Source organism: Chrysemys picta, chromosome 22 (assembly GCF_011386835.1).
Source record: "Chrysemys picta bellii isolate R12L10 chromosome 22, ASM1138683v2, whole genome shotgun sequence".
NCBI classification, from domain to species: Eukaryota; Metazoa; Chordata; order Testudines; family Emydidae; genus Chrysemys; species Chrysemys picta.
This window is the reverse complement of record NC_088812.1, coordinates 204,292-326,197: the sequence shown is the minus strand read 5'-3', so window position 1 is coordinate 326,197 and position 121,906 is coordinate 204,292. Positions and strand designations below refer to the sequence as shown.

General features: G+C 46.7%; 5 protein-coding genes and 2 long non-coding RNA genes across 10 annotated transcripts; 2 read left to right on the top strand and 5 right to left on the bottom strand.

Moving 5' to 3' along the window:
* Positions 1 to 5,844: 5,844 nt before the first annotated feature.
* CHCHD5 (coiled-coil-helix-coiled-coil-helix domain containing 5) lies at positions 5,845 to 8,517 on the bottom strand. The gene is given in 5 exon segments (XM_065575747.1): positions 5,845 to 6,280; positions 7,270 to 7,421; positions 8,189 to 8,325; positions 8,436 to 8,463; positions 8,465 to 8,517. Coding segments are annotated over 4 exon segments (354 nt in total). The 5' UTR covers positions 8,503 to 8,517; the 3' UTR covers positions 5,845 to 6,280; position 7,270.
* Positions 8,518 to 8,595: 78 nt separating this feature from the next.
* On the top strand, positions 8,596 to 37,200 carry ATP13A1 (ATPase 13A1). 2 transcript variants are annotated; one of them, XM_065575744.1, is made up of 26 exons: positions 8,596 to 8,961; positions 12,943 to 13,032; positions 13,418 to 13,608; positions 13,956 to 14,028; positions 14,641 to 14,796; positions 15,622 to 15,691; positions 16,384 to 16,490; positions 17,165 to 17,294; positions 17,582 to 17,637; positions 18,200 to 18,326; positions 18,582 to 18,719; positions 19,352 to 19,472; positions 26,089 to 26,246; positions 26,991 to 27,166; positions 27,652 to 27,762; positions 28,364 to 28,489; positions 28,953 to 29,061; positions 29,981 to 30,177; positions 30,676 to 30,772; positions 31,917 to 32,110; positions 32,736 to 32,850; positions 33,285 to 33,481; positions 33,988 to 34,130; positions 34,970 to 35,081; positions 35,530 to 35,673; positions 36,768 to 37,200. In XM_065575744.1, the coding sequence occupies exons 1-26, from the start codon at positions 8,647 to 8,649 to the stop codon at positions 36,876 to 36,878; spliced, it is 3,564 nt and encodes a 1,187-aa protein (XP_065431816.1). In that variant the 5' UTR covers positions 8,596 to 8,646; the 3' UTR covers positions 36,879 to 37,200. The 2 variants fall into 2 exon arrangements, with proteins under 2 accessions (XP_065431816.1, XP_065431817.1); XM_065575745.1 differs by having other exon boundaries at positions 8,597 to 8,961; positions 31,917 to 32,098.
* Positions 24,581 to 24,929, bottom strand: LOC135977045 (uncharacterized). The gene is made up of 2 exons (XR_010594366.1): positions 24,800 to 24,929; positions 24,581 to 24,722 (listed from the first exon to the last, which is right to left on the bottom strand). It is a non-coding gene; the product is annotated as an uncharacterized LOC135977045 (long non-coding RNA).
* Positions 36,953 to 42,898, bottom strand: MVB12A (multivesicular body subunit 12A). Of its 3 annotated transcripts, XM_005311388.5 has the most exons (9): positions 42,740 to 42,898; positions 42,212 to 42,310; positions 41,741 to 41,837; positions 41,004 to 41,130; positions 40,771 to 40,902; positions 39,328 to 39,434; positions 38,812 to 38,876; positions 38,515 to 38,571; positions 36,953 to 38,351 (listed from the first exon to the last, which is right to left on the bottom strand). In XM_005311388.5, exons 4-9 carry the CDS (start codon positions 41,048 to 41,050, stop codon positions 38,289 to 38,291), a joined length of 471 nt encoding a protein of 156 aa, XP_005311445.2. In that variant the 5' UTR covers positions 41,051 to 41,130; positions 41,741 to 41,837; positions 42,212 to 42,310; positions 42,740 to 42,898; the 3' UTR covers positions 36,953 to 38,288. The 3 variants fall into 3 exon arrangements, with proteins under 3 accessions (XP_005311445.2, XP_008173807.2, XP_042699627.2); XM_008175585.4 differs by lacking the exon at positions 42,212 to 42,310 and having other exon boundaries at positions 42,740 to 42,880; XM_042843693.2 differs by lacking the exon at positions 38,515 to 38,571 and having other exon boundaries at positions 37,382 to 38,351; positions 42,740 to 42,881.
* A 309-nt stretch (positions 42,899 to 43,207) lies between these two features.
* Positions 43,208 to 56,218, bottom strand: DSN1 (DSN1 component of MIS12 kinetochore complex). Its single transcript, XM_005311387.5, has 12 exons — positions 56,053 to 56,218; positions 55,573 to 55,609; positions 54,928 to 54,988; positions 54,029 to 54,391; positions 50,636 to 50,709; positions 49,650 to 49,722; positions 48,757 to 48,844; positions 48,080 to 48,139; positions 47,520 to 47,591; positions 46,744 to 46,891; positions 46,199 to 46,286; positions 43,208 to 43,558 (listed from the first exon to the last, which is right to left on the bottom strand). Exons 1-12 carry the CDS (start codon positions 56,085 to 56,087, stop codon positions 43,452 to 43,454), a joined length of 1,206 nt encoding a protein of 401 aa, XP_005311444.2. The 5' UTR covers positions 56,088 to 56,218; the 3' UTR covers positions 43,208 to 43,451.
* A 2,665-nt stretch (positions 56,219 to 58,883) lies between these two features.
* PBX4 (PBX homeobox 4) lies at positions 58,884 to 86,985 on the bottom strand. Its single transcript, XM_008175583.4, has 9 exons — positions 86,591 to 86,985; positions 79,664 to 79,737; positions 69,462 to 69,703; positions 68,896 to 69,086; positions 68,421 to 68,556; positions 67,960 to 68,116; positions 64,175 to 64,281; positions 61,994 to 62,080; positions 58,884 to 59,709 (listed from the first exon to the last, which is right to left on the bottom strand). The coding sequence occupies exons 1-9, from the start codon at positions 86,818 to 86,820 to the stop codon at positions 59,617 to 59,619; spliced, it is 1,317 nt and encodes a 438-aa protein (XP_008173805.2). The 5' UTR covers positions 86,821 to 86,985; the 3' UTR covers positions 58,884 to 59,616.
* A 7,718-nt stretch (positions 86,986 to 94,703) lies between these two features.
* On the top strand, positions 94,704 to 107,464 carry LOC135977044 (uncharacterized). Its single transcript, XR_010594365.1, has 3 exons — positions 94,704 to 94,885; positions 103,838 to 103,936; positions 105,428 to 107,464. It is a non-coding gene; the product is annotated as an uncharacterized LOC135977044 (long non-coding RNA).
* The last annotated feature ends 14,442 nt before the right edge of the window (positions 107,465 to 121,906 follow it).

Here is a 121,906-nt window from a genome sequence, read left to right as displayed (position 1 = left end):
TTGCTGTCATCTTCCTAGGCTGTTCCTTCCTGTCCGTCTGCTCTGGTATTTGTGACTCGGGCGGTTAGTGTGGCTCCACATGTGTGGCATTGCTGAGTATCGGTAAGTTGGCGTTGGTTCGTTTTGTGGCATTGAGTGTCACTGATAGGTGCCCGATGCCAGGCTGTTTCTCTATGAAGCAGTAACACTTTGCTTCTCAAAGCCTTTCGCAGACATTAAAGAATTAAGGCTCAGAACAAACATGGGAAGTAGGGAAGTGTTACCCCATCCAGGGCCGGCTCCAGGCACCAGCCCAGCAAGCAGGTGCTTGGGGCGGCCCAGGGGAAGGGGCGGCACGTCGGGCTGTTCGGCGGCAATTCGGCAGCAGGTCCCTCTCGGAGGGAAACATCTGCCGCCAAATTCCCGCCGAAGAAGAAAGCGGCGCAGTGGAGCTGCCGCCGGAGTGCCGCCGATTGGAATTGCGATCGCGGCTTTTTTTTATTTTTTTTCCCGACGCTTGAGGCAGCAAAAACCCTGGAGCCAGTCCTGACTCCATCGTACATGTGGAGAGACAGGGCCACAGAGAGGCTAAGAGGCATTCCTCAGGCCACAGCACAGTCCACTGTAGAGCTAGGAGGAGAAACCAGAGAATCCTAACACCATGTGCAGTAACCATTACCCTGCACTGCCTCCCTCTCCCTTTTCTGTAAGGGATGCAGGCTGGAAACCACCATTCAGTCTTATGGCCCTTCACTTCTAGATGTCAGAAGACAGAAATGTTGTTGTTTTTTCAGGGAGGGAGGCTGTCAGCCTTGCCCAAGGCTCCAACATACCAATAGCTTTGCTGGGAGTAAGACCTGGGAGTTCCCGATTCCCAGTCTTGTGCTCAGACGTGTTTGTTTTCTGTGTGTCTAGCTACACTTTCAAGATGACGGTTGACCAGAAGACAAGGGTGCTCCCCTCTGCCCATGCAGCCTCTCTCATGCCTAGCAGCGACTTGATGTCAGCTGGATGAGAGCCAAGTAAAGCAACCGTGTGTGTGAATGGAATGTGGTTCTGCACAGCTCTCTACCCTCTGCCACTGCCCATGTCAGCCCTGGGCCTGCCAGCAGTACTAAATCTTCCCCATGACTGCCGACACCAAAGGAACATGCTGATTTATGGCTCTTTTAAATAAGAGAAACAGAGTGTAAAATTAGAGCATTTTCTGGATGAAAAATTAAAGGGATGTTTTTGTTAGTTCCTCATTCTAGGCTCATGTGTAATTCACCTTGTTGGTTTTAAAGTTCCACTTGAAAGGAAACTTGACTTCAACAGAAGTTAAAGTACCAGGCTGCAAGACTCCCAGCACACTTAATTTCATATTCAGAGGGTTCTAAATCAAAAGGAAACAGAGGAAAAACAGCAAAGAATTAACTGAACTAATGATCTTTGGCTTTCTCTCTCTTGTGGACCTCAAAGCCCTTTACATGCATTAATTAGCTAACCCTCATTACTCCCTGGCAAAACAGGTGTTATGTGTTTCAGAGATGAGGAAACAGAGGCAAAGAAAGGTGCAGTGGCTAGTCCCAAGGTCACACAGCAAATCATTGGTTGAGTTGGAAACAGAACCCAGGAGTCCTGATGCCCAGGCCCCTGTTATACCTATCGGCCAACACGGCCTCTTGGCTGGAAATAAGAATCCGGAACAAGTGAAAGGGGAGAAAAGCAAAGTGCAGAAAGGTAGTTGAGAGATCATTATTGGGCAGAGGAAAGAATGTCCATGCTGGAAGGTGAAATGATTTGAAGGGGGGAGGGATAGCACAGTGGTTTGCACATTAGCCTGCTAAACCCAGGATTGTGAGTTTAATCCTTGAGGGGGGCCACTTAGGGATCTGGGGCAAAAATCAGTACTTGGTCCTGCTAGTGAAGGCAGGGGGCTGGACTCAATGACCTTTCAGGGTCCCTTCCAGTTCTAGGAGATAGGTATATCTCCATATATTATTATTGAAATAAAGCTTCCACTTCCATTTCTGCCCTCTGTGGTGTGGCCTCCAAAGAAGCCTGTTATTCAAGTGGCACAGATGAGTTGTGTGTGAATTAAAGGGCGAACACCCCAATAGAATTAACCCCCAGAGTGAGAATGTGTCAAATGTCTGTGACAGCCAGAAACGTTCTAGAGGTTCTGAAGTAACTTAGAACTTGGGGGTTTTTAGGCACCTATCTGTGGATTCTGCAGGGTTTGAGTATTTACTTCAGGTCTGTTCTAAGTTTATGAGAACAATAAGATTGCCTGTCCACTAGACGATGGCTCTAAATCCATTTTTGTGCGGCTCCCACCATGGAAAACACAGACTTACTCACATTGATTTGGGCCCTTTGGGATTAATTTCGCTGAATCTCTCTGCAGCCTTTGGCGGTGGAGCAGAATGTATGGGTTTGATTGACTGCCCACAGACTTTTCTACTGCTCAGCCCAATGCTGGTGCATCTCTAACTTCTAACAGCTTCCTGGAGTTGTTTGTATGGGTCTATTCTCTCTCGACTTGGGATGCAGTTTGTACCAGAGTCCAGCCAGTCTTTGGCTGTAAGCATCCTTATGCAATAGATTCTCCATGTCCTAAGACACAGGAAATGAGGATGGGCATTTCCTGGATTTCTAATGTCTGTGTTTTGTTGCATGTATTTGCTGGTTCTCAGTAGTTTCAGTTTTCACCATTGTGGAAGGGAATCAAGCATCACTAAACAACCTGAACAGCCCAAAACCAGCAGTTGGATGTAAGAGTATAGAATTTGCATTGTCAGATCAGACCACTAGCCTGTGTAACCCAGAACCCTGACTCTTGCAGGAGCCAATACCTTATGTTTCAGAGCACTTGCTGGTTCCATGGTGCTGGCTCCTTCTTATTTCCAACTGCTACACTGTGTTAAAGCAAACCAGATGCCCACTGGTACTTCCCTGATGTTACATACCCATCCCAGTAACTGCTGGCACCATGATCTTATTCCATCACAGGCCAGAGGAGATGGCCCACATGTTTGCAAAGGGAAGAGGAGGTGGCCATGAAAAAAAAAAAACCCTCTATAAAACTATACTCCACCCTATGAAAAGATTTGAGACCCCACTGCTGCAGCGCCAGATGACGAAGACTACAGCTGATCAGCTGTGCAATACTATGCAGAGCTAAAAAATCCTTCTGGGCAAAGGAGTGAAAAAATGCCACATGCTCCCTGCAACCAGTCCCTGTGCATGTGCAACTTTAAAGGAGACGGACTGCGGGTGATGATCTTCATTTATAAGACCATTTGCCCCTGCCTTTCCACAGAGGATTTGCCAAATGCAACAAGGCCATTGGTTCATTTAGTTAAGGAATCTGCCTCCAGCAGTTCTTGATAACTTTGGGGGAAGGCAACCTTTTAAAAGCTGTCCACCTATGCAATTCTGCCCCATGAGGGCAGGTTCCTTCCTCAGTCCTGCAACACAGGGCTTTATGATCCTAGTCTACGCAAAGGTGCATGACATACATTCTGCATTCAGAACAAAACCTACCATGCCGTGTTACGATATCCTCAGAAGACGTGGTTCTCCTTGATTGTCAGAGCCTGAACACACAGGGCACAAGGGGCGGCAACCCCTGCATTTTATCCTCCCTGTTCCTCAGTAACTGGTTGACTTTGTGACCAGTTGTCAGGGTTCAGCTGATCAGCTGCAAGCTGACGTGGACAAATGCCTGGCAGCGTGGTGGTTAAAGCAATAGACTCTGAATAGGTAATAATGGACTGGCTCAGTCTGCTGTGCAGCAGGAGACGTAGCTGGGCTTAAAAGGGGGCCCAGTGCACCCTAAGCATAATGAAAAATGGCTTTTCTGCTGACAGCCTGACATTTCAATACAATTTCAACAACATGTAAAGCACCTTCGTTCCTGCATAACAGCGGCCTTAATAAAGCTCTTCCCACTACAGATATTTATGACTAAAGGGACCCTAGCTGCTATAAATAATCCCACGGGATCAGCTAAAAATAGATTTTTCCATCTCTACAGGCAGTTGCAGCCTCTCTCTAAATTTACTCCGAAGCTGAGTGGCCATCACCTCCTCTTCCAACTTTCCTACCACTTTGCCACTAAGCAAATTGGATTCCCTTTGAGCAGCTCACGGTGCGTTAAAGGGATGAAAGCAGAAAAATGCTCCCTGCCTAATTTATTTATAAAATACCCTTAGTTATAAGTGATCCCCCACACACAAATCACATCACTACTGAAATGCAGCCACCTCTGGGGTAGAGGACAGCAGCTAACAGGGTTACAGCAAGCAGCTCAACAGCATTGTCAGCCAGCTGGAAGAGACAACCTTCAATCTGCCCCCACCTCCCTAGAGAGGGGAATCGCTGCCAAGACGGGCTATTGGAAGATGGCGAATTATGTTCACCAAACACCACATGCTCCAAGGCAGGAACCTGGCCACCTGCCTCCGCTGAAAGGCGAACGAGGAATCATGTGTCCTGGCCAGGGAGTTGGGAACCAAGTCAGAGATAAACCTATCTTGGTCCTTGCTGAGCCCATGTGAAAGGTGGCTGCCTCAAATTAAAGCATGCTACAGAATTACAGTGGGATTTAGAATACTGGACTCAAGTAATATGTGATCTGACATCCTTGTTTCTATACAAGGCATAGAGATCACTTCCCTGAGCAGGGTTGCATTGCCTGGGTTCCTGGCCCCGTACCCATCTCACTTGTTGGGCGGCCCCAGCAGCCTGGCAAGCTAAGTTCTCACGTTTCTAGTGCTCACAGCCATGAAGGTGTTGTTAGGAAGCCAAATGGTTGGAGTGCAGAATCTGTATAAGCGTATCAGAGGGAACAGTGCTGTCCTTCTCTAGGGCCTCTGAGTATCTCAAAGAACTTTAGAGCCCAAATTAAGCCTTACACTTCCGGCAGGAGGCAGAACTTAACCCCTTTTCACACACAGCACGTTACACAACACCGCAGAGACTCATCCAAGGACGGAAATCAAAACAGCAGAAGTGCTGGGAACTGAATCCAGGAATCTTAACTCCCCGTACTCTGCCCTAACCAGGAGACATGGTGTTTCTTGCACATCCATCCTCCGCTTTAGGCATGCTCAGGATGGCTCTCTTTGTTGGGTGAGGAACTCAAAGGATTCACAAGGCCAAACCTCCTGTTCTTAATTCATTCCTCTCACGAGAACAATCCACTGTGTTTTGTGTCATTTGAATTCCCCTACATGGTTTGCAACCTTGAAATAACCTCTCTTTCCCGGTCCCCTGTTTCCCCTCCCCCATATGGTGAACATCAATGTTTCCCCAGCATTTAGGAATTTGTTTGTTGTCTTGTTTCTACAATGGTCAGGTTTTGTAAAGCATTTCAAACATGTGCCGTGCTAGTTATTAGATATCCCTACAGCTCTGCTGCTGACAAGGCTCCCTCTGCTGGCTCCAAAGCAGAGCACAAGACATGCTAGTCCCGTGGTTCTCAAACTTCTGTACTGCTGACCCCTTTCACACAGCAAGCCTCTGAGTGCGACCCCCCCCCTTATAAATTAAAAACACTTTTTTATATATTTAACACCATTATAAATGCTGGATGCAAAGCGCGATTTGGGGTGGAGGCGGACAGCTCGCGACCCCCCATGTAATAACCTCGCGACCCCCTGAGGGGTCCCGACCCCCAGTTTGAGAACCCCTGTGCTTGTCTATAGCCCTTCCAGAACATTTGTCAGCAATGGGAGTGAGGAATAGTTTTGATGCTGTTCAAATCTGGGACCTAAACAGATTGATGTTCTCTCTTCAGTTATCACCTGGATTTCAGTGCTGTCATCCAGACTCTCACAGCAGCTCCCCATATCAACTGGAGGAAGCCAGAGCCAGCCCTTTAGTCTTTAAGAATTATTTTATTAGGGCGCAGAAATACTGTGCCTAAATATTGCAGGGAGTAGGAAAGAATACATGTTACAGTAAACAGGACAAGTTAAGGACCAATTTCAGCCTTCGGTCTCAATTTCAGTGCAGAGTCGAGCCTTTATTGTAATTTTAATACAGTGTCTGTAGCTTATTAATTAATGGTGCTGTCCAGGGCTGTGCGACCAGCAGAGACAAGAGGCAGCACTAACAGCATACTGACAAATGCTGACAGATTCTGATGTCCTGCTGCGAATCCAACTGTTCAGGTGCATGTGACCGGAAACTGATGAAAGCCAGAGCGCAGGGACTCGTATCATTCTGTGTTTTCTGCCAGGAACCATAAGAAGGAGGCTCCACAGCTGGGAAAGCCTGTCTCATTCCTGAAGGTGAAGGTTCTCAGTGTCCCCTGTGGAAAGACAGCAGGAATGAAAGTCAGTGGTTGTGCATATATGTGAAACTCTAGTCCTGAGAATACAGTGATTACACAGACAGCTGATAAGTAATTTTGTAGCTTTCTAGGGGTTTCCACAAACTTAATAAGATTTTATTTTACTACTGCTCCATCAAAGCACAAACCCTTTGAAAGAAAGTGCTCAGTGTAGTAATGTAAGCGGACTCTACTGAGAAAGCTTGATGTACATTACTGCATAAACTCACTGCTCCAGATTGGTTCATAAAGTTAGACTGAACTCATGGCAGCAACCAAGATGGCTCAAGGGCTTGGCAGCAGGGTCAGGGCTGGAGCATAGGCTTTCGTGGGTGAATATCCACTTCGTCTGATGCTTTTTACAGATCCAGACTAACACGGCTACCCCTCTGATAAGTGTCAGGGTTTTTCATCACATGGCTGTCAGCTCAGAGTCATTACCTTCTGATACCCATTTGGAGACCTAGGTGAAATGAGCTAGCTGGTCAGGCAGGCTTCTAGTGGTCAAGTGTCACTACCACAAGAATCACCGTTACAACTGGCACTTACTGTCAGGCCTGGTCCACACTAACCCCCCACTTCGAACTAAGGTACGCAAATTCAGCTACGTTAATAACGTATTCGAAGTACCTTAGTTCGAACTTACCGCGGGTCCAGACGCGGCAGGGAGGCTCCCCCGTCAATGCCGCGTACTCCTCTCACCGAGCTGGAGTACCGGCATCGACGGCGAGCACTTCCAGGATTGATCCCAGAAGATCGACTGCTTACTGCCAGACCCGGAGGTAAGTGTAGACCTATCCTCAGTCTCAGTAGAGAGGCCAAGTAAAGAATGAGCACTGATCTCCAATCTCACTCCTGGAGGGAATCTCTAGGGCAGGGGAGGGTGGTAGATAGGGATGCTAACCGGGAGACTGCCCGTGCTGGAGATGAACAGGGGATTTCAAGTTTCCAGCTGAGCCTTCATTCACCTTAAGTCATTAGCTTCACCTGCTCAGCGCAGAGCAGGAACTCGTTGACGTGTTCGGTGCAGTTCACCACGGAGGCCTGGTTCTGTTTCAAGCACTGTTCAAATGCAGTGAAGGGCTCAGCGCAGTCGTGGCGGATTTTCTGCACAATCGGGCTGCAACAAAGCAAACACACACACAGACGCTGAGCTCCTCACGGGGAGCTTTGCTGACGGTCACAGGGGACTGAACAGACCCTGGAATAAGCCTAGAAAGAACATTTTAAAATCTCTAGACAAAGCAGCTGTTGGGAAGTCAGGAATGTGCCCAGTAGCGGATGTGAACCCCCAGTGATGAGCTGCACAACGGGTGGAGCAGGCTGGCCTTGCGGTTACAGCATTGGTACCACCCTCAGGAAAACGGGGTTCAAGTCCCTGCTCTGCCACAGAGTCCCTGCCTGGGCAGGTCACGTCCTCTCCCTGCCCCTCAGCTGTACAGTGGGGTGTGACGCGGTAGGGAGCGGGGCGGATTGACCTGGGACTGTCTGCATGGGGGATGGGAGAGCAGGGGGTGATACCTGAGCCAGGAGGGGGATTGGGCCAGGTGACACCTTTGCCTGGGGAAAGTGGACAAAGGCGGGCGGGGGGAGGGGGCTGCAGGGGAGTTTCAGTTTGGGGCTGGCTGGGGAATCGGAGGGAACCCCAAGGTTGGGGTCGAAGCTCCCTACCCCCTAGAAGGACGCGACTAAGGGGCCCTGTTTATGCCGACAAGCCCTGGTTTAGCCCGTGCTGCGTTACTGCCTGGCTGAGAGTCCCGGTGAGCCGCCGGAAGCCGGGGGCAGGGCCCGGACCCCCCACGCTCCGTGACGGGGGTGAGCAGGCCCCTGGCTCGCACAGTGGGGCACGGGGGGCGCCGCCCAGACGCCGCGGGGATGGGCACTCACTGCGAGGAGGCGCAACGGGCCATGCTGACTTTGAGCTGGTGACAGTCCTGCTGCCAGCTGGCGGGGCTGGCGGCCACGCAGCGCCCGTACTGCTCCAGCTCGCTGCGGCAGTGCCGCGCCGTCACCTCCAGGGCGGCCTGCCTGGGGAGAGACCGGACAGTCAGACCGGACCGGACCAGACCGGAGCGGACCGCGCGCCCCCTCCCCCGGCCCGTCCCGGCCCGACCCGGCCCGGCCCCGCACTCACATGCTGCCGCGCAGAGCGCACCCGGAACCGTCCCAGTCCGCATGCGCGAAAGCCCAGCCGTGGCCATGACACTAGAGGCAGGCGGGCTCGGGCCGGTCGCTGCGCATGCGCGCCCCCGTCCGCGAGGTTGCTGCGCACGCGCGGTTTAGACGCCAGGGCGCCGTGGCCCCCGGAAGCGGAAGCGGCGCGTTGCTAGGAGGGCTGCCGGAAGATGGCGGTGGCCGCTCCGGCTCCGGGCCCCGCGGACGAGCTGGTCTCTGCGGTCACCCTGTACCGGCGGCGGCCCCGGCTCCTCCACGGCACCGTGCTGCCGTTCGTGGCCGGGCTGTACCCGGCCTGGCTGTGGCTGTGGGGGCCCCGGGCCTGGGCCGCCTGGGGGGAGGGGGAGGAGGCGGAGGCCGGCTCGGGCCGCGGCGCCCCCGAGGCCGCGCTGCTGGCGCTCGCCGCCATCGGGGTCGCGCAGCTGCTCACCGCGCTCTCGGGGCTGTGGTCCGTCCACGCGCACTGCGCGCTCACCTGCGTCAGGGTGAGTCACGGGGGCGCGGGCGGGCGGGCGTCTGGGGTCCCCATTGGGGCGGGCTGAGCCCCTCGCCCCGCCCGAGCCGCTCAGCTCTGGGGGGCCGCTGCCATGCTGGCTCCCCGCCACTGCAGGGCCTGGCTTGTCAGAGCAAAGGTCCATCCAGCCCAGTCTCCTGCCATCCGACAGGGGCCAATGCCAGGGGCCCCAGAGCGGATGAACGGACCAGGGAATCATCCAGTGACCTATCCCCGGTTTTAAAAGAGGAAAAACAGTTGTTGGGGCACTGATGGGCTGTGGGGTTTTTATAGCATGTTGCAGGCGCCGCCGAAAGAAAAAGGTTGAGAACCTGTAACCCAGGGGGTGCCGTGAAGGCCAAAGGTATAACTGAGACTCAGATAAGTTAATGAAAGGATTGGCCCATCAATCGCTGTTAGCCAAGATGATCACTCCCATGCTCTCCATGTCCCTAAACCTCTGACGACCAGAAGATGGGATTAGATGACAGTGAATGGATCACTTGAGAACTGCCCTGTTCTGTTCATTTCCTCTGAAGTCTGGTATAGGCCTTTGTGGGAAAAGAGGATACTGAGCTAGATGGATCATTGGCCTGACCCAGTATGACTGTTCTTATGTTCTGACACAGGGTTACCTCCCTCCTCGCTTGCCTTTAGTTTTCTTACTCTGGAATGGATCTGCCCATTGTCTGGAGGGCTCTGAGTGAGATCTGCCCCTGTCCCGTGTGGACATTGGAATGTTCATTGGGCTCCTCTAATGTCTTGAGCTTGGATTCTTCCCCTGCTGGCCATGAGCTGTCTGCCACTTCCAACCTCCAGGGCGCTGTAATATCCTGGTGCTGTGTGTGAAGAATTTCTGGATGGAAGAGGCTGTAGAGGTGTAAAGTAACAGTAATGAGTGATATCACTTCTGAAGAGCCACCATGGATATCAGAAACTATCCAGCAGGATTGCTTCCCATACTGTGGAAATGCAGCCACTTCTGAGGTGGGAGGTGGCAGCTGAGTATACAGGGAAAACTCATTTGCTGTGACATGGCAGTGGTTTAATAGCTGGATAGCAGCACTGTGCACTTTTAGACAGAAAGTGAAACAGAATGGGAGGGTGATTATGGGTGGGGGTTATGAAACATTTTCTTGTACAGAAATATCTCTCCATTGAAACTGGTCTGCTTTTACTTGGGACGTGTAGGGGAGAAGTGTGTGTGGCCGAGCTGGCCCTGCTTGCAGGTGTGATAACTTTTTTAGCACAAAAAAGTTGCTTTATAACGACTGAACTGCTCTGGCTGGTTTGCCTCACTTCATGGCAATTCCTGTAACTGTCTGTATAGCTTCCTCTTAGGAGTAGTTGCATGTCTAACTGCAAGTCGTCTCGGCAAAAAACATCTGGTACAGCTTCATTAACTAGTCTCCAGAGTAGTTGGCATAGGTCTGCAGCTGTATCTTGGGCATTTATTCAGACAATCAAGGAGCTCTCAAAGCAAATGAGCCCCTGGAGCGGCTGCCAACACTGTGGGCTGTATCCTAGAGTTTCCCAGTGTTCTGGTAGTGTTATTGATTAGGCAACTTGTTACTGCTTTGGATTGCAGGCAGTGGTTACTAGTGTTGCCAACCCTCTAGGATTGTCCTGGAGTCTCCAGGAATTAAAGATTTAACTTTAATTAAAGATTATGTCATGTAATGAAATCTCCAGGAATTTGTTTGACCAAAGTGGACACCCCCAGTGGTTATTCAAAGGCCTTGGTAGCTGTATATGTTGCAAATATAGTTATCTTGATCATGAATGTTAAAAATCCAGACCATGAGCTACAGGAATTAACAATGTAAACAGCAAGGAAACAGGGTGGCTGAAGGGGTCCTACAGGCAGGTAATTGCATGAAAATGAACAAAGGAAAAACTGGGCAGATTATTTGGCAAAATGCTCTGAGATTTGTTAGGCTGTGGATTAGTTTCTTCAGGACTGGGGTGGAAGCTACATCGTGTGGAAAACTTAAACTGACAAAGCCTTAGAGAACAGAGTGTCGGGAACATTCCTGCTGTGACTGCCAGGGTAGGGGCAAGATTTGACCTTTGACTAGTCACTAAAGTTCTTCACCCAGCCGTGCTGCTACAGTACCCCTCAATGAGGTTGAAGATTTCTCTGCCCTTTGTGCTTTCCCTTTTGTGTTGTTTTGGATGTTATTTTTAGATGCTGGGATAATGTCAGATTAAGTAGACTAAAGTCTGGGTCAAACTGTGCAGCTGGATCCAGAGGAAAATGTGAAGAATAAAAGGGTTAAAATGTTGCTTCTCTTGATTCCTTTTATTAAGGAAATCCCCTTTTGCCAGAGAATCTGCTAGCGCAGGTTGAGCTGCAAGAATGAAACTAAAAGTAGAGTGTGCTCTGATGGTTTCATTGTAATGTGAGTGGGCTGTCACAATCCTCCATTCAGGGTATTAATCTGGTAACCTTTGGTCAGCATGAGTTTGAGATGTGACATGGCAGAGTTTTGAGATTTTCCTTATGTCAGGGGACAGTGTTATTATTTCCAATGTGTTCATAACTAAAATTTGAAACTTGCTGTACTGTGGAAAGTAGCATCTCCGAGCTTCTTTTGTTAGTCGGTTACCTTTTATTATAGATGCTTTTATTGCACTTGTAAGCCTTTCTTCTAAGCAATGGATCCTCCTTTTTTCATGAGTATATAGTAAAAGGTGTTGTCTATTCACATGCCCTCCCAATATTGCTAAATGTCAGTTGAGACCATTACAGACTTCATTATAATGGCAGATGGAAAAGCTCTGTTGGTTTCCATCTATTCCACTTTCCTGATCCTGGGGGTCAGGGCAGGGTTGTTCTCTGATCCTTTGCCTAGTTTGCCCAACAGGGCTTCCATCACTGCCCTTAGGAGATTCTGCAGCCTAATACATCTCACTGTCAGAAAGTCACTCTCCTAATACTTAGCTGTCTGTTGCCCATAAGGAACTGAAAAAACAACAAGGAGTCTGGTGGCACCTTAAAGACTAACAGATTTATTTGGGCATAAGCTTTCGTGAGTAAAAACCTCACTTCTTCGGATGCATCAATAAGGAACTGAAGATACCATTGGATTACATCTTCCCCACCACCACAACCTGTAGTCAGCCTTTTCTCTCCTTTATGTCTGAAAACAAAACTCAAAAATTGATGACAAAACCGGGAAACTGTTAACAAGGGAATCATTTAAAATAGTCTGGTATGATGAATGGTCTGAATTTAACAGTCTCCCCTCTCTGTCCCTTACCGAGCATCTTCAGAGCTCATTATAACGATCCTGCGCTCCCTATTGTTCCTCCATGCTAGAGTCCCCAAGCTGTTGAGTGAATCCTATGACGTTTGCCAACTCCATGCGTGCAGGGAAGGGTTGAGATTGCTCTGACAATACTTGTTTTTTTTACTGGGCATCATTAGAGCACTCAAAAGTGGAAGCCCCTGTTTGAGGAGCAATTGTATTGATCATGTCAAAGTTAATGGGACATTGAGTTTGTTGATCAAATCTGAGACTTTATCAAATTTATGGGAAACTTTCTTTCCAGCAAGATATGACCTGACCGTCAACAATTGCTAGGCTGGGAAGAGTTTGTGGCTAATTGTTTTTGCATTCAGAATCTCAAACTGTGCAGTTATTCCCATTCACTTTTCTATCCTCTGCAGCATGTTGGCTGGGCTAAGTTCATCTGATTTCTCTGCCTCACTCTCCCCCCTCCCCTCTAGGAACTCAGTCTTTCCTGGGGAGTGAGCATACAGGGTAATTTTCATTGCAAGTGTTGGTCTTTCCTGGGTGGTTTTAAAATATCAATGAAAAGTCCAGATAAGCCAGTAAAAATAGAGGAATGTTCTCTGTGTTTGAGTGTTGCTCACAGTGGCTTATAATGACTGTATATGGATCCCTCCTGGCTTCCACTTACCTTGTGACCTGCTTTACAGAGTGCATGTTTGCTTTGTGTTTTTCAGGAACCCAGTCCTAGGAAAGCCACATTAGCTAAAGTTGTGCCAACCCCAAATAATGGATCTGCAGAGCTTGTGCCACTCCATCGAGACCAGGTACAGACTTAGACTCCAGCTCTTTATAATAGCTGACAGCTGCCTGGGAACTGCTGTTTCTTAGCAAACATACTCATCTCCAACCTGCCTTTCCAAAGCCACTAATTTAAATTAAAACCTTAGAGCTTGGCTGAAAGCCAGCTGATATCCATCACAGGCAGGGAATAAGAGGTTTTTAAAAGCGCAACATTTGTAACTAACACCTGTAGTCTCACAGACAATGTTGTTTAGGAACAAAAGTTGTAAATGTCCAGTTGGTCCCATCTAATCTAGACTTCCCAGCCAGTGCAGTTCCCTATAGTATATGTGAAGTGATGTGGCCTTACTGTAAGGGCCCTTTGATGTGAAAGTCTAAATGCTCTTCCCTTCTGCATAATCCCTGCAGGGGGAAGATGGGCAGGAAGCCCTTTCCTTTGAGTTTCAGAAAATTAAGTACTCTTACGAGGTCGATGACAGGAAACAGTTTCTCCCTGTGGCTTTCCCTGTGGAGCACCCCCTCTCCTATTACCAGAGTGCCCGAGGCTACCAGGAGGACAGAGAGATCCGAGTGGCTGAGAAGAAATATGGCACAAACAAGTGAGTGTTGGGGGGCAGTAACAAGGATTTCAGGGACTGGGGGTTCCAGGCACTGGGTTTTGAATGTCCTTGCTCCAGATTATCAGGTTTTTGGGAGCTAAATCCCCCAGAGGAAGGAGATAGCTACTTCCTACAGCAGCATAAAGTCTGGGGTTTACCCCTGAAAGAGCCCTGGTTACAGAGTCAAATCCCTTACATCTAAGAGTAATGAAGAGAAGGGGAAGATGTTCTGGTACAAAGGGGAACAAAGCCCCCAGTTCATACTCCAGAGGCTGCAATAGCTTTTGGGTTGGGATGGTGCTGTGAGGCCTGAACACCAAGATTAACAAAATTTTATTCTTTCCCAGGGCAGAAATGGTGGTGCCAGAGTTCTTGGAACTCTTTAAAGAGAGAGCCACGGCCCCTTTCTTCGTCTTTCAGGTAAACAAGAGCTGTAACTGTTGTTTGTAACTGCAAAGAGGTGAATTCCCTCCAATCTGCAGTTTTAGTTTGGGAATCTGAAATCGGCTGGCTGTTTCCAAAAGCCAAAAATGCACCGTTCATACACTGCAGTGTCTACTGTGGGGGAGACTTTATTATTCTGGGGATAAGGGCTGACATATCTTTGGTCAGTCGTAACTGAAAGTTGTTACCGTCCAATGTGTGGCCCAGAGCCCATCATAGCTGGCATGAACTGTCCCCTTTGGTAGCCTCAGCAGAAAGGCCAAAGACCGAGGCTAGAGAATGCCCTTCTGGCCCTCTGAGTCAGGGCAGAAGTAGAGGAGGTGTTTGCCTTGTCACTGCACAGACTGTATCTATTCTTTCGAGAACAAAGGAGTTCAATCCCCAGCAAGCCAACACTCTTCACTGGCTCTAAAAAAAAGACTTACTATTGTCTGTTTTCTCCTGCTGGGCTGTTACAGTGACATTCTAGTGTCCAAGCATGTGAACAGTACAGGATGTCTGATCTACTGATGGACTTGAGTTCTCAGGGACATGTTAGCTTCTTTATGGGGTGAGTGCTGGAATAGCTTCCACATCTGTTTCCTCCAGGTGTTCTGTGTGGGTCTCTGGTGCCTGGATGAATACTGGTACTACAGTGTCTTCACTCTCTCCATGTTGGTGGCATTTGAAGCTTCTCTGGTCCAACAGCAAATGAGAAATATGTCAGAGATTCGAAAAATGGGTAACAAGCCATACATGATTCAGGTAAGTGAGTGCAGAGGGATGATGATCAGAAACTCAGCACTGAGAAACTGGGGAATGTAATATAGAGCCCAAGAGCATGCAAGGCCCTTTAGACATGGCCTGTAAGAAAGAGCAGAGTTTACCCTCTAAATAGACACACCTTGCTGAGGGAGCAACAAGACTTTCCTGTGTTTCCTGTTTTCTTATGTCCAATTTGCCTTTTGACATCTGTTGCCTTTGCATGCACTTGTTTAACTCTTGCCTAGTTATTCTGAGTCTTTGGCCTTTTCCTTTTAATAGTTTTAACCTTTTTTTAAAATTCAGATTTATTATAAAACAGCAGGATTATGTCCTGCGTGTGTGGGTGTTCAGCTGGGGGAAAGACGATTGATTGGGAACAATTCCAAAAGAACCAAGTTCAGTTTGAGGCCCCAAAATTTGGTCCCCTCCTCCTTCGGTACTTTCTTTTTCTTGTATCTGTTTGGAAAATGCATGTGATTCTTGTGTGTTACACATATAAAATGATATTTTATATATAAATATACAGACAGAAACACACATAGAATGAGCACCTACAGCAACAAAACACTCTGTGCCCAAGGAAGGGAAAGAGACTTCAACTCTGCGCTTCCAAGGGGTAGTATGGGTAATTCCAAACTGTAAACTCAGGGATGCTTTGTTGATAGCTGGGTTGAGGAGACGGTTTATGCAGATTCACTGTTTATGTGCAGAGCTGTGCTTTTGTTGTCTTGTCATCTATCGCTCTCTCTCCCCTGTCATATGTTTCTCTAGTACCCGTCCTCATAGTATCTAAGTGCTCTTTCTCACATGGCTTTTGTTCTACAGGTTTACAGAAACCGGAAGTGGCGTCCCATTTCCAGTGATGAGATCATCCCAGGGGATATTGTTTCCATTGGTAACAGCCTGCATGCTTGACACAATCAAAAGCCCTTATGAAATCAAATCACTTCTACATGTATTGACTGAGATTAATTAAATTTACAATTCAACCCAGTCAAAAAGTCCATACAAATTCCAACAAAGAAACTTTAAATGCCCATGAATGGCTGAAAACTCATAGGCCTGAGAGAGAGTCCTTCAAGTTCCGATCCCACAGATCTCTAACTTTATTCTCCAAGATTAGAATCTAAATATTAGGACTAAAATCAGCCACAGCTGCCCTGCTTCAGATCAGAGGTTCTAAGAGTGGAAAGTTCCATCCAAAAGCGGAGGATGGGGATGGAGGACGAGGGGGAATAGGATGCTGTCCCCATCCCTGTACTGTGACTCTTTTTTAGATTGCATTGGCCCTGGAGTGTTGTCCCCAGTCTAAAGCTTGAGTGGCAGTAAGAATTGTGCTCCTTTACTTTTAAATCCCTCTAGTTTCAGGGCTTTCTCGGGTTCTATGACACTTCGGGTTCACATCGAAGCTTGTGTTTTGGTGAGGGTCATGGGACAGATTTGGGAACTTGCAAGTGCGATTTGCCCTTAGAAATCCGCCGCATCTCAGCCAAAGCAAAGGGGAATTGCATCCTCTCCAGACAAACGGGCTAACAATGGCCAGTTCTCACAATGAGCCACTTCTAAGCTTTGCTCTCTTGATTTCAGGCCGATCTCCTCATGAGAACCTAGTGCCATGTGATGTGCTCTTGCTCCGTGGAAAGTGCATTGTGGATGAAGCCATGCTGACTGGAGAGTCTGTGCCTCAGATGAAGGTGAGAGACAGGTCCTCAGTAATGCTTGTTACGTCTTCATTGTTTAGGCACCAAGTTTCATTCCAGCCACCGCAGCATCTAAACAGTGCAGGGTTTATAGGTGCAGATCAATCTTTGTGTAAACTCTGGCCCAGAAAATCCGGGTCTGTTGAGTGTTATCCACCCCCATATCCATGACTGATGATCTAGTAAATGAGAAACAGACTGTCTGTTTTGTCTGGCTGTGGCTGCGGCCTCTGGGGCTGGATTGCAGTGTGTGGGCACAGCCCACCACTCCCCCACATTCCCCAGTCTGGGCTGCTTTGACTGGGCAGACAGGGGAGGGACAAGCACAGAGAGCTTCAAACCCAGTGAATCTCCCTTGTTTTTATGCCAGTGCGTGATTTAAACATGATAAAATCACATTTAGAATAGCTTCCCTGTTGAGGCCGGTGATCCAAGTGTGAGCAAATTCTCTGACCCCAGGATTCTCATGGGTACCAGGCATCTGAGCTAGGACAAAGGCAGGAGTTAAGTAGCCTGTTCAAGTCCAGAGTCAGTTCTTGCAGGCTACTCGCAGGGGAGCTGAGAGTGCCTCATGGAGATGGGACCGTAGAGGAATGTTATGAGTCCAGTTGTTGGCAGCTAACTGGAAACAAGTCCTGCTTCTCTGAGTCCCGAATTCTCTCCTGCAGGAGCCCATTGAGGATCTCAATCCAGAGCATGTACTGGACATGCAGACAGATGCCAGACTGCACATCATATTTGGGGGAACAAAGGTCGTGCAGCACATTCCACCCCAGAAAGCCAGCACAGGACTGAAACGTATGTACTGCCAAGCAGGCAGCTTTGGTCAGATGGAATGCCATGGCCTGGCCCACTCCTTTTAAACCATGTAGCTTCTGGGCGATAGTGCTGAGTTTGTCACCCTGCCCCGTCCTTTTAGATGGCAGCTTAAATTGAGTGTTAAAATTAAATAATCTTTTGCTGAAGGCCACCGTGCCCTCCTGGAGGGTGAGAGGGACATGCAGCCCCAATTTTGTTCTAGCTATAATGTGTGTATAAAAAAGATCTCTACTGAGCTTAATGCTGCTGTACTGCTCCCGTTCCAGCTGTTGATAACGGGTGTGTGGCATACGTTCTGAGGACTGGATTCAACACATCTCAGGTAAGAAATGCATGAGAGAACGCCCGTTTAAGGGAGGTAGTTCTGATCAATTGCTGGAGAGAAATTCAAATCAGGGTGACACAGTTACTCACCTGTTTGGAACAGTGAGGTTGGTTCCTGGAATTCCTTTGTTGTGGGTGGGCAGATGGAATGGTCTTGAGGATAGAACACAGGGCTCCGAGTCAGGATTCCGGGGCTCTAATCCTGAGTGCCACTGAGTCACTAGGACTTTGAACAAATTACTGTGTAATAACAGTTCCTGCCCGTGGGTGTTGAAGTGTGTTTTGTAAACACCAGACAAGTGCAAGGTAATACACTTTAAAATCTGATGGATGGAAAGTCAAGGCCGCTTAAATAAAGAGCAGTGAGAAACACACTTAACTGACCTACAACTGATTAGCAGGCTACAATCCTGCCCGTGGGTGGCGCTGCACTGGCCCAGTGAACGGAATGCAAGGCGTGCAGCAGAGAATCGGAGTGCAGGCGATCTTGATTTTATACAAGAAACTGTACTGTATGGTGCACAACTAGCGTCGTGCATTGAAGGCGGTTCTCCTTTCAGGGGAAGCTGCTGCGAACAATCCTCTTTGGGGTGAAGAGAGTGACAGCCAACAACCTGGAGACCTTTATTTTCATCCTGTTCCTTTTGGTCTTTGCCATTGCTGCTGCAGCGTATGTGTGGATTGAAGGTGAGCACTCCTCGCACCTCGTCCTGGGAGTTAGCTTTTGCCAGGAGTGTCGGAATAGGTATTGGTGTATTGGCGGGGAAGGGAGGGGATGGTAGATGGAAGCTGGGCTGTTTCCATGTGTGGGCGTGAGCCATGGCTCATTCCATTTTTCTCCCACATTCCTCAGTAGTTTGTGCCCCCAGACGCGTCCATTTGTTGTTCTGTGGCACCTTGTCTGGAGCGGAGAAGCAGCATGTCTCTGGATTTATTTTGTAGGCACCAAGGACCCCAGCAGGAATCGATACAAACTCTTTCTGGAATGCACTTTAATACTGACTTCAGTAGTTCCACCTGAACTTCCCATTGAACTTTCTCTGGCTGTCAACACCTCCCTTATTGCCCTGGCCAAACTCTGTAAGTACTAAGCCCAAAAGCAGGAATAGAAACACTGTGCACTCTGGTGTCCAGAATCCCCGGGACTGCAGCACATGGCCACGTAAAGTGTGTGAAATTGCTGGCTTTTATACACCATGGCAACCTCCTCTCTCCAAATAGCAATAGCTGGGTTGGCTCCCATGCCCGCCTGGTTCGCCGTGTGTGCTGTGTGAGTGTCTGCAGGACTCCTGTGTCATTCAAAGCAGGGAGGTGACTCTCAGGGTCGGGTGGAGGTGGTTCACACTGTTTTGAAACTTGGAAATAGCTCCTAAGTAGAGTGCGTGGGGGAAACAAGCTCTCACTCAAAAATCCAGGTTCGGTTGCTTTTTCAACAAGTGTTCCGACCCGTAGTGATGGTGCCCGCCTAAGAACCTACCTGGGTAAACGGCCTCCAAACCTATCACTGCTCTTCCACACCCCTTTGGGGTTAAATCTGACTGTAACTTCACAAGCTACAGAGCAGAAGGTTTGAGGTGGTTAAATAAATTGTGGCTGAGCACCGGGGTTTTTGGCTTGTATGTTGTGGAAAAGATTCTAGATGGCTGCAGATCCCAATGTGCCCCTGCTGTGTCTCTGTGATACACGACAGGGTCCTATCTCCTCTCTTTCAGACGTGTACTGTACAGAACCTTTCCGAATCCCCTTTGCTGGGAAAGTTCAGGTTTGCTGCTTTGACAAAACTGGCACCCTCACCAGTGACCACCTGGTTGTAAGAGGTGTGGCTGGGCTCAGGTAAGCCATGGGATGGGTTCCCAGGGTAACGTTAACCATATTGTACAGTCGACTCGGGGTGTGATGGGGGGTTCACTGCCTTTTTAGCGTCTGGTAGTGGGCCCTGTCAGAGCCGGGATGCACGATTGGGTGGGCCAGTGATCCAAAGTACCAAATCTCGTGTAGCTAAGTAATCAAATGTGGGTGACATTTGAACAATGGAGGCCCCAGTGAGAGCTTCCCTCAGCTGGAGGCGAAGTGCCAGTCCAGTGGGGAAGAGAGGATGAATTGGGGGGAGTGAAGGAGATGAGCCAGAAGCGGGTTCTAGGTTAGGGGAAGGGGGATCCTGCAGGTTCTCTGGCTATGGCACTTGTGCACCAATTTGCAGCATCAGAGCCCTTGAATTTGGTGGTTCTTTTGGGATTTCATAAATACATTCTTAATTGCTAAAACCCTCTGTGCCTCTCTGCACCAGCCTGCAGCCCCCGCCCTGGTGAACTGCACCTCAATGGCAGAGTCCCTCATAGAGAAACCCCTCTGGTTTATTTCATTTTAAATCTTACCCTCGGATTATGGGAATGTTGTGACTTGTACACTGAGGAGTCAGAAGTCCTCACGCTATGGAACTTGTGGAAAATAAATATAGAAAATCACTGTAACCAAAATATTTCAGGGGTCGGAGCAGTTACTTACAGAATGAACAAGACCCTGGTGAGCGAGGCTGAGTGATACCCACACACTCTAGTCAAAGGGTTACAATGAATGTTGAGCCGGTGCAGCTGTTGTAAACCACAAACACTTGTGACTTCGTGCCCACTTGTTCTCAGGCTTATGAGAAATGGTTTAAAGCCTCTCGTGTCCTGCGAGTCTGTTAATGAGCTACAGTGAGGGTGGGACATTGCCCAGATGACATAACCAGCCTGGCATGTGTGTATCCCTCACTCTCCCCCATCTCAGAATGTAGCCTGGCCACTGACTGGTATGTGTTCCACCCTAGTGTTACCGAAATATCGGGTCCACCTAGCTGAGAGCCAATAACAGCCAGACAGGGATAAGGAAGAGTTGCTTTATTCTGCAGAAGAAAGGAGAGCTTTGCACCTTAGTACAAAAACTCTGTCTTACACACATTTTACAGATCCTTTATACACATTCAGACAAAGGTCCTTGCAGTGTTAACACTTGATTGGTGGTTGTCAGACCCGTGCTTTTGCTATCTGGTCAGTGAAAACCGGCTTGGGACCAGCTCCAACTACCGTAAGGCCTTGAAGGGAAGACAGTTGAAAAGTTCAGGCTACTGTGTACTTGAAGTGTCTGCTTCCCCCTTATGGCCCTGGTTGACATAAAGGCTGCTCTGTTAAGGGGGGGTCACTAGTAACTTTCACAGTCCCCCCTTCGGGCCTGACAAATTCAAAAATTGTCAGGCCCGTTATGCAATTTGCGATCAAGCTGGAGGGACAGATACTGGGTTTTCTTATGGACAGCAGAGCTTTTGATCATAGCATTACACAGGCATTTGGCACATTGTATCATTGTCCAAACAACACATAGAAAGAAAAGAATCCATTTAACAATTGTTTGAAAGAGCCCCGTAAACCATGACCCAAGGTCTGGAAGGAGGTCCTCAAAACTAAAGGTGTGATCAAGAGATACAGCATGGAAAACAACAGCAGCATTCTGTTTATACATAGGTCATTCTGATATCTTGTTTTGCTCACTAATGTAGACTCTTAGTCTACATTCCATATTATCTACACAAGGTCGCAACAACTTCTCACACAGTTCTTTCCCACTCGCCTCACACATTCCTTGCTTCTACAAATCTCGCATTATTAGGGTTACAGTTAGCCTAACTCTTGCTAACGAACTGTCATGCATTGCATCCCCTTCCTGTCAGTTCTTTCTCTGCTTCCACAACCCCCCCTTTTGTATACTAGTACAACAAACATTTTCAAATCTCTATTTGCATTAAGTCTTGGAATTCAGATTTTACTTCAGATGCTTCAACCTAAAGGGTTTTGATTGGATGTAATGACAATGCATGATGAGCATGGACATGAAAGGTATTACTATTATTACGTCTTTTACAACAATAACATAATCCTAAGATAACTAATAACAATACAAGCAATAACATTCCCATAGCAATACTATAATGGGGTTGTTGTACAGCCTTAGTCATAAAGCACAATACATCATACTTAGTACATAAAATAGATACTCTATCAACAGTATGAAAGGCATACTTTTCAACTTGATATATATTTTGAAGCATGTGAATTTGCCCTTGTACTTCAGAGATTTTCTGAATCTCTGGTAACAGTGAAAACAAATTCTGAAATCTATCAGATACTAAACTAGTCCAATTAAAGGGTATCTGGAACTTAAGGGCTACTTGAAAAACTCTATCTGCAGGCCAGTAAATGATATGGTTGCCTGCAGTGGTAGTGAGATTAAAATGTATGTCTTGCGATATGGTGTCATTAACATAAACACAGCTATCATTAGCTTGAAAAAATATGTGTCCTGTCAGGGCAGTTCCTTGTCCCCTACCCTCCCAGCAAACGTAGTCATGAAGAGTAACAACTTCTCCTGGCTTCAGTTTACGGATACACTGAAGCTGTGGGGGTTCTAATGACCAAAATGTCCATTGACTCCCTAACCCCATCCAAATGTCAGATGTAATCCCAGGAGCACTGACTAAAAATCGATTGGGCATACCAGGAGGTCTAATTTCCCAGATGTCTTGGTAAATTACCCAATCCCACATGCATCCTCCCCATGGACCCGGCAGGATTCGGTATGTGGGAGCCCACACCCCCCCCAACCGGTCCATATGCTTGGAAGGAGCACTGAGAATGTCTGCACTTCCACCCAGAAAGTCTCCAAGTATGTCTCCATGGCCACAGATCAGATGGTACTCCTGATGTGTCTGTAAGGGCAGTGGGCCAAGCCTGATGCTCTAGATCATTCCGAATGGCCATTAGCTGGTCATTCAGGAAATCCTGAATTTCTGAACATGCTAGATCCCACTGCAATGCCTTCCCAGCCTCAGTGATATTCAATACCATCTCTGTCAGCAACTTCTGGGTCATAGAACTAAGGGCGGAGATAACATGTAACTCACCAATTCCAGCCTGTACCTGGGTTAGCTGTGCCCCAATTTCTCATCATGTTCTTGGTTCTTAAAAATATTCCAAACTGCTGCTGCACTTTTGGCCCCATCCCATAGGGATCCAGTCAAGTCACTTTTCTTTCTAGAGGAAATAACCCAAACCCTCTGTTGTGCTAATCTAATGGCAGCCCCCTGTGAGCAATTTGGGTATGTAGTGGTGATCTGGAAACTGAATAAGGGTAATGAAAATTTAACAGTCCCTAGTGTAGTGTTAATCACAGTTCATTGATATCCTAATACATTTCTTTTTGGTGTAGTACTATACCACATTCCCAAGCATGGGTCCCACAAGTTTCTTCCTGCCAGTGTATAATTCTTTGTTTCTTCACCAGGGTCAGTTCTTAATGTCTCTTGTAGTCAGGAATCCCTGGACTTTGGTGGTTCCAATGAAGCAAGTGTTCCTTCTTCTCTTTTCCTGAAACAGTGTGATTTAGCATCATACAGGGGAGAGGTTACTAGCACATCACCCTGTAATGGTTTTGCTTCTTCTAGAAAAATCCAGAGGCACAGTAGGTCTGTCAGTGGACAAGGGAGAGGTTACTAGCACTTCACCTTGTCTTTTTTTCCTTTTTCCTGCTGTCCAGAAGGCACAGCAGAGCTAGAAGGAGAAATAGGCTTATCAGTCGAAGAGTCCTCCCGAGGTGGAGGGGTCTTTTTACAGTGAGAAGCATGGGTCCAGGCAGGTAGTCCTTGGCACTTCACAGCGGTGGTGGTGGTTAACAGGACTTGGAAAGGGCCTTTCCAGTGGGGAGCCAAAGCAGTCTTTCGTTGATGGACTTTACATAGACTCAGTCTTCTTGTTTCAATCAATGGCAGGGCTGCTAGGGTCTTTGGGTAGCACTTCTTTTATCTGTGAGAAAAGAAACCTAACACATTTCATTAATGCCTGGCAGTGTTTTGCAGATCTCATAGTTGCTTGGGCACATTCAGCCCCCCCTTTTCTTGGCTATCAGCCAAGTCTTAGCTGTGGGCAGTGTCCTTGGATGGGCCAGCATCTTATCTTTGGACTGAGCTTGCTGGCTATTTTTTTTCCAGTTAACTCGTTCTGTTCTTTTTCCTGCTTCCCTTCTTGGCTTCTTTTAACCTACAAAGGAAACTTCCACTCTTCACTCATACACCTTCTCCCAAAAATGAACACATACACAATTGCCATTATACAGTACATTAGTCTTATTACTCAATGTATGCCATGTACACCCTTCCAGTAAAATAACTTTATTACAGAGCTTTGGAGCAACAAACCAGGACAAGCACACCCACCTTTGAGGAGTCCACTCGGTACAACCTCTGGTGTCCAATAGCTTTCCTCCCTCCCCAGCCCTCTGGCTAGAAATCTGAGGTAGCCAGAAGGATCCCATGGGCAATATGGGGAGTGGGTTAACCTTCCATGTCCTTGCTTCCAAAGACTGTTGGTATGCAAATTTTAACAACAATTTTGGCCATAGAACATAAAAATAATTCCTATTGTGCCAGCGAATGCATGGTACGTTGAATGCTATTCAGCTGGCATCCGTTTTCTCTGATGATCTGAAAGACAAAAGAACAGAGGTCTACCCCTTCTGGGCAGTCAGTCATTGCTTAAAATATTTCCTTTATATACACATACTCTTGTTGATTTTAGGCAAAACAGAGGAATTACCCCATATTTCCTTTATTTGTTTCATAGGCAGCCCAGGTTTCAGTGGCTTCTACCTTATTAGTTAGAAAACTGCATTAATACAGATGCTTTCTGGCTTGCTTCCAGATCCAAAGCTATCCACAGCTTAAAAATTCTTACGTAAAAAGGGACACAATTAACTTTCCCAGACTTTTGATTGCCTTTTACTTCTAACTCCTGCTTTCAAAACACCCAGTGATCTGGAAGAGACAACACAACCTATATTGGTAGGTTTGCATTTCTTTTACCTCTGCTACAATATACACTGCACATGTTCTGGGGAAAATGCACATCCTATCCACAATTCAATTTCTACAACACTAGCCACATCAATTTCTACACAAGGTGTAACTATTTCTTTTTAAACACCGGGTAAAGACCATTTACTTAACATATAATCTAAAGGGCTATCCTCAGAGGGTTTTACCAGAGACCCACCCATCTGCCTGCTGACACTCTAACAGAGAATTACACAGAGAACAGAGGGAATTATGGCCTAATTACCAGAGACCCACCCACCTGCCTGCTGACACTCTAACAGAGAATTACACAGAGAACAGAGGGAATTATGGCCTAATAGGATCCTATTACAGGAATTTCTACTAATACTGACCGCTACAGGGGACGGGACAGAAGGATCCCAATTCGACCTCAGAGCTTCATCGCACGCGATGGCTTCCACTCTGAGGGAATTACGAATGAGAGGCTCAGTTCCGTCCACACACCTAACGCCCAAATGTATAAGACAGAAATTCATTAACCGGTTAACCAGACCAGAACCAGATAGTGTCTCCTTATCCTATTAGGACTCACCTTATCGGAGCACGAACCCCAGGGGCTGTGGTGAAGCAGAGAAAAGGGGCGAAACACCCCGTTGGCGCCGTTCCCAATTCGCCGCAGCCGTCCGGAGTCCAATGTCCGAGCTAGGATAGTCCCGGCGGAGTCGCCAGAAACTGTTACCGAAATATCGGGTCCACCTAGCTGAGAGCCAATAACAGCCAGACAGGGATAAGGAAGAGTTGCTTTATTCTGCAGAAGAAAGGAGAGCTTTGCACCTTAGTACAAAAACTCTGTCTTACACACATTTTACAGATCCTTTATACACATTCAGACAAAGGTCCTTGCAGTGTTAACACTTGATTGGTGGTTGTCAGACCCGTGCTTTTGCTATCTGGTCAGTGAAAACCGGCTTGGGACCAGCTCCAACTACCGTAAGGCCTTGAAGGGAAGACAGTTGAAAAGTTCAGGCTACTGTGTACTTGAAGTGTCTGCTTCCCCCTTATGGCCCTGGTTGACATAAAGGCTGCTCTGTTAAGGGGGGGTCACTAGTAACTTTCACACTAGCACGCAGGGGGCTGTGTGGGGAGAGCAGTTTAGAATGACTTCTTGCACTAGAAAAACGCCTTTGGAGGCTGCACATGAATGTAATCTAAGTACGATACACATCTGTCTGAGCAGACCCAGCTAGACAGGCTGGTGAATTACACGTCTGTCTGAGCAGACCCAGCTAGACAGGATGGTGTGTTACACGTGCATTCAGTTGCCTTGAACAGCACTTCTTGGTGCTCCAATTAAGGCCTCTTCTTTGAGGAATCTGCTCCATTGGGATTGCTCAGGGGCAGTGGCTGTAGTTGCAGCATTGAGAAGCTGAGTCATTGGGCCAGCTTTCCCACAGCTTTGCTGTTGGCGTGAGACGCTCTAGCAGTTCAGGACACTGGGACAGTAATTATTTGCTTGGAGAAATTGTAGAACACGTATGGCTTTGACGGCCTGTCCAAGCCTATTAACGTAGTCTCTCCCCACTGTAGGGATGGGAAGGAAGTGACGCCAGTGTCTGACATTCCTGTAGAAACCCACCGAGTGATCGCAACTTGCCATTCGTTGGTCCAGTTGGATGATGGGACGTTGGTGGGAGATCCGTTAGAGAAAGCAATGCTGATGGCTGTGGATTGGACTCTGACCAAAGGTAGAGACAATGGCCAATTCCTACGTGTGTCCAGTTGCACAAACTGGTACCACGTGTGTGTGTAGATATTAGTGATAATAAAGCTGCTCCTCCCAATTTCGTTCCTGTGGGTGAAATTCACCCCCTTTGTAGGCTTATGTGGGCTTTGTAGTAGTCCTGTGCGTGGGGTGAGCTTTGCCCTACATAAACCCTGGCGAGTGCTCTGGCACTGCCGTGGAAGGGCTGCGGGAGACCGTGTACAGGATCTCTGCAGGGACGATATGTGCACACAAGCTGTTAAGTACACTTGCACTAGCTCAATAAGAAACAGTATAGCCGCAGAAGCACGGGCAGCAAGCGAGTATGTACCAGGGGGATCAGGTGGGTTGTACTTGGCATGGCTAAGATGTGCTGCCGCTGCCCGTGCTATTGCAGCTACGCTATCTAGACCTGAGCTAGCATGTATGCAAGCTGGGTATCACACCCCAGCTCCTAGTGTAGATGTAGCCTAAATCTAGAAATCTACCTCGTGCTGCAGATGTGGCATGCTCAGAAGCAGCTCTCTGTTCTGATCCCCAGAAATCGTCCGGGCAATTCCATCCCTCAGTCACTGGGGCCAGAACTTCCATCATCACCATGCTGCAAGGCTTGGGTGGGGAGACTTGTTTGTTCTTAGTGAATGATTCGTTCCGGGGAGCCGAGGGAAGTGATGCTGCTTGCAATGCTGAGAAACCTTTCAGGATTTCCCGATCTGTTTGTTTCCAGATGAGAAAGTTTTCCCCAGAAGTATTAAAACTCAGGGACTGAAAATTCACCAGCGCTTTCATTTTGCCAGTGCCCTGAAAAGAATGTCCGTCTTGGCTTCATATGAGAAGATTGGCTCGACTGATCTCTGTTACATTGCAGCTGTGAAAGGGGCCCCAGAAACCCTGCATGCAATGGTGAGCACATCACACACAAGGAATGGGCTTTAAGCCAGCGAGATGTGTCCTAAAATGGGAATCGGTTTGTGGGGCCTCCACCAGCTTGCCTGGGTTTGGGTGACTCCATCCTCAAATCCAGAACCTGAATTATGTCCTGAAAATGGGCCCAGACACCCCCCCCTTCCCATGTAAAAACAGTCTCCACTGCAGAGACTCAACATTTATCCCCGTTAAATCAAGGGTGGCTCAGTGTGTGATGTTCCTGGCCTCACTGTGCTTGTTCTCAGGCCTGCAAATACGAGTGGCAGCAGAAGGGTGAACATCCGATAAAGTCACTCTCCTGCCCTCGGTGGGGATATTTGCTGCTTCTTTGAGCTCCCCGCTTGCCTCACCCCTGCTCAGGCACGGAAGCGCCTCTGCTTCACAGTGTATTTGATATGAAGCATTGTAACCGGCGCATAGTGTTTAACACATTGGTTTCCCCCCACCCCCTTTTTCTGCAGTTCTCTCAGTGCCCGAGTAGCTACCACACCATGCACACAGAAATCTCACGCGAGGGGGCGAGGGTGCTCGCGCTTGGCTACAAAGAGCTGGGACACCTCACTCATCAGCAGGTACGCTCGGCTCCATGCAGTGGTGCTGGAAATACGGGTGCTGCCGCACTCCCTGGCTTGAAGTATTAGTAATAACCCAAATACGTGGTTTTCATTATCAGCACCCCCACTATAAAAATTGTTCCAGCCCCCCCGGCTCCGTGTCTAGGCCCCTAAAGTCCGAGCACCCACCCAAAGGAAGGCACCCACATGAAAGGGGGTGGCACAGACACCTCATGGGGAGATAAAATCCTGTTGATTTTATTTTATTTTATTTATTTGATTGTTAGAGCCAAGGGACTGTGGTTTGGGTCTCCTGGTTTCTATTTTCAGTTCTGGCACTAACTTCTTGTGTAACCTTGGGCAACTTGCTCTGCCTGCCTGTGCCTCAGTTTCCCCACTTGTAAAACCGAGATCATATGCCTGTGAGAGGAGAGTGGGGAGGGGACTATGTTACCAAAGGGGATGCTGTCTCTAGGGCAGCGGAGGGAGAATCCGGAATCATTCCATGCTCCTCGGGCTGCCCCTGGCGTTCCCAGTCAGGACGGTCTCCAGTGGATGGGGGGTCTCATTGCTCGTGAGACGGCATGTAACACTCCGGTGTGGTTCTTTTCTGTGGAAGGTGCGAGAGTTCAAGCGCGAGGCTCTGGAATGTGACCTGAGATTTGTCGGCTTCATTGTGGTCTCCTGTCCTCTCAAAGCTGATTCCAAGCCCGTCATCCGGGAGATCCAGAATGCATCGCACCATGTGAGTGTCTGCAGGAGAGAACGAGCTCCCGGGGCCATGCAGACGCCTGAGCTACTGGGCTGGTAGCAGCCTCTTCCAGGATTGCGGGGCCTGGGAGGGGCAGCCGCTGCCCTGAGCTGTGCGTCATTCGTGGAGTCCAAAGCCAGACGGGACCACTGTGATCTAGTCTGACCCCCTGCAGAGCACAGGCCAGAGACCTGCCCCCATGTAATTCCCAGAGCAGCTGTCTTAGCAAAACATCCAGTCTTGATTTAAATATGATGCTTGGTCGGGGCTCTGCCTTGCCCCTGGTGGCTGGATTTCTGGACAAGGTGCTGTACAAAGCATCTGTGATCATTAGTGTCTCAGATGGGACCTGGTCAGCGTACAGGAACTTCTCTCTGTTCTGTGTAACTAGGGCCACGTGCATGTAGCGTGACCTCCTCGGTAACCTCGTGTGACCCCATCTGTTTCCCTCTCCCAGGTAGTGATGATCACAGGGGACAATCCACTCACTGCCTGCCATGTGGCTCAAGAACTCCACTTCATCCAGAAGGATAACACCCTCATCCTGCAGCCTCCCCACAGCAAAGGTGATGGATCCTAGCCCAGACAACAGGCCTGCTCTGATGTAGTATCCAGCCTGGCTGCCTGCACAGGTCACAGGGGTGTAACAAGAACAGGAGTACTTGTGGCACCTTAGAGACTAACAAATTTATTTGAGCATAAGCTTTCGTGGGCTACAGCCCACTTCATCGGATGCATAGGGGTGTAACACTGACCTCTGGTGGCAGAAAGTGTAATGACTTTGCTGCTGAGAGTCCCAGATAATCCAGTGCCCCTCTGCAGGGCCTTCCTCCGCACATCTCAGAGCAGGTCACGAACAGCAGCTGGCAGGAGCAGTGTGTGTATGGGCTACCCAGGGGGTCTGAGCACCTAAGTAACAGCAGCTGGCAGGAGCAGTGTGCGTATGGGCTACCCAGGGGGTCTGAGCACCTAAGGAACAGCAGCTGGCAGGAGCAGTGTGCGTATGGGCTACCCAGCCCATCACCGGGGGTCTGAGCACCTAAGTAACAGCAGCTGGCAGGCCGCCCCTTTCTGTGGAAGGTTTGGGGGGCGCAGTGGTGGTAAGGGACTTGGTTTGGTTTCTAGCTCTGCCGCAGGCTCCCTGCATGACCTTGGACAAGTCAGCCTCTTGCGCCTCCTCCCATCTGTGAAACATGGGCAGTAGCGCTGCCCTGCCTCCCTGGGGACTGAGAGGATAAAGTCACTAAGGACACTGAGGCGCTCGGGTTCGGTGTGACAGAGGGGCCATATAAGTCCCATAGATAACATGGGGGCAAGCAGGTGGCCCCAGAGTGCAGACTGTCTGGCGATGTGCCAGCTTTCACTAGGGTAGCTAGTCCATAGTGATGAGGTGCTGCAGACACCTGGCTCTGTGCAGTCTCCCCCCCTCGAGACCCGCATGGCAGTGTCCGTGCTGACTCCCAATCCCCCTGCGCTCTGTTTCAGACTCCTGCTGGCAGTGGCAGTCCATCGACAGTACCACCACGCTCCCCATCTTTCCACACTCCCTGCAAGAGCTGACACGTCACAACCTGTGTGTTACGGGGGAAGGGCTCTGTTATCTGCAGACTGCAAGCAGACCGCAATTGTTGAAGCTCATACCCCATGTTCAGGTGTTTGCCAGGGTGGCACCGAAACAAAAGGTGAGATGCTCCGTTCCTGTGTAAAATCTCGGTGCTGTAGGACTGGGCTCTCCCCTGGCTGGGCTTTTGCCTGTCTCAGTGCGTCCTGCCTACTAACAGTAACAGCACAAACCTTATCTGCGTTCCCAAATCCAGACTGACTCCAGCACCCCGGGGGAGTCCGAGAGTCTGTGGGGCTCAGCACCTGCCACTCGCATGCATTTTAACGAGCTCAGCCCCTTGGTCCTCTGCTGAATTACTTAGTTCAGAAGATGCAGAGGGGTGAATATTGAGAGCTGTAGGTGGCAAGTCAGCTGAATGATTTCCTGTCTTGTTCACTGGAAAGGAGCCCTCTGATCTGAGTCCTTAGCACCGGTACTAAAAACCGAGTAAGGCATAAGACTGGGTATTTAACAAGGTGCTATTCAGCGTGTGCCCCAGCCCATTTCGGTACCTGGCACACAGAGTCCCAGTAGCTTGGGTCGGCGTTCGTTCCTGACTGGGCACTTCTCACTGCAGGAGTTTGTCATCACAACATTAAAAGGACTTGGCTTTGTCACGCTGATGTGTGGGGATGGAACTAACGACGTTGGAGCCCTGAAGCATGCAGATGTGGGTGAGTCTGAGCATGAAATGAGGAGGAAGGTTGTGTGTGGCTTCCTGGGTTTGGCTTGTATCCCTGGGTGCAGAATTCAGCATTTGGACCCTGCTACAGGCATCTCTAGGGACTTACTTATTTACTGGGGATTTTCTCAGCTGGGATTCGCCAGTAATTAATGTGGCAGACTCTGTTTGGAGCTGCATCGTCTCTCCCCGGGGGGTGAATGAGCACTAGGCTGGCGAAATATACACACAGCTTCTGCTTCTACATGGCATGAGCCTAACCTAGAGGGGAAAAACTAGAGGGACAAAGCAGTTACCCTGGGAGCGCTTTATAGAGCAACTTCTTCCCCGCTCCTCTGTTGCTGCTTCAGCCCCTGAGGGTAATGTGCCTGATGGGGACCCCAGTCTGGGACCTCCCTGAGTAACCAGACTGCGTATCAATCCTGCATTACGAGTCGGAGACATCCCTAAATCCAGATTAATCTAAACTTTCCAGATTCTTGTTTCAGTTGGTTCAGTAAATGCCTTCTGTGGAATCATTTGGTGAGAATGCTCCAATTGCTGTCCTCTGTTCTGTCTCCCTTAGCAAAATAAGGCTGAGCTGAGTAATTTGGTGTATTTCTACCTAGGATAGTGGGCCAGCTACGGTCCCTTGGATACAGGCTGTGGTTTTAGTGCCTGCAGTATTGACTCCTAGATAATACTTAAAACCTTCCTTCGGAAATGACGAGAGCTTTACTGAGGCCGGGGGTATTACCGCATTCCCATTTACAGATGTGGAAATGTCTGCAGTGTTACTGTAGCCCTGTCGGTCCCAGGATATGAGAGAGACAAGGCGGGGGAGGGGATATCTTTTATTGGACCAGCTTCTGTTGGTGAGAGAGAGCCTAGCTTTCGCGCTGACACAAAGATCTTCAGGTCAGCTCACCAACCCTGTCTAAGATCACACAGAGTTAGGACTGGAACCCAGAAGTCCTACTCCCCTGCTCTAACAAGTGCTACCTTCCCCTTCGTACGTTTGCTGTGCACCGCTCTAAGGTGGGCTGTGAAGGGCGACTCTGCCGCTGGGAGCTGAGGGTTCCCACTTGGTGAAGTCATTTTGCCAGTTCGGGTTTTTTCACCTTTCTTTTCCTGCAGCTGACATTTTGGTCTTACAGGGGTGGCGCTGCTGGCAAATGCTCCCGAGAGACTCCCTGAGCGGAAAAAGAGACCTCGCGATGGACCCAACGATGGAAGACCCGCCTTGCCTGCCATGGGGAGCAGCGCCGTGAAGCCCACCTCCCGCGCTGCTAAGCACAGGGTCATGTCCCAAAGAGAAGAGCAACTGGCCATCCAACGGGTTGGTAACCAGGTCTGCCTGGACCCAGCCCCTTCCAGGTTCAGTGGCTGACTCTGTCCACATCCCTGGGACGGACGCACGCACACAGACACCCCAGCTCACTGGGGCTTGTATTTTTAATTCTTGAATCGGAAATGGCAGGACACCCCAGGAATGTAGCTCTGATTGCAGCGAGGCCCTGCACACGCTCCATTCGGTGCATCTGGAAGGCTTCTCGGGCCAGAAAGGAAGTCAAAGCTAGCGGGAGGTGTCCTGTTCCTGACCCCCACCACTGCAGGCTCATTCTAGTCAGACTTGCAGCAGCTGCTCATGACAATATTGTCCTTTCATGGGTCCATAAACCAGCCTTCACATTTCCAGTTCTGCCCAGGGGAGACCACAAGCCCAGCCTTTCTCCTCCCTGCCCCTAAAATGACACTGGTGGGTGTCGGCTGACAGGCCTCCTGGAGGTGGGTTCAGTCACAAGATGTCTGGGTGGGGTGAGCTCTGCAGCCGGCTCACGGGGTGTAGGCTGAGGGATTGTCTAAGGTCCTGGCAGTGTGGAGAGCTGATCAGGGCTGGGTCGAGATGATGCAAGTCTCCCTATTATCCCAGTCTGTGATAATGAAATGTCTCCTTTTCTCTCACTGGAAACCAGGAGCGGATCAGCCAGGTCCTGAAGGATTTGGAAGAGGACCACGTGCCTATTGTGAAACTGGGTGATGCCAGCATCGCTGCTCCCTTTACATCGAAGCTCTCCTCCATTCAGTGCAGTAAGTAGCAACAGGGGAGCAGGTCTGCGCTGTAGGATTGCCCCTCGGCTGGTGACCCGTCCTACTCCGATAAGGAGAGCAGCCTGGGCGCATCTCCAGTATGAATCAGAACAGGCCCTCGCAAAGGCAGGAGGGCTTTGGGTGGGGTGGGGAAAAGTGATTCAAACACTGACTCTTATTGGGAGGAAATGCCTAAAACATGAGGCCAAGAGGGTGCTTCCCGTATTCCTAGCTTTCATTTCCCCCGATGGATTTCCCAGCTTGGAGATGGAAACTGAGTGACCATGGCCCACTGGGATCAAGGGAAAGGTGAGCTCTAGGCTCATAGCAGCTCCCCCGTGCTGGGTCCCAGCGAATGGAGGGGGCTGTGCCGATGGAGCCACAGAACTTGCTTGCATCCTGAGGACAAACTGCTGTTTCCTCTTGCTCTTCAGTCTGCCACGTGATCAAGCAAGGTCGCTGCACGTTAGTGACCACGCTCCAAATGTTTAAGATCCTGGCCTTGAATGCCCTGATCCTCGCATACAGCCAGAGCGTCCTTTACCTGGAAGGAGTGAAGTTCAGTGACTTCCAAGCAACACTTCAGGGTTTGTTACTGGCTGGCTGCTTCCTCTTCATCTCCAGGTCAAAGGTATGTTGCGTGGTGGCCTCCTAGACCTGGGAGTGCTTCCAAAGGAGGGAATGGGAAGGGTGGTGGTTGTCTTGTGAGGAATGTGGTAGGGAAAGCAGCTCTTCTGTTCTTACAGTGAGTGCTGTCCAGCCCGTTCACTGCCTGCCCAGAATGTGCAGTGAGTCACTTCGCTCTTCCCCGGATCCTGGCTATGGGAGGCCTTTCTGAGGCCAACACATAGCACTTTAGGGAATGTCTAAGAATGAGATCAGACAGTGCATTTCTGTTCAGTGTGCCAGCGCACATGGTCAGATGCAGGCATTAATCACCTGGGATACACTGTTGCCTGCAGTATGCAGCTGAAGGTCTCACTGTGTGAAAGGGAATTTCTAAGAGCTGGGCATTTCATGGGCACAGTTGACACAGGTGGGATCTTGCTGGCAGCTTGGCCAGTGGCGCCAGCTTCATCGTCTTCGTACAATATTTCCATCTGTTAAATCCTGGTGTCTCTTTCCTTTGGTTTCCAGCCTCTGAAGACACTTTCCAGGGAGCGTCCGTTACCCAATATCTTTAATCTCTACACTGTTCTGACTGTGCTGCTGCAGTTCCTCGTCCATTTCCTTAGCCTGGTGTATCTGTACCATGGCGCACAGGCTCGCAGCTCTTCCAAGTGAGTGCTGCTTGTTTCTGAAGTACAGAACATTAGCACCTATCTTCAGGCGGTGACTGAGCACCAAGTTGTTAAACTGGATGGGCAAATCCCATCTGGGAAGGAAGGTGTAGGGAAAATCTGCTGCCTTCATGGTGATTTTCCTTCTTATTTTCACTTAGAAGCCCCTGCCTGCTTAATCTTAAATTTGGTAGGAAGGAGGGAAATATGCAAAAAGGTGGATTTGATTTGCAGGCCAAATGAAGGTCACCAGACAACTTAGCAGAGTTGAGTTGAGAACTCTTTCTAGTAAGACTGGGTGGGGATCAGCCTGAGAGATGCTGAACTCAGACAGAAGTTATGGGCTTGGTGCAGAAATTACTAAGTGAGAGTCTAGGGCCTTATGTTATGCAGGTCAGATTAGATCAGGAGTCTCCAAACTGTTGGACACGGAGGAACGTTTGGGGGGCGCAGCGAGGCCTGGGCCAGCCCCATGGGAGCGGGAAAGGACCGCCACCCAGCCCCGGTCTGCCCCCTAATCTGTTTCGGCCTGGCCTGGGCCCCGGCGGTGGCTTCGGCCCCAAACCTTGGCTCCCAGCTGCAGCCCTGGCCTTGGCCTTTGGCTTCCGGCCCACGGTTCCAGTCCTGGTTGTGGCTTCACCTGATCCCCGGCCACAGCCAGGTAAGAGGGGAGGTGACAGAAAACATTTGGGGACTACTGGACTGGATTATCACAATGGTTCCCTTCAAGGCTTTAAAATTTCATCTGATGAATTGGCCCTAGTCCCAGTTATTCTGAAATCCCAGAACTGGGCTCCATTGATCAGAAAGGGCTTTGTCTGGGTTTTTTTTTTTTTAAGGAAAGAAGAGTTTGTGGATTTGTACAAGGAGTTTGAGCCCAGCCTGGTGAATAGCACGGTTTACATCATGTCAATGGCGATGCAGATGGCCACCTTCACCATTAATTACAAGGTAAGACGGGAAGGAACAAAATTGTATTTAAATTGTAATGTTACAGCAAAGCAAATGCACTTGTAGGAACTGAGCTGTTTGCAAATCTGAAACTTTTTTTTAAACCCATGTGGGCTTAGCAGTATGGCTGTGGGTGTGAGATACAAAGATTTGTTCTAAATTATTAACTGCAGTGTCACAGATGTAAAACCTTCAGTAGAGACATCCGTTGAGAGTTTGGAAAAAGTTTGCTTATGTACAACGTTAACTGTTCTGAATGCATCAAGGCGAGACCCCAATTGTACATCAGAGTATCAGTTCCCTGTCCGGGATACCAGAATTCCTGTCCTGTTTTTAAACAAGCTTGTGAATTTGGCGTTGAAAACTGCCTCCCACTGAACCTTGTGAAGATGAGCTGCAGCAGCTCTTCTGCTCTGATGGTGTCTCAATGCTGCATTTGCCATTTCAGGGCCACCCTTTTATGGAGAGTCTACGGGAGAACAAACCTCTACTGTGGAGCATTATCCTTTCAGGACTGGCCATTGTGGGCCTTTTGACAGGCTCCTCACCAGAGTTCAGTGAAAAGTTTGGGCTGGTGGAAATCCCCATGGAGGTGAGCAGGGACAGGATGGAGTGTTCCACGCTGGCAGACTCTTCTGGAGTTACTGCTATAGAAACCAATGCTATGGAACTGCTACAGCCAGGACTTTCAAAGTGGCCTGAAGAAGTTAGGTGCCCACTGATTTCAATGGGAGTCAGACACCTAACTCAACTTAGGCACCTGTGAAATTCCCAACTTCATGCTTCACTTACAACTCCTCAACACTCATTGGAAAGTAGCCCCTTGTACTGAAGACTAGACCCTCAAGGATTCTCTTGGACAGGAATCCGTTTGGGTTCTGAATTCCCCTGTGTACAAACCAAACTCAGCTCGCATCTAAGGGATTAGCCTAGATGACCCTTGCGGTGCCTTCTAACCCTATGGTTCTATGATTCTAAGGGGTGTTTCTTTTTAAAGATAAAACTTGATTTAAAATAGACTCCTTACATATGGACTTCCCAAAACTCTGCCATAATGTGGCTTGTGTTCTCAGTGTTTGAGAACGATAACAAGCAATCGTTTTCAAACAGCTACAGCTACTTGTTCTAAATACTCTTAAACTAAGAACACCTGGGTTACTCTCCCCAACTTGCCTCTGTGCCTGGGTCTGACATTGAGGTTCTGAAGATCTGCCTCCTCCCTGAGGCACAGCAGCAGCCTCTCAGAACTTTCTGTACAGGTTTACTTAGCTTTAGACAGGTTTAAATTCCTGAGTAGTGCAGCTCTGCAGTTACTGGCTCACTGAGCTTTTCATGTCACCCCTGCTCTTCGCTCCTAGCCCCACAGAGCAACCCTGCACTGAGCTGTCTTTCCCCACCTCGAGGGAGACTAGACTTCTGGGTCTGGTCACATGAGGCAATGCATCCCTGCTTCCTTTGTGGCAGTGCAGAGCTGAAAGGGACTGGACTGTCCAGTTTGGTACTAAGTGCTTACTTGCCACCATTCACTGATGCTATGTATTGGTTCATTTATTTTGCTGAAGCCCCGCTTGCCCCTTAATAATCTCCCATTAAAAATAAGGTAGTTCTGTTGAAACTTCCAGCAGTTAAAACCTGTTGTAATGTTGTTTAGCCAAAAATAACTTATCTGAGCTGCTTCCCTTTCAGTTTAAGATTGTGATTGCTCAGGTCTTGCTGGCTGACTTCTTCCTCGCCTTGGTGGTGGACCGAATTCTTCAGTTTCTGCTGGGGAGTGCAAAACTTAAAGTGCCTTCCTGAAACATATTCCAAGCCTCCAACATCCCAGCAGTGCTGAGTATACAAGTGTGAAGGACAACACTGTGGGGACACACTTCCAGATTGCAAGAAGAATCTTTATTCTTTTGACAGTGACTTAACCCTGCTCTGGAGCAGGCCTGGGAAAGCCTTCTGATATGCTCATTTGGAGACCACTTAGTATAACAATCAAGGCTGCATGGGGCAATACACTCTTAAATAACATTTCCAGGACGTGTGACATATTGGGAGTTTTGTATTGCCCTATGCTTGAGGAAGCGTTTACAGAATTTGGTAATTAAATTGGAATCAATGTATTTTAAAACACATTTGGAATTTCTTTTTGGGGGCTAGTAGTGTAAGAGCTCGACCTTTTGAGTAACTAACAGCTATTCCCCCTACATGAGTTCTCAGGTTCAGACACTTAAATTAGAATCCCTCAATTTATGAAAGAAACAGCCGGAATAGTAGCTAGGTTCACTTAGTCATAAATATGCAAGGAGGGCTTGAACAAAGACTGGTTTTAATTAGTATGACAATATCAGCAACATATCTTTAAGCCCTTAGTTTGCTTAGTATTTCTGCTGTATAAAAAGTTGTCCTTGAAAATAAAAACAAAGTTACCTTACCAGGGGCAACATCCAGAATAAAAAAGAGTTAGTAACAGAGCTAAGGAAAAATGTTCACTACCCAATGTTCATTAATCTTTAAACACAGACTGAACAAAACATTAGTGTCTTGCTGGCTGCTACACAAAAGTAAAACCTAGGGCAAACCCCCGAAAACTTGTGCAAGATGTTTACCAGATAACATCAGTATGTCTTCTCCGCCCCCAAAAAATAAATCTTAGCTTCCATGGAGAACTCAATGCAGGTGACAGTGGAATACTGGACACCATAGTAAAATATAAACAGCAGCGAGTTTTAGACCCAGGGTCAGCTGCCTGGCTGCAGGTTTAAAAATTGTAGTGTAGATGTTTGGGTTTGGACTGGAGCCCTGGCTCTGTAACCTCATGACTCGGGGGTCCGGGGTCTCAGAGCCCAGGGTCCAGCCCAAGCCTCTCCACTGCTGTTTTTAGCCCACCAACCCAAGCCAGCTGTGGCCATGCCTGGGTCTTTTATTGCAGTGTAGACACAGCCCTAGGCTGCAAGCATAAACGCACTTATTTGATTTTGCTTGTGAATATAATCTATCAAAACTAGAGAGCACCAAGTGAATTACAGATTTAAATATTACAAAATTAGAAGGCAGAAGCAGAGTTCATTCAGTTCTTTACAGGAGTGTCCTTTAGAGTCCAGCACATCGGGTGGTGCAGTTTATGCACCTGTGGCAACAGAGAGCCTCACTGGAATGATTTAGTAGGCAGAATGTAACTATCTGCTATAAGGGACATGTACTCTGTGCTGCTCAATGCTAACAGATGCTGGGTGGTAGTCTGGCAGCCGCAGTCCTTTCAACTACAAAGGCATAGTCATACTGAAACAAAACACAAGGGTTATAGATAGAAAATGCTACTTCACTCTCATAACTGTTGGTACATACAGAACTCATGTTCAGCCACTCGAAAGCTGCCATCCTTTTGTACTCCAACTTGGTATTACTAGTGAGAACAGAGGGCAGGCTGTAGTGAATTACTTACCTCCTTCTCAATGTCAGAAAGAGACTTAATGTTCAAGTCCGTGAAGATGGAAAAGGCCTACAAAATAGAGGTAACTACAATAGGTAATATATTCGTGTTGTCCTAGCAGCTTCCTCTCCCCCTGGTTGTTTATCCTGTAGAACTGTTTGCAACACCCAGGAACCTGAAGACTTTTGCCACATGAACATATACAGAATCATCAACTCGTGGGACTACAACCCTCTTACTCACCCCTGAAATAGCAATTTCATTGTAAGGAATTGGTATAATGTCCTTGTAACTTATAGTGATACTCACATTAGTCCTAGTAGTGATGCTGCTTTCAAATCTGGGGTGTAGTGCGAAAGGGACCCCATCCATGGCTGAGAAAAGAGAAACGCTCATCAGAGAGCTGCAGATGAATAATACTATGAAAGCATGGTGTTGCAGTGCACTGGCAGGCCTGTAAGGAAAACCTGGGACAGTCCCTCAACTGGTGAATGCGAACCTGTGAATTGCCAGAGGGCTCGAAGAGTGAGTGAGAGGAAGGCCCAGCTGGACTACCTGATCCTGTTCCTGTAACATCGTGTTATGCCACTCCACTTATGAGAAGGAACATGCGATAGAATACCCAAACTGTCACATAACCCTGTCCAAGTGGAAGAGGTTAGAAATTCCAACCCCAGCCTTTCTGATTACATAGTAGCATTGACAATTTTTTTTTTAAAACTAAGCAGAAGAGAAAGAGCAATACGACATTAAGCAACTAATATAATGTGGCGTGTTTCTCCTAAGCTAGTTGTCAGACATTGTACTTAGGAGGGATTCATTTACCTGAAATGCCATAGAGGTTAGATGTATCATAAATGGAATCATCGCGTTTGAGGGATACATATTTTGAGCCAATTCTAGTCAAAGACTTTTCCGATGAAATTTCTGTCCTGCAAGGGATTAGACAGTTTACAAATTGAGGCCCTGGAGTTTTACATTTGCAAAACAGCATCGAAAAGAGAAAAAAAAAATTTATGTGAAATGAAAAATCTCCCCCTGCAGCAGCAACTGCTGCCCTTGAGCTCCCAGTTTCAGACATTGCCAGCCAGGACACTGGCACGCAGGGTGCAGAACAGCTCAGAACTGGCCTAGCCCCCACCATCATGACGGAGGAGCAGACAGGTCTACGCTGAGTGCCACTGTGATCCCTGTGCGCAAGGGGCCAGTCGGAGAAGCCAGACAGCTGAGCCCAACAGGAAGAGTGCTGTGTAGCTTCAAAACTTGTCCCGCTCACCAAAAATGTCCACACCCCCCTCATCTTGCTAATATCCTGGGAGCAACAATACTGCAAAATACTCTAAGATTCATTAGTGCCTTACACCAGAGCTGTGCCCTTAAAGCTATGCAAACCGTATCCTTCCATACAGTCGCAGTCCCACCATGAATGAGGCATTTCCTGTGTGTGCAAAGGGGCTCAGGGCAGTGCTCTTCATTATTTTTGAAGTGGGGGCCATTTTGGCAAAAATCCTTCAACATGAGAGCCACATCAGCCCGACACACAGTTGACCGCTCCGGCTTTGTTGGTTGATATGGTAATAGTACCATTATTGGTAATAATGCTTGCAGTGTGGGCTCTGGGAGGGGGTTCAGGGCAGGGACTTGGGGGTGCAGGCTCTGGGAGGAGGCTCAGGGTTGTGGCTTGGGATGCAGGAGGGGGGTGTTGGAGGTTGGGGGGGGGCTATGGCCTGGGGCAGGGACTTGGGGTGCAGGAGGGTTTATGGGGAGCTGGCTCCAGGAGGCTGCAGGTTGGGTGGTGGAAAACCTATTCAGAACCTGCCCATTAAAGGGGATGGCATTTCGGGCGGTCCCAGCCCCACGCCGCTCCTGGAAGGGGCCAATGCACCCCTGCAGCCCCTGGGGGGTGGGGGCATGTGGCTCTGCGTGCTGCCCCTCTCTGCAGGCATCACTCCCACAACTCCTGTTGGCCACAGTTCCCGTCCAATGGGAGCTATGGAGGCAGTGCTTGCAGCCTGCCTTAGCTGCAGCCCCCTGCCACCGGAGAGTGTGATCGACAGGGACCCACACTTTGGGAGCCGCCACTGGCTCACGGGTTGTGCAGCGAAGAACACTGGGCTAAGGTATTTTCCACAACCCGTGGTAGTAGCACAAGGAGAGAGACATAGGACAAAACATTAGAAGCCAAATGGTCACACCATAACAAACTGGGACTTACTCCTAATTCAAGACCGGCACCAATAAAATCAAGGGTGACGACTCATTACTTACTTTTTGTTATCCAGGTCTGTTGTCTCCAGTGAAAGCCCCTTCATTGCTGGACCGATATTCCTTGGTTTTGGAAGGGGTTTAGGTTTGAGAAGGTGCCCCTTTTTACACCAAACAGCAAAGCTGCTAATTTCCCTGGGGGGGGAGTGGGGGGAGGAGAAAAACAGATTATACTGAGAACTAAAGCCCCAGAAAGCTGGCCTTGCAGCCAGAGTGAAAGGATGGCAGCATCTTACCCTATCTTCATATAGCATGGAACCACTTTACTCTTGCCACTCAGCATAATGTCAAAAACAACTAGTTCGGCCACACCTAATGGGACAAGCTTCACACAAATTCGTTTCTTCTTGGAAATGGACGTTTCTAACGGGGAAGCAGAGATCATAACGTCACAAGAAATTCCTGCAGTTATTAACAATAAAACTCATGGTATATAACATCAGTCTCTGCTGCTTGGCTTAACTGAACAGTGTGAATGCTGACTCAAGAAAAAGCCAGGGTTAACGCTAGTGTTATAAAAAAAACATTACTGTTGGAAAGATGTTCTGAAGAGCCAGACTAGATTGAAATCCTAATCACCCAGCTTTAGATAACAAAGGCCCAGCATCACCAAAACAGAAAACCTTGCACAACACTGTTCCATAAATGGGGCCTATGAATTTTCAACTCTGTACAAAGACAGGTGCTGTGACATGTCTGCGACCTAATGCCCCTATTACACAGGACTACAACTTCCAAACATAGAACATGGATTAAGGCTAGAGGAACAGGCACCAGAGCCAGGCATGCCTGCGTGCTATTGCCAGCAAATCAATGGCACGCCTACATCACACTGTGTGCTGTTGCCTCATTTTCTAATACATTAGAAAAATGCTATAGCTGAGCTAAATGGGGTGGTTTGAGGTGGGGGTGGAAGGGGAGAGCCCTGCATGCATTTGTCATGGGGGGGAGGGGGGGGCCCAACAGGACTCACTTGGTTCTAAGAACTCCCTAATGTAAATGTATCCTGTAGGCAGAGGCGTTTTCTCGCTCAGGATCTGTACATCGGCTACCACATCGCCTGGGGAGGTCTGAAAGAAAGACACTCAGGTCAGTCTGTAACATTGGGTGGCCAGGGGGAGGTCGATGCTCTCACGGGTGTGTGCAGGTTACAGTTAGGTCCATAGCCTCGGGGGGGGTGGGGGGGGGGTGGCTAGGTTAAGGTTAATGCTATGCACGGAAGTAGGGGGTCAAGGTTAGGGTGAAGGCCTAGCCCGCACACATTGGCAAGTAGCACTGGGTCAAGGCCCTCTGGGTTAGGGCCATGACCGCATGGGTGGATGTGAACCCAACTGGGTAATCACAGGGTAGGGGTAGCGCCATGCCCTGGTGGGGGCTGGGCTAGGGGCAGGTTGCTGGCGGGAAAGGTGCAGGTGCAGATGCAGCAGCGCTGGGTGCCTCCTACTTCGCTGGCCGCCGTGGAGGTGGTGCACAAGACGTAGCCTGATTTCTGCCCAAATCCTTTCCCGAAGTTGGCTGTGGCTCCTTCCAGGGTTGAGGTGATCTGGGGGGATACAGACAGGCTGTGACCTTGAGGGGGGGCCTGGGCACAGGGAGCATGGAGGGGCGGGAGTCGGTTCTCACCCCTTGTGGGGGGGCAGGCCAGGGCCTCTGCTACTTCCTGCGCAGTGGCTGGAAGTGGGGCAGAGGGAAGGGGGTGGGAGGAGTGGGGCAGTTCCGGGGGGGGGGGCCAGGGCTAGTCATGTCCGGGGGTGTGGGGAGTGGTTCAAAGGACAGGGGGCGGGGCCTGTTCCCGTTCCCGGCGCGGGGGGAGAGGCTTGTTCCCAGCGTGGGGGAGGGGCGCAGGGGGGGGGGCTTGTTCGCAGCGGGGGGGGGGGACAAGGGGCGGGGCCTAGTCCCGGCGCGGGGGGGGGACAGGGGGCGGGGCCTAGTCCCGGCGCGGGGATGTCCGTCCGGCGGCCCCCGCTCTCACCGGTGTCCAGCCGAAGGGCGCCGCGCCGGGACTGGAAGCCCAGGCCACCCCGGTGAGCGGGGACCTGCTCCAGCTGCGCCGCCATCTCTCGTCGCCCGGCGGCTTCAGTCACCGAGTCCGGGCCCCACCTCGCCTCACGGCGGGAGGCGGGGCTGGAGTGGCCTCGCCCTACCTCTTTCTCCTCCTATTGGTCGTTTCGGCGAACAAGCTCCTCTGATTGGACTCTCCGCTGAGTGACACATTCCGACACCAGACAGAGCCGCCCTTCTGGCCAGGGCGCACGCGTCATTTGAACGCGGAAGCGGGAAATCACTCGGGTAGGGGCTGATACGCATGCGCCACCCACTTGCACAGTGCGCAGGCGCCGCTGGTGTTCTGTTCGCTTCCCCCCCGCCCCTCTGTTGGTTCGCCCCTTCCCGTCCCCCCTCCCTGGCCCCGCCCCCCAGCAGCAGAGCCCACACGCAGCAGCAGAGGGGGGGGCGACGCCCCGCAGTTTTATTCACAGCACAGGCACCAGTGACAGCAAGGCAGGGTCAGGCCATACAGCTCAGTCCCACAGCACAAGCCCAGGACAGGAGCTCCCCCCGCCCATTTACTAAGGCAAAGTGGTGCTACCCCCCAGGCACCGCTTAGAGAAGGGAGGAAGGAGCCTGCAGGGAAAGGTAATAAAGGCAGAAGGAGGCAATGACAACTGTCCGCTGCAAGTCTGTGTTTAACCCTCAGGAGGCTGCTGGCAGTGGCTGACTGGTGGCTTCTTTTGGGGAACTTTGAGTAGTTTCCGAATAGGTGAGTTTTCCAGTTGCTGAAAAGTCCTTGATGCTGGAAGAGAAGCAACAAAATTCCCCAGTTATCGCCACACAGTCTAGGGAAAGGCTTTTGCTAATCTGGAGCAGAGACCTGGATGCCAGGAACACCAGGATCAAATTTTGGTTGGGCCCCAGCTTGGCTGAGGTCTTGAACAGGTCCCCGTGCTTTTCTGTGCATCAGTTTCCACACCCCTGGAGCGTAGAGTCTGCTTTTAAGGATGTGACCTAAACATGTCTCCACAAACCCATCAGTGTGAGTCAGACAGTAGGGAAAGGGGTCTTAGACATTTAAATTTCCTCTTGCTCCTAAAGGCAGAGTTCAGCATCCATAGATTTAGGGCTGATTTTATGATTCCTCAGACTGGTGAAGAACATAAGAACAGCCATACTGGGTTAGACCAAAGGTCCATCTAGCCCCATAGTGTCTTCCAACAGTGGCTAATGCCAGGTGCCCCAGAGGAAATGAATAGAACAGGGAATCATCAAGTGATCCATCCCTTGTTGCCCAATTCCCAGCTTCTGGCAAAGAGGCTAGGGACATCATCCTTGCCCATCCTGGCTAATAACTATTTATGGACCTATCCTCCATGAATTTATCTAATTTTTTTTTAACCCTGTTATAGTCTTGGCCTTCACAACATCCTGGCAAACAGTTCCACAGGATGACTGTGCATTGTATGAAGAAATACTTCCTTTTGATGTTTTAAACCTACTGTCTATTAATTTCATTTGGTGATCCCTAGTTCTTGTGTTATGAGGAATAAATAACGCTTCCCTATTTACTTTCTCCACACCAGTCATGATTTTATAGACCTCGATCATCTCCCCCCTTCCTCGTCTCTTTTCCAAGCTGAACAGTCTCAGTCTTTTTAATCTCTCCTCATATGGAAGCACTCAATACCCCTAATCATTTTTGTTGCCCTTTTCTGAACCTTTTCCGATCCCAATATCTCTTTTTTGAGATGGGGCAACCACATCTGCACGTAGTATTCAAGATGTGGGCGTACCATGGATTTATAAAGGCAATACAATATGTACATAAGAGACCCGATATGGGAACAGCCTTAAATAGGCAATTGTGAGAGGTGCAATTTGTTATTTTCACTAACATGGCTAGATACCAGGGGTCTCAAACACACGGCCCACGGGGCTCTTGCGTGTGGCCTGCCAAGCTCCCTGCCCCCTTTCTCCCCCCCCCCACTGCCCGTGGGATTGCCCCTGTGGCGTTGCGAGCCCCACGCCACTCTCTGAAGCAGCTGGCAGCATGCCCCTTCCGGCGGGGGGGGGGGGGGGGGGGGGGGGGGGGGGGGGGGGGGGGAAGGAGGCAGAGGGCTCCTGCATTGCCTCTTTCCAGGCACCGCCCCCCGCAACTCCCATTGGCCGGGAACAGGGAACCGCGGCCAGTGGGAGGTACCTAGAGGAGCGGCAAGAGCAGCCCCCGCCTTCCCCAGGGGCTGCAAGGACACAGTTCCAGCTGCTTCCTGGAGCAAAGCGGCGTGGGGCCGGGGCCAGGGCAGGCAAGCAGGGAGCCTGCCCTGGCCCCCAGTGCACACCGCTGCCACCCAGGAACCGCTCTAGGTAAGCGGCACCGGCTGGAGCTCGCATCCTGAACCCCTCCTGCACCCCAGCTCCCTGCCCTGAGTCCCCTGCCACATCCCACACCCCTCTTGCACCCCACCCCCTTCCCTGAGCCCCCTGCCACCTCCCACACCCTCCTGCACTCCCTGCCCTGAGCCCCCTGCCACACCCTGCACACCTCCTCCACCTCAGCTCCCTGCCCTGAGCCCCCTGCTGCACCCTGCACACCTCCTGCACCTCAGCTCCCTGCCCCCTGCCACATCCCGCACCCCAACTCCCTGTCCTGAGCCCCCTACCGTATCCTGCACCCCTCCTGCCCTGAGCCACCTGCTGCACCCTGCACCCCGACCCCCTGCCGCAGCCCTCACCCTCTTGCACCCCACACACCAACTCTCTGCCCTGAGCCCCCACCGCACCCTGCACCCTTTCTGCACCCCCTGGGGCAGCGTTAGGGTGGGGACTTTGGGGAAGGGGTTGGAAGAGGTGGGGCGGGACGGGGCCTAATGGAAGGGGTGGAGTGGGGGCAGGGCCAGTGATGCGGCCCTCGGGTCAATGCACTAGTCCTCATGTGGCCCTCGTGGTCATTTGAGTTTGAGACCCCTGCTACATACTATGGTCTCTCTCAATACAATATTCAGTAAAATGTCCTCAACACCTATAGGAATCCAGGATTTCCTTGTGTAATATACTAGAATGAACTGTATACATAGGCAGAACGTCAGCAATGAAGAGGGTGGAGTAAGAGCTTAAGTATAAAATAAATAATAAACCCTTTTTAAGGTAACTTGCACTCAATATCATTTTTCCCTTAATAGATTTTTAATGCTTTCTAGAGTGGTCTAACAAGTACTGTGTGAAGCAAACAGTATCATTTTAAAAAAACAAAAACAAAAAAACAACTCTTCTAATGACAGCTTGTCATGGTACTGCCAAAGCAATTTAGGGGTGAGAGGAAGAGAACAAAAATTAATCCATCTCCCTCTACAGCCTTCTGGGTTTTATTGGTTAACCACAAAGGTTCTGTATTTAATGGATAGGAAGCATTTACTGTCGGATGGCTGGAATGTCTGCTTACCAAGTTGCTCTGACAGATTCCGGAGGTACTGTGTACTGTCTTCTATGAAAGCCTGCAACAACTTCACTGCCTGCTGCAGTTCATCCAGCTGCAAAATAAAACAAAAAAAAGTTTTCAGGGAACTCAGAAGATAAAAGAGAAAACTCTTTGGAAATTTAGTGAACTGGGTGAATAAAGCAAATGCCAAACCAAAGCATTTGGTGATGATTTCATTAGAAATTTCCACTTATTTCCCTTTCATAACCTGTAATGCAGGTTTGGACTGTAGAATGATATTGAAATACGATAGCAGATTCCTTGTGTTCATTGCGGGAAAACATTTATTAAACAATGTACTATGTTCAGTGACCTCACTATGTCAATTCCTCATTGGCGTAGAGAAGGGAATCACTTCTCTAAGGTAAACAATCTAATTAGTGGGTCTTGCATAGTCTGATATCTTCTAAAGACGAATGATTCAGACACAACAGGTCAGTTGACACTTCTGTGTTTGCACCATGAATGATTTTTAAACTCTTTAGTGCATTTCAGACCCTATAACTCACCACGAGCTCCATGCAGTCAAAGACCTCACCCTGGCTATCTAGTATTTTCTGATAGTTAGGCTTGCTACTGAGAACTTTGGCCTGTGATGCTCCGAGATAACTAGCAGGCTCCACTTGCACTTCATTCGTCTTGCACTGCTCCAGTTGTCTTGAAAACAAAAAGCATGGTACACATATAACCACTGCATATGGGAAGTACCCACTTTCCAATGGTGCCTAGCATAGATATGGCTAGAAACAGATTATTTGCATTTCTGTCATCTGCCACAAGATCTCCAAAGTGACCCATTAAAAGAAATTTTAAAACATCACAAATACTGTCAGAAAATCAGTTCCTGGCTACACATCCTAATTAAACAAGTTTCCATAATTTACCACATCTCCAATGACAGTACCCGAGTGTACTTTTCATTTCAGAGTCCTTTGCTGAGTATTTTTAAACAAGACTTAATTCCTTTAACATATTATCTTCCATGTGTTCTTCAGGACTGACAGCATGATTAACAACCGGAATTTCTGGTATGACCTTTGCTGCTGCTTCATTATGCAACTGTGGGCTGATGATATTTAAATTAAACTATGCATGGAAAGAACACCTGCTTGACAACTGATCACAAAGTGCTGAAGTCTTTTAACATAAACAGTTTGGGTTCTAGAGGACTGGAATTAAATACAATAGAGGATCACATTAACCAATGACTAGCACTATTAGATTCTCAATATTAAATCTAATTTTTGGCTGAAAAGGACAGACAGAAAAAGGATAATAATCTAACCTGGACATTTCTTCTGCACTTTTCTGGAAACTCAGTAAAAGCTGATCCCAAGTTTGAGACTCTGTAGTAAACCTTTAGAATGAATGAACAGATGAAAGAGCGTTACTACATACTTTGGGAGAGGAATTACCTCCCTTGGGCTTCACTAATGTAAGGGGCCTATAGAAATTACACCAGAACTCTAGCTTTTACTCTGGGCCAAAATATTGCCTTCTGATTTACAAGAGACAGATATACAAATGCACAGTGGGGACAAATTCAGCCATGAAATAAACAAGTTCTGACTTAAGTGGAGTTACATCACAGCAGAGCCAGGCTCTCAGATTTCTGTGTCATGCGAATGCTAAGTGATTACCTCCAAAGCAGAAGTTGCTTGCAATTCATGCCCTGCTTGTGGTCCAATTCTAGGACTTACAAAGGCAGGCTTAGAGGTTGCCCATAGTGTCCTGTCCCCATTTCAGATGCTTGAATCATTGCGGATAACACCAAGAACTATGAGAAAAGGTCCAACTCTGTCCATTCAGCCATACGAAACCAGGCCTAGGCTCAGTTATTCTTACCTGTTTATATATTCCTTCATCTGGGTCAATGATGCATTGAGCACAGGGTCTGATAAAATACTAAAACAGAGAAGTACAAGATCAGAGAGATTTTAAGGAGGTGTTTATGGGCATTATCTATACCACGCAGGATTGTTATGACTGTTTAGTATTTGTGCAGCGCCTCTGTGTAAATACAGTGTATTATACTTCATTCAAATTTTTGGTTATTCTAGGATATAAATGTAAACAAGAAAACTCCTGCTGATGTGCCAAGCACTAAAGTAGACACTTTGGTGCCATGACTATTAAGATGAACATTCTCCTTTAGAGTCATTAGCATTAAAGACATTAAATACACTTTCCAAATTTTTCACATCTATAGCTGACACAGCCCTGTATAGCACATTTGTCTAATATGTGGACTCTTAGCACTCACAAACGCCAAGTTCCAATGTAAGTTCTGCAAGCAAGAATTGTGGCATTTTAGCCTGCCGACCCTCATTATAAGTTGTACCCAATATCAGACACTAAGAGCCTGCAATAGGTCATTGCTGTTTCCAGTGTCTGCAATATGAATCTTGACAAGTTTCATGAATTGCAATGTAAGATAATCAGTCAGGCACTGGGACAGGAATAGCAAACTCCAGCTCCATGACATGTTGCAACAACACTGTGTGACCACAGGGAGTCATTACCCTTTCAACTCTTCTGTACATTTCTTTAGCGTTCCATCTAGTTTCAGTCTCTCTGTACAACGCATCAGCTCTTCTGAAACTGAATTCACTGGAGATGGGGACAAGACAACAATAAAACAAAGTGAAGTAGTTAAACAGCAGACAGTACCTGCTCTCTGCAGAACTAACTCACACTAAAGTAAAATACATGGAACAGTAGTACTCAGGGCTCACACGCCAAGACGTTATGTAACCCATGAACCCTGTTTTTACAGCATAACCAGTTCAGTTCCCTAACAGAAGACATTTCAGATACCAGTCACGCTAGCTTTGGCGGAGAGAGAATATAAGTGATCAAAGCTTACTTTGGGCATTCTCTTGGTACCACTAATGATGCACAGGCTGTTATTAGAAGCACCAATTTAAAGGGATTTTTTTGGCTGCTCAAGCTCCTTCTTCCCCAAGACATTTGGTTCCCTCTGGAGTGGAAATTGAGTGACCCTTCCCCTGTGCAAATTGAGAGCTAGAGATAGATTATTACTCTCCTCAATGTATAGCAGGGGTAGGCAACCTATGGCACACGTGCCGAAGGCAGCAGGCGAGCTGATTTTCAGTGGCACTCACATTGCCCGGGTCCTGGCCACCAGTCCGAGGGACTCTGCATTTTAATTTAATTTTAAAGGACGCTTCTTAAACATTTTAAAAACCTTATTTACTTTACATACAACAAGAGTTTGATTATATATTATAGACTTATAGAAAGAGACCTTCTAAAAATGTTAAAATGTATTACTGGCACGCGAAACCTTAAATTAGAGTGAATAAATGAAGACTCGGCACACCACTTCTGAAAGGCTGCCGACCCCTGATGTATAGCATTACCCTTTCATTAAATATATCACATGGGGACCCACCATTTGCTTTAAAAGCCTCAGGGCTGAAGCCATCAGTCTGCTTCAAGAAGTGCTGAAGCTTCTGGGCAGAGAACTGGGAGAACAGAGAAGAGAGTGAGGTATTTGTTTTGTTTTTCTTTTTTTAGACTATTCAAAATGTCCCATCTGACACTGGACTGCTTTTCATTAGACATCCAGCGGGGAGAAGCAGTTATCAAAGTTTTGCCAAGTGCAACAGGACGATGATCATAGAATCTCAGCAGGTTTTCTCTTTCAAGCTTTTTACAAACAACGGAAAGCATGACAAAAGTGTCTTTTTTGCACTTGCTCTGTTTTAAAGACCGAACACCGGGCATTGACGTCAGTGTGCAGCCAAAACTAGAGAAAAGCTTTCAGCATTGCTCAGTCAAATGCCGGTGGTATTACGCAGCAGGAAACAGTATCTTGCTAGGAGTGAAATTATAAAATCCTACAAACCAAAAATCACAAAGCTTATTGCACCTGAAAATTTTCTGGCAATTTGTCTTTTGATAGAAACATTTTATTTTCTATAGGGCTCCAATATGTATAAAATCAATCCAAAGTTAATACCTCTTAGTTGGTATGACAAAGTAAAATGTGCCACAGCCTAAATTCTACAAACTATTTAATCTCTCTCACTTGTTTCACAGTTACATCAGTTTATAAACTGTAAAGTTTAGCTTTTGTATCATTTTCAAAGTGTTTGCAATCAGTTAGCCTTCACAACACTTTTATGGAGTTTATTCCCCCATTTTACAGAAAAGGAAACCAAGGGATAGGGAAGTGGAGTGACCTCTCCTTGCCCATGGAGGGATTCAGTTGGGACTAGAACTCAGGAGTCCTGCCTCTTGCTAGACCACCTCACCACACTTCATTGCTTATTTACAGATTAAAACCCACCAAGAAAAATGAAGTATAAGAAGCAGAATAATACACAAATAATTTGTTTTTAGCAAAAAGGTTCCTTCAGGAACCTAGGACCTCACCTGGAAACTAGACAGCAGGAGCATGGAAAGCCTGTCAGTCTCAGGCAAATCCAGGCTGATTGATTTGCTCAGCTCTAAAAGTTAAACACAAACACATTTAAAAAGACAAGTTTACCTCAAACTGTGAGCAGTTGAAATGTCCCTGAGCTGGACACTGTAAATACTGATGCATATACACACAAGAGTGGGGACAGTCTATCCAGCAACTTCATTGCCAGAAGAGCCAATCTCAAGTGCTAAATCAGATGCTACATGTTGCATGTCAGAAGGGCAATGAAAACTTTAACATAGAAGTTACTTTTTAACTCAAGCAGCCATTAAGAGAGCTGTTAACTCCCTAATGCTGAGTCCTGCATTTACTTCTGCACTGGAGGAGGGTCCATCAATCTGGGGCTGGGAGGTTCCTTTCTATGCATGCTCTAGTGCACATGTGTCAAACTCAAGGCCCGCGGGCCACATCCGGCCCGCCATACAATTATATCCGGCCCGCGAAATCGTTTTATATATCTGTTTTTAATGGCCCTGTGATATGACGCCCCAATAACACACACTACAAATCCCATGATGCAGTGCAATTGCCGCCAACGGCAAGCCGCGGTTCAAGTTCGCGGTCTGTTGATGTATACAACGCTAATATCAAATCAAAGCTAGACCCCAACAATGGCCAAGAGAAAAATTGATTCTGAAAACCGAGGCTTTCAAAGCCGGTGGGAGAATGAGTATATGTTTACTGAAATTGCAGGTAAACCAGTGTGTCTCCTTTGCGGGAGTAATATCGCTGTAATGAAGGAGTATAACCTAAGACGGCACTACGAGACGAAACATGAGAACAAATTCAAAAACCTGAGCGCAGGACAGAAGCTACAAAAGGTAGAGGAGTTGAAGAAGAATTTGACATCCCAGCAGACGTTTTTCACCAAAGCAAAATCACAAAGTGAAGCTGCTGTGAAAGCAAGTTTCATTGTGGCCGAAGAGATCGCCAAATCAGGACGGCCGTTTACCGAGGGGGAATTCGTAAAGAATTGTATGATGAAAGTGTGCGACGTCCTTTGTCCAGATAAAACGCGAGCGTTTGCAAATGTAAGCCTCAGCAGAAACACTGTTGCTAATCGGGTTTGTGAGATGGCGACTGATTTGAAAACACAGTTGATTGAAAGAGCAAAAGATTTTGTTGCATACTCCCTTGCCGTGGATGAAACTACTGACGCGACTGACACTGCACAGCTGGCGATATTTATCCGTGGTGTGGATTCCAATTTGTGCGTAACAGAGGAAATACTGGACATTAAATCGATGCACGGGACAACGAAAGGAGAAGACATCTTTGGAAATGTATTTCAAAGTGTAACCGACATGAAACTGCCGTGGGAAAAACTCGTTGGACTTACAACAGATGGCGCACCTGCTATGTGTGGTGAAAAAAATGGACTGGTGGGAAGGATGCGCTCAAAGATGCGGGAGGAGAACTGTGCCGGTGAGTTGACAGTGTATCACTGCATCATACACCAGGAATCGCTGAGTGCTAAAGTCCTAAAAATGGATCATGTGATGAACACTGTAACACAAACCGTCAACTTTATCAGAGCCTACGGTTTAAATCACCGCCAATTCCAGTCTTTTCTGCGGGAAATAGATAGCGAGTTTGGCGATATGCCATATCATACGGAGGTCCGGTGGCTAAGTCGGGGAAAAGTTCTCAAAAGACACTTTGAGCTGCGAGAGGAAATCTGCCAGTTCATGGACAGTAAGGGGAAAGACTGCACAGTTCTGTGGGATGAAAAGTGGAAATGTGAGTTGGCGTTCCTGGCTGACATAACGTCGCATCTTAGCGCTTTAAACCTTCAACTCCAGGGACGGGAGCACATAATAACCGATATGCATGATGCAGTGAAGGCATTTCAAGTGAAGCTGCGCTTATGGGAGACACAAATGCACCAATGCAACTTGTCTCACTTTCCCTGTTGCCAAGTAATACGGAACCAAGAAAGTGCCACAGTTTTCCCAAATGCCACCTTTGCTGAAAAACTCAGCGCGCTGCGCACTGAGTTCGCACGGCGCTTCAGTGACTTTGAGGCACAGAAAAGTAACTTCGAGCTGCTTCGCAACCCATTTGCAGTCGATGTGGAAACCGCACCTGTAGAAATGCAGATGGAGCTGATAGAACTGCAATGTAACGGGACACTGAAGGCAAAGTACGACACTGCGGGGCCAGCACAGTTCACTCGCTTCATTCCTGAAGCGATGCCGCAGCTCCGCCAACATGCGGCTCGAATCCTGTCCATGTTTGGCAGCACATATCTGTGCGAGCAGCTGTTCTCTGTGATGAAAATTAACAAAACGTCACACAGGAGTCGCCTCACTGATGAACACCTGCAATCGATCCTGAGAATCTTCACAACACAGAACCTAACCCCAAACATAAACGAACTTGTTGCAAAGAAAAGACTCCAAGTATCAGGCTCTGACTAAATAGGACAAGAAAATGGAATGTTATGATTTGTTATGATTATACTTTTGCTTTAAATTCAATTTTTTATTTATATTTTCAGATTTTTTAATATTCCAGCATGTACAGATTTTGAATGTATTGTATTGACAGGATATTTTTTTATGAAGAGCAAAATATTTTAAGTTGAAATGTATTTATTTTGGAATGATATCCTGTATTTTGGTTCATATTAATGGTTAAAAAACATAAATATTTAGTCTGTTAAATAAATGGTTATACTGTTCGGCCCGCGAGTTTTGAGTTTTGGCCCCCTGTGCAATTGAGTTTGACACCCCTGCTCTAGTGGATGAATCTCACACACTACAGAACTAAGGAACTGCTTTGTAAAATAAAAGAAAAAGAAAAGGGTTATGGAGAATCAAATATATAACTCAGTCTCTGGGCTGCCTGCATGGAACATGCTCCTGGATAGGAGCTTCCAACTTCTACAGTGAAAGGTCTGATGAGGTACTCCAGATTTTTATTAAGCAGAAGTAGTGCTTTGCACTCAGCCAGATGCTGCTCCTCACCCTTAGAACCTTTGTACTCATTGTATGTTATACGCACACACATTTCTGAGCTGTTCATGCTAGCTGGTGTTCATGTCACCATCTTCTTTTGGGCAAGGACACCTGACAGAGCTATAAATAGCCCTTTAGCTTAAACTGGACCATTGCAGCACTCATGGTCTAAGCATCCATTTTAAAGTCAAAATTGCCAGGTCTCATTTAGTGCTGTACTCAGAGAAAGTTGCCAAACATAGCCCTAAATGCAGCAAAGTCTGGGCCCAATCATTGCATTGGTGCCTTTCACATTGCACCCATGAAGTCAGAGTTCCACTTGTCCAGAATTCTCACACAAGGATCTCAGCACAGTTTAATCACAAGGAAGTACATGGCACCTACCAGTGACATCCTGATGGAAAGGAGGCAGCGACTTCCGGCGGTTGGTTCCCTTCAGACTGGAGCGAGACCAGGAGCGACGTGTGATTTGTGGGCTAATGGCAAGTGCCCTTGGGGACAAGTTAAATGAACTTGAAGTGAGGCCTTTCCTGGGAGTACCTCTCCAGGGAGATATCCTCTTGGGACTGGGACTCCGGGCAGCTTTCTTGGGGCTGGGGCTAGGACAAGACCTTTTCCTGGTAGCCGCTCTGACTTTGTCATTGGGACTTGCTCTCACATTAGCCTTGTTTCCAGGCCCAGGACTAATAACTTTGTTTGGCTCTGAAAAGTGTTCAGGCTCCACTTTCTCCTCACTGGGGTCACGTTCTAGAAGAAATACACATATCAGATAAAATCCACTGAAACACTAAAGTGGAGGGAATGACCTCTCATGGGATTTGGAATGGGAATATAGGGCGTTTCACCTATGCATCACTGTTTCAAACCCAGCCCAGGGTGGCAGTGACTGAAAGATATTACAATCTGACGGCCGTGTTACCTTTTTCATGGAACTGCCACAGAGTAAAAGTGTGGACCATTTGAGCCCCCTGTTCCCACCCGCTCCTTCAATTCATCTTTAGATCCAGCCTCTGCAGAGTCCAGGAAGGGAGGAAGAACAGGGCTGTAGAGATGAAGGACGACTGTGCTTTCCCAATCTGGCTCCGTAAGCAATCTCACATCTGGATTTGCAATCTAATACTGCAAATCCCCTCACACTCTGCTCATAGCTAATGTGAATGCTGTGATTATCCCTGTGTATGAAGCAGCTCTAGAAACCAAACTAACTCGACTGCTGAGAATGTGTCACATCACTATCATTTACCCAGGAAACGAATAATTAGTTCTTTGAAATAATACCTTACCTTGTGTCCCACCACCGTTCTTTCCATCTTCAACACCGGGGAGGTTCTGTTGGAGGGGATTCTGAGAAATAAACATTTTCCATATTTTAGTTCTACAAAACAGAAATCCATGTGGACACAAGGGGTGAGAAGAGTTGAATAGGCAGGACGCCTGCGTGGCTGATCCTCTAAAGCTTAAAAAGATGCATAATCAAATTATTTCTTTCCCCAACAATCAATCTCAAAGCCCATTGACAATGGCTAGGCAGCTGGTATGCTGCAACTGCTGCTTATTATGCGCAACATGATCAGTTCAGTGCCAACTTGTCCTTCTCCACATCCCCATCCGTTGACATCTTGTCTCATTTGCTTAGACCAGTGATGCTCCACCTTTCTCACCTAGCAATACATGAAGCACAGGATGACTGTGACTCCTTGATACCCTATTTGCAACCCCTTTATGGGTCGTGACTTCCAGACCAAGAGCCCATGGCTTAAGCTGCAAGCTCTTTGGGACAGGGACTGTCTTTTATTGCATGTTTCTGTGCAGAACCTAGCACATAGGGGCCCTAATCCCAGACAGGGGCTTCTAGGCACTACTGCTATACAAAGATATAACAAAAATCCATCTTCAAGCGGGGGCAGGGGCACAGTCCGACTCCTCACCTGCAGCTGCGTTTCCTGTAGCCAGGCCTCTTCGGTCCTGCAACACCAAACACACATGGGGTAATAACCTGGCCCAAGCTCCTGACTGCTGGTGGCCACACGAGGCTTCTCTGGCCTGTTTGTTACTCCAGGACACACGTCGTGTCAGCCAGTGCGGGATGCCGGGCACGGGGCGCCACCCCGTCCCGCCGGGCAGCTCGGGGGCATGAGGCGGCCGCCTCTGGGGGACAGCTAGACCCGGACCCCGGCTGGCCAGGGGCGGCTGCGGACCCCAGTGGAGGAGGGGGAGGGGGAGGGGTTACACCCCATCTAGCGAGGGGCAGCACCGCGGGGAGGGGCGGGGTGACCCCGGGGCGGGGATAGGCGCTTAGCTCTGCGGCGGCCACCCCGGAGCCCGCGGAAGGGAAGACGGGGGACACTGCGGCCGCCAGCCCCCGGGGATTACACTGCGGGGGGGGGGGGGCGCCGCACCCCACTCACCGGCCCCGCCCAGATTCCTCCGGCTTCGCCTCCATCCCTGCCGCCTTCTGCCCTCACTCAAACAACCCGGCGGCCGCCCCGCCACAACCGCAGAGCCTGTCGGGACTTGTAGTTCTGGGCGGGAGTCGGGCCAAGGGGCGGCGCATGCGCAACCCCTCCTGTATGCACCGCGGAACCACTGGAAAGAATAATTTCTGCGCGGGGCTAGGGCGCCGCCAACGTTCACCCGCTGCAAGGGCTTCTGGGAGATATACCGGCTATAGGCCCCGCCTATTATCGCAGTGGGTGCTGGGAAGTGTAGTTTTGGGGGAGGGGGAGGTAACATCGTGGAAAAGGAGCCAGGGTTCTAGGGCCAGCAGCGAGAGGCATAGAGGAGTGGTTGCAAAGGCGAATCTGTAATGATTATTTACATAGAAATCCTTGTGAGAGGTCGTCGGTCAGAACCTGAGCCGGCCAGGCATGCTGTTACCAGACCCATAGGCCCTAAGGCTCTCTCCTCATGTTATGTATAACAAAAAAGCCAAAAATGGACTGACTAGACATACTGTTTATGAACATGTAGGCCCAAAGACAGGCATGCAGGATTTGAAAACTTATCTCCTATTTAGAGGGAAGTTTTACGGATTATCCTATCCTAAAAGTCCCTACTGTGTTAGCTTGATAAGTCACTTATGTTTTGGCCTCAGTTTCTCTATAGGGGAATAATGCTACTCTCTCTTTAAAAAGGCACTTTACATTTTGTAAAGGTTAAGCACAATATAAGACACTAATGCAGTCATTTCTGGAGGGCTAAGTCAAATGTTTTAAATGGTATTTAACGTGTATACACAAACACGGTTGTCAATTATGGTTAGACATATTCCTGGAGGTTTCATCACATGCCAGTCTTTAATTCCTGCAGATTCTACAATCCTGTACGGTTGGCAACCCTTTAAGTTATATAACCCCAAAACAGCAAAGAGCTCCAATACTACTGGAGATAGGGTGCAGAATGGCAGTGAAAAATATATTAGCTTTTTCCTTAACAGGACAGGCTCTGTCACATGGATTTATCCAATTTGTCCATGTTTAAATTTCCAAATTAAAAATTATAATACCTAGTTAAGATATGTTCATTATCCAGATGTACGTATCTCCTAAAAGAAACACTGATAAATTTATTAATTTGATTTTCCCCAACAGATTTTTAGAAGCCTTCATTAGTCCCCTACACATTCTTTGCTATCTTTCATATTACATTCTGTAAATTGGCAGCCTTATTTAGATCATTTTTATACAGACTTTTTAAGCCCACAGATCTGGGGCAATATTGCTCACAGAAAGTTAAATATTCAAACTATATGATATATATTAATTAGAAACCAGCCCTTGTTAGCAGAAGCAACTTTCTGAAACACCATGCAATCACCTACTATCCAATTCATAATGGTCTAAACCTGTTTAGCATTTAAAAGTCAGTAAGAGAGGCAAGACTCCTCTCTAAAGCACCTGTTGTAGGATCACTTGGATTCTATATAATTCAAAAGAACACAGGGAGACAAACATGGCTTCCATTTACTCGTGTGTATGTAATGGCAGAATTGGACCAATTGTTTCTGTACTAAGAAAAGCTAGACAGTACCACGATCCTTCCTCTCAGCATGTTGTTAGTGTCACACACTAACCTCTATATTCACCAATGTTCTAAGATTATTATATGTTTTGTATGAAGTATGCCATGTGAGGTATCATTTGAAAAGTCATAACCTGTTAAACATTACTGTCCTGTTAAAATGTGCGTATCATCATTGTATAGGGAGTTCTGATTTTGCCATATGCTTGTTACTGAAACCCGTGGGTCTGGGAAACACCCACAGACCAGCCCCTCAGAAGTAACAAAAACAGTAAACAAAAGCAACACATGTGAAGCCTCAGGTGCACAAGAGGTGTGAGTAATACATTTGCAATCCACCTGACAGACACTATGAATTCATTGTCTGCAGCCCAACAGAGTGTATAAATAAGGGACAGTGATATCACCACGGGGCCTCTCCTTCCCCCTCTGTACTCAAGGAAGCAAGATTGTCTGGAAGACAAAAAGACTCATCAGTGAACTGTGAGAGAGGGGCATGGTCCTGACTGGAAGACTGTCCAGTTAGCATGGACAGCTGAAAGATTTGGGTAAGATAAATCCTTTTGCTTTCAAAACTTATTTATCATGAAAAAGTGTAGGAATTGGCTTGCAATTTTGTCCTTTATTTCTTTTGTAATCAATTCTGGTTTTCTATGCCTCTATCACCTATAAACACTGAAATCTATATTTTTATAGTTCATAAATTTGTTTTAATATTTTATCTAAAACAGTGTGGTTGATTGAAGTGATTGGGAAATCTCTTTCCAGGTTAAAATGACAGACTTTCTGAGCTTGTATTGCTCAGTAACCAAATAGTATAAGATGGTACATTTCTGGGTGCAAGGCTGGGACTAGGGATATGCAGGTGTTGCCCATATATAATTCAAGAGTGGCTGGGCATAACACTCTGGTATAGGTCTGGGGGTGACTTGCATGCTAAAGGCTGGGGTAAGTGGGCAGAGTGGCAGCTCACACAGCAAAGCAGGGCATAGTGTACATCAGACTGGAGAATTAAGGGGGCACAGCTGTCCTACGATCCGGATTGTACCCTGGCAGATGTAACAGGTCGTTTTAGCAAATGCTGTTTTGAGTAATGGTGCATGGGTTGTTTTTGCATTCATATACAGTGAGATTTCTTCACTGTCAAAATGGCTGCACTAAACTGCTACTAACCAGCAAGTTCATAAGGATAAGGGGAGGCTCATGAAAAGGCAGGAAGGAAAAAGGCTTTGGAAGTTTATTATCTTTGATAAAATTTCAACTGAAAATGAGGACTTTGTATTAACATTTTCATAAATGCACAAAATCTATTCACAGGGAAGTCTGAGTTTACACTAGACATTAAATTAGAACTACATGAAATGACACAAAAGATGGAAGTTCCTATTCAATAGCAAAGTCCAATGAAAGTTTTGGTAAAGCAATGTTCTGTTCTGGTTAATTAGTTCAGAATGAATTTGAGTAAAGAAAAGAAAAGCTTGTTTTCCTATACAAAATTACAATACAGAGAACGCGTACAATTACAATACAGGGGGTTTAATTGTTAGTAACTATCAACTAGAACAGAAATTTCATAGTAAAAAAAAAATCTTATGGGAATTAAAATAAGTCAACTTTAACTGGAAAATCTGAGACAAATGCCAAGTCTTAGAAGAGATACTTTCAGATTCTTACCATAAAATTGATATTTAAAAAATGAATTTGGTTAGGAAAATGAAGCAAGTTCTTTTAAAACAATTTCACATCCCAATGGGCAGAAGTAAAAAGAACTCAACCGTGTCATGCTGAGAGGTAGAGAGGTATCACTGTGATCACAATCTTCTATTGGTTCCAGGGTTTTTCTGAGGTAATTAGCTGTGTGTCAAGTTGTATAAACAATAGTATTGGCAAGAGAGCAACATTGACAAGTTACACTAATGACCTCTTTCCTCTCATCAATAGGTCCTAAAAACTTAATTAGACGCATCCGAATTAACACTTCCAGGGTCTCCAGCAGGTGAAGTAATTGATGAAGGGGTGGTAGCGTCCTGCCAGCTGCCATTAGCCTGAATGGGGGATAAATCTATTGTCATTAAATCCTTAAGATGTTACTTGCATCCAAAAGATAAAGCATTTTAGTTATCTTATTTCCACATTTCAATAGAACAGTTTTGTGCTTATGAAAGGAAGGAATTAAACAATTAGAACAGGGCTCAGTGCAGACATGTGCTACAAAAGCTCCTCCTACACACACCTCTTCTGTGCAAGTTACCTCATCACCTGCATCACACCAGCTGCTCTTCTATTCCAGATAGAGATTGTAATATGCATGAATCTAAGACTAGGACATGACGCACCAAAATCTCACTGGTGACCTATGCCTAGATTTTAACTGCATCTCCAGAAGTGAAAGATTGGTGCATTAACCTATTTGCCACACAAGGCCCCTTCTCCCACCTCCAGTAAAGAACATTCCAAGCACAATTTAAAACAAAAACAGGAGAATCTAACATTTACAGGTCATTAGCTAGCCTGAAACGGATATGAAGTTTGTTGTGCTTGTAAAGCAGTGTGTTTCAGATAAGAATTTCGCATAAGCCAAGGAAAATGCTAGTGCTAGACTGAGTGGGGTCTCAGCATGCCATTTCCTTTATAGCTAGGGTGATCAGATATCAACTGTGAAAAAACAGGACAGGGGATTGGGGGGGGGGGGGAAGAGAGAGAATAGACATCTATATAAGAAAAAGTCCCCCAAAAATGTGTCTCTAAAAACAGGACATCTGGTCAGCCTATTTATAGCCCACTGGATATTTTTTAAAGCTTAGTCCAGTGGTTCCCAAACTTTTGAGTGTCATCCCCCAACCCACCCACCGAGCCGGGGTTGGGAGCAGGACTGGGGCTCGGGAGTGGGGTCATGGAAGAGACAGGGGTAGAGGTAGGGGCTGGCATCTGGGCCTGCGGCCAGGTATGGGTCCATCCCTAGCTTTGCCCCCAGCCTCATCCCCAGGCCAGGAACGGAACCACAGCCATGGCTGGGGGCTGGTGCAGACCCAGGATTGGAGCCACACTGAGGTTGGGGACGGGGCCAGGCACAGCACTGGGCGTCAGGGACGCAGCTGAGTACAGGACCAGAGCAGAGCTGGGGCCAGGGAGGAGCTGGGTGATACTCCCTTCCTGCCCCCATGGAGACTGGCCCGGGCCCTACCACACCCCACCCAGACATCCCTCTACACTCCCATAGTGGGGCATGCCCCACACTTTGCAGATCTCTGGCTGAGACAATAGCCTTTCCATTGGAGTAACTCAAAGAGGCTAGCTAGTCCCTCTAGCTACACAGGCAATCATTTTGGGCATCCGAAGAAGTGAGGTTCTTACCCATGAAAGCTTATGCTCCCAATACTTCTGTTAGTCTTAAAGGTGCCACAGGACCCTCTGTTGCATTTTGGGCATGGCTACACTTGCAGATGTAGAGTGCTGTGAGTTAAACCTGCTTTCAGAGAGCGCAGTAGGGAAAGCGCTGCAGTCTGTCCACACTGACAGCTGCTTGCGCACTGGCGTGGCCACATTTGCAGCACTTGCAGCGGCATTGGGAGCGGTGCATTATGGGCAGCTATCCCAGCATGCAAGTGACTGCAACGTGCTTTTCAAATGGGGGTGGGGTGGGGTAGAGTGCGACAGGGAGTGTGTTGTGTGTGTATGTGGGGGGAGAGAGTGGGTTTGTGGGGGGCCGAGAGCATGTCAGCATGCTGTCTTGTAAGTTCAGACAACAGCAGACCTCCTCCTTCCTCTCCCACCCCCACCCCCTCTCACACACAGCATTCCACACTAATGGTTGTTTTATCTCAGAGCAGATAAGCAGTCGGCTGTCAGAAACAGAGCTTTCAAATGGCATATCCGCATTCCTACAGCGAGTTCAAAACAAAAGTCAAGTGGCCACTCTTGCCAAAGGGGATTATGGGACGTTTCCAGAGGCTGATCAGAGCGCAGTAATGCAACACTCGTCCACACTGGCGCTGCAGTGCTCCAGTGGGGGCGCAGCAAACGTTATTCCACTTGCCGAGGTGGAGTACCAGTAGCGCTGTAGCCACGGAGTCAGAGCACTCTACGTGCCTTGCCAGTGTGGATGGGTAGTGAGCTAGTGCACCCAGGGCTGCTTTAATGCACTGTAACTCGCAAATGTAGCCAAGCCCTTAGTGACTGGGGGTAGAGCAGGAATAGCAGAAGACCACTAGTTTCTGGAAATCACCTTTGTATAAACAAACAGTAATTTACAGCTATGTTAAGAAATGCATTCTCTAATTCATGCTAATAAATTCACTTATCTACTGAAAGTGAAATCAAGCTCCTTACATCAATGCGCTGCGTCGTATACAAAGGGTTCCCCACAATGGTGTCATATCTTCCTGTCTGGTGTATGACATGATGTAAGGAATCCATCTGTAACAAGACCACATATGGGATGGGATTAACAAGGGAAATGATCGGATAAGAAATGAAGCCGTGTGGTTGTAACACAGCATTCTAATACCTAGAGCATGTGGCAAGGAAAGATGCAGAGGGCCAAATAGTTTTAACTTGCACCTCTCAAGTGGTTTTCTTGTAAGAAAGGAATTGCCTTCATGGTTCTCTTCCCTCCTATTTGGGATAACAGGTTTTTGTGTTGGTTTTTTTAAAGGCAAAAATATTTCTTAACAAAATTAAATGAAAAGTCTAAACCTATGGGGGTTTAAGGTAGACTTCCTGACTGCTGCTCATATTATCAGTTGGATTATCTCAGTAGCTCACGATCAACGAGTCACCAGTTCCGATGGCATTACAACCTGGTTCCCAGCCCACTGGGGCATATAGCCTCTATTAAAGAGATAAAGAAGTTCTTATGTAGCTTACATAATATTGCTAATTATTCAATTTAAATTAAAAAAAACTTAAAAATTTTAAAATACTGTTAACCGGTCAAACTTTCCTTAAAAGTATGAAGCAAGACTCACTTTAAAATGAGAAAATGTTGATATTTACAATGTAAATTAAGATGCAAAGCTTTTGATACGGTCTCTCACAGTATTGTTGCCAGCAAGTTAAAGTATGGATTGGACAAAAGGACTATAAAATGGATAGAAAGCTGGCTAGATTGTCGGGCTCAACGGGTAGTGATCAACGGCTCGATGTCTAGTTGGCAGCCAGTATCAAGCCGAGTGCCCCAGGAGTCGGTCCTGGGGATGGTTTTGTTCAACAGCTTCATTAATGATCTGGATGATGGGATGGATTGCACCCTCAGCAAGTTCGCGGATGACAATAAGATGGGGGGAGAGGTAGATATGCTGGAGGGTAGGGATAAGGTCCAGAGTGACCTAGACAAATTGGAGGATTGGGCCAAAAGAAATCTGATGAGGTTCAACAAGGACAAGTACAGAGTCCTGCACTTAGGACGGAAGAATTCCATGCACCGCTACAGGCTGGGGACCGACTGGCTAGGTGGCAGTTCTGCAGAAAAGGACCTGGGGATTACAGTGGACAAGAAGCTGGATATGAGTCAGCAGCGTGCCCTGGTTGCCAAGAAGGCTAATGGCATATTGGGCTGCATTAGTAGGAGCATTGCCAGCAGATCGAGGGAAGTGATTATTCCCCTCTATTCGGCACTAGTGAGGCCACGTCTGGAGTATTGCATCCAGTTTTGGGCCCCCCACTACAGAAAGGATGTGGACACATCGGAGAGAGTCCAGCGGAGGGCAACAAAAATTATTAGGAGACTGGGATACATTACTTATGAGGAGAGGCTGAGGGAACTAGACTTATTTTAGTCTGCAGAATAGAAAAGTGAGGGGGATTTGATAGCAGCCTTCAACTACCTGAAGGGGGGTTCCAAAGAGGATGGAGCTCGGCTGTTCTCAGTGGTGGCAGATGACAGAACAAGGAGTAATGGTCTCAAGTTGCAGTGCGGGAGGTCAAGGTTGGATATTAGGAAAAATTATTTCACTAGAAGAGTGGTGAAGCACTGGAATGGGTTACCCCGGGTGGTGGTGGAATCGCCATCCTTATCGGTTTTTAAGGTCCGGCTTGACAAAGTCCTGGCAGGGATGATTTAGCTGGGGTTGGTCCTGCTTTGAGCAGGGGGTTGGACTAGATGACCTCCTGAGGTCTCTTCCAACTCTAATCTTCTATGATTCTATGATATATGGGATCACCGTTAGATCAATTTAGGCCCCAAGTTTAGAGTTTATAAATCCAAAGTTCAAGAGAAATGGGTCCTTGAAGGGTTCCCCCCAACCTCCAAATTCCACATTAAAAAACCCAACTTTGTTTAGCTTTAATCATTCCTTGAAATCCAATCAACAGAGCACTGTTCTAATACAGGAGAGCTAGGAATTGGGGTGGGAATCACTACTCTATCCTCATTAAAGTATGTGAATACTGAATGTGCAAAACCAGTTATTTAATTTTACAAATTTGAATCCATATAGGAGGGAAGAACAGTACCAAATGAGACATTTGCCTTGTTGATGAAGCTATGTGCCAGTTCTCCCACACGCCTACCTGTGACTGCACATTGGCTCCCACTGGGGAGCTCTGATAAGAAGTCAGTGACTGCAAGTTTATAAATGAATCTCCAGAATTTGTCATCTTAAAAGAGCCAGAGGAACCTGAAAAAAGCAAGAATAAAATTTAGCCAAATGCAGAGAAACTGTTTGGCTCTTTCTTCAAAAGCAGAATTATTATGTTATCTTAAGTTTGAAGGAAAACTAAAAAAAAAAAAAATTATACATACAAAAAAGGCAACTTTCAAACACTGCCAAAAGATACCCAGGGCAAGTATATGCCTTCAGAAAGTGAATAAAGGTTAAATAAGAGAAACAAACCGATACAAGTACTGTCTTTATTGGCAAAAGACAAGCCATCTGGGTCCATGATACACACTCCCCTGTTCGGTAAGTATTAAGGATACACTATTATAAAGAAGACATGATACAGCGATTACTAAACATGAGCTGCACTTGAGATTTTCAGAGGTATTTAGGCATCTAAAGATGTAGACAGGTGCCTGGTGGGATTTTCAGAAGCATCTAGGTACCAAACTTGCCACTGAAATCAATGGGAGTTCAGCATCAGGATGCTTCTGAAAATCCCAATAGGCCACTTATCTGCATCTTCAGTTACCTAAATACTTTTCACAATCTGGCCCCTAGTCTACAACCTAGAATTCAAATTAAGTAATTAAGTTAATAGGTGTTCAAAACAAAACTCCAATTAACATGAACAGAGATTAAAAGGGTAATCCTTGGGTCTGGCTAAGCAGCACTCAGTGCAAGACCCAAGTGTGGAGGTAAGAGGTAGAAAGGTGGTTTTATGCATGTTTCTGAGACTGAGCCTCAAATGCGTTCTGCACTCATCCCCAGTGCAGAGCTGCCATGCCAACAGCAGCATTCTCCTAGGAACCATTCTGCTAGCTAGGGATTGCTGGCATGCAAGCCACTATGTCCCCTCCCCCATGGCTTCATGCCCCCTGGGAATTCCCTACGGGCAACTTCCAATGGGGGGGGGGGGGAAAAGAGAGCCAAGGATCTGGTCCCAAAGGTATAACACATTGATGGGAAGAATGATACACACACCTGGGTCTATGAGATATAACCAGTGTTTAATTTGTGCCTGGGCTGAGCCCCAGCATCTTAAGGCTTGGCAGTTCATAGCCCTGGCACTTAGGGCCTTGCCGCATCAGTTATGAATGTAAAAAATAATAATATTTTCATGTAAAGAGGAAAGCGGTAATGTCTTTTTATTTTTAAACCACCAAATTAAACCTCTAACATTACAAAATGGATCTAGTTTTTTCACTCCTCTAGTCACTGTCTAAAAGGAGGTGGTGGTAACTCCCTGATGTAAAAACACTTCTTTAGGTTTTTCCTTTGACAATCTTCAGTAAAGCCACACTAATGTGCATTGCTGATGGGAAGTCTCACTGGTCTACTGAAATTACCGAAGTAAGCAAACAGAATATCCAAGGATAACGGATCACCATCTGAGACATTTAACTTAGATTTGATTTATGAAATATTTTGTACTGTAACATCTTAGTAAGCCTTCTGTAGTATAACTTTTAAAGTAATAAATACTTAGTTCTTGGTTAATATCTGTTGGTAATATTACTCCTGGGGGAATTCTGCACCACTACACATGCGCAGAATTAATGTCCCCCGCAGAAAAATGCTTTCTGATGGGGAAGCAAAGGGAAGCCACAAGAGCAGTCATGTGACCCTTCCCAGCAGTATGTTTCAGGTGCCCAGGGCAGTCGACAGAGAGGTAATTCACTGTTGGGCAAGGGGCGGGACTGGGAAAGACTCGGCTGGTGGCTCCTATTCTGTGCCAGGCTCAGCTACTAGTCCCGGCTGGGCTGGGCAGAGGAAGTTCTCCCCCTGCACAGCATTCAGGGCCTTGTCAGACCCACCCCCCAGATTTCTCCCCCAGCTGTAGGAAGCTCTGCAAACTCTCCCCCACCGCCACGCTTCCTGCACCCATCGCTCTTCAGCTGCAGGGGGAGGGTGTGACGAAGTGGGACTGTTCTTAATGTTTCCTCTAAATATTGTAGGGGTACCTCAGTTTCCCCTATGCATTTCTTAAGTCTCTAGGTGGTGGGATAAAGGCCAGTGTGCATAAATGGCCGACACTCTTTCTCCTGGCAACTAATGGCCGGGGCCCTTCCCCCTTTCAAGGTGATAGCTAAAGGTGTTGGAGAACAAAGGAATCAGGTGACCTCCTGGCCCGGAAAGGGACAAAGCCCAGAGGAGGAGGGGCTGGAGGGGAAGTCAGTTTGGAGCTAACTGGGGACAAGGAGTGAAGTGCAGACGTGGGTGTCTGGCTCACTGCCCCCCAAAATGGACCCGGCGGAGGGGTCCTGTTCTCTGGACCTACAAGCTCTGTTTTAGACCGTGTTCCTGTCATCTAATAAAGCTCTGTTTTACTGGCTGGCTGAGAGTCACGTCTGACTGCAAAGTGGGGATGCAGGACCCTCTGGCTTCCCCAGGACCCCGCCGGGGCGGACTCGCTGTGGGAAGCGCACGGAGGGGCATATGCTGAATGCTCCAAGGTCAGACCCAGGAAGGTGAAGCCGTGTGAGCTTCTTGCCCTGAAGACAGTCTGCTCAAAGAAAGGAGACTTCCCCAGAGTCCTGACTGGCTTTGTAGGGAGCAGGTCCAGAGCATTGCCCGGGGACTCCGTGACAGAGGGATCACTGTACAGGGAGCTGCTTCCACATCCGCCCAACCCCTGTGCATCCAGACCCCCTCATATCCAGACCCTCCCGCCAAGCCCCATTCCCCTTGCCCGTGGACCACCCCAAATGAGCCACCCGCACCCAGATCCCCATCCTACCAAGCCCCAACCAGCTGCACCTGGATCCCCACGCCCACTAAGCCCCACTCCCCCAGCATCTGGACCCCTCCCCAATGAGCTCTCCACATTCAGACCCCCCTGCTGAGCTCTATCCCCCCCCCACTGAGCCCCAACCACCTTCACCTGAACTCCCCTGCAAAGTCCCATCGTCATTTCACCCAGAACTCCCCCCAACAAGCCCCTGTGCATCCAGATCCCCCCCCAACACCCAGATCCCCCATTGAGCTGCTCGCACCCAGTGCCCCACACAGAACCTCTCAATCCACACCTGGATCCCCCACACTAAGCCACTCCACACTTGGATCGTGCCTTCCCACACCTGGTGCACCTGGCACGGAGGGGCAGGGTCCTGGGGTGTTTCTGAGGCAGGCCCAGTCCTTGCTGTGTGCCAGGGTTGGGTGCAACCTCACTGCTGAGTCTGTGTCCCTGTGGTGGGGTGTGGTGCAGAGTGCTCTCCCACCTCGGTGCAGCCAGTGGCCTGTGCTCCCCAATGCCATGCTATAGCTTCCACATTTATTTGACAAATAAAATTTGCAGAATTTTAAAATATTGCGTGCAGAATTCTTAATTTTTTGGTGCATAATGCCCTCAGGAGTGTAATGGAGGCTTCCCTATAGAACTCGCCACTACTTTTTTTCTGAGGAGACAGATGTGGTCAGGGATGCACAAATTATGTGGGACAGATTAGGAAGGTGAGAATTAACAAGTTTCAATTGTATCTTTTAACATGTCTGTATGATTAGTCGGAAGTATCAGTACACACACAGGCTCTCATCCTTTGTGGTGCTCTGACAGTGTGCTATACAGAGACTAGGAGAGCCATTTGCAACAAGAATGAGAAGCCTCTGGCTCTGGACTAGAGAGGCTTCTGAAAGCAGGAACATGAGAAATACCTTTTTTAGAGGCAGCTTTTCCTTACTGGGGTTCTTACTTACCAGAATTTGGTGTTGATGGAGAGTTTGCCTGGTTACCTTGGGCCACCACATTTGTTGCATCCACTGCGGTTTTTGCTGCATAAATGTTAGCCTCTTCCTGGAACTTCCCCATATTTTTTTTGTATCGGATTCTCTTGTTACCAAACCAGTTGGAGACCTAGAAAAACATCCCTGGTCAGTACTTGACCAAACTATCATTATCTCCTAGTAGTTATTGAGTCTACCACCAAAGGTAACTCTTAAACTAAGGTTAGAGGGGAAAATTTGCCATACAGCTTCTAACAAAATCTAGGATGCATAAAAGCATCTTTCACCATAATAGATGGTAACAATGAGCCATGAGAGTTTAACTGCAAGTCTCCTAGTGACAGAGGACTATTGACATTTTACAAAAAACACACATCATTAAAATAAAAAAGCATCTTTACAATGAGAACAATTTCAAATGAAGCACTGTATACCTGCGAGACTGTGATGCCACCCTTCTTCGCTAGCTCTTCTTTGGCTTCTTCACTGGGGTAAGGATTACTCAGGTGGGAATAAAAATATTCATTCAGTACTTCTGTTGCCTGTTTGCTGAAGTTACGCCGTTTACGCCTAAAAATACACAATAGTTATTCTTCCTGCTTAAAAAAAAAAGTGTTAAAGCAAAGAATACCACAGGGATTTGTCTCATCTCCTCTGAAATCTACTCTATATTGTTTCAGCAAATATGCAAGACAGACTTAATAGCTATTAAAGATTGTAATATTAATCATAACTAAGCATACTTCGTAACACACTACATGTGGCGTGTATTTAAAGATATTTATACTAGTTCACGGTTGTAAATGCAGGCATTATAACTTTTATAATTACTAGCATCAAGCAACATAAACATCAGAAAATGTTGTCAGAGCCAATAGCTGTTGCCACTGGGTTGTTCTTGTTTATTACCTTGCATCAAGAAATCGTGAGCGCAAGATCATCACTGCCTCACATGTGCTCTGTTTCAGCTGCATCTGGATAGTGCTGAATTTGCCATGGATTATGTTCACCATGCGTTCAATTTCTTTTGGCGAAATTGGCCTTGTTCTACTCTGTTCTCTGAGAAGGTTCATAACGTGGGTGGTGAACTCACTGCATGCCTGAAAATAAATTAAATCAAAAAACAAACAATAAAGTACCCCTAAAGTTTAGTTTAATTTCCCCAATAAGTGAATAAATCCAGAATATTTTAATTCATGTTTAGCTTTACTCCTCCATTTGCTCTTAAAAGTATTGCAACAAGTATAATCTGTCAGTTATCTTAGACATCAGACTAGGTAAATTAATGAATGTCAAAAGTCCTTTCATTTTAGTCTTATTCTAACATAGTGAGCTGAAAGATTTTTAATTGAATTTGCCATTCTTGCATTCATATGAATAGATTATACTCCCTGTTCTGCGCTTACAACCAACAGCAAAGGAAAAATGGTTATTTTTTTAATTGAGATAAAAACTCTTCCATGCAGAAAGATCACCTGTTCATATTTCTCTAGCTCAGAGTGGTATATCTGTCGGATCTGTGACAGCTTGGCCCTGTAGTCAGAGTGTTCAATGCTATTGTCATTTGGACAGCCACCTGATGTTGCTGCTACAGTCGTAGGTCCTCCTCTTCCTCTTTTCTCGGGCCCGGAGACACCCTCTGCCAGCAACATGTTATCTAGTCTCATTAGTTGAGCATCGGGGGGATCTTCCTCCTGAATACCGCGAATACTTAACACTAGATAAATATAAACAGGGATCAACAGATTATTTCTGAAGTAGGAAAAAAGTCAGCTTTAACTCTGGTGATTTATTTATATTCTCTTCACAGATTTTAACAGAGTCATGTCTTCATGTACAAGGAAAAAGGGGACAGTTAATGAAGCTGAAAGACGACAAATTCTAAATTCACAAGATGCTGCTAAGACCAAGAATTTACTAAAATTCAAAGAAAGATTGTACATTTATATGTATAACAAGAATATACCGAGTTAAGTAATTAACATTAAAATAATACTGTTGGAAGGGACTTAAAACCTCATGCTTCAGGTCTTAGGCTAATCTCTAACTATTAGAGGTTAGGTTGAGAACGTCATGGAACAGATAACCCTCCCATTTGCCCCTGCAGGGTTTCACCATCCTCAGAAGCATATGGTGCTGGCTACTGTTGGAGACAGGATACTGGACTGGGTTTGATCCACCAAGGCAATTGCTTTATTCCTAGACATGTAACTGAAAAGAATGACACAAAAGTACAAACTTCTACGGAAGTCAGTACAACAGGGATGAATTTTGCCTAGTCTGTTTTATGTCACCAAGTCTGACACCTCTGAATTTCCATTAGAATCAGACCTAGAGGTATTACTTTGTGAATAGTCTAAAACCACCAAAACAGTCCTATACTTATGTCTGAATTGTTCATAAGTCTCTACTAATTGCAAGAGAGCCACGCTTTAGAGCCGTTTATGAACTTACATGCTTCTACATATGTAGTTTGCTTAAACATGTTTATTTAAAAAAAAAAAAATCCCACTAATGATTTCCTTCTCCCAACTATGTTTTGTCTCAACAGCTGATTGGGGGCAATCTCCATTCTAAATAAGAGCTTGCGGGACAGTTCATCCAATTGAGCAATATACATATGCAAACACTTTTCATTTCTTTCTAATTCAAATTCTATTCTTTTCTTGTTAAGACAATTTTTTAGACTCAAGAGAACAGTAGGTGATAGACTATTTTTGTTAAAGGACTGAAGGTTGCACAGCTTCACAGATTTGATATCCTATAATGTTCACACGCCAAGGACATTTTTTTTTTTTATACAAAGATTCAGGATGAAGGAGATGCCATAATTATGAAGCAATTGGGTAAAGGGACATCTTTCACTGTAGGCAAGGCCAGGATCCAGATTAACAAGTACACGAACACTTAATATACACAGATTACAAAATACTGAAACAATATAAATAAAAATCAAGGTTACCTTATAATTAGAAATTCATAAGCCAACATTCACAATTCTGAAAACACACATACAATAAAAACTAACCTTTAACTTTTGTTGAGTCTCATAATATTTTACAAACCATACAGAAACTATAAACCATGCAAACTATAAACCATATAGAAACTATAAACCATGCAGACAGTGAAAAGAGACAATATACAAATTTACTCTAAATTGCCAATGTAGTCAAATTCTTCTCCAAAGTGCACCTCCCTGAACCCACTCTTTCTACCTTTGCCAGCAAAAAAAACCAGAGCAAGGGCATGCACACAGGGTGTCAACATAAAACCTTGCTCCATAAACCATGAATCAGGCTCCACATAACAGCATTGGCTTTAATCAAAAATAGTTCTATTATATTAACTAAACCTCAGTTGCTTAACTTTAGAAAAGTTACACAACTCCAGCAAAAGTTGGAAAAAGCTGAAGTACTCAATGCTTTTTTTGCCTCGGTCTTCACAGACAAGGTCAGCTCCCAGACTGCTGCACTGGGCAGCATAGTATGGGGAGGAGGCGAGCAGCGCTCAGTGGTGAAAGAACAGGTTAAGGACTATTTAGAAAAGCTGAACATGCACAAGACCAAGGGCCCGGATGCAATACATCCGAGGGTGCTTGGGAGTTGGCCGATATGATTGCAGAGCCATTGGCTATTAGCTTAGAAAACGCGTGGCAATCAGGGGAAGTACCGGACGATTGGAAAAAGGCAAACATAGTGCCCATCTTTTAAAAAGGGAAGAAGGAGAATACGGGGAACTACAGACTAGAGCCTCACCTCAGTCCCTGGAAAAATCATGGAGCAGGTCCTAAAGGAATCCATTTTGAAGCACTTGGGTTGAGGAAGGTGACCAGGAACAGTGAACATGGATTCACCAAGGGCTAGTCATGCCTGACCAACATGATTGCCTTCTATGATGAGATAACTGGCTCTGTGGATACGGGGAAAGCAGTGGACATGATATACCTTGACTTTAGTAAAGCTTTTGATACATTCTCCCACAGTATTTCTTGCCAGCAAGTTAAAGAAGTATGGATTGGATGAATGGACTATAAAGTGGATAGAAAGCTGGGCTAGATTGTCGGGCTCAACGGGTAGTGATCAATGGCTCGATGTCTAGTTGGCAGCCGGTATCAAGCGGAGTGCCCCAGGGGTCGGTCCTGGGGACGGTTTTGTTCAACATCTTCATTAATGATCTGGATGATGGGATGGATTGCACCCTCAGCAAGTTCGCGGATGACAATAAGATGGGGGGAGAGGTAGATATGCTGGAGGGTAGGGATAAGGTCCAGAGTGACCTAGACAAATTGGAGGATTGGGCCAAAAGAAATCTGATGAGGTTCAACAAGGACAAGTGCAGAGTCCTGCACTTAGGAAGAAAGAATCCCATGCACTGCTACAGGTTGGGGACCGACTGGCTAGGTGGCAGTTCTGCAGAAAAGGACCTGGGAATTACAGTGGACGAGAAGCTGGATATGAATCAACAGTGTGCCCTTGTTGCCAAGAAGGCTAATGGCATATTGGGCTGCATTAGTAGGACCATTGCCAGCAGATCGAGGGAAGTGATTATTCCCCTCTATTCAGCACTGATGAGGCCACGTCTGGAATACTGCATCCAGTTTTGGGCCCCCTACTACTAAAGGGTGTGGACAAATTGGAGAAAGTCCAGCAGAGGGCAACGATAATGATTAGGAGCCTGGGGCACACGACTTATGAGAAGAGGCTGAGGGAACTGTACTTATTTTAGTCTGCAGAATAGAAAAGTGAGGGGGATTTGATAGCAGCCTTCAACTACCTGAAGGGGGGTTCCAAAGAGGATGGAGCTCGTCTGTTCTCAGTGGTGGCAGATGACAGAACAAGAAGTAATGGTTTCAAGTTGCTGTACGGGAGGCCTAGGCTGGATATTAGGAAAAACTATTTAACTAGAAGAGTGGAGAAGCACTGGAATGGGTTATCTAGGGAGGTGGTGGAATCTCCATCCTTAAAGGTTTTTAAGGTCTGGCTTGACAAAGCCCTGGCCGGGATGATTTAGTTGGGGTTGGTCCTGCTTTGAGCAGGGGGTTGGACTAGATAACCTCCTGAGGTCTCTTCCAACCCTAATCTTCTATGATTCTATGAAAAGAAAAAAAACAAAATCAACCATCTTCCAACAGCAGGAAGTACTCCTGAATTCCTTTCAGATCACTTAGAGAAAACAGTTCTTAATTCGGAAAATGGAACAAAACCAGTTCCACAGAAAGAAGAAAATGAAAAGCAAACTGAAGAGATGCTCTCCATTAAAACATAAATGGGAAATTCTGCTAAAGGAGCGTAAGGAAGGGACACTGTTGCATATTTTTTAATCAGCAGCAATTCAAATTCTTACCAGAAACTAAAACAAAGGAAAGCATATTTTTTACTGAAGATCATACACAAAAGTGTTCCTCTAACAGCACCATTACTGAATAGATATTTTTGTAACATGGAAACAAGAGGGAAAAAAATCGTAATTTTTTTTTTTTTTTAAACTGCCAGTTCTCTATTTCCAAATAGTTCTGAACCATGGGTTGGCCAATGGGACTGCAATCACAGGGGCAAGTGAGCCAGAGTTCATTTGCTAACTAATCTTGGCTAAAATTCACATTAAAGTATTTTGATTGGTACGTACAAATACAATTAACAGGAGCAGATATATTTGGGTCTCGCTTGCTATTTGAAAACAATTCTGCCAAACCCTTTTCCATATGTACTATACTGCATATCAGAATCTGCCTCAGTGCTAGAGTCAAGCTCCCAGCTGCAGCTTAATTTTCTGTCACTTGTCTAATTATGGTAATTAGACATTAGTTATCAATTACACATAGGCTCATCTCAAGTCAACTGTTGAAATGCATGTATGAAATGCTTGTAAAGTCTCAAGGGAAGAATTTAGTTGGCTGACTCGAGTAAGTCACAAGTAACTAGAGAGGAGTTAAATATAATTAACATTTTGTAGGCTACACTTCTACACTGGTAAGTCAAATGTTTGTTTAATGGAACTCTGTCAAGATGATTAAACCTAAGCATTACAACTGAGCTCTCTTTTTTAAACCTACTATACAACATATATTTTAAACTCCTCCTGGTTTATCTGAAATTCGCTTAAATTATACATATAATTGCCCCAAAGATCAGATATTTTAATAGTTAAATAAAGCCATTAAATTCCTCAAAGTCAGGCCTTCACTGGGGCAGCTGTCATAGGTGGTCAATTTTTAGGCCTAATACTTTCAACATCCCTCTTCAACTAGTTTAACATTTGAGTTAATTTTGAATGAATCAGACATTTTTTATTAATACCAAAAGTATTTGAAGAATTCATAACCAAGAATTTGCTGCATGTAGCAGCCTGTTCAAATCAGTGAGAACAAAAGCTGCATTCATTTATGTAACAACCCTCTAGAGCCAGTAATCATGGAAGAGGATGATTGGATGAACAAAACCATAACCAGCACAGCCACTGTACAGGGTGGTATTAAAACCAGCTTGTGGAAGGGTATTTAGATACCACAAGCTGCCTGTAAGTCATTTCAGTTGACATCATCTGGATTTAGTACTGGTTTGCCTTCTACCAAAAAAGAATGTGTTTGGAGCAGTAGAAAAGTGAGAAGCTAAGGATTCTTTAAACAAATTCAAGCCTATGACAGAAACACAAGAATAATACCAGGATTTTAGAGTCTGTTAAGAAACAGGTGAATCTCCTCATACTTTTGATTTTTTTTTTTTAAATTCAGGCCAATCTCATCCCTACCAACCATCATTTGCCACACCCATCTGTCTGCCCGCAACGCAATCTTTGTCTCCTCAATACAACACCAGCTTCAGGATCTGACAGAAGTAAAGTGGAAGCATTAAAAAAAAAAAAACACTAGTCAATATGCTCCTTCCCCTGCTCCCTCCCCACAAAAATCAGGGACATTTGTAGCACAAATGAACCTTTAAAGTCTCCTAAAAAAAAAAAAAAAAAAAAAAAAGCCTTTTTCATTGGCATTAAACAATGATTAATTAAAAGCAATGACAATTGACGATACACTATTTTCTCTGATGGAGACAAAGCAAAAGTGAAAAGTTTAGCTTGAGCTGCCTCAATCTGATCCATCTCCCAAAGCTAGTAAAGAGAGAACATGCTAGTCTCTCACAAATATAAGAAAGAAAGAAAACTAAAGTGATCACAAACTTCTAAACTAACATGGGTATCCCACATCATTTTCCCCATATGTTACTGTGTGGATTGGTTCGGTCACGTAAGTTTAGAGGTGGGCTAGCAATGTTTTGCCTTTTGGTAGCCCACTGGACCACAATGCTAATTAGATCCATTTGTTCATCACTGTATCAATACCTTAAGTGATCAACATATCAAATTGGACAAAAAGATCAACACATTTTTTAAGTTGCAGCTACACTAGTGTGTACTGCATATTAAAACACTAAGATGTACAATAAACAACATTAATATTACGGGGTTGTGTGTCAAGACTTTACTGAACAAAAGTGGGAGTAGTTGGGTTTTTTCTAGCAGTTGTACTGTACTCGCAAAGGTAATTACCATGTACAGTACCAGAGGATGAGTGAATAAAAGAAAAATAAAATATATAATTCATGGGTTCCTACTTTAGTTTTTGGTACAAACTTGGGACCAAATATAAATTAAGACTAATTTATTTTGTTTTTTATCTGTCCAGTAGATAGACAATTCTAAGTAAACGTTCTGCCATTCTGCTTATGTAGTTACCTATCACACATTCAATGTTTTAAGCATGACTCAGACTTGTCCGGGCTTAGTATTATGCCCAAATCTATCACTATCCATCCATCATATTTATGAATGCTTTTAACAAACACCCTTCAGGATCATAAAGCATTTTAAACTGGTGCTGTCATATACACTAACACGGTATTATACATTCCCCAGCACAACACCCACTAGATATTCATCAAAATGTAAAATAATTATACTAAGGCAAATGAAATTCCCATCATTTCTAATTAATCCTTAATTAAAATACATCACAACCTAAGGTACTGAAACCTCACTCAATATGCAAATGCAATCATTACAATATATTTACATATCATTAATTAAAGATCTGCAGTTCTGTAATGAACTGTATGAGATCACTGATGCCAAAATAAAAATGATATGCAATTTGTTTAGGCTTGTTTTCCTCTCCAGATTTTCTTCCACGTGGCAACAGAACAGAAAAGCTAGAGGTAAATACATCTACTGGCTGTACGGCACACAAAAACAGAACCTTGAATGTTAACCCCTTTGAATTTCAAGGCATTAGAAGAGGGATAGGGTGGATTTGAAAATGCAGGTCTTACTGGCCCACTTTGTACAGGTGTAAAATGACTACACAAAGCGCAAGGCACTGGGAGTCAGAGGGTTGTACAGATGTTGACTGACTGGAATTTAATAAACAATTCTGATGAGACATGAGGGAATCTATGGAGTAAGAAGATTCCTTTTTAACAGTCATTTTTTAAAATAGAACTGCAGGGTAATTAATTGGCTCTCAGCAGGAACTGGGATTAACTAATCAGCACTAACTAACTGCATGTAGAAAGTGTACACATTTTACATTATTTTAAGACTTGGTGCCTATCGCAATGGCATTTGGTAGCCATACAATTTTTTTTTTTTAAATAATCTCCACACACATCACTTCAAGCCATCCCTTACTGCTACCAAGAGAGAAACCCTCATAATCGCATCATTTAACAAATGGGCCTCTCATTGCACTCTGAAGGCTATCACATCCAAGCTATCACTAGCCACAAGAGGGAGCAAATTCCACAGCCAATGACCCTCTGCTAAGAACAACAGCCCTCAACCCCCACCTCCACCCTAGGGAGTCGGCTTCTCCTCTTCTGGTGTCAAGCGTTGTGACAGGACAGAACTTTCTTAAAAGTCAATATCTGAAGGTCTTGTAGATTCTCCACCACAGAAGAAGAAAACTAATTCAGAAGGAAGACAAGCATGATTCTGAGTGCTAAGGAACAAGACAACAATGTAGCAATGTCGTCAAACCCAGCGACAACGGGAAAACACCCATTTAGCCCCACAGCACTTGCCAAGTTCTATAATGGAATGAAAAAGTACAAACTGAATTAACCTATTTGAACAACCAGCATTTTAGAGGAAGGACACCGTATTGCAGTCAGTGGGGGGGGGGGGAATGGTATGTATTATAAATTGCTAAACAAAATACTTATTAAAAAAGAAGAACAGGAGTACTTGTGGCACCTTAGAGACTAACAAATTTATTAGAGCATAAGCTTTCGTGGACTACAGCCCACTTCTTCGGATGCATAACCTGTCAAAATACTTATTGATTCTTTGTACTGCAGTCATGCCCAGAAGCCTCAATCAAGATCAGAGCCCCATTTTGCTAGGCACTGTACAAACACATAAGGAGACAGTGCCCCTGCCCTAAAGAGCTTGAAACCCAACATAACTCAGGTGTTTGCTGCAATCAGTCAGGAAAAGGAAATCCTCAAGGATAATATTTGCTTTTATTTCCATCAATGTACACACCTGGACATTAAAGCTATAATCAGCTTTTATATTTGGACAAGCATAGCTATCTGGAGTCAAGCATCTGATGTCCATGGCAGCTGAACACCAAGAAAAGAGTCTGCTAGACAGATTTATTTACAAAAAGTTTTTAAAATATTCTAAGACGGAATAGTACTTTTGCCAGTTCTCAAAAGAACTAAGTGGGTATTATTGTGAAGGAGGTTAGTATGGACTTAAGTGGAGCAATGTGCTGTTGTACTCCTTGAGGCAGCACTGTCTGCCCCCTCATACATTGCTTGGGTTAGATGTACCTTCAATAAATGCGTGTGGAGTGTGTATATCTAGGACATACTTGAAAGTGAAATACCTATTTCAGTATATTTTTCCGGGTGAAGTATAGAAATAAAAATGTCATTCTACAAACTACAGTGACTGAATTATTTAATCCAAAAAGAAAAATATAAAAGAAATCATATAATCCAGAGTTCAAACAGTAGTTTGAGAGAAGGCTAGATTTGGATAAATCAATTTAACTGGCAAACAAGAATAGTTACTTTTACAAGTATTTTTTTAAAAGCACTTTCTGGGCAAAATTTCTCTACACTTTCCAGCTGGCTGCTCAATGGAGGGGCACATGGCTTATCCTGAGCTATTGTGAGTGACACTGGCACACTAACAAAGGGAATGTGGGAGAGAGGTTTGGGGGGCCAAACATGTTTTAAACTGATTCAGAGCTAGAAAGGAAGCCTGTGCGCCTGGGTCACAAAGAAAGCCTAAACCTTATGCTACAGTATGTCCAGGCTTTTATTTGCTTGAAGCCATAACATCTGCTCTCCATAATTTAAATAAAGAACAGACAGGCCATCAGACATTCAAAAACCTATGAGACCAAAACAAATCCACCGTAGCCAAGGTACTGGAGTCTCTTGTTACAAATATGTTTAAGTCAAATAGAAGTTAAACTTCCAGGTTATAACACAGAGCAAGCAAATACCAACATGGAAAAACAAATAAAAAGTGTGCTGAAGCGCTTGGATTAGTCTCCTTTTAGCTGTCCTAAGATTAGCTCCTGCTCAAGGGAAAAAACCACATAGGATAAACAGCCGTAAGAGACTACAGCATAACAGTTCACAAATTTCTATTCCTATAAAATTTTCCTACAACAAAAGAAAATTGCTGCCATGAGAACTCAAAATACGTCAACTATAACATTTTCTTAACACAAAAGTGAGAGTGTGTTGCATTTCATTTAGTATCACATACTGCCTTTGATGCCAAGGACATCATTGAAGATAAAACTAGATGGCCTTTAGTTTGGAAATATGGTACAAAATTGATATACAAGATAATTACAAGTTATTTTTTCTGTACAGGTTCAGTATCAAGGGCAGTATTAGGATATTAATGTTAAGCAACCTATATAATAAAGAACACATTTTCTACAATTAAACAGGTTCTACAAGTAATTATCCTTTAATATAGCATCCAAATTCAATAAACTCAAAAGTTTACACAACAAAACACAATAAAACATCCCGACATCACTGCCCAGAAGTTTATAGATGAACAATTGATACACTGGGTGGCCAAAATCAAAATCCATTCGCTCCTAACAACCCCATTCCTGCTCACAAAGAAAATAAATTCGCATAATCCACCTGTCAACTCAGTTTCCTGCTGCTTTTGTCTTCTTTCCCCATCTATCTGCTGCTTCTCCTCACAGACTCTTTTCTGTGGTCTAGTTCATTTTCCAATGTTAATCTCCTAGTCCCTCCACAGTACTGGGACCATCTTCTTTCAAGAAATGGCATGATATGGGCATTCTATTAAAGACATTCTGGTTGTCACCCCTTTGTGTCTACACATGTCTACTCAGAGATTATAATTGTAATGCTTACATTTTATTTTGTTTTTCAAATCAAAAAGCAGTGAGCAGTAATATTTCCTTCAAATCAGGGCACGGCCTACTTTGTAGGAAGCATGCTGCAAATAATCTCCAACCTACAGAAGCACAATGGGCCAGGAAATCACCATTAAAGCCTTAAGATGTAAAAATCATCCACTCAGTAAAGACCTATTTCAATTGCACTTGACCCAGGAGCTGTTCATTTCTGATACCCAACTTTCCAAAAATCATTCAAAAATTCCAACAACACACCTGTTTTTTCCTTGATCTCACACAGCACGCTGAAAAGAGCTGGTTTCATTCTGTGGCAATTCAAGGCATGTTTTCTGAAAAGGAGAGAAAGAAAAGATGAATGCCAAGTTAAAGGGGAAAGAGGCAGGAGTGCCAAGGTTTATAAAAAATAGATTCCATGTATTTGTAAAAATGAGCAAACCAGAGCATAAGATTAACGTACATTTAGAAGTTCTAGTCACACAGTTCACCCAAGGTCGTCACCAGAAACTCTCTACCAGAATAATTCATAGCCTTGAAATACTCAATTGCTTATAGTTGGCAGAAGCAAAACAGAAATTAAACTCTACCGAAAGTATATTTTATATGATGTAGTCAACAAACAGCTGCTTTCTGAATTAGTATTCTTCCAATTGCTCTAACAAAGTAGTCCATCTAAAATATGAGCGAGATCCGCATTTTTAAATTATACAGATTCTGAACATTAAAAACAAAACAGAACTCAATTACCATTGATCAAATCAAATATTGTTTCTTTTAGTTTAATCAAAATCAAAACAAGCATCAGTCTCCAAACAAAAGGAGACTGTTCTTCCCCTAGAACAGAAATGGAAGACATTGTTGGGATCTCTGGGCAAGAGGGATGAAAGGTAGAGATGCTTTTTAAGGAGGGGTAGGCCTTAACTGGATCAAGAGCAGGCTGGTTGTCTGTTAAGGGACACCTCTGTGCAAGCAGGAGGACCTAGTGCCAGAAGCCACATCATATTTAACTAGTTATAAATTCATACTGTGGAATACCATGAAGACTGTGTCTGACTGCATCCTTAGTATGAAATCATAGCATACATTAACTGCTTCTTTGGAGTGGTTATGTTTGTTGTGAATATATTAAAAGCATCATTTGCATATTATGAGCTATATCTCACCTTGATGCACCCATGTAATTCTATCAAAGAAAGGGATTTACAATAGAAACTCTGACACAGCTGTAGCTGGAGGGGCACTCAAGCCCCACTAGAATGTCCATGTCCTTTCCAAACAACCTAAAGTTCATTCTCCTTTGACAGAAGCCACATGATGCTTCCAGTGTTTGAGACAGATACCACCTCACTTTTTGTCCTTGTTTATCCAAACAGAAATTATGGGAAGGGGAAAAAGATTAATAAGTATGTTACACTTGTTTGTGGAAAGAGAGAGTACATTAAATTACATCACTAGCCCTGAGTAAACAATGTCCACTTTATTTCAATGTACCCTCTAAATAAACCTAAGATATCACTCCAGAAATATTTCTTATTTTGTAGTTCAGTAATGCCCAACAGGCACTGTAGATGCAGTAGCTGCCTCAAATAGCTTACAATTGAACATGACAAAATAGATGAAGGGTAGGATAGACAGATATAAAATACAAACTAAGTCATCAGGGAGATGACAGGCAAATGTCTTGTTACTACAGTTTTTTCTTGGTAGGGTATTCTTTTAAATGGGAAAGTATTCATTTTTTGTATGCAATGGAAATTGATTTATACAAATCTCTATGTAAATAAACTTTGTTTTGCAGAATGCTGCTAATAGTTTAAGAGGACACAGTCAACTTAAAAAAATCACTTCTGTCAAAAAAGTTTTTAATCTACTATTAAAAGCTGCCACTACATTACTTGTAATTGACAGAGAGGAGAAACAAATCATGTTATTCCTGTTTGACAGAGCCCACATAAACATTCACTGTTTCCCTTGCATAGTCAGTTTTCCCAGTCTGTGTGGGTCATTCATAAAACAAAGAGAACATTTTAGAAAGCAGAACATGCGAGTATAAATCCACAAAAATTGATAAGAAACTGAGTGGCAAGTGTAGTATCCAAAACTACTTTTTTTTTTTTCTTTTTTTTCCCCCCCATTTAAAACTACTACTTAAACAACAACAGTCATGGTATCCTGCACAAGTTAACTATTTTCACAATGTTTTACTACATTTGGAACCAATATTGTGTACATCAACATGGGCGGGGAGGGGATATGTTAGCAAGTTTCACACTTTCAAGTGATTACTATAAAGAGTGAAAAAATATGAAATAACTTTGTAATCCTCTATTTTTACCTATGCACACACTTTGTATCCCTGTATATCATAAGAAGTTTGAAACAGAAACTACAAAAGGAGTTCTCAAACACACTGATGAGATACACTTTGCATCAGCAAAAATACAGTTTTCCTAATACCAAAATATACAAGAATGCTGAAATTAATTCCTTTGCCCTTTTTTCCATCCACGGCAAGTAATGTCTGCTTCTCTCCCTATCAATGGTAAAGCTCTTTCCATTACAATCTCAGTTGGTCTTTCCTCTAGTCACAGAAGGCATTAAATTTTATTTCAGTCTCATTCAGAAGCCTTAAAAATAAGCTTGGCCAAGTGTTCTTGTAGGTTCTGGTACCTTTATTTTTTCCCCCCCAGACATTTGCTGAGGAATCTTCATACACAGCTGAATACTTAAGCTATTTGAAAAATCTTATATAGCATACTACTTCACTGAAAATATAGCAGTGGCATCAGCTCTGGTGTATCTCTCACCCAAAAAGTGATGCCATATTCTCAATTACAGCCAGACATGTAGCTGCAATTGCATCTTAGCTTCCAGACACACTGTGAACCATCCTCACAAAGTTTATTAGAACATCTCTCTGGAACGGGATACTAAAAAAAATTTACATTTCTCTGGGGGAGATTTTTAAAGGCAGAAATGGCAATTAGGCACCTGTCTTCCACTGGAAGTTAAGTACCTGCCATTTGTGCCTTTAAAAATTCCCTCCACCACCACCTCCTTTGATGATGACCCCTTTTGTAATTTTTAAATTATTTAATTAAAGTACATTCAGAGCAAGGAGTAACCCCTTTTCAGAAGCTTTCTTTATTAAATACAGATCATCCTGATATGGGTAAGGGCTTAAAAGGGAACTCAATTTCCTTACAATCCCTCACCAATAAGATTTACAACAGGTAGCTGCAAGCCTCCCATAAATATTCAAATACAATACAAGAATTAAGCAAAATATCACAAGTTGAAGTCCACTGACCAGGTTACTTCAATACATGGAACCAAGAAAGGCATAATGCACATTATCAGATATCTAAGCAGATCAATATCTACCCACAGACAAGCAGCCTGAGAACAAAGGCAGCTGAAAAGAAAGCCAAGTGAATTCTATTGTCCTTGCTTGATGACAAACCACCAATTCCAGGCCTTCAAACTCAGCTCCCATAAAAACAGGGCTAAAAAAGCTGATTTACACACTAAATAAGCTAGATGTGTTATAAGTTCTCAGAAACAGGCTGTCCAGAAGTCATTACATAGCTAATATGGCCAATATTTATTCTTTGGTAGAATGATAAAGTTGATTAACATTGATATTAAGCGGGTTAATGAATGTAATTTTTGGCAGATTAATTTATTTTAAATAAAACAACTTCTCTTCAGTTTTTAGCTTGCAGTCTAAAATTTAGAATATCAACACTCAAAGTTCTGAAACTCAAGAGGCCCCAGTGAGGCTATGAGGATTTGAAACCCAGTACAGTTCAATATGCAGATTTTTTAATACAGAGTAAAATTAAACTCTAGTAAATAAAACATCTGGAGCTAAATCATGGCCAAGCCATCTTGCAGATAGGTAGGTATTCCAGGACACTCTGCCTAACATCCCTGAAGCATCTGTGCTACTGGTTACACTAGATTTGAGGAGGGTTGCTTTGCTTTCTTTACAATGACATATAGGCCTTCTTACCAAGATTCTCCGTTTGCAAGTAGACTGCACAGATGGACCCATAATTGTCTATAATGCAAGAACCTGTGTTTTGCATGCACAATCATCTCACATGCAAGGGCACTTTTTATAAAGTTTAAGCCTTCAAAAACTTTGTGCCTAAAAGATCTAACAACATTTTTTCTAGGAGTTTCTGTTTTCTAAAAACACTGAAAATAGCTAAAGCAATTTAGCATACACAAAAAGCACTATGACCCCATAATTAAATTATTGTTTATGGGCAAAACAAAAAACTTCCTAAGCACAACTTTTTCAGCTCTCTTGTAAATGAGTTTTGAAAATCAAACAGAACTGCAGTGCCTTGTGTGACATACACATTAATCTGTGCATGCACTTACTATGAAGCAACTATAGGCAGCTTTAATTTTGTGTTGCAGTGACTGGTAAGAAGAGAGAGCATATTAGGGGATGCCTCATACCACCACCAGTAATGGAAAATATGTAAGGAGCTTGAAATAGTAGCGACATCCCCTTCAGTATTTTTTTTTTTCCATTTCAACGTGCATTGTTTTGGCGTAAGAGGAACACAGAAGAGCACCTCTGAAGTGTCCCTCTGACTCAAACTAGTCCAGAATATTGTTTGAAAAACTATAAGGTAGAACAATATCTTTCTTCAGTAAATACAGTCTACAAAACTCTAATTTTACCACAAACGCTCTCCTAGGAAGCCCCATCATCGTTTTTTTTTTTTTAATCAATAACTATATGGTTAGAAGAAGAACAGGAGTACTTGTGGCACCTTAGAGACTAACAAATTTATTAACCATTTATTATATGGTTAGAACTTATCTTCAGACCATACCAAACATGTTTATGGGCCTGGGGTTTATTTTCAGTAGTTCTGTGTACTTGGATAAATCATTTTCATACGGTTTCCAAAAGTGTAGTTAAAACCTGCTCTACAGTTTCTGAAACAGTGCAGACCATGACTTGCCAGTGTCTACATTTACAAATTAAAACATTTTCAGCACCAGTTCAGCTGCTGACACCAACAGGTAGTTTTCCTAGCATAGACAAGGCTTAAATGTCAGGCCAAAGAAACTTCTCAGAGTAAATAAACCTTGGTTTAGGTAATTTATAATGGAAAGTCAGCCAGAGTCCTAACCAAAGTCACAAATCACTGTCTGGAATCTGATTCATGAGTATTCATTTGCTAATTTTATAAGCCAGAACTGTTTTACAATCCTCCACTTTCCAAACTGCTTCCTCTAGTGTACGTACTTTCTACAACCCGTACATACCAAGTAAGCAAAACATATAATTACAGAAAGCCAATCAGGAGCACAAACACCCCTAGGGCAGAGAAAAGAAACTAGAAGATCTTGAATTATGCTGATATTTTTACATCAGGTTATGTTATTCACTTTATTAGTTACATCCCCTTGAGAATCACAAGAGCATACAATACGCACAAAAGAGAATGTACTCCTCAGGTAGGCTTTTCTCTTTAAATACAAGTACAGTTAGTTCTCGCCCAAGTGTGGGGTGATTCAGACATAGTGCAGCCAGGTGCTGTGAAAACTGCTCACACATAGCTCTGCCAAAGCATCTTAGACCTGAAGTGTAATACACCTGCCATTCAGTTCCCGTGTGCACGTGCCTCTCCCTACCACAAACACAACTCTCTGCCAGGGCCCTTCAATCCTGAGCTGCAATCACAACCTTGCATTTATTCTACTACTAGGTCAAATTATACAGTAGTCATGCAACAGACAGAAAAAAATCATTTTCACTTGTGACTGGAGCTATGATTTGAACCCCCCCATCTGCAGTAGCGAAAGGACAATTATTAAGACAGAATTATTTTTTACAAGCTGGCCTAAGAAATCAACTCACCTCTACAGCACTATATGCAAGTGTTAAACAGTTCACAGTCTGTTATCAATGGGACAAAGGTACAAGAACCTCTCAGTCAATATACAAATTAACTGTTCATCTCCCACACTGAAAGTCTCCACTCTTATTCTTATTGTGATGGGAAAATAAAGTAGAGTTAAAAATTTTCCCTGAGCAGAACTAGCAAGTGAGAAATTAAAAAATTAGATCCACAGCCTCAAATCCTCCATGTTCAGGGCTCTAAAGAGAATTGAAAAAAGGAAATGGGGTGGCTCAGGAAATCAGTAAAAGAATGTAGAACTTTTCATCTCTAGGTCACTCGTGCCACTACAGATAGTGAGTCAGAGACATTCTCATTAGGTGACTTCATTAAGTAACCTGTGTGAAATAAACTTGTGGGTCTCATCTCTATTCCTAGCAGATAAGTGTCTATATCAAAAATCTCCACCATCGAACTTCCTGTGCCCCAAAAGCAGTCTCAGCAGCAGCCAAAGAATGAGAGGCCAATCAAAACATGGACTGCTGTCATCCATGAGGTGGGGGTCTCTCCAGGGCAGGGCTGAGACACACTAGCTAAACAGTGCCCGAGGAAAGTTTGCTTTATTGCTGCCTGAACTGAGGATGTATAGGGAACTTCAGTCTCCAGGACTGTCAGGCAAACACCTTTTACCAGCACTAAAGTCCCTTAAATAAACTGTAACCCCATACTGAGGGTTTGCTCCTAAGACCTTACCAGGGTCTCAACACTATAACTAACTCTACCGTTTTAAGCAAAGTTCCTCTGTGAAACTAAATCAGGCTGCCTCACGCCTTGCCCAGCATACAAATTCACAAGCAATACGGGAGATGGAAACAAGCAGGGAAGTTAGTACGCAGGAGCCTGATCACCTGGTGCTCACAGCCCACCTAAAGCAGATGCCAGACACTACCCCACTCTACACTTTAGTGACACACACTGCCATCCCCTGGAACCAGGCTCTGGTTCCCAAAGATTCCAGGATTTGGAGACTCTCTACCCATATCCTGGCCCCCAGAGACTGCCCTACACAGCCCAGGCCCTGATGCCTAAAACCCCCAGGACTCGAGACCCTTCAGTCCCCAGAACCTCGAGCTTCAGAGACTCCAGGTCCCCCAGTCAGGCCCTCTATGCTCAGAGCCCCCTCCGGCCCCGCACCCAGACACCCCCCTCCGCCTAGCCGCGGCGCTGCCGCCCACCTAGGAAGCCTCCCCGCAGGCGCTGCTCGGACCCCGGATCTCCTGCCCGACGGGCCGCACATCCCCGTCCCCTGCGGTACCTGGCTTGCGCCTCGTCCAGGCTCTGGTCGGTGATGGCCATGATCTGCTGCAGGATGTCCCCGGTATCCTGGTGCCCGGGGGGCGGCGGCCCCGGCTGGAGCCGATGCGGGGGCGGCGGTGGGGGGGCGGCGGCGGCCGGGTCTCCGGCGGAGGGAGGCGGCGGGATCCCCCCGGGCAGGGAGACCCCCGCACCGTGCGCCGCCGCCAGCAGCCGGGACGGGTCCTCCATGGTGGGGGGGAGGGGAGGCGGCGGGGCTGGGACGGGGGTGGGGAGGGAGCCGGAGCAGCCACTAACGGGCTCCCGGTACGGCCCAAGCTCCTCACACACAACAGGCCCCAGCCCAGCGCCGTGCGGGCCCCGCCCCCTCCTACGTGACCCCGCCCCAGCGTGACGCGACTCCGCCCCTTCCCTGGCGTCTGTCCGCCGCGGCGCAGCGAGACCCCGCCCCTCCGTCCTGGCGCTTCCTTCCATCCTCGACCCAGGCCCTGCCCCGCCCCTTCCTCTTGACTCTGCCCCCGGGGCGGGGCGGGGCGAGGCGAGGCGCGGCGCCGAGCACTTACCCAAGAGCAGGCTGCCCCTCCCGCCAACGGCCATTCTCCCAAGTGTCACCTCCCGCCTGCCCCAGGGCAAACTGTGCCTCGGGGCTGCCCCGTGCAGACTGTCCAACTGCCCCCTCCTGACTACCCCCAACGGCCATTCGCCAACTGCCCCCTTCAAACTGCCCCTCACAGCCCCCTCCCAACTGCCCCCAACAGCCATTCTCCCAAGTGTCACCTCCCGCCTGCCCCAGGGCAAACTGTGCCTCGGGGCTGCCCCATGCAGACTGTCCAACTGCCCCCTCCTGACTACCCCCAACGGCCATTCGCCAACTGCCCCCTTCAAACTGCCCCTCACAGCCCCCTCCCAACTGCCCCCAACGGCCATTCTCCAACTGCCATTCTCCAACTGCCCCCTTCAAACTGCCCCTCACAGCCCTCTTCCCTCTGCCCCCAACAGCCATTCTCCCAAGTGTCACCTCCCGCCTGCCCCAGGGCAAACTGTGCCTCGGGGCTGCCCCGTGCAGACTGTCCAACTGCCCCCTCCTGACTACCCCCAACGGCCATTCGCCAACTGCCCCCTTCAAACTGCCCCTCACAGCCCCCTCCCAACTGCCCCCAACAGCCATTCTCCCAAGTCTCACCTCCCGCCTGCCCCAGGGCAAACTGTGCCTCTGGGCTGCCCCGTCCCGACTGCTCCCAACCACCATTCTCCCAACTGTCCCCTTCCAACTGCCCCTCACAGCCCCCTCCCAACTGCCCCCAACGGCCATTCTCCAACTGTCACCTCCCGCCTGCCCCAGGGCAAACTGTGCCTCGGGGCTGCCCTGTGCAGACTGTCCAACTGCCCCCTCCTGACTACCCCCAACGGCCATTCGCCAACTGCCCCCTTCAAACTGCCCCTCACAGCCCTCTTCCCTCTGCCCCCAACGGCCATTCTCCAACTGCCCCCTTCAAACTGCCCCTCACAGTCCTCTTCCCTCTGCCCCCAACGGCCATTCTCCAACTGCCCCCTTCAAACTGCCCCTCACAGCCCTCTTCCCTCTGCCCCCAACGGCCATTCTCCCAAGTGTCACCTCCCGCCTGCCCCAGGGCAAACTGTGCCTCGGGGCTGCCCCGTCCCGACTGCTCCCAACCACCATTCTCCCAACTGTCCCCTTCCAACTGCCCCTCACAGCTCCCTTCCAACTGCCCCCAACGGCCATTCGCCAACTGCCCCCTTCAAACTGCCCCTCACAGCCCCCTCCCAACTGCCCCCAACAGCCATTCTCCAACTGTCACCTCCCGCCTGCCCCAGGGCAAACTGTGCCTCGGGGCTGCCCTGTGCAGACTGTCCAACTGCCCCCTCCTGACTGCTCCCAACGGCCATTCTCCAACTGCCATTCTCCAACTGCCCCCTTCAAACTGCCCCTCACAGCCCTCTTCCCTCTGCCCCCAACGGCCATTCTCCAACTGTCACCTCCCGCCTGCCCCAGGGCAAACTGTGCCTCGGGGCTGCCCTGTGCAGACTGTCCAACTGCCCCCTCCCGACTGCTCCCAACCACCATTCTCCCAACTGCCCCCTTCAAACTGCCCCTCACAGCCCCCTCCCAACTGCCCCCAACAGCCATTCTCCAACTGTTACCTCCTGCCTGCCCCAGGGCAAACTGTGCCTCTGGGCTGCCCCGTGCAGACTGTCCAACTGCCCCATCCCGACTGCTCCCAACCACCATTCTCCAACTGCCCCCTTCAAACTGCCCCTCACAGCCCTCTTCCCTCTGCCCCCAACGGCCATTCTCCAACTGTCACCTCCCGCCTGCCCCAGGGCAAACTGTGCCTCTGGGCTGACCCATCCCAACTGCTCCCAACCACCATTCTCCCAAGTGCCATTCTCCAACTGCCCCCTTCAAACTGCCCCTCACAGCCCCCTCCCAACTGCCCCCAACGGCCATTCTTCAACTGCCCCTTCAAACTGCCCCTCACAGTCCTCTTCCCTCTTCCCCCAATGGCCATTCTCCAACTGTCACCTCCTGCCTGCCCCAGGGCAAACTGTGCCTCTGGGCTGCCCCGTGCAGACTGTCCAACTGCCCCATCCCGACTGCTCCCAACCACCATTCTCCAACTGCCCCCTTCAAACTGCCCCTCACAGCCCTCTTCCCTCTGCCCCCAACGGCCATTCTCCAACTGTCACCTCCCGCCTGCCCCAGGGCAAACTGTGCCTCTGGGCTGCCCCGTCCCGACTGCTCCCAACCACCATTCTCCCAAGTGCCATTCTCCAACTGCCCCCTTCAAACTGCCCCTCACAGCCCCCTCCCAACTGCCCCCAACGGCCATTCTCCAACTGCCCCTTCAAACTGCCCCTCACAGTCCTCTTCCCTCTTCCCCCAATGGCCATTCTCCAACTGTCACCTCCTGCCTGCCCCAGGGCAAACTGTGCCTCTGGGCTGCCCTGTGCAGACTGTCCAACTGCCCCCTCCCGACTGCTCCCAACCACCATTCTCCCAACTGCCCCCAATGGCCATTCTCCAACTGTCACCTCCCGCCTGCCCCAGGGCAAACTGTGCCTCTGGGCTGCCCCGTGCAGACTGTCCAACTGCCACCTCCCGACTGCTCCCAACCACCATTCTCCCAACTGCCCCCAATGGCCATTCTCCAACTGTCACCTCCCGCCTGCCCCAGGGCAAACTGTGCCTCTGGGCTGCCCCGTGCAGACTGTCCAACTGCCACCTCCCGACTGCCCCGCACAACCCCCTTCCCATAGCCCCCAACGGCCATTCTCCAACTGTCACCTCCCGACTGCCCCGCACAGCCCCCTTCCCTCTGACCCCAATGGCCATTCTCCAACTGTCACCTCCTGACTGCCCCGCACAGCCCCCTTCCCACTGCCCCCAACTGCCATTCTCCAACTGTCACCTCCCAACTGCCCCGCACAGGCCCCTTCCCTCTGCCCCCAACGGCCATTCTCCAACTGTCATCTCCCGACTGCCCGTCACAGCCCCCTTCCCTCTGCCCCCAATGGGCATTCTCCAACTGTCACCTCCCGACTGCTCCGCACAGACCCCTTCCCACTGCCCCCAACGGCCATTCTCCAACTGTCACCTCCCGACTGCTCCGCACACACCCCTTCCCTCTGCCCCCAACGGCCATTCTCCAACTGTCTCTTCCCAACTGCCCCTCACAGCCCTTTTCCCACTGCCCCCAATGGCCATTCTCCAGCTGTCACCTCCCGACTGCCCCGCACAGCCCCCTTCCCTCTGCCCCCAACGGCCATTCTCCAACTGTCACTTCCCGACTGCCCCTCACAGCCCCCTTCCCACTGCCCCCAACGGCCATTCTCCAACTGTCACCTCCCGACTGCCCCACACAGCCCCCTTCCCTCTGCCCCCAACGGCCATTCTCCAACTGTCACCTCCCACCTGCCCCAGGGCAAAGTGTGCATCACCCTCCCACACTCTGGTCACACTCCAAATAGCCCCAAAGGGTGTCACTCCATGTCCCTCTGATTCTATGGGAATTCAGCCATGTCAGCACAACCAGATTGGACTACCAGCAAGCCAGCATTTGCCTGCTATAGGGGCCCAGGATCATCCCAGTCCCTGCTGCCACTCTCAACTGCTCCAGTGCAAATTGCCCTTCCCGTTGCCATCATCTTTTGGCAATGTACCTGAGCACCAATGGATTAATCCATAAGGTGCTGAGCATCCTTGATTCTCATTAACTTCACTCTGAGATGAGGTCACTCTGGACCTTGCAAGAGCAGGCTCTGTGACAGGCAGAGTAATGCTGGTGCTGTGGTTAACCATTCTTATATCTGTATTCATATGTGCAAGCCTGCATGTGTGAGCTCCTTCCAGGAAGAGAACAGATTCTCCAACTAGAAATGCTCTGATCTGACTAATTGCTCTAGAAAGACAATGAAAACATGTGAATCATCAGGTATATGAGAGGCATAGATTCTACTCTCTGCTAAATGCACCACTATCATTCTCAGACAATTGGTGTAAAGCAGAATTCTGTACTGATTGAAAGCTTAATGATCCCAACTCTCCTCTCATTTACCCTGATGTAAAACAGGAATAATTCCATTAAAGAAAATGGAGTTTAATTAGTATAAAACCCATGTACATGAGATGCAGGCTATATATTTCTACTTCATTAATTAAAATCACTACTAGCTGCCCAGCTGCAATGATTCATTCTCTCCAACTCATGGAAAGTCTTCACTTAAACTGATTTACTCCACCCAGCTGGAGCTTGTCAAAGCAACTAAATTGGGAGTCCTCTGAAACATCAACAATGCTGATCCATCTCACAGGCATGGCTGGAAAGCTGCTTAATCATCAAATGCCATTGTAGCGTCCCATCCAAAGGGAGGGGAGCAATGTGTCAATTTAATTATAAAGTAATAACAACTAACAACATTTAGCTCTTATATAGATCTTTTTATCCATAGAGCTCATTAGAGGTGCTTTCTTTAAGCCAAAGTAGGGAAGCTAAGGTTATTGCTATCAGTGGCTACCAGAACAGATATGCTCCTGGGTTATTCTGGTGGCAGCTCTGTCCAAAAGAGTAGGATGCTTTATTCAATCTGTACATGGTGAGAAGAGTGTGACTTTTCTCTCAAAGGTGGATCTTGCTACAGTTACCGATGTTTTTGTCACTTTGAAAATATGATCTAATGCATTGTACATGGAAGTACATGAAATTAATAGGCAGCGGGTTTAAAACAAACAAAAGGAAGTGTTTTTTCACACAACGTACAGTCAACCTGTGAAACTCCTTGCCAGAGGATATTGTGAAGGCCAACAATATAACAGGGTTCAAAAAAGAACTACAAAACTTCATGGAGGGTAGGTCCATCAATGGCTATTAGCCAAGATGGACAGGGATGGTGTCCCTAGCCTCTGTTTGCCAGAAGTTAGGAATGGGTGACAGGGGATGGGTCGCTTGATGATTACCTGTTCTGTTCATTCCCTCTGGGGCACCTGGCATTGGCCACTGTCAGAAGACAGTATACTGGGCTAGGTCGACCTTTGGTCTGACCCAGTATGGCCACTCTTATGTTCTAAGTACATGATCTACACCTTAGACATATTGGAAACCAGATCTAATGCAGATTGCTGCTTATTAAGATGTGCATCTTGCAGAGAGCACCTCACACACATGCTCTGTAATCTAAACGGGAGGTGAAATTCACCTCTGTGCAGAAAGCCAATCCTAGGACTATGCACCACAATGCATGGGCATCTTGATAAATGCTTTGCAGATGTTTCTTTTAAAACACCTAAAGCTAAGGACAGGTGCAAAATTTTTTCAAAATAACAGAACAATCCAGATTTAAAGCACGTGCCATGTATTTAGAGCTCGTTAAAGTTGAATCCCAAGCACAAGTGTCATTCATCTTCCCTGTAGCTTGTCTCCTCACTTCTCAGGCAATGATAATTTCATGCTGCAATGTAGTAATTTCATGGTGATTCCAAATCTTTAAATAACACCTGTTTTACGCATGTTAAAACATGTATTCAGGTTCCAAAGCAGGGACCTAATGGTCATGGTCCTGCTCTATCATACGAGACCCAGGCTTGATGCCTCCCTCAAACTTCTGGTGCCCAGGTCTAGTCACCCTGTTCTGCACCATTTAGTAGTGTCAGCATCTCTGGCTGTTCAGCAAAACATTTCCCATTTTGCTCCTAGACAATTATCATATTAAAGATGACAAACGGTGAATATGCTGAGAAATGATATGGGGCTTTCCCTCTGGGGATTTTCTGTAGCGAGTAAGTGCTGCATATGGGCAATTGTTCAGCTAATGGAATTGTGCTGTGTCAACATGAAATTGCATTTTCCCTTTCTATAGCAACTCAGAAGAGTCTACGAGCAAAAACTTTATTAGAAATGACAAGCTCGGTAACTTGTAGATCCTTCCTGTCATCCTGTTGAAAGACCTGAGCTCAGCCCTGCCTGCTTGTTTGTAGCTTTAGCAGTTCAACAACAGTGACATTGTTTTAGTCTTGCACAAGCCTCCTAGTCCAGGACTTTTTATTGTCAAAGGGAAGTCTTGTTAACCGGGATGAAAATGGATTTTGTGCAATGAGAGCCTTGTTGCCATTTATTTTTACGAGTGACTCCAGCTATTGATACTACATGAGGCTCAACCTCTTTCACAAGATGTAGCTGTAGAAAACCAAAATAATTTGTGATACCTGTTCTGTGCACCTTTGACACCATTTAGTAATCAGAAAAGCAATTTTGCTTCTATTGACATCAATTTTTTCCACTGATTTCAGTGGAAGCAGGATAGGAACCCCTGTTCCATTTAGCAATGCTTTGGGGTGAATTACTTGATTTGCAGACAAGTGGGTGAGGTAATATCTTTGATTGGACCAACTTCTGTTGGTCAGAGAGAGAGAGAAGCTTTTGAGCTACACAGAGCTCTTCTTCGGGTTTGGCAAAGATAGTGTCACAGCTGTACCTTTGCAAACCCGAAGAAGAGCTCTGTGTAACTCAAAAGCTTCTCTCTCTCTCTCTCTCTCTCACCAACAGAAGTTGGTCCAATAAAAGATATTACTTCACCCACCTTCTCTCTCTAGTAGCCTGGGACCGACACAGCTATAACAACACTGCATACATTACTTGATTTATGCAAGTTTATGGTGATGGTTGGGGGTGAGAATGTCTTTTAGTGAGACCTTCAACATGCTATCCCCTCTGTATGAGCTTGAACCCCTTAATTCCTAAGAGTTCATAAACGGGCATGTTCTGTAGATGGTTACAAAGGAATCTGGAATTAAGGGGTTAAAAAAAAACTTTGAGCACTTTTATTAATTGCTCAGTGTCCCTAATCACAATTTCTCTTCCCATGTGATTATTGTTGGGTCCCAGGTAGCTGCTGTCCTCCACCCGAGAGGTGGCTGGATGTCAGTAGAGGAGTGATTCTGGTACATATCAGTTTGGAAAGTCCTTTTCAATGAAAGACCCTGCAGAGATGTGATCTATTCTCATTCATTATTGATTAATTTACATTTCACTCTCTGTATGAGGAAAAGCTTCTTTCTTATCTTATGGTTTCCAGGACTGTTCCAAGCACTTACATGCAGTAATTTCCCTACACCCCCCCTGAATTTCCCCAATGCCACCGCCCCCCAGTTTTGTGAACTAGTTACATGCCAATTTAGTGACTGTTTGGAAATTTGAATTTAAATTGAAACATTAATACACACTTTAAAAGCATATACAGTGTATGATAAAATATGTGTATCTGAAAAAGTATCATAGATTTGAAAAGTATGAACATAGACTGGCTTCCTTATACAGCTGTTTTTTATGACAATGTCAGTGCATTCATTTCGGTGATGTTGGCCAATCTAATAATTTCAAATGATGATTTGTAAGCAAAGTCTAAATGAGCTCTCCCTGACAGCTAGTGATGAGCTGGGGCTGGGGGGAAAGGCTTCAGGACCAGATTGTATTTACATTCACACCTAATCTACCTAGATATCCAGCAAACAGAGCTGTGTTGCCCAAGTGATAGATTTTGGTTAGGGTTGGGTTACAAATCACTTGAATGCGGGGGTAGGGGAGGGAGGGGGAATGAAATGTTGTTGTTCTTATTGTATGTGTAAAGGGCAGTAGAACTGTACTTAGCCTGTGCTGATTGAGGGCATCAAGAGAGAGGGTGGGGACCTGTCCCTCTCCACTGTTTAAAGACAGAGCTGATTAGTCTCCATAGACCAAGGATAACACCGGTGAGTGGGGTGCGATGGAGGGAAAAGTGAGGGGTACGTTAAATAAACATTTGTTTGTTGGACTATATTTTAGTGACTTTGCTCCAGAATGCTAGATTTGTTACTGGGAATGGAAACTTATATAAATATGTTTCCTTGCAGGCCAAGATTTTTAAAATGCATTATTTGCCAAGGTTGTTATCTCACGTCATTGCTATCTTGAGAGGTCATTATGTTGGGGAGTTCTGTACTAAACATTTTTATTATTATAGATGTAAGCAGAGTCAGGATGAGCTCTACCCTGACATCTGGTGGTGAATTATGGCGAGGGTGGAAAAGAACTCCAGGGGCTGATCTTGTTTGCATAGGCACACCCACTCGCCTGGCATGAAACCACAGCAACTCAAAGTGGTTACTTTGGCTGGTGTGGGATCCCCAGTTTCTCTGTTATTGGGGCAGGACGAATAAAGTTTTGTTACCCTGATTCTGTGAATCAAGGCCAGTGGAACTGTTGTATGACAGAAGGACTGAGTGAGTCATTCACCATTACCTAAGTAGCATTTGCTTGCCAAGGGGCATGGGTTACAAAACCCAGTGAATTGAGAGAGGATGGGGACAGGTATTTGTACCTGATGGTGTGGCCCCCTTCCCAAGGGGGTTGAAACACCAATTGCACTACCTCCTCTCTCCATTGTTGAATGTCAGAGCTAACTTTGATTCCCTTAGGAGTCTAGTTACAGACTGCTGAGCTGAGTTCGCTTTGGGCCAATAGTGCACCAGCACTGGGGCTCCCCTACTACTAGCTGAAATCACTAAGAGCTGAAATCACAAAAGAGCTAAAGCTATTTAAGAGCTGAGATCACTGAGGCTGTGTTAACTAGTGGGGGAGCCTGAAGCTATAGCTAAGCTAACTTAGCTTAGCGGGGAGTGAGCGGAGCGGAGCGGCTCACAGGTCGGTGAGCGGAGCGGCTGGAGGAGCAGCTAGCAGAGCAGAGCAGAGCCTTGTGGGAGCGGCCCAAGGGACGGCTGGAGCGGAGTGGAGCGGAGCGGAGCGGCTCACAGGTCGGTGAGCGGAGCGGTGCAGCTCACAGGTCGGTGAGCGGAGCGGAGCGGCTCACAGGTCGGTGAGCGGAGCGGAGCAGCGCGGCTCACAGGTCGGTGAGCGGAGCGGAGCGGAGCAGCTGCCAGAGCAGTTCGTGGGACTGCGGGTGGAGTGGAGCAGTTCGTGGTGAAGGCTGCAGTGGAACCCCACGGAGAAGCAGCCGGTTGGCCTCGGATCACGTAAGGTGCCCCTTAACACCCTGCTCACCCCCCCCCCCTTGAACTCTGGGGCTGCACTGATCATGGACAGAGACTTTGGGGGGTTGTCGGACTTTTGGGACTTTTGTGATTCTTGGGTTGCTGGACCCAAGAGACTTTGGGATTGGTGGACTTTTGGGACTTTGGTGATTCTTGGGTCGCTGGTTTCAAGAACCAACAGGAGAGGACACGGCCCAATTTGCTGGGGTGGGTCTTCGCTCATGGTTTGGTCTAAAAACTCTAGTTGTGGTGTTTTTTCCATTTAATGCTGATGTTGTTTACCTCATGTTATTAAACATTTTCTGTTACACTCAGACTCCGTGCTTGCGAGAGGGGAAGTATTGCCTCTTAGAGGTGCCCAGGGGGTGGTATGTAATTGTCCCAGGTCACTGGGTGGGGGCTCGAGCCGGTTTTGCATTGCGTTATTGAAACGGAACCCCTAGATACAGAACCCGGCCCTTGTTGCTGCCAACTTAGATGGGCAGAAGGGTTACATTTTTGGGGGCTCGTCCGGGATCCCCTGGGTCAGTACCCCTCGCAAGCACCTGTTGAGTGTTCCCCTGCATTGGAAAAAAAAAATTGTGGTTATATTTTGAGGAAATTACTGTTTGTATAATGGCTAATATGTCGGGTTTGTTGGGCCCCGGCCCTGCAGCCTCTAGCTCAGGGGCCACAGCCTCAGCCAATGATTGGACAAAAGCACTGGGGCAAATATTGGAAAAGGTTGTGTTGTCCCATGCTAGGTCAAACTCTTGTCGTGAGTTAAGGTTATTTGCTGGGGCAGAGGAGTTCGAACCCTGGTTGGAGCATACCACTGAAATGCTGCAGGAGTGGGCCGTACCTGATGCAGAAAAGCGAAGATGTCTGATAGAGAGCCTTAGTGGCCCAGCATTAGATGTGATTCGCACCCTGAAGCTCATTGACCCTGGAGTCAGTGTGAAGGACTGCCTAGAGGCCCTTGATCATACCTTTGGGAGTGTAGAGGGCCCTGAAGACAGTTACTGTAAGTTCCTTAATTCCCGACAGCAAATTGGCGAGAAGATTTCAGCCTATATACAGAGGCTGGAAAGACTGCTTCAGAGAGCTGTCATGAGGGGTGCAGTGACTGCTGAACAGATGGATCAGACCAGACTGGCTCAAATTGTAAGAGGAGCTCAATATCAGAACTCGATTCTACTCCATCTCCGGCTAAGAGAACGACGGGAACATCCCCCAAGTTATTCCCAGCTGATAAAGGAGGTCAGAGAAGAGGAAGAAAGGCAGGCTGCCAGCGAGTTTTGGGAAGCCCAAACATTGGAGCCAGCCGGCACAACACCACTGCAAATGGCCAGTGTACTGATGGTGAGCACCACAGAGGAACTTGCCCAACAAGTGCAGGTCCTGACAGAACGGATAGCTGAACTGCAAAGCACCATTGACCAAGCTAAGACTTCCGGGAATAAGGAGCCTCTGACCGTGGCGATGGAGAAGTCAGCATTTAGAGCCACCATCCCATCTGGGCGAAGAGGGAAAGGACAATTCTTCTGCTACCGATGTGGTCAGGATGGACACAGTGCTGCCAAGTGCCATAATGAAGAAAACCCCTCCTTAGTGTATGGAAAGCTGAGGATCAGTTGGGAGAGATCCGGTAGCTGCCAGAGAGTCCGGGGACGGGGACCACCCAGGCCTGCAGGATTTGAAGATTCCCCCAGAAAAGACTGTCCAGCTGGGATCCCCGCAGGACTGATAGGGCCTCGAGCAGAGGTCATGGTGAAGATTGAAGGGGTGGAGTGTAAAGCCGTGCTTGACACTGGATCTCAAGTGACTATTATATTTCAGTCATTCTACCAACAAATGCTTAGGCACCTGCCTATACAGCCACTGACTGGCGTTGGTCTGTGTGGCCTCAGCATGGATGAATACCCCTACCAAGGGTATGTCATAGTGCACCTGGAATTCCCAGAGGAGGTTGCTGGGGTAAGAGAAGAGGTGGACACAGCTGCATTAATATGCCCTGACCCTAAAGGGACCTCTGATGTGTCTGTGCTGATAGGGACCAACTCCAGTCTCTTCAAGGTGCTCGCGGATTACTGCAGACGACGGGCTGGGGACCAGTACCTGAATACCCTGATGATCCATACGCTTTGTGCTGAAGCCTATAGGAAGATTGAGGGTGCTAAAAAGGAGACATCTGAGCTACCGATTGGGGCGCTGAAGTACATGGGCACAACCCCGTTAGTAGTGCCTGCAAGGACGGAGCAAGAAGTGCTTGTCATGAGTACTCGGCTGAAAGGCAGTAAAGGGGCATTAGCAATGGTAGAGCAGCCGGTTGAAGGAGAGCTCCCGGAAGGAGTGCTGGTCCCCAGTGGAGTCATAACCCTACCTGCTGAAGCCCAGGAAAAGGTGACTATACTGATTGCTAATGAAACAAGTCGAGATGTTGTTGTGAAGCAAGGACAAAAGATAGCGGATCTCTTTGAGCCTGAATCAATTGTAAAACCCCAGTGTGAGACTCAAGTTCCGCCAATAGACCCTGCAAAGTTTGACTTTGGAGATTCACCGTTGTCCGAGGAGTGGAAAGATCGCCTGAGGAGGAAACTTTGTGAAAGATCCAAGGTGTTCTCATTGCATGAGTGGGATGTGGGATGTGCAAAAGGAGTAGAGCACAACATCAGACTACATGACTCTCGACCTTTCAGGGAGAGATCTAGGAGGATTGCCCTCTCCGAGATGGAAGATGTGCGACAACATCTTCAGGAGCTGGCTGCGAATGGCATCATTACAGAGTCCCGCAGCCCATATGCCTCACCCATTGTGGTGGTCCGTAAAAAGAATGGGAAAATCCGGATGTGTATTGACTACCGCACCCTAAACCGCCGTACTGTGGTTGACCAGTACACAATGCCTCGAGTCCAAGATGCCTTAGACTGTTTGCTGGGAAGCCAGTGGTTCTCTGTGTTGGATCTTCGGAGTGGATACTACCAGATCCCTCTGGGTGAAGCAGATAAGGAGAAGACAGCCTTCATCTGCCCATTAGGGTTTTATCAGTTTGAACGCATGCCCCAAGGGATCTCTGGAGCACCTGCCACATTTCAACGTCTTATGGAGAAAGTTGTGGGAGACATGAATTTACTGCAAGTGTTAGTTTATTTGGATGACCTGATAGTGTTTGGAAGAACCTTGGAGGAGCATGAAGAAAGACTTCTTAAAGTGCTTGATAGGTTAGAGGATTATGGTTTGAAGCTTTCAATTGACAAATGCCAGTTCTGCCGGACCTCAGTGAAGTATGTGGGTCACATCGTGTCCCAAGAGGGTGTGAGTACTGATCCCGATAAAATAGAAGCCCTCACTACATGGCCATGTCCAAGTAACTACAGAGAACTCAAGACCTTTCTTGGGTTTAGTGGCTACTATCGCAGATTTGTGAAAAACTATGCTACGATTGTAAAACCTCTGAATGATCTTACCAGGGGATACCAGTCCAGCAGGAACAAATCTAAGACCAAGAATAAGGGAAGGTCCCCAAAGCCTCCTGTGCAGAGACACTATGGCCCCTTCGAACCATTTGGGCCACGGTGGGATGAGAGATGTGAAAGGGCTTTTCGAGAAATCATTACTTGCCTAACTCATGCTCCAGTCCTAGTCTTTGCTGACCCAAGCAAGCCATTTATCCTGCATACTGATGCCAGTTTGGAGGGTCTGGGAGCAGTACTGTACCAGGAAGTGGAAGGAAGACGTAAACCTGTAGCCTTTGCCAGCCGAGGACTGTCTGATAGTGAAACTCGCTATCCCACCCACAAGCTGGAGTTCTTGGCCTTGAAATGGGCCATCACTGAGAAATTTCGAGACTACTTATATGGTGCTCAGTTCCAGGTGTGGACAGACAACAACCCACTGACCTATGTGTTAACAAGTGCTAAGCTGGATGCTACAGGGCAAAGATGGGTGGCCGCTTTGGCTAGCTATGACTTCAGCATTCAATACCGATCAGGGAGAAGCAATGTAGATGCAGATGCATTGTCCAGGCGTCCACAGGCACCAGGAGTTGCTGTGATACCCACAGATGGAGTGAGGGCTATTTGCAGTGTGAGTCGCCGGGAGCCAGAGTCCCATGAGAGTCTTCATGGATGTGCTGCAGAAGCTTTGGGCCTGCCCCCTGAATGCGTGCCTTCTGCTTCAGTGAACTATATTGCGTTGGACCAATCTCCTTTGCCCATGCTCAATGCGGCTGACTGGCAGGAAGCCCAGCTGCAAGATATTGGCATTCGTGATACACTACTTGCCAAAAGGGAGGGGCGAAGCCCAGCTGTGGTTGTCCCACCTAACCCGGAGGGTAAACTACTATTGAGAGAATGGACCAAACTAAAACTGATTCAGGGAGTGCTACATCGAGTGACCACAGACCCTTTACAGAAGCAACGAGCACAGCTAGTGCTGCCAAAAGAGTACAGAGCCCTGGCCATGAGGGCCCTGCATGATGACTTTGGACATTTAGGGATGGAGAGGACCCTGGAACTTCTTCGTAGTAGATTCTATTGGCCTCGGATGGCTGAAGATGTTCGCAGGAAATGTGAGACCTGCGCTCGATGTGTTCAAAGGAAAACTCTGCCCACGAGGGCTGCATATCTCAAGAACATCACCAGCACCAAACCTTTGGAACTGGTATGCATCGATTTCTTGTCTTTAGAAGTAGACAAGAGGAATATTGGGAACATTCTAGTAGTGACTGACCATTATACACGATATGCGCAGGCATATCCCACGCGTGATCAGAGGGCCACCACGGTTGCTCGAGTACTGTGGGAGAAATATTTCTCCGTTTATGGATTTCCAGCCCGGATACACTCGGATCAGGGGCGGGACTTTGAGAGTCATCTTCTGAAGGAGGTGCTGAGGATAGCGGGAATTAAGAAGTCTAGAACAACGCCTTATCACCCGCAAGGTGATCCTCAGCCAGAGAGGTTCAACCGAACCCTATTAGATATGTTGGGGACTTTGCGACCAGAGCAGAAAGCAACCTGGAGCCAACATGTTGCCTATCTGGTGCACGCCTACAATGCCACAAAGAATGATGCTACAGGAGTCACCCCATATCTCTTAATGTTTGGACGAGAACCAAGATTACCCATAGACCTGTGCTTTGGTGTATCAGAGGATGGAGATAGCTATGAAACTCATCAGCAATATGTATCCCGACTGAGAGAAAAGCTGCGGGATGCTTATCACTTAGCTACATCTGCGGCTCGGAAGAACGCCGACCGCAACAAACATCGATATGATGCTAGGGTACGTCTGCAAGAACTCCAGCCGGGGGACAGAGTTCTGCTGCGAAATTTGGGTATTGCTGGCAAACACAAGATAGCCGACAGATGGAAGGCAATACCTTACTTGGTGATGGAAAAGCTAGGAGACCTGCCGGTCTACAAGATCAAACCTGAAGAGGGTCCAGGGCAGACAAAGACAGTGCATAGAAACCTTTTGCTCCCAGTGGGGGAATTGGTAGGCACCCCGTATGAGATGGGCCACAACAGGGCAACTGGGCAGAACGAAGGTGCTGGACCAAAGCCGCCCTCCAACGTGGACAGCCAGCCCCCTGCAGCTAACCTACCCCCATGCAGCACATCTGAGAGTGAGTCTGAGGAGGAAGACAAGACCATGGTGTACCCTGGGATGGAGACAAGATTTCAGTCTCGATCGGCTGAATCAACAGAGAGCTCCTCTTCTTCCACCCTAAACCCCATGGCAGAAGTATTTAGGCCCATTCCTGACACCCCTGAGCCACTGGTGGGACCCCCATGTGATGACACACCCAGGTTATTGGACAGTGGAGACATACAGGTGGAGGATGTCCTGGGCACCTTGGACCCTCCACTGTTAGAACTAGAAATGCAGGGGCCTATGCCAGTAGCCGAGGGACCCTCAAAGGAAACCTCTCCATCCATCGGTCAAGAGGCTGTCCCGCCCACCACGGCAACAGAGATTCTCAATAGACGAGACAGGGTAATAAGACCAGTAAAACGGTTGACTTATGATGCACCTGGGGTAACTAGTGAGGAACCAATATGTTTAGCACACAGGCTTGTGGAAGCTAGAGTGGGCTATCTGAGGCCCTTTGGAGGGAACCAGTGAGTTGTTATAATAGGGAGTGTGATTTGTCGGGACGACAAATTTTCGGCTGGGGGGAGGATGTAAGCAGAGTCAGGATGAGCTCTACCCTGACATCTGGTGGTGAATTATGGCGAGGGTGGAAAAGAACTCCAGGGGCTGATCTTGTTTGCATAGGCACACCCACTCGCCTGGCATGAAACCACAGCAACTCAAAGTGGTTACTTTGGCTGGTGTGGGATCCCCAGTTTCTCTGTTATTGGGGCAGGACGAATAAAGTTTTGTTACCCTGATTCTGTGAATCAAGGCCAGTGGAACTGTTGTATGACAGAAGGACTGAGTGAGTCATTCACCATTACCTAAGTAGCATTTGCTTGCCAAGGGGCATGGGTTACAAAACCCAGTGAATTGAGAGAGGATGGGGACAGGTATTTGTACCTGATGGTGTGGCCCCCTCCCCAAGGGGGTTGAAACACCAATTGCACTACCTCCTCTCTCCATTGTTGAATGTCAGAGCTAACTTTGATTCCCTTAGGAGTCTAGTTACAGACTGCTGAGCTGAGTTCGCTTTGGGCCAATAGTGCACCAGCACTGGGGCTCCCCTACTACTAGCTGAAATCACTAAGAGCTGAAATCACAAAAGAGCTAAAGCTATTTAAGAGCTGAGATCACTGAGGCTGTGTTAACTAGTGGGGGAGCCTGAAGCTATAGCTAAGCTAACTTAGCTTAGCGGGGAGTGAGCGGAGCGGAGCGGCTCACAGGTCGGTGAGCGGAGCGGCTGGAGGAGCAGCTAGCAGAGCAGAGCAGAGCCTTGTGGGAGCGGCCCAAGGGACGGCTGGAGTGGAGTGGAGCGGAGCGGAGCGGAGCGGCTCACAGGTCGGTGAGCGGAGCGGTGCAGCTCACAGGTCGGTGAGCGGAGCGGAGCGGCTCACAGGTCGGTGAGCGGAGCGGAGCAGCGCGGCTCACAGGTCGGTGAGCGGAGCGGAGCGGAGCAGCTGCCAGAGCAGTTCGTGGGACTGCGGGTGGAGTGGAGCAGTTCGTGGTGAAGGCTGCAGTGGAACCCCACGGAGAAGCAGCCGGTTGGCCTCGGATCACGTAAGGTGCCCCTTAACACCCTGCTCACCCCCCCCCCTTGAACTCTGGGGCTGCACTGATCATGGACAGAGACTTTGGGGGGTTGTCGGACTTTTGGGACTTTTGTGATTCTTGGGTTGCTGGACCCAAGAGACTTTGGGATTGGTGGACTTTTGGGACTTTGGTGATTCTTGGGTCGCTGGTTTCAAGAACCAACAGGAGAGGACACGGCCCAATTTGCTGGGGTGGGTCTTCGCTCATGGTTTGGTCTAAAAACTCTAGTTGTGGTGTTTTTTCCATTTAATGCTGATGTTGTTTACCTCATGTTATTAAACATTTTCTGTTACACTCAGACTCCGTGCTTGCGAGAGGGGAAGTATTGCCTCTTAGAGGTGCCCAGGGGGTGGTATGTAATTGTCCCAGGTCACTGGGTGGGGGCTCGAGCCGGTTTTGCATTGCGTTATTGAAACGGAACCCCTAGATACAGAACCCGGCCCTTGTTGCTGCCAACTTAGATGGGCAGAAGGGTTACATAATTTTTTACATAAGAATGGTCATACTGGAGCAGACCAACGGTCCATATAGCGCAGTATCCTGTCTTCCAACAGTGGTCAAGGCCAGGTGCTTCAGAGGGAATGAACAGAACAGGTAATCATCAAGTGATCCAACCCCTGTTGCCCATTCCCAGCTTCTGGCAAACAGGCTAGGGACACTCAGAGCATGGTGTGGCATCCCTCTCCATCCTGGATAATAGCCAATGATGGTCCTATTCTCCAGGAATTTATCTAGTTCTTTTTTTAATCCTGTTATAGTTTTGGTCTTCACTGCATCCCCTGGCAAAGAGTTCCACAGGTTGACTTTATGTTGTGTGAAGAAATACTTCCTTTTGTTTTTTTTTTAAACCTGCTGCCTATTAATTTCATTGGATGACTGCTAGTTCTTGTGTTATGTGAAGGATTAAATAACATTTTCTTATTCACTTTCTTCACACCAGTCAAGATTTTATAGACCTCTATCATATCCCCCCTTAGTCGTCTATTTTCTAAGCTGAAAATTCCCAGTAATTTTAATCTCTCCTTCTGTTTCATACCCCTAATCATTTTAGTTGCCCATCTCTGTACCTTTTCCAATTCCAATATATCATTTTGGGGATGGGGTGACCAGATCTGCGCACAATATTCAAGTATCAGAGGGGTAGCTGTGTTAGTCTGGATCTGTAAAAAGCGACAAAGAGTCCTGTGGCACCTTATAGACTAACAGACGTATTGGAGCATAAGCTTTCGTGGGTGAATACCCACTTCGTCAGATGTGTCTGACGAAGTGGGTATTCACCCACGAAAGCTTATGCTCCAATACGTCTGTTAGTCTATAAGGTGCCACAGGACTCTTTGTTGTTTTACCCAGTATTCCAGGTGTGCACGTACCATGGATTTATATAAAGGCAATATGATATTTTCTGTCTTATTAACTATCTCTTTCTTAATGATTCCCAACATTCTGTTTGCTTTTTTGACTGCCGCTGCACATTGAGTGGATGTTTTCAGAGAACTATCCATAATGACTCCAAGAGCTCTTTCTTGAGTGTTAACAGCTAATTCAGACTCCATCATTTTGTATGTATAGTTGAGATTGTTTTCCAATGTGCATTACTTTGCATTTATCAACATTGAATTTCATCTGCCATTTTGTTACCCAGTCACCCAGTTTTGTGAGATCCCTTTGTAAATCTTTGCAGTCTCCCTGGGACTTAACTATCTTGAATAGTTTTGTATCATCTGCAAATTTTGCCACCTCACTGTTTACCCATTTTTCCAGATCATTTATGAATATGTTGAACAGTAATGGTCCCAGTACCGACCCCTCAGGGATACCACTATTTATCTCTCTCCATTCTGAAAACTGACAATTTATTCCTACCCTTTGTTTCCCAGTTACTGATCCATAAGAGGACTTCCCTCTTATCCCATGATGGCTTACTTTTCAAAAGTAAATTTAAATTAAATACATTTTTTTTTATTATATTTTTTTAGAAATCTAGACCCGTTATGTGTTTTGGTGTAACTTGCATTATCCTTAGGTTAAATTTGTATTATCCTAACAAAACACTTACTTTATTCATATCTCTTTTATATGTTGCAGGTCAAAGGCAAAATGAAAAGACAAAAAAAACAATACAACAATTTTTCCACTCAAAGGCCTCAAAAACTAACCAAGGTGAAGAACACATCAAGAACCAAGAATATATCAACATATCGTCTGAAGGTTCAAGTGGTATATCTACATCCGACCAGCCCGAAGCACAAATACAGCTACCTACTGAAGAAACAGTGTCTCCAAAACCTAAAGGCAGTTCCCGATGTATGTGAGTCACATTGTTCCCATTTATTGAAGTTACAAAAGATGGCTACTGATGCACCTCTTGCAAAAAAGCTTACGAAGGAGGAAAGCTTCCCAATGCTATAATTGGTAAAAGTGGAGGACCTTGGTTTGTCAAACTGATCAGCAAAGCCAATGCTGACAAACTACGTAAAAAGGCTGCAAAACACCAGGCCTCTGGAGTCCATCAACATGCAGAAAGCCTTATAAGCCCACTTTCAAAGCCAATTTTAGAAGTACTTAATAAGGCTGTTAAGAATGCTGGAGACACAACACAGTTCATGTGAACAAACATGGCTGTGGCATCGTACTTTCTATTTAAGCAAGAGATACCACACACTCCAAACTGGAGGCCAATGTTAAATGCATTGTCACTTGTTCATCCTCAAGTTGAACACTGGTTCCGAACAAGACCAGCAAATGCTCACTATCTTTCTGAAAGAAACTCAGCTGACTGGCTAGAAGCATGCGGTGCAACAGTGAAAGACTCAACAGTTGAAAAAGTGAAGAACTCTCTCACCACATTCAAAAAATTTGCATACATGCCTGATGAATGCACCAATGGAAATGGGCATCAAGTATTAAGTCACTGTGTATGTTATCTTGATGTCAGGAGTAGGCCAGTAGATGCATTTCTAGATGTTCAAGTTATAGAAGACACATCGGCTGCATCTGTGACAACCCACATCTTAGAAGAGTTAAATGCTTGTCAGTTGGACCCCAAACAGATAGCTGCTTGTGCATCTGATGGAACTGCAAACTTCTCCGGAAGACATGGTGGAGTACAAGCTTTGCTCAGAGAAAAGTATAACCCTAATCTCTCCCATACACACTGCAGAGGCCATCTACTCCAACTAACACTAGTACGAGCTGCAGAATCTTCAAAAGACATTTAAAAAAGCTATAAATTTAAAGTCTTCATTATATTATTTTTTCAGCAAGAGTCCAAAAAGACTGAATATCTTGGAAAATATAGAAGATACACTGGGACTGAAGTTCAAATTAGTCCAACCTGGGAAAACCCGCTGGCTTTCTCATAAGCGATCCTTGGCTGTTGTCTTAAAATTACTCCAGCCATTATTACTAGCTTTGGAAAGTATCTACCAAGATGGGATGGAGCTAAGGAGTGAGGCTGGTGGATTACTTTTGCTACTATATTCAGATAAGACTATTGCCATTCTCCCTCTCGTAAGTCTACTGTTGAAACCACTTCGGTCATTAAACAATGCTATCCAGGCATCTGCTACAACAGTAGTAGATCTGTGTCCAGCAATAGAAGCTACATTTGGATCAATCAGAGAGCTATCAATTGAAAAAATATTGGAAGAAGCAAAGCTTTCAGTCCAGAAGTTGACTAATTAAGGCATTTATATTGAATCCTTAAGTGAAGAAGACAAGAAGTGTCTGTTAAGACAACTGAAAAAGTACACACACTTGATTCTTAAAAATCTACAACAGCAACTTCTAGATTCTACTCAACCTCTACGTAGCTTTTACAGATGCCTGTCCTATAAAACACCAACAGTTGAGTGGAGTGAGGCACTACCAGCAATGGTGCTGCCATGTGTTCAGGACAGAATAGAGAATTTGAACATAGAGTGGAATATCATACACATAAGACGCCACCAAAGATGAACGCATTGCATTCAAGAAGTTTATTAACAGAGTTGTGCAAAATTATAACGAGAAACCAAGAAGGATGTAGACGTCATGCTTCATAGAAGGCTTGAGTAGCCAACTTTAATTTGTGTGATGATTTTAAAACATGAGTTAAATCTAATAAAATGGTCATGGAACATTTTTCAGTTTTTACTATGGTGCCATACAGTCCATCTTCACCCTCACAGTCTCACCCCTCATCGGTCATGACACACACCCCTGTAAATTCAATCACCCCTCCCCCCCCCATTTCAATTCCTGGGGAAACCACTGGTTACATGCATGTGGGAAATGAGTGCAGAGATTATGGGTTTATTTTCCAATGTACCATTTGTACACTTTGTTCCGCTCTGCTCCACCAGAAATTGTTGCTGTATGATCAACTCCATCCCAGCACAGTTCCCCACACCACCACCACTTTTTCATTTCCCTCTTAAAATTCTATTCTTATTTTTTCAGCCCACCTTCTAGCAACCAGCTTTTTAAAAATTGGCCAGAATTTTCCAGTCTTCTCAATGGGATTGGCAGGGCTGAGCACTTTTGAAAATCTGGCCAATTAAATTTTTTTTCCTCCTTAGCTGCAAGATTGGGGCAGAAACCATGTATTTTGTACACAAAATATTGTGCATTTTTGGAATTAACCAAATAATAAGAATGAATAATATGCCCCTCATTAAACTGCTTTTCTGCGGATTTTGAATGATGGTCAAAAGGTATTTATTTCTTCACCTGTTAAATGATGAACGCACTTGTCTCTCTGGGGGTCTGGGTTCACAAGTTGCATTTTTTCTTAATGAAGTCAACTTTGTATCATGAGTGCTTCTAACCCCAACCCCATGGTAGATACCACACTACTTCTCTGTGAAGAAAGCAATCTGCACTGCCATTCCCTAGGATGTAAGTTTAGCTGGATGAAACTAAGAGTAAGCTGGTGCATTAATTTATTATGAAGAACTCTGGCACCTGGGTGCAAATTTCCCCTGACCAAGAAGGACATATGTAAACAAGACACTTTCTCTGGGGCAGGCACTCAAGCTTAATAGGCTTGTGGGAATTACTGCCCCTTTCATCGTGGGCTTCCATTTTGCCACCTGAGTTGCTCCCTCTTCAATGTCTGTACTCATATGTAGGATGTTACTTGGTCCCAGTTCTACAGAGCTTACATGTCTTTTGTCTGTGTTTTGTACAGGATGTTTTTAGTGAGGAAATAACATCCTTACATCTTATCTATACAGGCGAGTCTCATCTTACACTGGGGTTACGTTCCGCTGTCAGTGCATAAAGCGAAAATCATGTGTAGTCAAAATTACATTCAGTGTAATGGCGGGCGGAATCGCCCGCACTACAGGTACAGTATTTAAATTGTTATTTTTCCTTTTTTGTTTTTGTTTTTGCCGACCACGCAAAGCTGAATTCGCACATGTTAAATACGCGTAAGACGAGACGCGCCTGTATATCTATCATCATATGACAGGCATGATCACCCAAGAAAGAAGACAGGGAATCACAACTGACCATGTTTTGTTATAGAAAGGAAGGATGTCTAGTGGCTAGGGCTCCAAACTGCATACCTGATGCAGAAAATAAAGCCTTCCACCTATAGAAACTGGGGAAAACCCTCATCCCATCCCAAATATACCATTGGCTCTTTCATTTAATCAGAACATCTTATTCTCACTAGCATTTACAGACACCCACACAGCCAGAATCAATATACATTGACGGTCAAAATAAGAGTAACACTGCAGTTACTTGGGACAATTATTGTGTCAAGCAAATAGGCTGAGAGGTTTTGTCTGTAGAAAACTTCAAGGAACTTGCTGGTATCAGCAAACACAAATATACAGCTGCGAGTTCCCAGAACTCTGCTGGCGTCCATGAAATCTTGTTGCCAAGCAGAGCATTACCTTTCTATTAGTATTGGTGCATTTATTGCTTGAACTGACTGAAGCTTTAAATCTGCAGGGAACACAATAACCCCAGTAACAGTCTCAATCGATCTGATCCTCATATTTACTGGGGGGGGGGGTGTTCTGTGCCGTGGCTGGACCAGAATCTATATTGATGCCTAGAAACAGAAAAGCTTGTTGCTCTCCCCACTTCTTTACACTGTTCTATTTATGACTGATAGGAAGCTTAGGTGCTGATGTTTCTATTCCTAATGCTCTCTGGATCTGACATTGCCTAGTTGATGCCTGTGTTTCAAAACAATACTTCAGCTTACCTGACAACTGTCTATCACTACAAGTACTTTATGGCAATTAGAAGGCAGAACAGCAGCACTCTGGCCAAAGTTTTCAAACCAGCATAACTAAAGTTAAACACTTAAATCTGCATTTAAACAATTTCAAAGACATCTATTTAGGTGTCTGAATATAGATTTACAAACCTCCTTTTAGGTATCCAGGTATGAAAACTTTGGCCTCTGGTCCTTCAATTTAATTAGTTTTATCAATAAAATCCCTAAAACTATTTTACAAAGTGTTACAGAAAAAACTCCCTCTCAATTGCCCCTCCTAGTGCACATTCTGGACTCCCTTCCATAGAACCACCTCTCCCTGATCCCGTAGCAGGTTATGCCATCCATGGAATAGGAAGGGAACTGTGTACAAGAAGCAAGGTGATTTTGTTAATAGCCCCCCTATCCAGTTCCCAGACAATGTCTGATTTTAATGCATAGCATACTCCAGATATCACTAAAAGATTGTGATGTACAGGTAAAATGTCAAATGGTATAAATATACTCAGTCTTGCTTCAGTGCAAGGGATGACCTCTTGAGATTCATTCCAGCCCGATTCTCTCTCCTCTCCCACATAGAATTTCTATTTCTACCATATCCTAAGATGGTAATTTTGTTATCTAATTTTGGCCAGTTTTGTATATATTAACAGTTAATTGCACTTGCAAAGTTTTGGATGCCGAAAAAGAGGCCAATAATTAAAAGTGTGGCCCATAAAGTCCACCTTTGAGGATTTCTATGGCCTTGTCACATGAAGAAATACTGTTCTACTAAAGTGTTAAAAATTGTGTTTGAGTTAGCTAATACAATGCTGGCCAGGGCTTTGCAGTCAGCATAGACACGGCAAACCTGGTGGCTGAACTTTGTGACTTTGTCCTCACCCACAACTATTTCACATTTGGGGACAATATATACTTTCAAGTCAGCGGCACTGCTATGGGTACCCGCATGGCCCCACACTATGCCAACATTTTTATCGCTGACTTAGAACAACTCTTCCTTAGCTCTCGTCCCCTAACGCCCCTACTCTACTTGCACTACATTGATGACATCTTCATCATCTGGACCCATGGAAAAGAAGCCCTCGAGGAATTCCACCATGAGTTTAACAATTTCCATCCCACCATCAATCTCAGCCTAGACCAATCCACATAAGCAGTCCATTTCCTAGACACTACTGTGCTAATAAGCGATGGTCACATAAACACTACCCTATACCGGAAACCTACTGACTGCTATACTTACCAACATGCCTCCAGCTTCCATCCAGAACATACCACACGATCCATTGTCTACAGCCAAGCTCTAAGATATATGAGTTATATGGCAACACCCATTTTTTCATGTTCTCTGTGTATATATATATATCTTCCTACTGTATTTTCCACTGCATGCATCCAATGAAGTGGGTTTTAGCCCATGAAAGCTTATGCCCAAGTACTTGTGTGTTAGTCTCTAAGGTGCCACAAGTACTCCTCGTTCTTTTTGTCCATTTTGAGTAGAGTAGGTTAGATTTTCCAGTGGCACTAGCACATGAGCATAACTAGAACCTATGGAGATAAAAATAAGTTACTAAAATGGTTTTCCAAGGCCCTGACTAGCTCTTGCTTACTTCCATCCCATGAAAACTTCATGGAAATCTGTCCTCTCGAGATGAACTTGTTTTAGCAACATTCTAATTTTATACATGATCTTTCCAGAGACAGAAAAAGTAACCCCTTAAAACAGTTCCAGATACAGATCCTAAGGACTACTTGTTTGGAAAAGCTTTGCGCTAGGAAAGAGTAGGGGAAGCAAGATGATGAGGGTAGCGAGAGTGAGGAGAATGGAAAAACGAGAGAGTAAATAAACAGTGAGAGTCTCTGACCCCATCTGACAAATAGAGGAAGCAAACCGTACACAGAGGGTTTATTCCTTGGCCTGGGGTCATTTCCCAGGCACAGACAATTCCTCATGAGGAGTCACACATACATTTTCCTCTAATGCAACATTTTAAAAATGTTCCCCTATGATCCCAGAAAATGGGAGATATTCCATTGTGAACATCTAATATGGCAGAATTCCTGCGGAGTGGGACAAGCCACCTCCTCCCTTCCGTGCCCTTATACACACTCCAGACAAGCACTCCACAGCTAGATTTACAAAAGGACTTAGGCACTTGACTGCCACTTTAGAACCAGACCCCACTAGGATTCACAAAACCCTCGCTGCTCAGCCGCCGAGGCACCTAAAAATCACTCAGCACCTACATTTTCCATAAAAGCTCCCTCCATGCCTATGTTTCTGCCTCAGACCACAAAAAGCATCCGGATGCCTACACCCCAGAGCAATGCATGAACTGGGGGCAGATAGACATTCCTCTGCCTAACTCGCTTGCAGGACTTGATCTTGTAGGCAAGGTCTGAGCTCCTCTACTGGATTGGGCCCCTATAAGTGAGCTTACACAAAACCGCTGGCTGTGTGATGCCCCTGTACACATACTCATGCCACCTCAACGGTAGTGAAGACGCAGTTTCACAAGCACTGGCACCATGGCTTAGCCACAGGCCTGTGAACAGCAATTCCGGGCCCCAGGGCAGAACAGTCAATGGGCCCCCTTGAAAGGGATGTGCCCACTCAGTGACCTTCAAGCCAAGGCCGGATTAACCTTTTGTGGTCCCGGTGACAAACATATTTGTGGGCCCCCGTGGGGGTAATGGAACATGATGTGGGGAGGTCAGTACCTGGAGCAAGGGGCCGTCCAGGGGCAAAGGGGCATGGCATGGAGGGTGCGGCCCCACTCTGCCCAGCCCAGTGCGAGGGCACTGTTTACGAACTGGCATCCGACAGACACACACTGGCCCTCCCAGCCCTGTGCTGCCAGCGTGCCCCTTCCCCTCGGGGGCAGACCCATGCCGTGCCACACAGCCCCTGGATGGCAGGCAGCAGGTAAGCTGGGGCTGGGGCGGGGGGGGGGCGCGGCCCAGTCCAGCCCCCCCCGGCCAAGTGGCTGGCCAGCCCAGGCCAAAAGGCTCTGGCCCCAGCGTCTCCCGCCCAGCTCAGCTTGGGCCCTGGGGCGCCGGCCCCCGGCCGAGCACCACCGGCCCCGGCCCCGACCCGGCCCCCGGCCGAGCACTGCCGGCCCCGGCCCCGCGCCACCAGCCCCCGGCCCCGCGCCGCCAGGCCCCAGCCCTGCACCGCCGGCCCCGGCCCCCGGCTGAGCACCACTGGCCCCGGCCCGAGCACTGCCGGCCCCTCCCTCCCTATTTTCCCGGATATGTCCGGCTTTTTGGGATTTCCTCCTGGACTGATATTTGAGGCCCAAAAAGCCGGGCATGTCCGGGAAAATCTGGACGTATGGTAACCCTGCCCTATCAGCGGTTTCTCAAGCGGTTTCAGTGACTCAGCCCTCCAAACGAGTGCCACAAAGTCTGTAGATAATGCAAACAAAACAAACACCTTCCAGGGTAGACAGTCCAACAGAGACCTATCACAAGGCCTCTCAGTCTTTAAGCAGTCCCACAGTCACGGCCTGACACTTCTAGGCTTGGCAGTATCAAGCCATATCCCCAGGGCTTCCACCTTGGAGGCAATGGTTTCACCCTCTCTGGGAGCACTCACTAAAAGATCATAAAGTTTAAATTACAGACTGAGCCCTGAATTAGCATGCACATCCTCTACCTTCTGGTCCCAGACACATGCCGCTGTGGCCCTTTAACTGCTCACTATGCTACTACGATTCCATGGGCCACTTCCCCAATGCTTCACCCTTAGTGTAGGGCTGAAGTCTGGTACTCAATCCCAGCAGCCAGCAGAGGGGCAATCTAACCACTCCTATTCTGGATGGAGCTAGCCAGATCTACCTGCCAATACACGTCAGTAGTATTTACTCTGCATCTTCAGGCAAGTTCAAGCAACTGACCCTACCCTGATTTAGCAGAGGATCCTGCATTCCTATGCAGAGTCCCAGAACCTTCCATCTATTGCACCATTACTATACAACATTAAGCCCTGATCCTGCAAAGACGTATGCACATGCTTAGCTCTATACACTGGAAGGAGTCCCACTGAAATCAGCAGGGCGACTACCTCCAGCGTGCAAAGTTAAGCACACATGTAACTCTTTTCAGGGGAGGGGGGGGGTCCTTCTTTTATACAGCATCTTTCCTACAAGCTGTGGATTAGATCCTGCTCTCAGTTAGACCATTTTAAATCCTGAGTAGTACGGTAAGTGAAGGTAGAATCTGGTTCATCATGTTTACACGTGAAAGGATTTCACCAAGCTGGAGCTAAGTTTCCCATGTCAAAGGGCTGAGTGTTTACGACCCCATAGCTGTCAATACTATTCAGTGAGCCCTGGGAATAGTGAGTGATGTGATCTAGTGCAAACACCATGCAGGAAGCACCATATTTTTCCACCTTTTAGTCAAAATGATTAATAAACCAGCTTTTCTCATTCAAAAGATGCCTGTGGGGGAAAGGAGCAGGATTAAAAGATGACAAGAAATTAAATTGTATTGTGAATGTTCTTGCTGATGCAGCCAAGGGAGAGCTGTCTGCAGCCCTCTGACAAATCGCCCCACGCATTTTGATAGGAAATGGACGGGGGTATAATTAGCAAGTGAATTCTCTCCTGTCAGCAAAAAAGAAAAAAGAAAAAGGAAAAGGAAAGTTAATTTTAAAATTGAAGCTAGAACTTTAGAACCTGATTGGCAAGTGTTTTTGCGGAGAGAGAAGCCACAAAGCCATAAATCTGCACCGATTCATTCCCCACCTCCGAGTCATGCGTTATCTCCAGGAATGGCAGTGGCAAGGGCTGCAGCTTCAATAAATGTTTGCACAGTGATGGGTTTAGATTAACTGTCAGGCCAGTGATTGCTGCCTTTGCGATCCAGGGAGATAATATGCTGCACAAAAGTGAGGGGTTCCATCTGGAGAGAGAACTGCACAGTCTCAGAAGGAAATGTAGGTTCCCCCCTCTGTTTCTCAGAGAGTTTTCATAGGGTATGCCTGTGGAAGAGAGAGCAAGTGTGCGTGTGTTGGGGTGTGTGACCGCTGTCCTGCTGGAAGGAATACTTGGAGCTGTTCAAGTGTCTGTGACTGCTCCTATTACTTACTACTATACAAGCTTGAATGTTTCATGGATAGCAGCTAGTTTTCTAAAAGGAGCTGATTTTACTGATGCTGATGCAAAAGCAGCAACAGTGAGCACAGACCCAGGTTCAGTGTAATGCATCTTTATGTCAAATGTGTACAAAACTGTCCTGATGTTACATCACAAAACTAAATCTTTGGGAATTGCAAATGATTTTTAATTAATGTCTAATTTCTATTGTGGGCTGTGTGTGTTTGTGTGTATGCCACGCACATGCTCAGGTAGGAGCGGTGAGCTCATTTGGTGGGTGAAATACAATTGTTTTTTGTCAGGAGGGTACTGGATTTCGTGTGTGTGAGAGCTTTTACGTGTGGTGGTTACCTCTCCTTTCCCTGCAACCTCAAGGAGCATTTTACATACACACACAAGCTCATGCACAGTTCATATATGTGTATAAGCAATTCAACACACAGTTGCATGCTAGGAATTACTAAAGGGTTGCTGTGTGATTGAAAGGCAGTAGCCATGAAATTAAGTCTCTAATAAGAGGTGACTTATATTAACATAATGTTTGGGAACCTCTGCATTAGAATAACACACTGGCTAAGTGTGCTGTGTCTCCCCCCGTGGCTGGGGCATACAGAGGATAACAGCCTACTATGGCTACCACTTAATGAAATGACTCCTTTAGCTCAAGTGACAAGGTCTGTTCTAGTGTTGGAGAGATCACAGTCAAGCCCTGCTCATGACCAATTTACTCCTGAGGGCATTCTGCACCAAAAATTATGCACACAATATTTCAAAAATCTGCAAGTTTTATTTTGTCAATAATAAAGGCAGAGGCTCCAGCATGGCAGTGGGGAGCATAGGCCACTGGCTGTACGAAGGTGGGAGATCACCCTGCAGCCTTCCCACCCCCAGGACATGAACTCAGTGAGGCTGCACCTGACCCCTAACACAGCACAAGGCCTGGGCCTGCCCCAGAAACACCCTGGGGCCCTGCCCCTCTGCCCCAGGCACACCAGGTGTGGGGGCAGCCAGGCTCAACCAAGCAGGATCCAAGTGTGGAGGGACTCAGTGTGGGGGGATCCAGGTGTGGGGTGAGAGGATTCTGTGTGGGACAATCTGGATGCAGGCAGCTCAGTGGGGAGCCTATGTGTGTAGGGATCTGGATGCACAGAGGCTTGTTGTGGAGGTTCCAGGTGCAGGGGCAATGGGACTCTGCAGGGGCTACCAGGTGAAAGTGGTTGGGGCTCAGCAGAGGGGTCTGGGTGTGTGTGTGGGGGGTCTCAACAGGGGGGTCTGGGTTCTGGGGGCTCAGGCTTATCAGGGTGGGAGTTTGAGTGCAGGGAGCTCAGTGGGGGATGGTCTGGGTGCAGGGGTGGGAGTCCGGAGACATGGGGTCTAGGTGCAGGGGGGTTCTACCTGTAGGGGTTGAGAGTCAATGGGGATGGGATTCAGGTAGAGATGGCTAGGCGGGTTCTGGGTGAGAGTCAGGCTTGGCAGGGGTGTCTGTGTATGGGAGGTCCAGATGCACAGGGGTTGGGCAGATGGGGGAGCAGCTCCCAGTACAGTGACCCCTCCTCCCGCAGATGAGGAGGAATGAGGGCAGGAAGCAGGAGAGGATACTGAGCTTCCTGCAGCTGGGGGAGGTTTCTGGGGATGAGCCTGACACAGACCCAGCCACTCCTTACATGGGAAGAGGAAGTCCTGTCCTCTCCTACTTTCAGCCCAGCCGGGACTAGCAACTGATTCCAGCTCAGAGTAGGAGCCACTGGCTGGGGCCCCCAGCCCTGTGGTGATTTACCTCTCCAACAGCTGCTCCAAGTGCCTGAAACAATGTACCTGCGCAGCTAGGGAGTGGTGTGTGACGCTCTTGCAGTGTCCCTTTGCTTCCCTGTCAGAAAGTCATTTTTCTGCAGGGAAGCAAAGAAATCTGCAGGGGACATGAATTCTGCTCACGTGCAGTGGCACAGAATTCCCCCAGGAGTATCAATTATAGCTAATGTACACTAGTGTAATGCATGGTGCAGTTATATGTATCATTGCATAGCAGCTGGAACAACTATTGAATGGCCCTGTAGTAATGAAATTCTCTAACATGAGGGGGATGGGCTGATTTGGCGACAGGCTTTTCTGACTAAAGAAGTACACCATGCTATTGAGAAAGAGGCATGGTAGTTGCTGACACACCAATATGGGAGTCGGGCCACCTCAGGGCTAGTCCTAGCTCTGCCGCTGACTTGCTTCACAACTCTGTGTTCCAGTATAAGGGGTAATAATTATTACTTCTCTCACAGAGGTGTGGGGGGGCTTTACACACATCTGTAAAGCAATCCAAACTCCTTAGCCAACATGCAATGCAGAAATGCAAAGAATGATTATTAGCTGCTGCCCCGAACAAAGCCGCCATTCTCCCAGCACCAAGGAGGAAGATACTTGTTATTTTTATGGATAATACTATAGTATTTTCTCCTGGCTCTCAGCCTGCTGATCCAAGCTTGGTAAAACTGCCTCGCCCTGGGTGTTGCTGAATCCCCATGCGACAGCAGATGACTGAGTCTGGGAGGAAGGGGTGGTACATGTCACGAAGGCGTAGAACATATTTTTGTCAGTGAAATTACATGGAAACAACATTAGAATCACAGAAGTCAGGATTCTGTGAGCCTGAGTCACTGCTGCCTTACTCATCTTGTGCTGTCATAACTGCTGATTTTAATTTGTTAGGTGCCCTAATGACTAAAGGATGGAGCCACTACTTCCAATGATGGGCCATGGCGGCTACCTTGCATCTTCACACCAGAGGTTTACTCTCCTGTGTGGGTTTTAATTTTCATCCCTGATCAGGACCTGTAATCTAATCTAGTTTGCTAGCTATCCTTATCAGTGGGGGATTTGAGCACCTCCTTCCCCAGTGCAGGCTGATGTAGGACTATCCAAAACCACTTGCCATGCCAGTCATGGTCCAGAGCTCATCTGGCAACACCAACCACCAGGCTCACCCTGCAGCGGCAGGACCGGACCATGAGCAACAACTCACCAGGTTAGACAGCTGCCAGAGACCTACTGGCGACCAGAGGTGCTCCAGTCCCAGAGTCTTGTCTTCACAGCTCAGTGACTTTTCATGTGAGATCTCGGTGTTGGCCTCTTACGGCTCACAATTTCCTCACACAGGACCTCATTCCCCGTATTCCTCACTAGGATTAACACTGCCCACAGGGCGTGCAGCCTCCCCCACAGCATGGCATGCAAAGCACAAGCACTAGTATGGGCCAATAAAGTAGCAGCAGTTCAACAACTGCATTATTCCTCGACTTGCTATCAGTTCCAGAAACTGAAAATAACAACTTAATTATCTCTGTCTGTCTCCTCTTTGGCTTCCACGGCAGAATTTTACAAGAAGGCCAGTACAAAGATGACAAGATTTATGGTAGAAGCTGGCAGCTTGGGTGGTGGATAATGTGCTTTTCTAGAAAAAAAAAAATCTATTTAATGGAAAAATAATGAAAAATAGTTTCTTACTGTATCCAAAGAGATGTTTTATGTTCAGATGATGCATTGCAATAAATGTCTCTGATATTGTGGCTCTCACACTCTATGCGCATTTGATGCAGATGAAGCCATCAAGAGAACATTTTTTAGGCCTTTATGTGTGTTGGAAATATGTGAGTATTATTAATATAATAAGCGTTGAGAGTGAGATCAATGGCAGGGAGACATAGATCAGATCCTCTGCTCTGAGCTTAGGAAGAAGTTGTGTCAGGACCCATCTACACAGCAAAAAACCAGTTACAGAACTGGTGACATAGCTGTGACTCCTGCAGGGACATGTGTAATGCTGCTAAAGCACTTCGTAAACCACATCCTCAGGGCACAGGCTAGAAAAGAATCTTATTAAAGAGAAGGTGGCGGCTTGATCTATAGGCACCGACTCCTTGGGTGCTCCGGGGCTCAAGCACCCATAGAACAAAAATAGGAGGTGCTCAGCACCCACTAGCCACAGCTGTTTGGCAGGCCCCATCAGCTGTTTGGCAAGCCCTGGGGTTGGCCGCTGATCAGCTGTTTGGCAGCTGGTGGAGATGCTTAGGGAAGGGCAGAGAGCGGGCAGGGGTCTCAGGGAAGGGGAAAGGGGAGGGGCAGAGCATGGACAGGAAGAGATGGAGTGAGGGCAGGCCCTCAGGGATGGGGTAGAGCAGGGGGCAGGGCCTTGGGGCAGAGCAGGGGTACAGCACCGACCAGGAAAAATAATAGTGCCTGTGGCTTGCTCTCAGTCTATCAGTACCAATGCAGGGAGGTGTTTGACAGTAGAAGGCAGACAAAGGCAAAACAAGATGCAATGACTGGTAGTTGAAGTTAAACAATTGAAAACGACGTGGATGAGAATTAACCATGGGCGCAGCTTACCAAGGGGTGAAATGGCTTCTCCAGCACTTGAAATCTTTAAATCACAATTGGATTTCTTTTCAGATGGTACGCTCTAGCTCAGCCAGAAGTTATGGGCTCGATGCAGCAATTACTGGGTGGAATTCAGGGATCTGTGTTATAGAGGATGTCAGATTAGATGATCACAATGGACCCTTCTAGCCTTAAATCCTATGAAGCTATGAAAATCCTGCATGCTTGATGAGGGGTGGCAAAGGCAGCTCTGTTCATCATTCACTCACCCAGTGTTTAAAACCATTGTCCTGTTGCTGCGGGATGGAGTCTTTGTTAGAAAGCCTGGACAACTCCTGAGAGAACGAGGGCCTTGACTACACTTTGCTACGACAGCACTGTCAGCAACAGACGTTTTGCCTAAAATTTCTCCAGGCTGCAGCTGCACAATTGGTAGCAATGTTGTCAGTGCTTTAACTATCATGTGACATAACCTAGCTAACAGCAAATCCAGACAGCACAGTGGTTAAAACACTGCCAGCTCCCTAGCTATGCTAGCATTCTCAGTGGAGAAGCTATACCAGTACTAGCAATGGTGGGAAATTTTAGGGCAAAGTCTACTGTAGCCAAGGCCAAAGGGGGTTGAACTTAACTGGCTCTGTCCACACTAGAGGGATATGCAAATTAGATACAATTAACTTAGGTTTAAACAGAGACTGGGAATGGTTGGGTCATTACACTAATTGAATCTATTTCCCCATGTTAAGTTATCCTCACACCTTCTATGGGTCATCTCGATTATCACTTTAAAAAAAATTTTTCTCCTGCTGATGATAGCTCATCTCAATTGATTGGCCTCTTACAGGTGGCATGGCTACTCCCACCTTTTCATGTTCTCTGTATGTATAAATATCTTCTGTGTGTTCCATTCTATGCATCCGATGAAGTGGGCCGTAGCCCACGAAAGCTTATGCTCAAATAAACGTGTTAGTCTCTAAGGTGCCACAAGTACTCCTGTTCTTTTTGCGGATACAGACTAACACGGCTGCTACTCTGAAACTAGAGGGACAATAACTGTCAATACCAGCTGAGCTGTGGTCAGGGAAGGGAGGAACTGGATTTGACACCTACCCCCTAAGTTCCCTGCCACTAGCTGTTTTCACTGACAGACACTGAGAAAGCAACCTCCTTCCTGTGATGTGGCAGAGAAATTCAGCCCCAGCAGAACCCAGGCAGCCCAAGAGAGACAGAAAGCTGCATTTCAGGGTAAACTGGGTCTGGCACACATGAAAGGTGCACCTTCTCTCCCTTCACCAGCGCGGAAATGCAAGTTCCAAGGAGCGGAGGCAAGACAACCCTTCAAAAAAACACAGCAGCCCCAAAGACATCTGCTTTGCATGAGCGGCAGCATTCCAGCTCCAGCCACACCCACATCCTGCAAAGGGATCAGAACAGCTTGTAGAGCAGAGATCTATGGCTTACAGTCCCTGTATGCAACAAATACCTGTAGGGCAGAAACCTCCAGCATATTGAGGGCCTGAGTCTCCACTGCCCAGCACTCTGTGTCATCATCTACACCTGCCCAAAGTGGGTACAAAGCACTTCCATTCTGATTTAGCGCTGTTTTAACACCCACTTTGGTGCTCACTTTTCAAGGATATAAATAATTGTACAAAAAGTGCAGTGCAGCAGAGAATCAGGCCCAGTCAGTTTCACAGGGGGAGATTTTCAACAGCACAAAGGGCAGCAAGCACCAGATTTTTAAAGCTATTGAAGCATCTAAAGATGCAGATTGATTGGGAGTTAGGCACTGAGGAACTTCTGAAAATCCCACTAGATGCCTAAGTACTTTTGAAAATCTAGCCCTAGCTGCCTACTATTTGTGCCTTTGAAAATCTTCTCCACTATCTCCATGTTGTTTAGTCTCTTTTAGTTTGTTAGAGGAAGACTGCTCACCTGCTAGCTACCGGGGTGCTTGCAAATCCATCGGCGTGTATTAAAGGTCTGATTAGGCAAACAGATTTATTAGAATTTGCTGCTGTCAAATCACCAGAGGGGGGCTGCTTTGCCTACCAACTCTCCTTCTGATCTCATTTACTGCTGTGTAAATCAGGAGTGAGTCCACTACAGCCAATGGCGTCACTTCAGTGTTGGTGAAGTCAGAATCAGATCTACACCCATAAGCAATACTGCCCCCTGGGATTTTCTGCCGTATCGTAAGCAGTGTCACTATAGTTTAAATTCCAAAATATTGTCATCAAACACACTTAAGCCTTAGCTACTTGTTTGTTAAAACCCCAACTCAACCTTGCAGAACCAGGCTTTAATTCCTTGCTGCCCTGCACACTGTACAGTAATTTACACCTATTAAAGCAAAGTGGATGCAGAAATCAGACTTCTTCCGTCAGCCACCCTCCTGGGATAACGCTGCACCCACTTAGCATACCATAAATGATTCCAGAAAGAGCCAGGCGCCAGGCCGAGGGAGAACCAATGAATTAAGCAAACTTTGATGCCCCTAGTGGATACACATCTCCATTGCGCTGCAGAGCTGCTTACCTTGTAAGCCAGGGGTGGGCAAACTTTTTGGCCCGAGGGCCACATCTGGGTGGGGAAATTGCATGCAGGGCCATGAATGTAGGGCCAGGGCAGGGACTTGGGGTGCAGGAGGGAGTGCAGGGTGTGAGAGTGGGTGCGGTGTGCAGGAAGGGGCTCAGGGCTAGGGGTTGGGGCATACGAGGGATGCAGGGTGTCCAAGGGTGCTCAGGCAGGAGGTTGAGGTGCAGGAGGGGTGAGGCAGGGGGCTCAGGGCAGGGGGTTGGGATGCAGGAGGGGGTGCGGAGTGTGGGAGGGGGCTCAGTAGTGGTTTGGGTGCAGGAGGGGGTTGGGGTGCAG

What these genes read in the sequence shown, in the direction of transcription:
- ATP13A1 (XM_065575744.1), top strand. Translation starts at nt 8,647, where the DNA reads ATGGCGGTGGCCGCTCCGGCTCCGGGCCCCGCGGACGAGCTGGTCTCT. An exon ending in TGCCACTCCATCGAGACCAG is followed by an intron (nt 13,033 to 13,417) that starts GTACAGACTTAG and finishes TAATCCCTGCAG; the next exon opens with GGGGAAGATGGGCAGGAAGC. An exon ending in CAGGCTCGCAGCTCTTCCAA is followed by an intron (nt 34,131 to 34,969) that starts GTGAGTGCTGCT and finishes TTTTTTTTTAAG; the next exon opens with GAAAGAAGAGTTTGTGGATT.
- MVB12A (XM_005311388.5), bottom strand. Translation starts at nt 41,050, where the DNA reads ATGCTGAGTGGCAAGAGTAAAGTGGTTCCATGCTATATGAAGATAGG. An exon ending in CCATGCTATATGAAGATAGG is followed by an intron (nt 40,903 to 41,003) that starts GTAAGATGCTGC and finishes CTCCCCCCCCAG; the next exon opens with GGAAATTAGCAGCTTTGCTG. An exon ending in TTTCTGACATTGAGAAGGAG is followed by an intron (nt 38,352 to 38,514) that starts GTAAGTAATTCA and finishes GTTTTGTTTCAG; the next exon opens with TATGACTATGCCTTTGTAGT.
- DSN1 (XM_005311387.5), bottom strand. Translation starts at nt 56,087, where the DNA reads ATGGAGGCGAAGCCGGAGGAATCTGGGCGGGGCCG. An exon ending in TACAGGAAACGCAGCTGCAG is followed by an intron (nt 54,989 to 55,572) that starts GTGAGGAGTCGG and finishes TTTATTTCTCAG; the next exon opens with AATCCCCTCCAACAGAACCT. An exon ending in TGTACAGAAGAGTTGAAAGG is followed by an intron (nt 48,140 to 48,756) that starts GTAATGACTCCC and finishes TCTCTGTTTTAG; the next exon opens with TATTTTATCAGACCCTGTGC.
- PBX4 (XM_008175583.4), bottom strand. Translation starts at nt 86,820, where the DNA reads ATGGAGGACCCGTCCCGGCTGCTGGCGGCGGCGCACGGTGCGGGGGTC. An exon ending in AGCTAGAGAAATATGAACAG is followed by an intron (nt 69,087 to 69,461) that starts GTGATCTTTCTG and finishes ATTTATTTTCAG; the next exon opens with GCATGCAGTGAGTTCACCAC. An exon ending in TCACGATTTCTTGATGCAAG is followed by an intron (nt 68,557 to 68,895) that starts GTAATAAACAAG and finishes GTGTATTTTTAG; the next exon opens with GCGTAAACGGCGTAACTTCA.